General features: G+C 36.7%; 7 protein-coding genes and 1 long non-coding RNA gene across 25 annotated transcripts in view; 4 read left to right on the top strand and 4 right to left on the bottom strand.

Moving 5' to 3' along the window:
• LOC139149016 (egl nine homolog 1-like) overlaps positions 1-23,102 on the bottom strand; it is a 23,556-nt gene extending 454 nt beyond the window's left edge. The window contains exons 1-7 of the mRNA XM_070720507.1: positions 22,440-23,102; positions 20,919-21,038; positions 19,269-19,408; positions 12,943-13,013; positions 7,396-7,571; positions 4,137-4,288; positions 1-3,447 (exon numbers count right to left, since the gene is read on the bottom strand). The exon at positions 1-3,447 is cut by the window's left edge and continues 454 nt beyond it. Of these exons, the coding sequence (XP_070576608.1) occupies positions 4,148-4,288; positions 7,396-7,571; positions 12,943-13,013; positions 19,269-19,408; positions 20,919-21,038; positions 22,440-23,084 (1,293 nt within the window). The 5' untranslated portion in view covers positions 23,085-23,102 and the 3' untranslated portion in view covers positions 1-3,447; positions 4,137-4,147. The remainder of the gene's footprint in view (positions 3,448-4,136; positions 4,289-7,395; positions 7,572-12,942; positions 13,014-19,268; positions 19,409-20,918; positions 21,039-22,439) is intronic.
• Positions 23,103-23,599: 497 nt separating this feature from the next.
• On the bottom strand, positions 23,600-36,110 carry LOC139149015 (uncharacterized). The gene is made up of 11 exons (XM_070720506.1): positions 35,897-36,110; positions 34,615-34,649; positions 31,662-31,799; positions 30,328-30,378; positions 29,645-29,808; positions 28,974-29,088; positions 28,493-28,546; positions 27,226-27,446; positions 26,261-26,335; positions 25,707-25,812; positions 23,600-25,417 (listed from the first exon to the last, which is right to left on the bottom strand). Exons 2-11 carry the CDS (start codon positions 34,637-34,639, stop codon positions 25,365-25,367), a joined length of 1,002 nt encoding a protein of 333 aa, XP_070576607.1. The 5' UTR covers positions 34,640-34,649; positions 35,897-36,110; the 3' UTR covers positions 23,600-25,364.
• Positions 36,111-40,082: 3,972 nt separating this feature from the next.
• On the top strand, positions 40,083-48,837 carry LOC139148995 (organic solute transporter subunit alpha-like). Of its 2 annotated transcripts, none has more exons than XM_070720482.1 (7): positions 40,083-40,425; positions 44,556-44,710; positions 45,191-45,264; positions 46,119-46,277; positions 46,569-46,680; positions 47,335-47,587; positions 48,032-48,837. In XM_070720482.1, exons 1-7 carry the CDS (start codon positions 40,269-40,271, stop codon positions 48,328-48,330), a joined length of 1,209 nt encoding a protein of 402 aa, XP_070576583.1. In that variant the 5' UTR covers positions 40,083-40,268; the 3' UTR covers positions 48,331-48,837. The 2 variants fall into 2 exon arrangements, with proteins under 2 accessions (XP_070576583.1, XP_070576584.1); XM_070720483.1 differs by having other exon boundaries at positions 40,252-40,671.
• A 2,102-nt stretch (positions 48,838-50,939) lies between these two features.
• LOC139148994 (uncharacterized) lies at positions 50,940-54,655 on the top strand. Its single transcript, XR_011556055.1, has 2 exons — positions 50,940-51,432; positions 52,838-54,655. It is a non-coding gene; the product is annotated as an uncharacterized lncRNA (long non-coding RNA).
• A 7,813-nt stretch (positions 54,656-62,468) lies between these two features.
• Positions 62,469-111,773, bottom strand: LOC139148992 (uncharacterized). Of its 10 annotated transcripts, none has more exons than XM_070720473.1 (17): positions 111,184-111,773; positions 105,342-105,475; positions 79,920-80,926; positions 78,710-78,810; positions 78,065-78,134; positions 77,368-77,565; positions 76,376-76,537; positions 75,604-75,639; positions 75,046-75,162; positions 74,059-74,154; positions 73,162-73,285; positions 72,194-72,337; positions 70,344-70,352; positions 69,476-69,510; positions 68,120-68,245; positions 67,261-67,417; positions 62,469-66,748 (listed from the first exon to the last, which is right to left on the bottom strand). In XM_070720473.1, exons 2-17 carry the CDS (start codon positions 105,427-105,429, stop codon positions 63,819-63,821), a joined length of 5,400 nt encoding a protein of 1,799 aa, XP_070576574.1. In that variant the 5' UTR covers positions 105,430-105,475; positions 111,184-111,773; the 3' UTR covers positions 62,469-63,818. The 10 variants fall into 10 exon arrangements, with proteins under 10 accessions (XP_070576574.1, XP_070576575.1, XP_070576579.1 ...); XM_070720474.1 differs by having other exon boundaries at positions 105,354-105,475; positions 111,184-111,758; XM_070720478.1 differs by lacking the exons at positions 105,342-105,475; positions 111,184-111,773 and adding an exon at positions 102,869-102,890.
• A 260-nt stretch (positions 111,774-112,033) lies between these two features.
• Positions 112,034-128,156, top strand: LOC139148991 (protein-L-isoaspartate(D-aspartate) O-methyltransferase-like). 8 transcript variants are annotated; one of them, XR_011556051.1, is made up of 10 exons: positions 112,053-112,195; positions 115,795-115,978; positions 118,619-118,723; positions 118,891-118,922; positions 119,299-119,403; positions 119,893-120,013; positions 120,315-120,400; positions 123,747-123,919; positions 125,580-125,651; positions 127,777-128,156. XR_011556051.1 is itself a non-coding variant. In XM_070720470.1 (9 exons), the coding sequence occupies exons 2-9, from the start codon at positions 115,846-115,848 to the stop codon at positions 127,808-127,810; spliced, it is 789 nt and encodes a 262-aa protein (XP_070576571.1). In that variant the 5' UTR covers positions 112,034-112,195; positions 115,795-115,845; the 3' UTR covers positions 127,811-128,156. The 8 variants fall into 8 exon arrangements, 4 of the variants coding, with proteins under 4 accessions (XP_070576571.1, XP_070576568.1, XP_070576567.1 ...); XM_070720470.1 differs by lacking the exon at positions 125,580-125,651 and having other exon boundaries at positions 112,034-112,195; XR_011556054.1 differs by having other exon boundaries at positions 112,045-112,195; positions 115,788-115,978; positions 123,747-124,708; positions 124,753-128,156.
• Positions 128,157-130,033: 1,877 nt separating this feature from the next.
• Positions 130,034-135,789, bottom strand: LOC139148990 (26S proteasome non-ATPase regulatory subunit 8-like). The gene is made up of 7 exons (XM_070720465.1): positions 135,634-135,789; positions 134,192-134,264; positions 133,732-133,834; positions 133,347-133,440; positions 132,738-132,836; positions 131,395-131,580; positions 130,034-130,615 (listed from the first exon to the last, which is right to left on the bottom strand). Exons 1-7 carry the CDS (start codon positions 135,739-135,741, stop codon positions 130,481-130,483), a joined length of 798 nt encoding a protein of 265 aa, XP_070576566.1. The 5' UTR covers positions 135,742-135,789; the 3' UTR covers positions 130,034-130,480.
• A 3,963-nt stretch (positions 135,790-139,752) lies between these two features.
• The window catches only part of LOC139148989 (protein FAM98A-like), an 11,443-nt gene continuing 7,016 nt past the window's right edge, over positions 139,753-144,179 (top strand). Inside the window, 2 exon segments of the mRNA XM_070720464.1 lie at positions 139,753-139,887; positions 142,410-142,558. Of these exon segments, the coding sequence (XP_070576565.1) occupies positions 139,841-139,887; positions 142,410-142,558 (196 nt within the window). The 5' untranslated portion in view covers positions 139,753-139,840.

Here is a 144,179-nt window from a genome sequence, read left to right as displayed (position 1 = left end):
TGTAACAGAAGCAGAAATTCTGTAATGAATTCTGTAACCAAAACTTTCTATCTTTGAATAAATCTACTAATTATAGCAACAATAACCTTTTCAGTGCGGGCATTTTCAAAAGCAATGTGGCAATACTTTATGTCATAATTGACAAACAAGAAAATATAAATTCAAACCCAGTCTACCCCGTTTGATAGGTGCATGTTATCAGATACAAATGGTATTTTTATTTTGATCTGATAACCATTCTTTCTTCTTTCATCAACATGAACTGGAAAGAATAATTCCAAAATTATTCAAAACAACTGAAAGCAGAAAAGGGGTAAGAATCAAGGGATTTTTAGTAATGTCACTGTTTTCATAAAGAAGCATGTAGCCAATGTATGACTTTTGCTTTGAGATGACTTTATTGGAGACATACCAATTACTTGTTTCAACATGGCTAGTCTCCTTGAGTGAAATCATGTTCATTTCACTTTGTTCATTGAACCACATTGACTTTGTCCTTCAATAAATAGCAACAGTTTGTCTCTCAACCTATACACACCAAATGCCCTGTAAACTGCTGCACACTCGCTACTGAAACAATAGGATTGGATCAAGTCATGGTTGTGAAAGGTTGCCTGGGATAAAACACCATGGCAACTTACATCGCAATTAAAGTGTAAAAGGTCCATAATCTGATGCATGTACTGGTAGAGTGTACATAATGATTTTGTGCTGACAAAACCTACGTGTTCTACAATCAGTGAAAAACATCAAAAGAGGTCTAAAGTGCAGCGTCTCAGAAGGCCATTGGCTGGCTGAAACTGATTCTTCTTATTGAACCATTTCCAAATAGCCAATCAGGTAGAGAATAGAGTTCCAGACTCCCTAAGTTGCTGTAAATAATGACAAACTACCAATCAGATACAACCTCCCTAAGTTGCTGTAAATAATGGCAGACTACCAATCAGATACAACCTTATGAGTCACTGTAAACTGCCAGTCAAAAGACGACAAACCCATGCCTGGCATCTTTGTGAGTTGAAATGAAATGGAAACCTGGATTTATAGCAAAGCAGCCTCAGAGACACTGTTGGCAGTATTCCTTTGATACCAGGGTACATCTAACCTTGATCCAAATCTGTGGTCATATAAATATCAAAACAGAGTAAACTGAAGGAACAAACTTCAGCAGGCTATGGCGTCAGTGCTAGGCTGGCGTGTTGATCGTTGATCATCTTGGCCAGCTAGCAACTGCTGCTCAGAAAAAAAAAAGTGACTGAGGCCAGTCTTGGTACATCCTATAACATTTCTTTCTAAATATATTACGTAAAATTTCCATTTTCCATTTGCCGTCTTTGGGACATGAGATACTGGAAGAAATCGTGCAGTTTTACTCCCATAGGACACCTTTCCATGATTTCAAGACAAAATGACCTTTCATCGTTCAATGTTTGAAATGTGTCACATGAAATGTTTACTTGTTGAAAATAATATAAATATATAAATAAAAAGTCTGGATCATTTTCATAACATGGCTGAACACAGGGTCACTGAACTCCATCAGACTGGTAAGATTTGTCAGATAGGAATGTAATCTAGTGCTCAGACTTTCAAATGAAACATACAATCTTCAGAACATTATTGAGTTGCAAGCTCACAGCAGGATGTAATGAACACACTGATGTCTTAAGTAATGAATGCAGCTATTTCAAATTCTAATGGTAAAGAATAGCTTCCTGTCTGACAAGCAAATTACAACTGATGAAAACACAGCTGCCAAGATTGACATCTTTGAAAATAAAAATAACAAGATTACTATTCATCTATCAGGCATTCATTAAATTAGGTTAAACATTGTTGTTTTTTACAATTCAAGGAACTGTACAATACATTATCCATTTGACATATTAAAAGGGAGGGTGTCGTCGGAACTGTGCATGTGTGACTTTCTTGTTTACAAACAATGTATTTCATGCATAATACCTAGATGCATCATGTCGACATAGCTGCAACATTTAAATTTTGCAATATTCATTGTTAACAAACATGTTTAACTTTCATCAATCTCCAACGCACCCTACAAACAGTGTTTACATCTGTCGTAAGGGTCTCTGGCAACCTTTGAGCAGAGTTCCAACTACTGCCTCCCTTTAAGTTGCACAAACGGACCATTGTTTTACTGTGAGGGGCATGAAAAGTCACCAAAAGTGCAGATTAACCAGAAATCATCACCTTGTGGGGAATCGAACGTCAAATATTTCAAGTCATGATATTGTTACTACTTTCTTCTCAATTGTTCTTTTGACCTGTTTCACTAAATACTGATTAAAGGAAGCCAGTCACTTTACCATATATGGAAATATACAAATTTGCAGAGACTGAGTACCTTTAATGGAGACAATGTAACCTTTTCACTAGCTTCAGCTTGCAATTTGTTCAGTGCAGGGTTGTACTGCCTTTCAAGACAGAAGATCTCAGAGCAGAAAACTAAAATATAATTACTGCATTACATGCCAACAAAAGTACACACAAAATATAGAGTAACAATAATTTTCAAAAATTGAAATAACACTCATGCTTATTAAACATGAATTAAAAATAACCAGAACACAGAATAAAATAAAATACTATGTTTCAGGGAGTGTGTAAAATTACTGACATTGCAACATCAAAGACGCATCTACTCAAAAGATTTAAATCTCAAATGTAACAAAAACAAAAGTGCGATTATTGTACCTCTAACTTTCAAGATTTTGAAACTCTGAGTAAATTTAGGATTTTCATGAAATTTCCTTGAGTTAGCTCTACACTAATTCATGTACAAGGTGAACCTTATCTTGAGTCAAGGGAATACACTCTGATCAAGTGGTGCATCAAAGTGGCTCACAAATCACACCCATCATGATGTAAATTATAGAGGGAGAGTAGCTGCAAAGTTTGATGTCTTCAGAAATTGTCTAACAAACATCATTTTAGCTGTACTTATTGGAGTTGGATGATTTGACCAGTATGTAGACAATAGGTACGGTGGTCTACATGCATACTGGTGTATATGTTATCCATGTGCTGTCTAGACTTGAATCTCCGCATCAAGAACAGCAAGTATGGCCATTCATACATGGTGAAGCAATACATCATTGTACTTAGTACAACAACAACTGCCAATGTTGTACAAAATGAAAACAGTGCTTCGAAAATATCACACTTTATAGCTATCGTCCCTTTCAAGACACCGACAACGATCAGAAACAAAATGAAAGCTACATATTACAATAAACCATTACACTGCAACTACCATACGTCATTCATGTTCGACTGGCATATGGAACAGTAGTAACAATAAAGATATGCATAAAACCTGTCCTTTTGCCTTGTCATAAATGGCATTGATGACTTAAACACTTATGTATAGTTCTTCTGGTTGAGTGTTTGACACAATACTTGCTGTACAACATCTGTACGACTTATCTGCAAGAATAATAAACAAACGCTGATGAAAGAGCCAGAAAATAACAGTGCATGATTTATTAAAACCTATTAAAATGAGTCACGCAATCACATGCAATATTTATGCAACACTATAATTAAAGGCAACACTGCATATTTCTAGACTGAGATGACCTTTGACCCTTCATCCCAACTCTCTGCAATGAGTTTCACTAATTGCAAACAACCAGGCAAAACCATGGTGATGAAAGGGATAATCCTTTCCCTGCCAGACAGTATCACTTCCCCATCTGCCAAGTCAGTAAAAAGCGGTACTGAGCCAAAACCATACGTATCTTCACCAACTTGGCTTGGTGTGTTATAGCAGCTTTAGTCTGTAAAAATTATGTTTACAGTATCTCTGTCCTCAAGGACCTTCAAATCTTCAAGTCTTTGTTAAAATGCACCATATGGGACATGTTTTGCTTCATTAGTTAACCAACTTGACCTGATGGTGAAACATGAACTTTGCAGGAAAAGGATTAAACATCTCTTTCTTGAATTGCTCAGCCAACAAAGTGACAGCAAAATGAAATTAGGATTTTCGCTGATATGGAAAGGAGTCAGTTGGTATGCCAAGACTGTGCATAAACTGAGCTACTGATTTCATTTTCCTTCTAAATACAACAATCTATTAAAGAAACCATTTCAATTTACTGCCCATTGCTTACCAAAATTCTCATTAATACTGGTATTTGAAACTCTTGGATTCTATTCGGTCCTTGAGATGAGAAAGTAAACTTTCTCTCTCAGGTTCAGGAAATCCATACTCTTCAAGAGAAGCCATGGGATCTGAGCTGTCACGTATCAACTGTTCTAACAGCTGAAAATAGATATTAGAGAAATATTTGCTAGGAACAGTAACACAGTAGATGTCAACACGGTACAAGAAAACACACTTTACACCAAGTATTGTCCCCGTAAATTTTAAATAAAAGCAACCTGCCTGTTCAGTTACAGGAATGTTACACTTTGAAAGCTAATTTGCTGGATGGAATGTGTCATTTCCACATGTAAAAAAGAATAATAAAATGGAACACATGAAAGAATGAAATATAGATGCAGATTTTGGCGCAGTTTTGCTCCAATGTGAGCTGTGAGTGAAACACACAATGGGAGCTATTCTGTTAGGATAATCTTACATCTGTTTGGGTTGTGTGTATCGTGTATGTACTGGTTTAATATGTATTTGTATATGCAGGTGTATGTTTTGACACATTTAAATGCATGTACATTTACACATACATGTGTGCATGTATGCATGTTTGTCCATCTGTTTATCAGTAAATAGTGAAAATGTGGGGACATCTGTTCTCATTGCGTTGATGTATAGAAGACTAGAGATATGAATTATTTTATTTTTTCTAATTAGCACCAGAGTGTGAAGTGTCAAAATGTCACAGTGAAGAAACACATTAATGACATTGTTTAATAGAAATGGGAACAAACTATGTAATTCTTTTCTGTAAAATTTATCACAGGAAATAGAAGATTCACGTTCGTTTGTGATGCAGAGATAGAGCATGTCTTTAAAGTACAATTGATAATTACACCAATGCTTTGATGTCATTTTGATGATAAAATGTCAGAATGTTTACAGTGAAATTTGATATGCGTATATTTGACAAAGAACAGCAAAGCTTGTAAAAAGGTTAGCTACACTTGCATAGAATGCAAACAGACAGATGATATATGCTCTGCAAGTTCTGCTCAATTGTGTCCAAATTGAAAAAACATGTCAAATTCTCAGATTGGTATTTGTTCTGTGGAAAAATAAACTTGACAGTGCTATTGAAATAGGGTATGAATAAACAGCAGAGAGACGACAGTGAAACCAGCGCTAAAGAGTTGAAGCGATGTAAAAGGCATGGGGAAAAAGAAAATAAGATTACAACAAATACAGTGAAATGAAAACATTGGAAGTGGAAATGATCAAACCATCATAGTATTATTATGTAAACTGCACAGTGATAATTTCATCAAGAGATATAGGTAAGTTCCATTTTCTTATGAACGATGAATGGACAAGTATTTTATTAAATAATTAAAGACATGCCCTATCTCAAGAAATCTATATTGTTTAATTGTCAAAGCGCTGCAGAATTTCTTTTTTACAACTTGATTTGATTGGGTGAGGATTTGGTTGTTGTAGTTTTGGACGACCGATTCATTGAAAGTATCAAGAAGTTATTCTCTTAAAAATCTCTCCCATGGACAACATGTTTTCTTTAAATTAATCACAGCTACTAAAACTCAAAAACAATGGTCAAGCCAGACAACAGCTGTGTGCAAAGCCAGACTGGTTGCTATGGCAGTAATAGTGTCCTTCAGCCGGTCATTAGGAAAAGTCTGCGCCACAAAATTAAAGTTAATGGGATTTTGTCACTTCTCTAGTGCCAATCAACATCTCTTCAGAAAAAAATCTTTAAATATTTAATGATATCAAGCCAAAATTATTATTTTTGTTATATCAATAAAGCCATCAAAGGGAGTCAACAACAGCTGGACTTATTTCAACATGTTAACAGACTTTTTACCTTAACCTTTGACCTATGACCTTAGTTCTAAGTTCACAAACTTTTTTGTACTATTATTAAATATAATTAACACACCATGTACTTTGACCTAAAGTTGTTTTGGATGAAATAGAGTAATTAATCTTTTTGTAAACGCAGACATGTGAGAATTTATAAATAATGCAATAACTTTATCTCTTACATCAATGTTTCTGCTTTATTTGCATTTGGAAATTGTTAATTATAATCCTAATTTATCAAAGTCTATAGTTAGTTAAATTTCAATCAAACATAGCTCTTTGTCTATTTTACACAGCAGGACACCTAGATGGTGGAAATTCAAGAATGTCAAGATCTATTGTACTTTGTCAATGCAATAAGATTTCCACTGTCATCTAGTGAAGCAACAATATTCACAGATCCAAACTATTCATTAGTATTGTACATCTCATAATAATTAATAATTAATTGCCAATGACTGATATTCATACACTGTTTATTGCATACTCTTTATCCTTTGTTCATGTTTAATTTTTGAGATTGAGTAAAATGTATTCACTGGAAGTTAATTTCAGAAAATCCAAACAGTTGCAAATCAGACCAGTCATGTGTAAACCTCATTTTTGTTGGACATTTGAATCAATGGTGAAGTTCATTTAACATAGTGGCACGGCAGCTTTTTAATGAAGTGTGACTGGATTCAGGATTAAGTTTGGATACAATGTTAGTTATTCTTTATACTCTATACTTTGTTCAAAGGAATATTATATTTCTTTCCATAGAGAGGAAGTTCACCAAGGCTGATTTTTACATATGTGCTAGTTTTGGGGTCACTTATTCCAGAAAAGCTGTTTTCGCCACTTATATAACTTGCGTGATTTTTTACAAAAACGGGTAAAACTAGTGGCGGAAGTTGCATTTTAGGGCTTCATCAACTTACTATTATGCAAATACACACAGCCTGGTGTGAACATGGGTGAGTGGACAATGCCATACCCATTGGAAGATGGTCCCTGCCATTTCACATGATGAAAATTGCCAAGTTTGGTGCTTTTTTCCCATGATTCAAAATACAGTGAGTTGATGAAGCCCTAAAATGCAATTTCATCAACTATTTTTATCAATTTTTGTAAAAAATCACCCAAGTTATAGGTGGCGAAAACGGCTTTTCTGGAATAAGTGACCCAAAAGCTAGCAAATATGTAAAAATCAGCCTTCGTGAACTTCCCCTTTAATAGTCCAAAATGAATTCAAGAATCCCATACAAAGTTTGTATAAGATAAGTAAACTACCTCAAATATATCAAAAGGGCTGCTATGGTCTGTGTTAAGTGATGCCATCAGTGAGTACAAGGACATATGAGTAAGTTGAAAATGAATTCACAGCAAGTGGAAAATAATCAAATACGTCTTACCAGTAATTCCTCCTCTGTATAAGTGTCAATTTTATAATGTGGTTTAGAACTAACAATTTTCTTCAGTCTATCAGTTTGTAACATTTTGTTTTTCCTCTCTTGTTCCTGTAACTTGCGTGCCTCTCTGTCTCTGACCAATTCCATCTCCTTCACGCGTTCTTGTAGCCTGGCAACATCTGGAAAATAGGATGGAAAGAAGTCCTGTGGGTATCATATGGAATATTAGAACAGAAACTGTAGTCCAACAAGGACATGCTATTTGCCTAGGATTTAGATCTTACAAGGTTACATGTAGAGTCTGCAGAAAAGGATCAAATTCAGATTTGACTGACAAACTGAGAACAAAATTACTATCACCAACCTTTTGAAATTCACCAGAATCAGCATCAGAATTATTTTTAAATTCAACAATATAACTTGTGGTCCTGCAACCTTCTGGTGCCAGACCAAATGTTCAAATATAATGAACTTCATATTACACCAAAAACACAGGTAATTATCAAGATCACAACCAAAATGTATGTATGCTGCATAATAGCAGTGTTTGCTATGTCCAGGATGCTAAAATATCAATGACAAAATTAGTCTATTTGAACAAATTACTGAGTAGATGGTCTGATATTGTCTTTGATTTAGCATCATTTTCAGATTCAGAAACACAATATTGTAGGTTTGCCCTCACCTTTGAACCTGATATTACCAAAGTATAAACTAGCAATTTCCCATGGACACAAAAAGGACATGAAGTTTCAAAATATTTGCTTGTAACTTAATGATTCACAGAGTGTATTCTGCCATAACAGGTTGATGTCTTTAATATTTCTCTGATTTAAACATTTCATAGTAAGGCGTCAAATTTCAAAGTCTACCAGACCGGAGATTAGCAATACAGCATATACCAGGGCTGTTCTAGTACATTCCAGAATTCCATGCTAAGTTATTTTGGTTTTTTACATGAAACCTTAATTAAAAATATAAGCTGATAAAATTTTCATATTTTTGGAGTCTTGTGAATAGGTTCCTTTTCTTTTGACTTTTTATCACATCAGTCCACTGGGATATCATCTAAAACTTCTTGGGAAAATAACTGAAGTACATCATTGTATTCATTTGTACGGCCGTAAAGCCATCCATGGGCAACTGAATTTGCTTGTGCAGAAATTTTGATCACCACCAAGAGGTTCGGCATCCTTTGAATACTTACCGGATGAAAGCATTTACACCCAATATTGTGTCAATTCAAATACATTATTCATATGAGTCTTGTATTCTATAGGAGAATTACTCAAAGTGAATATTGTTCACGTGAAAAAAACGACTGAAACAGATATAAGTTGTTTTTTTTTCAGTGACCTTGGCAAGAAAATTAAAAATTCTATTTTTAATGATTTAGTTTTTGCAGCAGTGATGAATCAGAAAACATTGTATTGTCAAATTTGTAATAAAATTCATCTTCGATATCATTAAAAGCACTCCAAATATCAGGCAATGTCCATTATTAAAAGACTGGAGATGTTCCTATTCAACTCATCAAGTTATGTGAAAGCTGTATCTTAAAGAGGAGTTTTAGAATATTGTTTGTGCAAGTAGGTCTTTCACTCAGAGCCTTTTCAGTTGATTTTGCATCTCTACAAAATCACACATCTGGATTGTTAACAAACTTTTGTCTCTGTAATAACTTCTGTAGTCAAAATTATACAAAATTCTGCAGATTTAGTGACAAAGTCTTGTTTTCAGCCATTCACAAGATTGACGCAATAATACCGGAAAATCACAAGTCTGCCTCCAAAAACTGCGTTTGGACAGAAGTTGTTTGTGGGTTATTTTGCCCTCCTAAGTTTCTGTAGGAGAAAGCGTGTAGCACGCATGAACCCCACCATGTTATTAGTCTTGTGTGTACACTTAAAACATGATAATGCTGCACAATTGTAACAATGGTAGTTTGCATGGAGACAGAATTTCATTTCTGGGTGACCAAAGACCATGACATATTGCAATCATTTGGTGTATTGGAGTACATGAATTTTGAAAGAGCTCACTAAAGCTGATGATAGTGTGAGAATGAATGGTTAATGACACCCAAAGGAGCAATACTAACATACCTGATCTGTCTCATAGGTATAATGGATTAAGTACCCTAGCGGATTTATTATTAAAAATACTTGTTAAATGGCAGTAGAATAATGAAGACTGGCTAATTACTCTTACATAATTTATGAAATTATTATTTTTTCAATAAAACTTGGCACTATAAATTGATTGTTTATTTGCATTTTAATGGAGGATAATGACACTTGAGATAAATTTAGCTTTAGTACAGTGTCCGGTGTAACATAACAGAATTGATAAATATTCATACTTGTTGGTTCTCTTCAATGATCTTTAAATTAACAATAATACTCTAGAAAGTTTGTTTAATTGGTATTAGTGTATTTACAATGGCTAGAGGATGTTATTGCTATTTGCATCGTTCCATCCAGATTGACATCAGAGTAATACCTAATATCAGATTGGAAGACAGTTATTCACTATAATTCACCTGAGTATTATATCTCTTTCCCAGGTCATGTAGTAATCTTTAAAAGAGGCATTCTCTTGGAATTTTACAATTTGGATCGTGGATGAAGACACAGTTGAGATGAGAATGTTTCTATGCTCATAATTCTGCAGATTTTTTTCACTGAAGGCCCACATCTTGACAGCCAACCACCAAGGCATGTTACACATCTAGCACATGTAATTATGAAGTAATTCAGTGTTTTTATTGAGAGGATATTAAAGTAAATTTTACCAGGGTTGCCCTGTCATGGTAGTGGGGTTGCCCTGTCATGGTAGTGGGGTTGCCCTGTCATGGTAGTGGGGTTGCTCTGTCATGGTAGTGGGGTTGCCCTGTCATGGTACTGGGGTTGCCCTGTCATGGTACTGGGGTTGCCCTGTCATGGTACTGGGGTTCCTCTGTCATGGTAGTGGGGTTGCCCTGTCATGGTACTGGGGTTGCCCTGTCATGGTACTGGGGTTGCCCTGTCATGGTACTGGGGTTGCCCTGTCATGGTACTGGGGTTGCCCTGTCATGGTACTGGGGTTGCCCTGTCATGGTAGTGGGGTTGCCCTGTCATGGTAGTGGGGTTGCCCTGTCATGGTAGTGGGGTTGCCCTGTCATGGTACTGGGGTTGCTGTCATGGTACTGGGGTTGCCCTGTCATGGTACTGGGGTTGCCCTGTCATGGTAGTGGGGTTGCCCTGTCATGGTAGTGGGGTTGCCCTGTCATGGTAGTGGGGTTGCCCTGTCATGGTACTGGGGTTGCCCTGTCATGGTACTGGGGTTGCCCTGTCATGGTACTGGGGTTCCTCTATCATGGTACAGGGGTTCCTCTGTCATGGTAGTGGGGTTGCCTGTCATGGTACTGGGGTTTCTCTGTCATGGTACTGGGGTTGCCTCTGTCATGGTACTGGGGTTCCTCTGTCATGGTACTGGGGTTCCTCTGTCATGGTACTGGGGTTGCCCTGTCATGGTAGTGGGGTTGCCCTGTCATGGTACTGGGGTTGCCCTGTCATGGTACTGGGGTTGCCCTGTCATGGTACTGGGGTTGCCCTGTCATGGTACTGGGGTTCCTCTGTCATGGTACTGGGGTTGCCCTGTCATGGTACTGGGGTTGCCCTGTCATGGTACTGGGGTTGCCCTGTCATGGTACTGGGGTTGCCCTGTCATGGTACTGGGGTTGCCCTGTCATGGTACTGGGGTTGCCCTGTCATGGTACTGGGGTTGCCCTGTCATGGTACTGGGGTTGCCCTGTCATGGTACTGGGGTGCCCTGTCATGGTACTGGGGTTGCCCTGTCATGGTACTGGGGTTGCCCTGTCATGGTACTGGGGTTGCCCTGTCATGGTACTGGGGTTGCCCTGTCATGGTACTGGGGTTCCCTGTCATGGTACTGGGGTTGCCTGTCATGGTACTGGGGTTCCTCTGTCATGGTACTGGGGTTGCCCTGTCATGGTACTGGGGTTGCCCTGTCATGGTACTGGGGTTCCTCTGTCATGGTACTGGGGTTCCTCTGTCATGGTACTGGGGTTCCTCTGTCATGGTACTGGGGTTCCTCTGTCATGGTACTGGGGTTGCCCTGTCATGGTACTGGGGTTGCCCTGTCATGGTACTGGGGTTGCCCTGTCATGGTACTGGGGTTGCCCTGTCATGGTACTGGGGTTGCCCTGTCATGGTACTGGGGTTGCCGTCATGGTAGTGGGGTTGCCCTGTCATGGTACTGGGGTTGCCCTGTCATGGTACTGGGGTTGCCCTGTCATGGTACTGGGGTTGCCCTGTCATGGTACTGGGGTTGCCCTGTCATGGTACTGGGGTTCCCTGTCATGGTACTGGGGTTGCCCTGTCATGGTACTGGGGTTGCCCTGTCATGGTACTGGGGTTGCCCTGTCATGGTACTGGGGTTCCTCTGTCATGGTACTGGGGTTGCCCTGTCATGGTACTGGGGTTGCCCTGTCATGGTACTGGGGTTGCCCTGTCATGGTACTGGGGTTGCCCTGTCATGGTACTGGGGTTGCCCTGTCATGGTACTGGGGTTGCCCTGTCATGGTACTGGGGTTGCCCTGTCATGGTACTGGGGTTGCTCTGTCATGGTACTGGGGTTGCCCTGTCATGGTACTGGGGTTGCCCTGTCATGGTACTGGGGTTGCCCTGTCATGGTACTGGGGTTGCCCTGTCATGGTACTGGGGTTGCCCTGTCATGGTACTGGGGTTTCTCTGTCATGGTACTGGGGTTCCCCTGTCATGGTACTGGGGTTCCCCTGTCATGGTACTGGGGTTCCCCTGTCATGGTACTGGGGTTGCCCTGTCATGGTACTGGGGTTGCCCTGTCATGGTACTGGGGTTGCCCTGTCATGGTACTGGGGTTGCCCTGTCATGGTACTGGGGTTGCTCTGTCATGGTACTGGGGTTGCCCTGTCATGGTACTGGGGTTCCTCTGTCATGGTACTGGGGTTGCCCTGTCATGGTACTGGGGTTGCCCTGTCATGGTACTGGGGTTGCCCTGTCATGGTACTGGGGTTCCCTGTCATGGTACTGGGGTTCCCCTGGCATGGTACTGGGGTTGCCCTGTCATGGTACTGGGGTTCCTCTGTCATGGTACTGGGGTTCCCCTGTCATGGTACTGGGGTTGCCCTGTCATGGTACTGGGGTTGCCCTGTCATGGTACTGGGGTTTCTCTGTCATGATACTGGGGTTCCCCTGTCATGGTAGTGGGGTTGCCCTGTCGTGGTACTGGGGTTTCTCTATCATGGTACTGGGGTTTCTCTGTCATGGTACTGGGGTTCCCTTTTGAATATCAACATTAGGAGACAACAGAAACGGTACAGAGTGTTCCCAAACCATTTATGTAGTACCCAGACCTCAGAAAAAAATAGTTTGCCCATGACTTCAATTATCTACCATTAAAGCTACAGAACATATCAAAGAGATTACGTTGTGTATGTGATGGGTACGGTGAAACAACGGAGGACAAAACTATACCCTAAACAGAAAATGTATGAGGTGAACCTACCCTCTTTGAGGCTTTCCTTTTTAGCTTGTTGTCTTTCCACGCTATCAAAATACCAAACAGTGATGGCATACCTGTTACAAATACAGGAGAGATATCCATTTGTAAGATTTGTGGTTAGTCTTCATTAAAAATGTAAATGATGATTTCCTGATGATGTCATCGTACTGCTAAACATCGGACAGATGGAAGTGCAACACAATTTACCTGTTGTCATCGGAGAGGAGTCATTTCCTGTGAGTGCATGATGCCGATCTAACGCATCTACACCTGTCTGTTTTGCATGAAAAAAATCAAAGTTTCATGTTTCAGAAATGATCAGAGTGCCTATTCAGTACTCTGTGACATACATCAGACTTACCAGATTTTTGCCATCTAAGTACCCTTGTCATACCTCTGTTTGAATACACTTTTGCCCTCTCTGTATCTTGTGTCATACCTATGACTTACCAGATTTCTCTAACATGCAAGAAAATCAATAACTCTTTTCTCATATTCATTTATGAAGAAAATAAACAAATAGATGAAATACATGGAGAACCACAGAAATGTCATTTTATGTTTTGAGTCACTCACTTTCTGAAGCTGACATCATCAAGTTGCTCCAAAACTTAAAACACAAAATTTCCTGGTAATTAATTCGTCCTTTTTCAGTTATCCCACATTTTATCTTATTTTCTTGACAAGCAATCTATTTTCAAATGAAGAAAATCATCACTTTTCATGAAAATTGATGTCAGATGCTATTCATCTTCATAAGTGCCCCAGTCACACTGCCTTACAAGTCACACAGGGTATTCCAAAACAAAGAAACAGCAGAGACGTTATCTGTATGCAAATCACTATTTCTATTGCGGTAAAGGTATTCCTCTTTATGAGGTGATTAGAATGAAATTTGATACCTAGTACTTGCCTGATGAGCAAAGACTATCTGTATACCACAATTTCCAGCTCAATGGAAAAACACACAAACTGTAGTCTATACAAATATCTCGGTACAACAAGACTGTCCACATTACCACCCAAGGGAGATGGCGCTGTCTTCATCGATCTTACTTCACCCAACCTTGCATTATTCCGTTCATTACAACCCAATCATGAATGCTGTACCTAAACTGAACTACAGTTCACACACCAAGCTGATTTGCATTTCTAGTTTTACCCAAGAAATGAGCCGACTTTTCACGAAGCACACTACAAGATTAGATTCTGTTAGCATTTGTTTGACAGCATCTTTGACAAGTACTTTTTAAACTGCAGCACAACTCAGGTAGAGTTACCATGGCTGGCATGTAGCAGTACCTGTAAAATTCAAGGAAGCGATAGACAGAATATACTACAGTGTACTTTATTTTGACTGACCCTACAGGAAACACTCTCTGTAGGGTCTATGGCTGTACACTAGCATAATGTACAAGAATTTTTTCTCATTTAGTTAACATAGATATAAATAGCAGAGGTTTTGTTTTGACATACTCAATAATTTTTAATTTAAATTGACCAAAACATCATTTGTCTTTGTCAAGGTTTGACAGAGAGTTGGCTGTGTAGTTTGCTGCTCCAGTAGATGTGAAATGAGAGACTTAATTTACATACTTGCAGTGAAGACTATGCAATGCAACCTACGGCAGTCTTGGCTGATAGGAGATAATCAAGACCTGAAACATTAGCTTTCAAAAGTAACAGACTTCTGATAATATAAATCATAGTAGGTAACTGACCGACCACGACAAACTGTGGGCTGGAGAGGTAATACTTTCAACAAGAATTTCAAGTCTACTCAAATGTGACAGGGACATGCCAACACAGCTGTAGCAATACTAATAGTATTCTTTCATCTAATTTTATTTTGCTTTTTTTCCTTACACATCAGGGCAGCAACAGAGGAATGACAAATATGAGTGAAAAATTCATTATGAGATATTTTTAATGTAAAGACACGTTACTTGAGAGCAAATACAATCAGTAAAGTAACAAAGATCAGACAGCTGTGACATTTGTAAATGTACAGTAAGATATGTATGTATACATGTGATTAGAAATAAGTAAACCTAGTTTGTTTTGCCAGTGCAGACATTACAGACATCTGGCTGTTTTGCCAGCGTACATACTACAGGCATTTTGTTGTTTACAGTCAAGGAGACCACAGGTGAAACGTTTGACCTTGTGACCTTTACCGTACTCGTCCGAGTATAAGCCCCCGGTTCGGCAACACTAAACAGCGGTAAAACTAGGGGAGGGGCTTATACTCGAGCAACCCCATGTTATCTGGCATGGACGCTTAATTTATGCTAATTTTATGCACGATTTTTTTTCAACACCACTCGATCTTTCTATCGCTTTCAAAATCGACTTACACATCCAAAGAAATTGATTGTACAGTCTCTGAATACAGAAGTGACATTTTGGTGAAATTTCAGCGTCAAAAAACCCCCCAAACTTGAAACAAAGACGTCTGTGTATGCTGCTGATCAACAGTAATGTGAACAGCTTCACAGGCATGCATTGCCCACACGGAAAGGCAACTCAATATTCCAATATCAAACTGTCTACATCTTGTGAAAACAACAACATAGCAGTGAAAATTGTAATAGTCACCAGGAAAAGTCTTCACAAATGAAAGGATAATTGCTTCAAACAAAAGAAACTGCATGTTTCAAGCATGAAAACATCGTGGCCGTGAATGAAAAATAAACAATGGCGGACGTGAGTGAGACTATTCTATTTAGGCGACAGGGGTGAGTAGGGTCAAAGAATCAAGATAATGCTGGAAAAACGTGTCATTTTCCTTACGATATTGTCAAGGGAACTCCAGTTTCCCATTGTTTTAACATCTTTTAATGGTTTCTTTATTATCTAAAATAAATTTTACCAAGTTAAATGACCAAATATACTCTCCTAACCTTTCTGTATTTGAGTTACACTAGGGTAGGGGCTTATACACGGATGTAATGCATTTTCTAAAATCCTCTAAAATCAGTAGGGGGGCTTATACACGAGCAGGGGCTTATACTCGGACGAGTACGGTATGTAATTTCCTTGCACTGAATGAACCTCAATACACGCTGCACAGTGTGGTGGCGCTGTGAGTCAGGCATCCAGCCACAACTGGCAAGGACGTAGTGATTTACCACATTTTAACCTATATCCTGTGAGGCTTGTCACTGCTAAGCCAGTAAAAAGTGGTATTGAGCAAAATTAATGTGCATTTTCACCTCTCTGTGTTTTGCATGTATTATAGCAGATTTAGTCAGTCAAAATCATGTTTTCAGTTATCTTTGTTTTCAGGGGCCTTTAAATATCTAAGTCTCTACATAAATGCAAAATATTGGACATGTTAATGGATCACTGGTTGTAACCACCTCGACCTGATGGTGACATATGACGTAGGAATGATAAGGGTTAATGTAAAAGATATCTATTGTTGTCCTGAAAATCAAAAAATAATGCAAAAAGAATGTCTTCTTAGTTTAAATTTTGTGGACCTTCATTTTCTGAGATGAAAGAATCTCAGTGTGACATGGCATGGAAATATTAAAATACACCTCTGTACATTTTCACACATTTTGGAACTGATGTCAAACACTCTGAATTCAGTTCCCATGGAAGTTCGGTTCATACAGTAATTGACATGAGAAAACCAAACTTTTGATCAACTAAGCCACAATCTGATTAAATGAGATAAAATTTGCACAATGTGATGCTGTTGCAACACAGCCCCTATGTGAAATAAGTGAATGTTTATACTGAAGTTTATCGACAAACAGTCAAATGTAGTGAGCCATCAATTTTTCATGACCCATGTTGAGCGCCACCATGTGGCAGCTAGCAATTAACTTTCTTTTCATGAATGCATGCACACAGACGAACCAATTAGCAACTGAGTAAAACAGATGAGTAGCTAAAGGGACTCTCTCAGATTGTCACATAAGTTCATGAAATGAAATTCCTTCGTTTTCATCAAAACCCCCTCCCCTAAATGAAAGTTCAAAAGTGCGAAATGTTGATGCCTGCCTGAGAGTACAATGTAGCATTCTGCTATAGCTACTGAAGAATATGTTTCCCCTGACCAAATTACATCGTCAAGTAATCGATAAATTTGAGTACTAACCACCATCAGTATGACACAAACTAGTTGGAAATAGTTACAGCAAAATTTGTTCGTACGAGTGTGCAGTTTTTGTCAAAGCCCAAAATAGCTGCGAATGTGTAATAAACCGATTGCAAAATTTCCTGTTTTCCAAGAGTTTTCTTTGAACAAGTCATCATTGATGACACAGTCCCCACTTGTTAATTGGTACTTTGATAAGTCCTTAGAGAGGATAGAGCAGTGTTCATTAATTGGGTCTGTGGCTTAAAATTAGTAGCATGGTGGTGACAACGTAAAACCAATGTGGGCTGCCACCCTTATTACAAAAGGTCATTAAATGCGTCCATTAGTAATTAATCAACAAGATGTTGCCAAACATTTTTGCATTCTATTATAACACTGACAGATTATCACGTGTACCATATTTCATAAACGATACCGCCAAGTGTCAATGAATTGTATTACAACACTGTGAGATCAACATCTCTACAAAGTTTCATCAAATTTGATGAAGTGTTTCTGGACATATCATTCTAATTAGGAAAGTTTATTACATATGCAAATTAAATATTAATTAACATAACACTGCACAGTGTCTGTATTCACCGTTGAAGCAATGTGAGCTCAACATCTGTATCAAGTATCATGAAATTTGATGGAACATTTCTCGCCATATCAGCCTAATTACGAAAATTCATTAAATATGCAAATCCGCAGTTAATTGACATGATACTTCTACATATCTTTGCATGCCACAACACTACTGGTAGATCAACATCTGTACCACATGAATTTGACACAGCATTTCTAGACATCATACTAATTATGAAAGCTTATTAAATATGCAAAATAGCAATCGATTGACAAGATACTGCTTAATGTCTTCTCACAGTATTACATTACTGAAAGATCAACATCTGTACTGTTTCATCAAATTTGATGCAGCATATCTGGACATAGCCCACTTATTAGGAAAATTCATTGAATATGCAAATTAGCAATTCTCTGTACCATGTTTCATCAAATTTGATGCAGTGGTTCTGGACATAGCCCACTAATTAGGAAAATTCATTAAATATGCAAATTAGCAATTAATTTGCATGACACCACTGAGTGTCTGTGTAAACTTATATGAGACTGTGTGCTAAACATCTGTACCAACTTTCATCAAATTTTCTGCAGTATTTCTATACATATCACCCTAATTACAAAAATTCATCAAATACGCAAATTAGCAATTAATTGCTGCAATACTAACACATGTCATTGTGTGCTATCAGAGCTCTGTGTGATGAACATCTTTACAAAGTTTCATGAAATTGAGTGCAGTCTCTCTAGAAACACAGCTCTTTTTCAAAAAGTAATTGTCAATGACATAGTCCCCACTTTTTCAATAAAATGGCCGTTACATTTATATTTGGTCAGATCGCAAAACAATTTGACAAGCATATGCATGACATAAGGAGTAATCCTTGTACCAAGTTTGAATGAAATCGCTGCAGGCACCTCTGAGATATCTGCGTGAACGGACGGACAGACACACGCACGCACGCACGCACATAAGCAAACCTATAAGTCCCCTCGTACGGTGTCCGTGGGGACTAATAAGACCCATTAGAGACTGAAAAAGTGTATAACACTGTCATAAGTGTCGAAAGTGGTATGTAAATTCCAACGTTTTAACATAATTTTGGATTTCCCGCCATTTTCAAAAACTAGTCATATGACACAGAAAATAAAGATTACAAAAGCAAATGTTGGCCATCATGTGTTGTGCATTCAAGTAAATGGCATCATGCTTGTTTCCTTTATGATCACGATGTGTATGTGCAAGAAATACTGTTTTTTGTACTTTTCCATGAGGGCGCCATTTTAAGGGTGCGGCACCCGTTTATTATTCAGCCTGTCAAAACGTGTAGGCATGGTCCAAATCAGTGAGCAGTGTACTTCTATACACGTCCTTCAGTTAGCACATTTACATGAACCAACTTTTGTTTGAAAATAAAATCATGAAAATAATGCATAAAATTTGCAGCTATTGGGGCTTTAATTTTTACACACAATGTAAAGAGAACTTGTGAAAGCAAAAAATAAAGTGCAAAAGTGAAGTTCACTGATTGAATAGAGGTCAAACCCCCTCCCCCTGTAAATGAATAAATTTCACTTTTTGAACTTATGAGACAATCTGAGATGGTCCCTAATTGATTTAGAAACCATGACTGCAATGTACATGGATTACCTTTTTGCAAAAGCTGGCTGTACTTCGTGTGGGTTTCTCCTATCAGACCAGAACAACAAAAGTCTGTTCATAATCGGTTCGACGTCTATATATCCATCCTTGCCACCGTTTGGAAAAATTCTCAACACTCCACCAGTTTTCTTGAAAAGGAAATAGCAAAGTTATTGACAGTCAGAAATTCAACTGTTCACAATCAAGGAACAAGTACATGACCAAACAAGTACAATGTGAGGAAATGTTAATGTCTTGTCTGAAGTTGCATGTACTGACACCAACCTGACTTTGAGTACTTTTGTAGCTTTCATAAAATATTTCAAAGAACTGAGAAACCTGTAGCAGAGGGCATGATAATACATGGTAATAGTTGGACAGAAGTTAGTGGGTGTACCTACTGTCCCTCTAAAATTTCACTGTTTAATTGATTTGGAAGGAACATTGATTTGCTTGAACTTACAGCATATATGATAAAGTCAGCTGAACTCAAAATACTAAATATACTCTGGTATACTCAGTACACTGTAGTTTTAAATATGACATCAATCATTACTATTTGACTCTTCAATTCTGCACAGATTGCTCAAATCAACAATTATTTTTCTTTTCTCATTTTCACAGGAACCTGCTAGCATAGCTTTACTGAATGGATGCATGTAATATTTGACTCTCTCACAGCCCCTCACTGGCACTGTGGCACCATTTTTACTTGATTCTGGACAAATATCAAGTAGCTAACCTGACTGGTAAAGCCTGTCCAGTTTGTAGTCTTGCTTTGTTCAGTTGTTAGACAAAGAAAAATTAAAAGTTTGTTTCTCATCCTAGACATATTGCAAAAATGATGCGGTGACATGTTTTTTTCCACTCAATTTTTTTTTAATTCTTCAACCAACAAGAATGCGCAAAAAAACATGAAAACAACATAGGAATGCACGAAGAGATAAATGCACAGCAGTGTTGTTTTTTGTATTTTTGTAAGCAACAGTTCTGGGGTTTGACTTTTAGTGCGGCAATGCAGTTTTGACAGGGTAATATAACAGTGACATACATGTACAATTCTGAATGGAATGTTAGTGTCAGTTATTTTGTTTACAGTTATGTTTTATACAGCACTGTGTTATCGTTGTGTATTTTTGCGCTTATTTTCTTCTCATTTTATTTCCTCATGAACAGAAAAAAGGTTGACGCGTTGGGTCTGAATTGATGTGTGTGAGGGTGAGAAACAAACTTTTTTATTTTTCTTGGCCCTACCAATACTGTATAGGGAAGTACCCTATTGATCACTGTTTTACTGTAGCATGAGCTTTCAAAGACAACAGTCTCCTTCATCAGATGCACTTGCAGAATGGACAAAGAAGCACAAAGCCAAATGTAACTTGTTTAGCTTTGTCATCAAATTTGTTTTACTTTGTTAAGGATGCAAATTGCAAAAAAGGTAAATATTAAACTCTCACATTTCGAGAGCAACTGAGGACTGCGGGGAGTCCAATGTAAACAGTAGAAGCGCTTTTACTGTTTATGATCAGACTAAATAGGCTAGAGGGCGCTCTCCATAGTCACCTAAAGGGGGAACATCGTGAGTGTGTCTTCAAGCAACATATGTTTCAGTCTAGAAGTCAATGTGATCTTAACAAATGTGTTTGCTTTGTACAATACCTTGACATCCCAGTCTTTATTCAGATAGTATATGCAAGTCACACATCTGCCATCTTTGTTTGGGTTGTCAACATGACGAATATATCCAGTCCCCTCTCCTGGGTAACATGCAACCATTGCCTGCAAATAATCACATCATATAATAGTCTCTTACTAGAAACAATGGAGCTCATCAGCGGTTTCTCCTCAGAGTCAATATGACTGCAGGTTTTGACCACAGTGACACTTGTCTTGCTTATTGTTTATGAAAATGTTGGGCAATCCAGCTCTTCATACCATTAGGCAGTGTGTGTGTTAAAAGACTGACACTATGTATGTCAGTGTCCACCATTGAATGTCATTCTCTTATCTGATGCTGTTCATTATTTTTATTAATAGATGTTTGTTGTAGTTTGCTGGATGCAACGATGCAATCCATCGTTTGCAATTTTTATTGGTAAAATATAAGCTTTTTGACACCAGCATTTAACACGTACAGAAAATATCTATCTAGGCATTTCATCTGATATCGTTTTTTGCAAAGTGAAATATTGGTGGTCTACACCACAGCATACTAACTGTTTTGCATGAAACGTGCATCTTTCATATACTCAATTGATGATCATCCTTTAACTTGGAGGAAAACTGGTGATGTATGTTCTTTATTGCAAGTTTGAGACAGTCACTCAGCATGAAATTCTACTATTCGGAATTCAGATTTATAGTGATGGGAATAAAGAGAATTGATCACTTTAGCAATAGCATTTTGATAACTTATACAAACAACTTTATGCAAATGAAATCAAAAATATGTTTCCTTATATTGTGTACTGGATTATACACAATGATATTTTTGAAATCCTAAGACTTTCCTATTAATGTACGGGTGATTCCTTCTGAATATCAAAATTATATTAAAGCAATAATGTTGACCTATTTAATGTATTTTTTCAGGTTTTCATTTGGTATTCATGGTCCTAACATTTGACTAGGCATTTGGTTAAAGGCAAGGGTTCACTATTATTTACTGCCAGAAAAAGGCAAAATTGAGGATTTTGTGATTCTTTTTGGCATCATGACACATCTTGACATGACATGCTAGTCATGCAATGACATGTTCAATGGCACTGAATTTTCACAGACAAATTAAATTTAATCACCTTTGAAACAATAATGAGAATGAAACTTCGGCACATAATACTTGCACATGTAAAAAGGATTTGGATGCTTTTGAAAGTGTCGCAAGGTGGGCACTCAAATTGAAAACTGTCAATGATTCTGCTAAACTCACGCACAGATTCCAGAAGAACGTTTTAAACAAATTATATGAACTCTATAACTTAGGCGTGTGACATATGTCAGTAACACATGAACCTACAAATTAAACAGACACAAATCATTTGAATTTGACGATTACTTGGTAAAGCATGACATCTTTGAAATTATTTTCTACTGTCAATTGAAATGTAAACGAATTGAAATTACACTTTAACAAGGTAATCCTGACGTGAACACAAAACTCAAACTCAATTCAGCCAATACCTTGCTGCGTCCATCTATGAGAAAATCGCCCAGTGAAAACTTGTTGAAGTTGTACAAAATTTCGTCTGCCGTTTCCATAAAGTTTTTCAAAGTAGGGTAGCCCTTTTCCGTTCCAACTAGCCAGGTGATGCTGTCACCTCGAAGCGTTGCTTCTGTGACTTTCTTGGTGTTGTCACCACCGGTCTTGCCGCCACTTAGTTGGCCATGCTTGAATACACCAGAGGCTTCCAATTTGACCACCTCCTTGAAAAGTCTGTCCGGAATATCATCCGGAAAGAAATCGTCGATAACACAATAGCCTTTGTCATACAACTCAGTGGTTGCATGTTCAGCGATAGAATATGATGAATTGTTTTTAAGTCTTGGAAACTTTCTAAGTTTCAGCGGGTTCGAATCGAAACTTTCATCCTTAAAAAGTTCAGAGCGATGCAGGTCCAACTGTGCACCTTTCTGCAGGTGCACAGGATAAATGACTTCTTCGACTGTTTTTGAAGCACAAGCTTTCTTGTGATTTTTCCAATCTTGCTTCTGGTGTTCTCTGCAACAGTAGAGCACTTTCAGGCATCGAGCACATCGTTTCAAATTGTCAGTCTCACCACAAACCTCACATGTCAATGTTTCTTCAACAGTTTCAGCGTCAGCCATTTTGAATATGAAGTACGCCCCCGTAGTCGGACTCAGTAAACACAGAAAAAACGAATCGTGTATTTGAACGTTAGAGGCGCTGTATATAATACCTGTATTCCGCTAAGAGCTAATATAATAGTCCTCTCTAGACTGAAAGATCCGTCACTCGAGGACGCTCCCTACGCTCTCCACTCTTTAAGGAGGGGAGCTTAGGGAGCATTCTCAGGCGATGAATCTTTCAGTCTAAGTCCTCACATGATCACAGATAAAATTAAAGGCGTTTTAAACAGTGAAGTTCAGTCTTCACTGTGACAATCTGAATAAGAAATTTAGAGAAATGGCTGGATTTTGTTTTGGAAGGAGGAACTGTGTTTCAACACATTCAACAAACAAGTGATGTTGAATCCTCAGTTTGTCAGGTTTTTTAACATATAACAGCTGTTTAGAAATGTATTAAGGGAAATAAAGAAATAGGGAAATTAAGGCATTCATTCACAATCAGCACTTCAAAATGAACCAAAAATACTCATATATTTGAATTTTGACCATTTTATTTTTAAATTTTGATCCATTGGAAGACAAATAATTTGTTAAACTAACACACTAGAATCATTTTTTTCCAATCCATATCATCTGTGATTGTACAAGTCTAAAATATTATGATCAGAGTCATCTTTTGGTCTTCACTCATTCTACATTTACAAAAACAGATTAAAGGCACTTTGATTGTTGTATTTACAAAAGACTTCTTATAACTTTATTCCATTGGAGAGTTATCATTTGACAAAAATATGGCACGTGTATTTTTTAATTCTTTTGTGTCATCACATCTTATATAAACCAATTGTGGTAACCATATCACATAAAGTTACCGTCAAGATTGGAGGGAAGATTTCATAATAACCTCTTTTGAAATCTTGGAGAGAATACTGTATTGGAAAAAAAATTTATTTCTTGACCTTGTTCTCAGCAATCATCTGAATACAAAGAGGTCTGTCTTGAAGATGCAACATTGAGAATTACATCCCATGGCAGCTGAAATATTTCAATGGCAGATATCAATAAAATCACTTTGCTGAATGTTTACATAGTCTTTGACATAATCTCCTTAGTGATGAAAATATCCTCCATAACTCATTCACCCTAATTTCCTATACAACAGCACCATAAAAATTAACACAGACCAAAACATTACGACAAATGAGTTACGTATCAGATTGAGGAATAGGAATGAGGTTGTATTGCATTTCTCGGCATTTATGAATGCAAAAGCATCCTAAATTTGTTATCTAGAAATAAACTTTATCAAAACATGTTTTCAATTATGAAACATATTACATAGGCATGTAAGTAGCTGTTAAGTTTTGATGTCTTTTCCATTGCTTTTGTTCTCTATGGAAAATACAATTTGTTCTTCTTCCAATGCGATTGTGAAATGCCCTATGATAATCTTGCCATGAGGCTGTATGTATATACCCATATTATATCATACCAGTATATTGAAGGCGTAAATACCGCGATCTGATTGGTCGAGATGCGAAAAGAATTGTGGTATACTGGCGATATACCATGGCTTGCTTAGGCACAAGCTGTCAGCTTGAGCAAAAATTCCATTTTTGACGTTCCATGCCAGAATTTCAATGTACTGTTATGATATAATAGCAATAAATCACACCCAGCGATGGTATACCACTCGATTTTGACAAGTTCACTTCATATATGTACTTGCTATCGCTCGTGCATATATGCTGTGAACTGGTCAAATCTCGTGGTATACCGTCGCTGGGTGTGCTTTGTTGCTTAAAAATCCGATGATATCCTTGACATCTGAATTTCAATCCAGAATAGAATTGTCAACAATTTTGCATATTGTACACAAAACATTGTTGGCAAGGCAACTACTGGTACTTTTGTATCTAACATATTTCAGGAGAAAAAGAAAAACATGTACTTTGTTTTTGTGAGAACAGAAATGATGAAATAATATAAAACATTACAGCTACTGTCTCTTTACAGTAATGCACAATATTTCAAGAGTAATGATATGTTTCTGAGTCTCAGAGTTGACAAAATATAGTAAGTTTTGAAGTAATTGTAAACAATCTTTACAGAAAATTGTGTCCGCTGTATGATTACAAATGTATTTTATCTTGAAAAGTTCTGGGTGTCACACAGTTGCAGAAATACAGCTGTATCTTGATTTTCATCGTTTGTGATTTTTGTTATTTCAGTTATAATTTCAAAAATTACATTGGTGATGGAAAGTCCTGTTTTGGCTGACATCTAAGTGTACAGATCTCAATCATCATGGAGAGCTAATCTGTATGGCTCTGGTACTGATTCAAGTAAACCTATTGAGAACAAAACAAGGAAATAATTTTTTTTTAAATATTTGAGTTACAGTAAAATCCAAAATCTTTTTACGAAGGTTTGTACTTACAATCATGAAAATTATTTCTGTATTCGCTAAATATCTAAAAATTAATTTACACACATACTGAATATCAATCATCATTGGCGTTGAGTTGAATTCTCTCTTTCTACAATTACATACAAACAATGTCAAGCTGCATTTTATTTGAAATCACTGATATCTCTATCTCTAAAATCAGGCATTATAACGCTAAAGATATAACTCACCCTTCTGTTGCAAAAATTTTCTGCTAAATAATTTAGCATAGTATCTCTGGCCAGTATCACACAGGCATGTGACAATTGTGTGACCAGGCCCCATCAACTTTGCCACCTAGTGTAAAAGTAGGATAACACAAATTTATAATTATTGATTCATAACACACACACACACACACACACACACACACACACTCTCTCTCTCTCTCTCTCTCTCTCTCTCTCTCTCTCTCTCTCTCTCTCTCTCTCTCTCTGTTTCTGTCTGTCTCTGTCACTGTTTGTGTATGTCTCCATCCGTCTCTCTCTCTCTCTCTCTCTCTCTCTCTCTCTCTCTCTCACACAGAAACACACAGACACACACACAATAATACCAGTAACACACAAACAAATACATCCTATATATTCGCATTGCAAAGGGAGTTAGTCTTCACATCCATACATGTGATCCCGCAAAACTGACTGTCATGCACATGCAGGTTGGCAATTAATGATTTTAAAGCTGACAATCTGCAGAATGCTATAAGCATACTGTGTAGATATTTTAAATGTCAAATATGTCTTACCCTGAGAGCTGCAGCGACATTCAAACCAGATGATGCACCCACAAAAAATCCTTCTTCATGTAGTAACCGAAAAGTCTAGGAAACATACAACAGCAACAAATAAGCAAAACTAATTACAATTTGTGTGCAATAGCTACAGTACAAGTGGTCTGTTCCTATAGGATTGAAAGCAATGATTATTTTTGGATTAACCTGCCTAAATCTTGCATACATAGGCCTATAAAAGTTTATAAGATGGTATCACTGTAATTACCTGTACTTCACAAAACATTCCTCAAAGCAGACAGTAAAATCAGTAATTTATAATTCAGTGCACAATATGTATCACCAACAAACAAAGACAGCTATAGAATATACTGTTACTGTTTTATTGTATTACAAAATATTCACACAAAAAATCACTCTTCACTGGGTAGCCAGAATTTTGGACAATAGCCACACCTCCCTTTACTAAATTATTCAAACATTTCATGTTTAGCCTTCAAGATCAAAACAATACTCTTAAATTGCCGAATTGTTTTCTTATTCATCATACATTTCAACCATTTTTTCACAGTAGAAAAGCCGTATCATATCCTGGCTCCAAACTGAGTCAAATATACTATCACATATATATCTTTTGGTTGTTGTAGAGTTGTGAGACTGCCCTGAGATGGGATGTGATTGTCAGATTTGATAAAAGCACTTATACTTAACTAAAGATTTTAATCTGGTGAATATACTTCAAAGTTTGTTTTCTATAAAATCTTTAATCCAGTGAATCAATTTCTCATCAGTCTCACGGTATCAGGGAGGTCATCTTTTACTGTTCAGTCAGTTCAGATCTTTGAACTAGTTGCCTAACATATGACATGTACCGGTATTATACCAACAGTGGTACCTTGGGGAAGTGTCTAAAATATTGATGGTACTTTGCTATTACTTGTAGCGTGTGATATGAATGAAGTCAAGAAAACCATCCCTACCCATTCTACAGCTTCTTTGTCTGTTATTGGTAGAGCATCATCTATTGGTGCTCCTTTAAGATTTTCTGTGACCCGACCTTGACCGATACCTTCTGTGATTGACCCATCACCTCTCCGTTCCAACTTGCCGTGTTTTATGTAGTTGTAAAGAACACTGCCCTCAGGGTCTGCCAGGAATGCTTGGATTTTGGGGTTCTTCTCTTTCAGATATGTTGAAACACCTAGGTTTCAAAAAATTACCGTAGATAGCAATGTTATACTGTTGAAAATGAAATATTAATGGCTTTTGGTTTGTTAAAAAGTACAGTACAAAAGGTATGTTCAGTTACACGAAAGCAACAGAATAACTGAAGTAAATCAAAGAAAGGGACCGTTGAATGATAGCTACAAAACAATGGAAATCCAAAAGCTTTGTAAATGGAAGACACTGACACAGGAAGAAAATTGGATTATGGTAAGAAACATGGTTTGACAAATGATCAAGTTCACTGATGCTACTTAACTGCAATAGTTTATACAAAATAACACTGAGAAACTACTATTTAATAACATTGGATTTATCCTGGTTTTGTAGGATTCATAGATAATACTACAAAGAGTTGGCTACAACTGATGAGAATCCTTTGAAACCTAGTGTTAATACAAACAGTAATGGTTCTTTGGGGGTTTATTGGCTGAAAAAAGAAGACCCTAAAAATTATACTTAAAGTGATTATGAGTTGAATATGTTTTTGTCAATACAGTGAAATACGATCATCTCTAGACATTTGCAAACCAAATATGGCTAGCAATGAGATAAACACACTAATAGTTTATAGAAAGATTTTTAAACTAGCAATTAGAAGAACATCACAGGAAAATAAAATTATTTATATAATCACTGTGAGAACAAAGTTGAATAGGACAATCCTGAGACATAATAAAAAGGAAACAAAACTCAATAGGAACTAAATAAGAAGTTTCATATTTACTGGTAACAGCAGACAAACCCATCATGATTGGACTATTAGACACAGCAAAACATTGCTGACATAAAATAATGCCGCTAATTTAGTTCACTTGACCAGAAAAGATATCAACCCAAACAATCAACTGGTGATACAATGATATTGACATTGATCCCAGTGTGGCCACAAAAGGAAGTTTCAACTTCACCCCATCACAACTATACTGTGGTATGTCCCCATTGTTTTCAATAGAGTTGTTGGACCTATATACAGTGAAATAGGGGTGAATAGAGAGAGTTTAGATGTTTGATAAGACTGACCTGCTAAAGTTCCACCAGTGCCAGTGCCAAAAGTCACAGCGTCAACTTTTCCATCTGTAAACATAGACGGCAAAGATATGTAGAAATTGTGAGATGACAGTCAGGTGAAAATAACTAGGAATTTACAATAACATTATTAATTACTACATGTTGTATCTCTTGCTTTTGTCTGTTCTTTGTCTGTTTATTACAGCATACTGTCACTTTATGCCAAAATTCTGTTAAATGTAAAAATGATTTTTCTTTACATCATCTCCACAAAACTGTTGACATCATGCCTTATTAATAATCCTAACAAATAAGATAGACCCACCATGTGTATCCAAACATCATGATTATTTTTCTAAATACAGTATTGGCTTTGTAGATTTCAAAATATGGGTAGAGTTTAATACCAACTAGAATGAAGATTGAGGCCTAATCCACCATAGTCCCTTAATCTGCCGAGTGCACAGCTGCATGATGGGAATGAACAACTTACTTGTTTGTTGCCATATCTCTGGACCCGTTGTTTCAATATGGGCCTGCCTGTTGGCTGTGTTGTCAAACTGATTCATCCACACTGCATTTTCTGTACTTTCAGCAAATCTACTTGCCTAGAAAGTTGACATAATAACTAAGACAATCAAGATATGAAGATGAAATCTTACATTTTGCATTCTGGAAACTTCTGGTACTACTCTATTCACAGATTTCACTGGGATTAGAAGGATAAAGATGGTACATCAAGTACCTTACAATATTTTGAAATGAAAATTCATACAATGATAGCGAATACAGTGTATGGCTCATATTCTCTACTTGTTATAATTTATCAACTCTATTATGTTCATGGGTTCACTTCATTAGAAATAAAATTTTGAATAGACGTCTCTATTGCATGGCATTTAGCGAATCTTGCTCAACCAGGAATCAAACCAAGTATCGTCTATCCAAAGATTGCATTTTTTCTCATGGCCAAAAAGCACAATCCGTTTCAATTAGGTCTATAGTAGATGGAATGCACGCTGTGAAAAGTTTTAGCAAAATTGTCTTTTCATAAACACAATGCATTTATTTGTTTTCAAGCATCAAAACAACTGTCAAGATTACTTGATTCTATGTCAATAGATGATTAAAACCACTGAAGATGATGAGGCATGATTTTTTTACCTGGTGATTGTAATTGTTTGGATCAGTAAAGGGAACAGCTGGTACAGGTCTGACGTCAGCTCCCAGTGTTCGAAGCATGTCAATCTTTTCTTTAGACTGTGTGTTTGGCATGTAAATGACACATTTAAAACCCATAGCATTGCATATGTGTGCCAAGCCTATACCTGGAATTAGATCAATATGTTATTATTAGGCTATTTCCATGACGATGGTTTCAGTCACATTAGCCTAATCAGAGTATGTGTATTACATTTCTATAGTAGTGACTAAAATGACCGTCTAGTATCAATAACTGGTTTACCAAATATTTCACACCAGGTTTACAATTTTACCAAAAGCATTTGTACATTTGTTAGCAGATGAAGCTGAAACACGGAGTAAACTGTCTATATTCATGGAAACCTTAAACAGCTGCACCTACACACGTGTATTATTCTTTAGCAACTTGTTTGTTACATTTCAGATGACAAGGTGACCTCAACCTTGATACCAATCTTGTTGGCTCAGTTTGCTCATTTGAACTATGACCTTTGAACTGATGCATCATCAATGGCTGTCCATTCAATTTGAAGCACGCTATTCACTGTCTAAATAACACCTGCCTCTTAGCTGATATCAAAACTTGGTGTCAGATATCTGACAATGGAGTTCTAATGACTTGAAAACTCAGAAACCATGCATACCTGTGTTGCCAGCTGTGCCTTCCACTACTGTACCTCCGGGTTTCAATTGACCTGTCAATATAGGATAACAGTTTGCTCATTTGACCCTTTGTGTACAGAGACGAGTCAACCTTTGCGCTGTGGTTTTCACAAAAACGTTCATGACCGATACAACAGTGCATTACAAAACAAGGGACCTAGTGGCTGATATAGCTCTCGCTGTATTCTATAGAGAATAACTATTTTTGACACGTGTTGATGAAGAAGGTGGAAATCTTTGATGGGTCATTTTAGTGGCCTGACCAAAAATGGCAAAAATGGCTGCAAAAATACACAATTGAAGATGTTATCATAATTTGAACGTAGCAAATTAAGATTATGTCTAACAACATACCAACCAAAGCTATCAGACAAGTGGTTTTTTGGGAATCATTTTTTTTATTACCAAAAATGGCAAAAATTGCCCCCAAAATACAAAATTACAGATTTCATCATAATTTCAATATGTCAAATTTTGTTTATCCCTATGAACCTGTATACTAAATATCAAAGCTGTGAAACAAGCGGTTTTGGTAAAACAAATTTTTTGGCCAAAAATGACAAAAATTGTCTTAAAAATACAAACTGACATTTTTCTGCACAATTTGAACAAATCTAAAATAGGTCATCCCTAGGGACCTATGTACCAAATATCAAAGCTATGTAACGTGTAGTTTAGAAGAAGATTTTAAGATTTTTGACAAAAAATGACAAAAGTTGCCTTAAAAAATACAAATATGCAAATTTCACCACGATTTAAACAAATCTGACTGAAGTCACCCTAAGTAAACTGCATATTAAATTTCGTAGCAATTGGACTAGAGGTTTCAGAGAAGAAGAATTTTTTTATTAAAAACAGCAAAAAATGCCCCCAAAATACAAATATGCAAATTTGACTGCAATTTATACAAACTCAAGTGAGGTTACCCCAAGTGAACTGCATATCAAATTTCAAAGCAATCAGACTTGCAGTTTCAGAGGAAAATCAGCTGGAAAATCAGACTATTTGATAAGCTCCACCTTGCTGACAGTGTAGCAAATTTCAGTGATTTCCAAACCTGAGGCTGAAAAATAAATTCTTAGCATATCTTTTATGAAATTTTATTTCCACTGTAAAATACTTCATGAAAAAAGTGTATGAAAATCACAAAACTTTTTAAACCTTAAAATAATTTGCTGTCTTTTACTTTGTCGATAAGAACACTGGAGATAAAATTATCTCACTTCCAGTAAAGATTTCAAAACTTTGGGGAACTGATTTCAAAAGTTTTGCTTGCATTCCATCCACCATGATTTATTTCACAAATTGAACTCACCTTTTTTAATGGCGTCTTTGATCAGAAAAAGTGCAGCTCTGTCTTTCACAGAGCCACCGCCATTGGCAAACTCAGCCTTTGCAGCAATCGTACAGCCTGTAATCTTGCTGAGTTGTTCAAGCTTTATTAAGTGGAGTCCTTGATTGTCAAAGAGAATTTAATTATTAAGTAAGCAACAGTATACAAGTAAACATAAATGTATGACTTCCAAGCAGTTAACACTTTATGTAGTATTATACATAGTAGCAAAAATAAGCAACTATGTGTCCGAGGGCAGGTAACCATTTGTCAAGGCTATATATTCCCTGGTTTTAGCTATAATGTTTTTATTGCATGATTTTTACAAAGTTTTTACTCCAAACTTTTTGGTTTATTTGCAAATGATGATCGTATACTTTGTTTCTGTGAAGGATAAAAATGTGTTAAAAAACAGACTGATTATCATCATCAAACAGCACATTGACATATTTAAATCACTGTAATGCAGTTTATTGATTTTTTATGCATAATTTGCTGATTAAATTCTATATAAAACATGTAATTTGATAATTTTTGATCCGGAAGTTAACTAGATGAAAACAGCTCCTGCAGTTTACTTCCGATGAAATGATGACTATGTGGTCTAATACATCATCAACAAATTACCATTAAGTCCTATTGGGACTGCAACATTCAATATATAAGGCATGTAATAATTTAAGGCAGCGGTAAAGGCTATTTTTGCACCAATTCTTTTCTCAGAGTTAATGTCAAGTTTCAAGTGTTAGAATCAAGATATTTAGTTCAGATTTTCAGGATAACTCCCTTAGTTAATACTTTCTCCAAAGAATATAAAAATTGTATATTTGTAGCCATGATTTTGAAATATGACACCAATCAATATTAAAATTTAATTTTTCATATTTTTTTACATATTTGAATTAAATAATAAATTAATATTACCAAATTAGTTGTAAATATGTTGACACTATTAATTGTGAGATTTGTACGGCAGGATTTGTAAATAAAGTTTGTTTTTATGATTTTACATGGGTTTACATATCAAAAAATTATTAAAAATTCTTTCAAATTTCAAAATGTGATTTTTCAAAAAGTACTTCAAATACAGGAAAATTGTGCCGTACAAATCTTATCTGTAACCTTGTTAATAGGCTGTAAAAATTCCATGTCCATATCTCATTTCAAAGGTTGGATTTAATTGGTATAAAATTATGTAGGAAAACTGTTATTCTGTCAAAATTGTTGAAAATAAGCCATATTTGCACCCCTCTTTTGAAGTCAAAGAGCAGTCTTTTTGGTTAATCTCACTTTTGACACCTCCTTGACACTCAAAGAATCTAAAAATGCATTTATAATAGCAGTCACGCATTCTGAATGCAAGCACTGCCTTGTCAAACTTTCCTAAAAAACAGTAAAAATGACTGTCCCTTTTCAAACATTTTTTTAAAAGCTAGGGGACCTCTACCATAGTTAATACACTAAGGACTCCCCAACTTCCTCTTATTTGGTCAGTTTTTCAGAAGTTTCAATGGGCTATAACTCTGCAATGCTTATGACCCCAAATGTCTATTTTTTTATTCCACAGAGAATGTTGACTACTTTCATGTTTTAATAGTTTTATTGAAGTTTATAACTGACGCTCTAACCTTTACCGCTACCTTAAGGTGGTTGGAAAGGCTAGACCGTCAGTTATTAACTTCAACAAAACTATTAAAATATAAAAGTAGTCAACATTTTCTGTGGAATAAAAAAAACTAGACATTTGGGCACAAAGGCATTGCAGAGTTACAGCCTGTTGAAACTTCTGAAAAACTGACCAAATAAGAAGAAGTTGGGGAGTCCTTAGTGTATTAACTATGGTAGAGGTCCCCTAGCTTTTAATAAAATGTTTAAAAAGGGAAAGTCATTATTTGCTGTTTTTCAGGAAAGTTTGACAAGGCGGTGCTTGCATTCAGAGTGAGTGACTGCTATTGTAAATGCATTTTTAGATTCTTTGAGTGTCAAAGAGGTGTCAAAAGTGAGATTAACCAAAAAGACTGCTCTGTGACTTCAAAAGAGGGGTGCAAATATGGCTTGTTTTCCACATTTTTGACAGAATAACAGTTTTCCTACATAATTATATACGAATTTAATCCAACCTTTGAAATGAGATATGGACATGGAATTTTTACAGCCTATTAACAAGGCTACAGATAAGATTTGTACGGCACAATTTTCCTGTATTTGAAGTACTTTTTGAAAAATCATATTTTGAAATTTGAAAGCATTTTTAATAATTTTTTGATATGTAAACCCATGTAAAATCATAAAAACAGATTTTATTCACAAATCCTGCCGTTCAAATCTTACAAATAATAGTGACAACATATTTACTAAGAGAGTTATCCTGAAAATTTGAACTAAATATCTTGATTCTAACACTTGAAACTTGACATTAACTCTGAGAAAAGAATTGGTGCAAAAATAGCCTTTCCAACGACCTTAAATTGCATGAGGAATGAACATTCTTAATTTTTAATTATATTTTGACCATAACGAGGCTAGATAATGTTTCACTGCATGGAAACTCATTTTTAGGAAGTTGTAATAGACATCAAATCAGGTCCAATAATCATTATCATTCAAGGTAACTATGAAATTTACCAGGTCCAAGGAATATATCGAAAATGACAAAGGCAATGGGGTCATCTTGAACCACGAAATAGTGGTGGTACCAGGTTTCCGGAATGGGTAAGCGTACCGTGCCAGCTAGCTGCACCCGTCAAGATTGACCCAAAGCGACAAATCCATTGTTATTTGGTGAATTCACCAAATTACTTTTGTGAGTCAAAATTGTGTGATGCATATTTGAGTTTGGGTCAGTAACTGGTTTTATAACAAATACATAAAATGAGTGAATGACTCATAAAATCCATGTATTCTGATTATTTTATTTGCATACTGGAATACATACTTGCCAACCATTCCGACAAAGCCATTGCGGAGATCCTGAAACACAAAATGTTGAAGACATGTGAGAAAAAGATTCAAGAAAAGGTATACCAAAATATGAAACAAATCATTATAACAAGTTAGGTTAACCTCCACTGACTGCAAAATAAAGAATTTAACTATCATGGAGAGGGATTTGTCAAAAATGGAAAACAAAGTCAGCAGAACAAACTTGGTTGGAAAAAAAACATTTGCCAGCTTCTAAAAAAATAACCTGACTGGAAAGTGGACAAATATTAAATTACAAGTGTTTGCATGCTGACCTAATTGTATTCACAAAATATGTAAATTCTTCACATATGTAAAAACAAAGTCCACATATATGTCCGCATTCTAATCACCCCTCCCTCAAATGAAATGGTCCATCCCTAGATCTTTCAAAGGTTAAAGTTGCTATAGATGTGGATGTCCATTCATGTCTGGACTTCCCTCTAATGGTGCATTCCTACAATTATAATTTATTGGTTTCATTTTGGTGTTCACTGCACAGTGCACCACAGTTTCTCCATCACATGATGGAGGGACTATGGTCACCACAGGTGCCTGGAGTTGCCAGTGTAGTATACATAGATACAGTGTAGTATACATGTATACTACACTGGAAACTCCATGCACCCGTGGGCTACACCCACTATTCATGTAGGTAGCACATCTGTATGCTATCCAGATGCACAATCTTGCACAAAGATAGTTCAACTCAAATGTCGTGACCTGGAACTCGAAAGATGCCGAGTAGCGTCAGAGTTTTTTTTCTGATTACGGATTTCAACGTGTGGGGCGTCGTCTGCAACTGTACCGCAAAACTGTGCTTGTAACTATCACAGTCCCTTGTGGAGGGACTGTGTAACTATTAACCATAACCTGCAGCTATCTTTATGAACTTAAAGAAGTGTACCATGCTCTATGCTGTAGTATGCACGAGGGTCTTGCGTGGCATGTGGTGCATATGAGATAACCTACGGCATTCGCGAGACAGAGGTTGTAGCATGCAGTGCCACTCTAGATGGACATTTCGGATGTAATATGGGCGTGCGGCATGAAGAGTATACTTCAACACTTGCATTTTGGAAGTTACGGCACTGCCAACACGAATATAATAAAGTCTCGTCGCTGGAAAAAGATGTATGGGAGACCCGTCGTCCCTGAGCTGAGATTTTTCATTTGTTTTTTTCTAGAATCGCTGAATCATTGCCTGAAGTTATTGGTTATTGGAAGATTCAATGTACAGTACATAGCCAACTCACCGTACTCAATTGTCGAGAAATTGTTTCGAGAACCTGAACTCCTCGACATCGTCGAAATATGGAGGCGGAGGGACGAGCCATCTTGCGAATCGGACAATCCTAACCGTATGTCTCTAGTCAGGTCAGCTGATCAGGCTATCTGCATTGCATGTCCCGTGCCGAAAGGACGCTTTTCAAAAGTTCGGTTCGCGTTCGGTGACCTGGCTGTGTACATGCTGTGACGTCACACCTGCCACTGATAGGCAAAGGACATGTCATGTCACAGTGACTATGCAATAACAACGAAGCAAATGTCATTCCATCATGGGTCACTGATGGATATAAAAGCATGATCAGAGTCATAATTCTGATCATCGGAAATGATTAATATAAAGAAATTGTGATGATATATATTTGGGTGCATGTACCTGAAGAATGCAAGGCGTGATCTTGGCCAATTCGGTTGTCATGAGAGTTATGTTTGAGGTCTGTTATAGAATTGCATAATCAGTATGAAAATTCTAATCACCGATATGAATTATTGTAGACATTAAAGTCCTGTTAACATTTAGCATTACCCAATCTGATTAAAATCAGATGTAGAGTACGGCGACGTCTATACTTACGTGGTATTCTCTTGCTGTCGCCTCTCAGTAGGCTACTGCACAATTTATTAAAAATCCGAGGAATAATATTTTGTCAGACTCGATCAAGATTTTTTCTTTACTACACTACACTTATTGGCCTAAAAATAGAACATTATTTTTTGTTTAATTGTTTCAAACTCGGGTAGGTAGGTTGGTATCAAATTCCTTACTTCTTTTAATTTTTTATTTTGTGTTTTGATAATTCGTAATTGCCATCAAGCTTTCTCAAACTTTTCAGAATCTTGTAAAGTCCACATTAGGCCTACTTGAGCTTACTTTTCTAAAATACACTGTCACACAAATCAATGATTGTCACTGTATTGAGGCAAGGTTTACAGGGATTCAACACGCTATGTATATGACTTCTCAATATTCATCACATCAAGTACATCTGAAGTGTGGCACAAATACAGGTTTAATATTAATGCAATTTAACCTAAATGTGGCCCTTTATGGTGCACTGTTGTTGTTGTCTGTGGTGAAAAACATGGGCAGTATTGTATGTGTGAAGATTTGGGGAAAAATAAATTTGTGTTAAATTTATATGGATCGATTCTTGGCCGGTCAGGCCCCCCGGTCGGGCCCGTTGAACAGATTTGTCTTCTCTCCCCCCCCCCCCTCTCTCTCTCTCTCTCTCTCTCTCTCTCTCTCTCTCTCTCTCTCTCTCTCTCTCTCTCTCTCTCTGGCCTGGAAATTTTGCACATGCTTTGCACATGAGATCTTGGGAGACCGGCCAAGAGTGCCCTCGGTCGAAATATCTCTTAAACTAGCCTCTCGCATGCGAAACAGAATAAAAAAAGACCATGGACCATGTTCCATCGAACGTTAGTGACTGTGTTTTGAGAAAGTGACGTCGACGTATATATATAATATTCTACAGTATATTGATATTTGATTAAAAATTAAACAAGGTTGTACATGCACGCATTGTTGTCGTACGTTTCTTTGAAGGCTATGAAAATCCTACATAAAATTGATCCACTACTTGAAACAGCTTACTTGCACAATGTGCCAAAGATGGTGAATTTCAAGTTTATTGTTTATTGTACATTAATTTGAAGTTGATTTACCAAAGTACACCATAATACATGTATTCGGAGCCCTGCAGATTCTGCAATCATTTTAGGTTAGCGTAGCGGTTTTATTTACTGGTACTTGCAAAGATTTACTCGATTTGGTACACCATTTTATCCATCTACGTATGTGAAATGGATTCGATTCTGTAACGTTTATGTCGGCAGGTCCGTACTTGTGGTTGACACGATCCGGAGGGAAAGTATTTTTTTAACAATGAGTTTGTGCGAACTTTATGCCGTATATAATTTTACTTTTGTTCATGGATGGAGAGATTTGTCGCTGTTATCGGATTAAAGTTCGATATTGATTTCATATGAGATCTTTTTTATTCTGTTAGTGGACGTCTAGCTGTACAGACGTGCTGCAACACGAGGCTCCATCCATCGCCAAAAACAAAATTTAAAAAAGTATGCTTAAAAATATTCAGCGTCCCATTGAAATAAGGCCGCGTTCAAAAAATGGTGAGGGGGTGGAGGAATTCAGGGGGGGTTCGAAAATTTTTGGGGTAGTCGAGGGGGGACTTGAAAGTTTTACTCTGCCTATAGGAGGGACCTGAAAATATTTTGAATCCCAACATTTTGATGTCGACAAATGGTTCTAATGTTAGTAATAATTAAACAAAATCTAGAACCGTTTTTTCACATCTTATGTCTTTAATCTCGAAAAAATCTAAAAGTGTATGAATGAAATTAAATTTTCGTAAAACAAGTTGGCCTTGTAATGGGGCAGGAGCTGCAACTGTTGATAATCTTTCAATATTGCTATGCAATGTATCAAACAGTTTCTTGGTGTCTCTCTACAGCATGCTGAAAAACACAATATACAGTTTGTCTACAAAGCCTGTTTGTCTAAATTGGTGATAGGGCCTAATTGAATGATACAAATGCACGGTACACGTAGGCTGTGTTGGCAAGCTGAATATTGGACAGCTCAACATGCTGTAGGGAGTAGAACAAGAACGTAATTGTATAAACTGAACAAAAATATTGTAAAAATAAAAAGTTAATACAATTACTGCCCTGCTACTTCATACTGGCAGTGACAGTGATACATGTAGCTCTGACTCTGATGTTCGGTCATAGGACACATAATTGACAGTGAAACATACATCTACTTGTACACAAGATCCAGCCAGAGAGCAACACATAGAAGACTAGGGGACTAACAGTTACCATGGATTTTTGAATTCTGATATATGAGAACAATCAAATATTAGAGATAAAAGATGGGGTCACCATACTTGATCTTATACAAATGTACGATGAAAAGTCAGTTTTTCTAAAATCACTTAAAAAATCAATATATAAAACCATTCATTTTAAGTTCATGCAGTGAATGAAATTTTCATATCTCATTGTACCAATAAGACAAAAGTAAAACTTTGAACAGTAAAGACTCTAATTTAAATGGAAAAATGTGTGACTAAATGGAATAATTTATTTTTTATCAAATTTGCCATTATTACACCCAAAATTTCTGAGATTAAAACATTTATTTCATGGAATATTTTAATCTTCCAGTATTGTCAATTTTGTAAAACATTTATAAGTGGCATCTAAGCTATATATGTCTTGCACTTTTGAAAAAAAAATTTGGTAGGTCACTGTGCTCATTTTTTAACAATTTGGTTAAACGTAGCTAGGAATACACAATTTTCATACTCTCTCATGATTGTCATTTTGTGTGCTTTTCAGCTGGTGCCATTGAACTGGCCAGAGTTGGATAAACTCAAGTCGGCTTAGACTGAGAAATCCAAAAAGTCCACTGATGCATTTAAAAATGAATCAATTTAAGAACTTGCCCTAGGTATATTGCTCTACAACCTGCTGAAAAGAGGTAGTGTTGAACATTTGCGTGCAGAAGGACACATTAGGCCTACATGTTTGTTTTTACTCTGCGTGCATTCCTAATAAATATGCGGCTATATGGTAATTTGGGGGGACTTGAAAATTTTTGAGGGTATTGAGGGGGGATCTGAAAAAAAATTAGATTTCAATCGCGATTCCTCCAGGCCCCCCCGGCCCCCTCACCATTTTTTTTGAACGCGGCCCAAAACACCATCTTTATCGATGATTTACGGAAGACTAGTCCCAACCAACCCCCACTTGTGCAGCTCTTAAGTCGCCCTTTAAAAGATTATTGTAGGACAGTTACTCTTGTTTGACAGTCGTAAATGTTGAGCTTGTTAGACTGACTGAGACAGTGTACATTTCATACATGATAGAAATATCTTTTGTTTTCAAATTGATCATAATACACTTAAGTAGTTTAAACATGTTTTCTCGAAATAGCAATTATGGAAGCACGCAAAATTTTTAGTCTTGCCGTCATGAAATTGCACGCAATTTAGAAATCGAATAGGTTTGAGTTACAAGCAGACGGCATACATGCATTGTACGAACGACGCCAAGATACGGCTGGTTGGCGAGGCAGAATTTGGCTTTCCACAATAAGGTTATATTCAAGCTCATAAATTTGTTACAGTCATTTGGTCACTCGAAGTTGTGATCAACAGGTACTAGGTATCAACCGACATGCTCTGTTTCGGTAAACTCTCCGGAATGATTATGTTTTCCTGACCTCGGTATACATTAACAGCCAAGATTCGGTTCTCCAAGTCAGGTTTTACAAGACGACTTGAAAGCAACAACGTAATTACCGAAAACACAATGTCGCCAACTTCGACCGCAAACCTTGACTATGAGGATCGCTCGAGTACAGTGAACGCAAACGTCACCGGTGACATGACCAACGTCTTCGGCAATTTGAAGCCAAAGTTACTCGATTGTGCGGACGATGACCCGTACTCACATGATTTTTTCCGAGGTAAAGATTTCTTTGATTTCATTGTCCAGAACGTTGAACATTGCGGTGTTTGTTGTGTGTACCACCGCTTGTATTGTAACGTCACCTACCTACTAGACGGTCTTGTTTCGCCTGAAGCGACAGGGTGTTGAATATCGCACCACCTGGACAAATTTCATCTGATTCAATACTGAGGCATTGGCATGATGTATTGATATGTTTGTTGCAAAAGTAGGTTAGGACCTGAATTTTCATGCCATGTATTAGGTAAGTCATATGATGTATGTCACGTTCATTGGTTGTAGTGTCTGTAAAAAGTAAAATAACGTATTAATAATGGACGTGAAACAAAGAATAACCTTTCATATGAAAATCATAAACAATATTACGTGATTAATATTTATCTGAACTTTCCAATTAGTGCGTCAAAAAGTGAACATTCAGAAGGAATCCTCCTAAGGTGACTTAACCGTTTAATTGGTTGAGTCCACCACTTCAAAGGAAACTTTTTCGTGCAAAGCACATGATTATTGCAGATTGACGTCTAAAATTAATAGACGTTGGGTGGTCAATATAACATCACAATAGGCCCAGCAATACGGTGGCCCCTACACGCCACGGAACTCTATTACTTTTGAATATAAACTCTAATTTTTCTTGACAATATCTTTAATATTTGTAAGAGATTTTATTTCTCCACCGCAAACTTTTAATTTTGTACGGGCAACATTATCTTAACATTATCTTAACTTTAACTTCTCGAAAGTATTGTTAGTTTTAACCATAAACAAAATATGTTTCACAAAAGTATTTTTTATTTTGTAAAACAAAAGTAAAATTTTTCAAGATAACAAACTCCCTACACGTCATGGAAATGTATTACTTTTGAACATAAACTCATATTTCTTAACAATATATTTAATATTTGTAAGAAACTTTTATATCTGAACGGGGAAACTTTATTTTTGGGGTAAACTGTTTTTAAAAACTTTTAACAAAAACACTTTAACTTTTAGAAAATAACTTTAACTTTGAACAAAATATCTGTTTCTCAAAAGCGTTTTTTATTCGAAAAGAAGTAAAAATTGTTCACAGCAAGAGTTGAAGATTTTTGCTAAGTGCGAACTGAGTTACTTAAATGACATAACCTTATGCCTTTAGAGCAGAAAACTTAAATTCTTAAAGAAAAGTTTTATTTTTCCAAGAGTAAAATTAATTTCTTTATGGAAAAAAGATTTTCTCAGAGCAGCAAATTGAAATACAGAGAATAAAACTTTTTTCTCAATGGCGAGAAACTATTTTCTGAAGACAACCAAACTAATTCTTTCAAGATATATTTTCTACATATGAGTGTGGTTTAAGAATTTGGTAAACTGAACTGAGAAAAAACGAAAAAGGAAGGATGAAAAAGTCAAACTTACTTTTTTTCAGAGCGAAATTTATTTCTGAGAGGAGAAATATTTCATGTGAGGGCGCAATTACCTGTAATGCATCAAACTCTTTCTAGCGAGAGTAGGCTAAACATATTTTGGGGAAGAGTAAAACATTTTTCCGACGAGCAAAACTTTATTCTAACGGCGGCGGAAGTTAAAGTATCCCACCATACAACACCCAAGTTCGATGACCCAGAGTCTCCGAGACAACCATGACTGACTTCATCGGCGATACAGGCACGCTAGCCCGGCCCTAGCTGCAGTACAGTACCTCTAGGTTTTACCTGGGTATTTGGGTCGGACGGTTTGCCGTACTGTACTGCAGCTAGCCCGGCCTACCCTGCCTGCGTACGATGCTGTGTGTTGGGGCCCTATAACGCCGGGAACATACAGCATCGTACGCAGTGCTATGGGCACGGGCACGCAAACGAGTCAGTTCAACAGTTGCCACTTGTCCGAGTCCCCGAAGAACGGTTTTGTGTTTGAGTGATTCGTCCTGACTGCAGACGTTGTGCGACGGGATGGACCGCATTGGGTTCCTTCATTAGCTCTGCATGGGCTGTGTGTTACCGGCGTTATACGGCCTCCCACCACATAACGCCGGTAACACACAGCCCTGCCATGCAGAGCTATTCCTTCATCAGTTGCTGTGTTGTTAATGTTATGTTGTGTGATAGTCATCTTTTCTATAAGCCAGATTCGTAATTGATAGAGTCTTCGACTGAAACTGAACCTGGCCGCCAGATTTGACCACAGTCGAGCGTGGTTCAATACAGTAGTTGTGGGTCCACAGCTGTGGTGTTTTCGGACGGGATATGCCTTTTACGGGCTGGTTGACTTTCACGTTTTTGACCCCGCAAACCACACGTGAAAGTCAAAACCAGTCCGCGACTGTGGTCAAATCTGGCGGGCTCGGTTCAGTTTCAGTTTCTATAAATTACGAATCTGGCTTCTCCTCTTAGAAAAGATGAATATCACACACATTGGCTGTGTGTTACCGGTGTTATGTGGTGGGAGACTGTATAACGCCGGTAACACACAGCCCTGCCATGCATACCCTGCATACAGGTCTGTGTGTTCCCGGCGTTTACGCCGGGAACACACAGACCTGTACGCAGGGCTATGCCATGCAGAGCTAATGAAGAACCCCAATGCGGTCCCGTCGCACACCGTCTGCCGTCAGGACGAATCACTCAAACATAAAACCGTTCTTCGGGGACTCAGACAAGTGGCAACTGACCCGCGTGCCCGTAGCCCTGTGTACGATGTTGTGAGTTCCCGGCGTTATACGGCCCCAACACACAGCATCGTACGCAGGCAGGGTAGGGCCGGGCTGGTGTGCCCGTATCGCTGTGAAGTCAGTCATGGTTGTCTTGGAGAGCAGATCATCCATGTAGCCGGCACGAACACGAACTGATACCGGCTACCAACTCGGAGACTCTGGGTCATCAAACTTGGGTGTTGTATGGTGGGATACTTTAACTTCCGCCGCCGTTAAAATAGTTTTGCTCGTCGGAAAAATGTTTTACTCTTCCCAAAAATATGTTTACTCTCGCTAGAAAGAGTTTGCCATGCATTATAGGTAATTGCGCCCTCACATGAAATATTTCTCCTCTCAGGAATAAATTTCGCTCTGAAGAAAAGTAAGTTTGACTTTTTCATCCCTTTTTCGTTCTTTCTCAGTTCAGTTTTACCAAATTCTTAAACCACACTCATATGTAGAAAATATCTTGAAGGAATTAGTTTTGTTGTCTTCAGAAAATAATTTCTCTCCGTTGAGAAAAAAGTTTTATGCACTATATTTCAATTTGGTGCTCTGAGAAAATCTTTTTTCCATAAAGAAATTAATTTTACTCTTGAAAAATAAAACTTTTCTTTAAGAATTTAAGTTTTCTGCTCTAAAGACATAAGGTTATGTCATTTAAGAAACTTAGTTCGCGCTCAGCAAAAATCTTCAACTCTTGCTGTGAACAATTTTTACTTCTTTTCGAAATAAAAATCGTTTTTGAGAAACCAATATTTTGTTCAAAGTTAAAGTTATTTTTTAAAAGTTAAAATGTTTTTGTTAAAAGTTTTTAAAAACAGTTTACCCCAAAAATAAAGTTTCCCCGTTCAGAAATAAAAGTTTGCTGTGGAGAAATAAAATTTCTTACAAATATTAAATATATTGTCAAGAAATATGAGTTTATGTTCAAAAGTTATACATTTCCATGACGTGTAGGGGAGTCTGTTATCTTGAAAAAATTTTACGTTTGTTTTACAAAATAAAAAACACTTTTGAGAAACATATTTTCTTTATTGTTAAAACTAAAATTACTTTCGAGAAGTTAAAGTTAAGATAATGTTCAGATAATGTTGCCCGTACAAAATTTAAAGTTTGCGGTGAAGAAATAAAAATCTCTTACAAATATTAAAGATATTGTCAAGAAAAATTAGAGTTTATATTCAAAAGTAATAGAGTTCCGTGGCGTGTAGGGGCCACCGTACAGCAATCAATATCATTCAAGGGTTTAAGTAAATTACCAGATCCAAGAAACAAATGGAAAACTCACAATTGCAATTAAACCACTGGTTAGTGGTGGTACCGAGAAATGCACATCATCAACAACATTCGTGCGTACATATATGATTTTGGAGCATCTCTATATGTTAGCACACTTTAGATGCAATTTGTTTTGGGGTAGTTCGACTTAATTCTTCTAACATTTTCCGTCACAGACTTTTCAACTTGGAAGATCGTAATATTAGCGGCATCAACAGCTCTGACTGTGGTCACTATTGGCATATTCCTGTGGTCTGCTGCGTTTGTACAGAAGAAGCTGCCTACAAAACGTCGTCGGGCTCATGTTACGTGGATCCTTGGCATGTATCCGGTGAGTTTGACCTGTGTAAATTAGTAGGAACCAGAGAAATGTTTGTCTTTAGAAAACTGCTGAAACATTACAGGAATGCGGAAAGGCATTGCATAGAACTTAATATCAGTTAAGAGTAAAAAAAACAGTCCATATGGTTTTCAATGGAACAAAGAGAGCATCAAAAGAATGGCTAGGGTTAAAGTTTAATGTTTAACAAAGCTGAATTTCAAAGGAACTCCCCGTTCTCGGATGGTACATACCAACTTATCACCGTCAGTTCAAAAGGTTACCTAGAGATCACGTGAACCTTTGTAAGCTTCTCTTCGGTTTTGATCACAAACAGGCAACCTTTGATTTTTTAAACATGAATAAGTTGAGACAACTGACACTGGAAAGGGCAACCAATCGGACCACCATCACCATGTCAACAACAGCATAATTACAATACTTCTGGCTAATATCATAGTGCACGCTCTTACTTTGGTCATTTCTTTTCAGGTTCTTTCGTGTACGTCTTTGTTGGCATTGTATGTCCCAAGAGCTCATTTCATCGCATCAATCCATGCCACGTTGTAAGTGTACTTACCATTCCTACGCGAACAGACATATACAGGGCAAAATGGGTGTTACCTAGATCTGTATAATCGTTTTTCAGAACATATCGGTAAAGGTCTAAACGAAAAGCAAATTTTTCGGTAGTAGGCAGTTAATGTTGACACAAGGAAGGAAATTTGTCTACCACAGTTTATCTCATATTCGGAGCATTTCAAATGCATTTTTGAATTGATCAGTACATAACGAAGACATGGAAGTGTTCTGCTATATCGATTGGATTCTAGATTTGTTCTGCAGTTGTGATCTAAATGACCACAGTAAGTTCTCTGCTTTGTATTTATATCTCATTGAAAGGGCGGCAATCAGAGCATGACTTACATTCTTCGCGTGACTAACGAATTGACAGGCCGATCGAAACGCCTTTCCTTGACCGAAAAACACAAATAAAACATTTGCCAGTGTTTGTAGGTAGCACCAGGAATCGATAAGGAATACAATCGAGAAATAAGGATAATTGATTTCCCATCCTGAGGTAACTCCCATCCTGGAGTAAATATCCTTATAGACATTAGTTAGACCACCGACAATAGGGCTTAACTATCCAAACCTCAACTGCCACTAGCTGTGCAGTTTGGAGGTTCGGTTTGAAGCAAACAATCACATCATGCGGTGTCGTGGTTCATAATGCTTTCAATGTTGTAACATTCATATGCATTTCATATATTAATAAAGTGTTTTTTAAAAAAAACTAAAGAAAGGGTTGTTATGATCACCGAAAAAATGCAAAGTTGACCAAAAGAAAGATGCAACTAATCAAATGATATATTAATTCCTTATCAATCATATAATATTTCCTCCTTATACATTTCAGGTATTTCTCTGTCACCTTGTACAGATTCGTACTCCTGATTTTCGATTACTTCGGGGGCCTAGAAGCAGCTGTCGTATTGCTAGAAAACGAAGAGGTTTCCATAGCTAGCTGTCCGCTTTTGTGTTGTTTTCAGTGCCTAAGGAAGGTCAAGGTTACAAGGTGAGCATTATGCATTGGTAACGGTTGACGGGGTTAGGGAACTGATCATGTATTTGATCGAGTGGAGTCGAAGAACTTCGTTCTGTGCAGTTCACTTCAAAATATGGGTGGATGACGGAACCAGTGTTGTATACTGTGAGATACAGAACATGAACGCTGTCATAGGTCTAGATTGGACAACGAAGTATCTTGTATCGCATAATATTTCAAAGTGATGGTAGCTACACATTACACTAGAGGTAAGAGTATAGGTAGACACTAATATTGGCGACTCCAAATCCTTATACACAGGAAGTTCTTGTTTACCATGAAGAGACTTGCGATGCAAGTAGCCTTCGTCAGACCGACGGCGCTGTTCGTCGCCGCAGTGCTGTGGACTGATGATAAGTACACACCAGGACAGGTAATTTCAACCATTGTCCCATCCTCCCCCCCCCTCCTCTCTCTCATCCCCCTCTCATCCTCTCGTGATCGGCGAAAAGATCAAATGTGATTGCGATTGGTTTATTGAAAAGCAAGCATATTGGGATAACAATAATGAGCTTTCTGCTTCAGTAGCCTTAGATTTGAGGTGTCTTGCAAGTTTTAGGTGATGACGGTTTAATACATCCTACAGACCACTTTTTGCTCTAGAATAGTAGTAAATTGCAACATCGACGAGACAGTCTAAAATTAATTATTTCCTTTTGAATAATAATGATAAACTTTCTTCAAGTCATTACTTGTTTGGCCGATAGGATCGATCTTACACAAAGTCGACGATAAAAACAAACAGAACGCCATCCGGGAGACGCTCCTGTAAAAAACGTATCCATGGTCTTGTCAAAGTAGAGGTCATTTATAGGCTCAAAAATATTTATCAAAGTATCAAAGGATTACTTTTCGTACTTAATAAACTGTATGCCACATTCTATACAAAGTCTGAGACCCTACAACCCGACAGTGGCTATGAAACCCACTGCTACACAATACGGTGATTATCTTAGAGCATAGATCATATCGTATAGTGTTATGGTTGAAGATCTCCACTAGTAAATATTTGACTTTTTTCTTTCAGATTGCACATAATGAGGCATATGTTTACCTGAATACGATCTCCATCGTGTCAACTTTGCTCGCCATGTACGCACTCAATGTAATCTACAGGGCGTCTAGAGAACCACTCCGTGGCTTTCAAATCACTAAGAAGTTCATGACGGTGCAGATAGCATTGTTACTGGTCAATATTCAACATGCATTCCTGGCTGTTTTGGTCTCAGTCAACGTGATCAAATGTACTGACCCAGTCAGTAGCAAAGCAAGGGCAAACAGTAAGCATTTTAGTATAAGAGTCAGGTGCTGGTATGAAATTTATAGCGCATCAGTAGGAAAACAGTCAATTTTTGTTGACGAAACGAGCACAAGGGTTAGGGAGAGCCGCATAGTCATGACACCAATACTAAAGATTTATACTTCGAAGTCACCATATTTTTCAGAAATCATCACAGCAAAGAGCTTAAATTGTCGAAATATCTTTACTTATAATCTGTACTTCTCAAAGCATAGGTAGTATCGTTAAGATAAAAATAAAAGTAAAATTGAATAGGTCCTTATAACTTTAAAATTAAGAACAGATTTGTTATATGATCTTCCATATCCATTAAAGTCTTGTACTGGAGTTTTCCGATGGTTTGGACGGAGGAAGGGCATCAGCATATGATGAAACTTCCTGTTTCCCTCTGAAGTAAGACCGTTTGTTTTATTTTACTCAACAGTTATATACAACATACTGATTGTGACCGAGATGTTTGTTCTTGGTATTGCTTCCTCATTCCTATTCCGGACAAGAACTGGCAATATGAGGCATCTGATTTCACGGCCGTCGCTGTGGCTGAAAGAACGAGGAACAGAGGAACAAGAGATGGTGGAGAAAAACGATCAAAGGAAAAACAACAATGTCGATGGCAATGCAGAGCGGTTAGACGGAGAGCAGACAACAACTGTCAACGTCTACCAACGAAGGGCGTCGCTATTTGAGTATGCCCTGACGTACACCGAAGCTACAGCCGTGTAATAGTTGAGATTTGACAAAAAGTAGACATCCAAAGTTAAAATACTATTCGCATTTCCGTTCATTATATTTCCTCCTAAAGCTCAATAAGCTGTCACTTTTTTCGCATTTTCTAAAACTTTAGTTGTAGTCGTATAGTTTCTTATTTTACTCAAAAAATCATGTCAAAATATTTAACCAATCCTCTGTATGAGCACTGTCAATTGTTATTTTTACAAAACAGATTTAGTTACGACTGACTACAAATGGTCTGCCAACGATTTCATTGCATGCTCAGTTTACACAACGCGTCGTGTTTGCATGGCTATAATAGGGAGCAGATCTAGAAGACTGGGGAAATGTGCTTCTTTTACATAAGAAATTAATGAGTTATCAAAAGTTACATGACAGCTGCTGTCCCTTTTAACATTATTAACGAACAGATACCTAAGTGTGATATTTGTTATGTATGTATAGGCATATAAGAAGCAATTTGTGATTTTGTCATAAATAAAAAAACTGTAGCCGCTACTAGCGTTTGTCATTTTTGTTGGTTTTGTCGGTTTTTAGGATTTGCAGGTAACAGATAATATTTGAGTAAACTTTGACCGACGGCACGCTATACCACAATGACTTGCTATCATGTTTAAAGCCAATTGAACAACTGTTTAACCGTCAGTCGGGACGAAAATGGAATCCCTACAAAGTTTTCCTATCCTCATCATTGCCTTTGTTGTTGCCGCGGTTCAGAATTCCCGATAAAATCCGGTATTCTGAGGATCGATTAAATTTGTCGCTTGTAATATAAACAGAAGCGTGTTGCAAACAAAGAATCTATTGTTTGCTCCTATATAAATGCCAACGGCTCTAGACCTCTTTCTCTCGAGGCACCGTTAGCAATACTTTGTATTTTTTCAGTAAGATGGTTTAGGCCTAGTTTGAAATCAAATGCAACTGTGCAAAAATTAATGCTCACCGAAATGTGACCACAGAACGCTGTTCAACATTGGTGACAAGCGCATAACTTAGACTTTCTACAACTAAATAATTTTAGAATTGCAACCCAAATATGTCCGTGTGAGTGCGTGGATTTAATCGACTAAATCTAGCACCAAAGATTGGAATACTGATGCCTTCAAGACAATATGGATTAAAAACATGAATCCTATGAAGCATCTTTCTCAAGATAAATGTAAAAAGACACAGCTAATTGGACTAAGATTTGAAAAATTCGTTTGGTTCAAAACGGTTCACAAGTCAAGTGTGACAGCTTGCACTTGTTACGCTTACACAAATGAGAAGAGTAAGCAAATTATAGACCTAGTATAATATTTTTGTTTGTGGTTAAGACAAATATTGCGATTCGCGATGGAGACAATTGCAAATCGCATCACATTTTATCAATATACGATTCCGCTGTCATTCAATACAAAATCGAAAGCACTGTTCCCACTTGCTTAAAACCTATCCTTGCATAACGTCATTTTTGGATGACAATGTTCTTGTTCCAAGCTGCAAGATACAATTGTGTAATTGCTTCCTATTTGAACACAAAGAAAACTTGAAAATACCCCTACCTACTACTCGAGAATATATTCACCTTTCATTATTACCTTCACCACCCCTTGTCTCCTGCTTCGAATTCCAATAACGTAGCAATAAAAATGTGTCACTCCTTGAAAAAAATAAAATGAATGTAATTTCAATGCTGCTGAAACTCCTTCAGCGTGACAATATGTGAAAATGTAAGTAGTTACATAATATGGGTGGAAACATTATTCAGTGATATTGTTTGCTTCGATTTTTGCTCAAAAATGTTTGTGTTTTGTCAAACCGGACAAAAAATTAACTTTGAATAAATCCTTGGAAATAAAACCTGTCTATCATCATTTATTTGGAATTACTTACAACGTAATATGTCAATTTATGTTATTCTTATCAAATTTTTTCCACCAAAATTATTATAATTTATCGGCAACACACAAACAAAACTATCTTTGAGTACATGATAAAAATACTGTGACAATGCGTTGATAAATTTGATTAATTTCCGGGTTATTTTCTTCATTTTTATGACTGAGCTTTCGGAACAGTCACTTTTTTGTACTATTAATGAAGGCAGTGTTATTATAAATGTTAGGGAAATGTGTTCTGCAATCTCCCCACATTCTTAAAACTATCTCTATAACTTTCTGTGTGCCTTTGCTTAAACCCTGTTGTTTGTCACAAAGTTTGATACACAACTAACATGGGGACTCTCTTCTCTCATTGGCCTATGTGATTCAAATTATTGGAAACGATCATCAGATAATGATGGAGTTGTTGATGATTTTTATTAATCTATTAATTGCAAAAAAGCAAAGCATTCGGATAATGAGTCCCTGACACAGCATTTCCAGCGTTCATGAATTCATAGAGTAAAATGGATGTTTCACAGACTGGCGTGTCCCATGATTGATTATATGTTTTCTTAATTCATTTAATAAACTACTTCTAATAATAGCAACGGTAAAGCATGATATCATAATAGAAAATGCAAGTCATTACAGCAGCAAGGGAATGAAATTACCAGAAAAATAAATTCGTCAATCTGTGGTTGAAAAATTTCCACACTGAAAGAGTGCAGACGAAGCTATTTACAGTCAATCACAGCTATGTTTTTCAATGTAAGCCCTGCAGTTGAGTGTAGGCCTACATCAGAAACTTGTAAACTCCAGTATTCGTTCTGAAACTCTGTATCGAGCGACCGCGATTCTATCGCGAGTGATCCAGTGGACTGGCAAGTTCGCGACAAAGGATGTTATTTCAGTTGTCGTATCAAACTTACGGGAACATATAGACTGTGAAAAAGTCTGATAATTATTTGACAATCCTTCCGTTTGCGTTTGGAGGACAGGCGAAAGTGCTGCTGTGAACTGTAAAAGCATAAACTGTCTCGTTGAAATCTCGACTTTTGCGATAATGGCGCGAGTCAAACACGTGGTGTGTGACGTCATATTGTTATTGTCAGAAGGAAGCTGCTGACCTCTCTGTAGTTGCTTCGCATTGTTGCGTGAGACAAGGTACTAGGCTTTAATTTGCGCGTCCTATCGACATTTTAGTCCTAATATCCCCTTTAGAACACAGGTAAGTGTCCACTAAGTAAGTAGATTGTAAAATTTTGTAATATAACTGCGAATTTTTTCAGCAAAGCGTGCCCTTTCGAAGGATTTCCCGAATGAAACGACCAGTTTTATATCCTGTGGATAGGCGAACTGACCTGGTAAGTCCCAGGTTCAGACTATTTCCTTTGTTTCATACTAAACTGATTCATAACATTTTATGAGCAATGCAGTCACAGAGATACAGTCTCCAAGACTTACCTCCCTCAAGTTCATTTCCCGCGCTAGTGTTTTACCCAACACTGAACGACCGTGGCATCGACCTTCGTTCGAGTTCGATCTCAAATCATTTGTTTGTTGTTTGTTTACATTCATTTCTTTCCGTGGCCATTTCAGTGTCATTCGCATTTCCCAAGAAACTGGGTACTTGTCGTGGGGTCTTATCCACTTTCTCAATAAATCTATCGTTCAGTAAATGTAGCTCGTTATTAACCTTGAAAACTTGTATTCGTAGGTATGTTCAAGGTTTTAGCTGCATGGTTCGATCGAACAGATGATAAATTAGCATATCCAATATGGTGATTAGAAGTTCTGTCTTTGTGGGTCAGGCTACATCTCTTGTTCTCGTGATTCACTCGTTTGGGTGTGTCATCGCCACATGTTTTGTCCGTTGTTTCAAACTTATGCGTATTTATATGTCCTATGGATATATAGCCAAGTTTGCTTTAATGTTTTGTTTAATTTATTATGTCAACAACTGTAAAAATACTCTACCATTATCCATGCATTTTATTCTGATTAAGCTTTGAAAATGGTAACCATTCATACGGTTTTACCTGAATGTAAGGACCTTCAATTCAAGTAAATTTTAACTTACTCACAGAGTTACTTTCATCCACAAAAGAGGAAGCTATTCATTCATTCAATGAGAAGTTGTAACAATTAATCACGAATGTGCAAACAAGTTTTGGATACTACACCTAAGACCTTGATGCAATGATGTAGGTTAACGTATTGACACCTCATCTAATAAAATGATAATACAGTATACCGACATGTTGCTGGTTATGGCAATACTGTTATATATGTATAAGGACATATTCCTTGATGTGATATACTTATATAAATACCGTACTCTATATATGTCCCTATCTAAAGTCACGGGTCAGGCTTTCAGGCCAAATTTGCCATTGAATTTTCAATGTATGGAAACATTTCAGCATGAATATTGTTAATCTCAACAACAGAAAAATTGGTCAAAGTATGAATAATACTTACATGATTTGGAAACTGACTTTTCCCACAATTGTGAATTCTGGTGTCTTCTGTGTGCATGTATATTCAAAGTTGTCATTCACAGCTGTCATGTGGTAACTTTTGGTAAATTTAAAGTTTCATTGTATTACTTTGCCCCTATTTTTTTACTTCAGGTTTCTGTGAATTTCAATCATCAAAAATGGGACGGATATTTCTGGATCACATCGGAGGCTCAAGGCTGTTCTCCTGTGCAAGTTGTGACACCATACTGACAAACAGGGCTGAGCTGATATCCACTAGATTTACAGGCGCCACAGGACGGGCTTTCCTCTTCAACAAAGTGGTCAACTTGAACTACAGCGAGGTACAAGACCGGGTCATGCTCACTGGTAGACACATGGTTCGTGACGTCTCCTGTAAAAACTGTGACGCCAAACTAGGATGGATTTATGAGTTCGCCACTGAAGATAATCAACGATACAAGGAAGGAAGAGTGATTCTAGAGAGAGCACTGGTTACGGAAAGTGAGGGAATAGAAGAGCACATGGGAGATTGAAATCGAGTCATTTCTATAATATATAGTATTTCATATAGTTTTTATATGGTATGATAAGACACTATAGGAAAATCAGTCCATCTACAGTTTGTTGTCCGCCATGCAATATCTGTAGAAACTTCATAAATGAATATTTATTTACATACTGAGACTTTGCAGAGTGGCACTGACATTGAATCATCACCAATATCTCAGTGTGTGCCCTGTCAGTGTGTTGATGGTGTTTGACCAGACTGTGGTAGGATTGGGTTTCCACTTTTCTCATATGGCGAAGAAGGACAGAAATTTCAGCTGAAGCCAATGAGCAGATGTTCTTCTGTGGACAATGGAATTTTGAAAGCTCACAACTGAGCCTTCCAGATGCAAAGATCGGCAGAATCCTACTAAACTCATCCATTCAACATTCCCTCATAGTAATCAAATCAACTTGTCGGTAGCCAGATGATTTTAGACTTAGTGCCAGAAGATGCTCACTACTCAGAGCATATAGTGACCATCTCTACAAGCCAGGCTAACATTTTTATACGCCGACACTCAAAGATCATGCTGACAGAGTCTTTGCCATTGTTGATTATGAGTAAAATCACAAATCAAGACCTACTAAGTTGCAGTACTTGGAAAAGAAATAAACCAGAGAAAATTGTGATGTAATTTTATTTATGTTATGCTGTTTTTTCTGAAGTTATGAATTTTTTTCCCTCTTTCACTATCCTTCATGGTAAATATTGATGTTTAACATTATTTATGTGCTGCTCATTATCAGGATGTCAAGATGAATAGATTTGCATACCATTAATTTCATTGTTATTAATAATATTAGTAATTATCTTTATCATGTATGTACCGGTATGTTGCATAACGTATATATCTTAGTTTTCATTTTAAGATATGCCAATTTACTACCGTAGATGTCCCTGTGTCAGCCTATGTATACATGATATCTTTTTAATTAGGATGGTTCCTTGTTCAACACCATTACTTGATTCATCCTTAGTTATGTATAGTGGATTCATGTAGCTGCACAGTTAATGTCAAAATCACAGCAAATTAATCAGATAGACAGTGGTATTTGTCAGCCATAAATGGCATCTGGTATGTCCATGCTGTCATGGAGTGTGGCCGTTCAGTCGCTGGGCAGATTACTAATGAGTACGCATGATTTCCGGTGATTTTTTCAAATAATTTTTGTGTGTGCTTTGGAATGTAGGTTGTTTCATGTTTTGTACGTCACAGCCAAGACGAGTCTGTACCATATCTGTGCAGCATTGAAATTGTATACTGCTCTGCAGTGACTTTAGCTTCACAGTCTGACCTCAACTCCAGCCTTGTGTTAATCTTGCTTGGTGTCAGGACATTCAAGGTGTTATTTTGTAATTGATGTAATTAAAATGTAAGAAATTGGTGGCTTTGATTAAAGAAAACATACTCAGAGAAAGTAGAAGTCTTTGTGTGTTTTATTTGCTTGGACCCCAGCAGAGTGACTGTATTGCTAAACTGATGTAGGTTAGAGATGAGCAAATTCATTCTGCAGTCTGTGGCCGTCATCACGTGTACTGTTTCAAAATAATTCCATGGCTAGGTCAGTTGATCTACATTGATTCCTTTGAAATTCAGCTTTACTTCCATTTACCGTTCCACTGAACCAGCAAAACCCATGGTCTACAAAGTGAAAACTGTTTTGCTGGATTTGTTCACCTCTTGGTGCAGAGTGCAAATCTATCACGATGAGAATGACAAGTTGGGTTATATGTCATCTTGTTTAGCTAAATTTACACACTATTTTGTGTAAAAAAATTACATCTTTGTTACAGGTCATTTCACTTCTGTCCTGTCTTGGCAAATACACTGTGGAAAAGTGGCTTGAGATACGCCTTCACTGTTTATGTAAGAACTGTGCATTGTGTGCTAGAACCCTGTTTCAGATGTTGCAAGAGAAACCACAGGGTACCCAGACATCCTGAAGAGAGTGTACATTGGCAGGGAGGTGAAATAATGATAGTGTCCTGGTAGCGTTTCTTATGACATCTACATTACCTTTGAACCAACAGCAACACAACGGTTATGTTTGTTATCACAACTGGAAGTTGTGATATAGAGGTGGTTTCAACCGGTGTTTGATGTCGTCCATTTCCGTAAACGACAAAAAGTCAAAAACTGCTGAACAGACTGCGTTGATATTTGATACCGATACATAGACTGGTTCCAAGGTTCCAATTCGGAAAAATGGAGCCAAACGGAGTGCGGGTTAGATAGTTTTGGGAAATTTCTAACCCCCCTTTTTATCTAATTGATTTTAGGGGTCTTTCATATATGTAGTTTTGGAATGTACACCAATCCTGCATTGTGGACTGTTTTATGAGTTGTTGAACAGAAATGAGGTTTTGATGAATGTTAGAAATATGCAGGATGGCTGATTCGAAGTATAAGAGATTTCTATGGTCTTTTGGGCATCAAAAGCATTAAAAAAAACATATTTCATAGTTTAGATTCTCACTTTTGAGATGACCCTAGGCATTTGTTAAGTAAATATCCTTGAGTCAATATACAGACTTTGACATTCCAGAGATTAAGTATCCACAACCTCACATGTTACAGTCTTTCACTACAATGGTATGGCCCAAACCCATTGTTATCAATGGAGAGTGTGGACCTGTCTACAGGAAATTGGGGTGAACAGGTTAGACAATGACGTTACAAGTTGTAGGTTAGTTATCAAGGTAGCACCAGCATAGAGTCCTGAGCATCTGTCCATGTGTTCTCACAGCAAATTACAGGGAAAAAAATTATTTGAGAAGTTTCTCTCCTTTAAGGTAATATGCACCTCGAAAGTGAAAGACTTAAACTTTTGCTCTAACTTTCCTCAAGGAATCTTTCAGTCATTCTCTTTCAAAATCAAGAATAAAAATAGGGGGTCACCGTGCAAATTTTTGTTCTAGAGAAACAAATTACCCAAGATTTACCGATATTAGAAATTCAAAATGGCCGCCATCCCTGTGTTAACTCTATGGAGAAAAATTAAAAAAATTGAATTTCGAGAAACTAAGCCGGTTAAAAGTTTTCTTTCACCAAGAGCTTTAAAATGAACCCCCACATGTGGTATATCAGAAGAGAATTGTAAAAGTTTGAGAGTCCCAATTTCTGTCCCCGAGGTGCGTTCTACCTTAAATAGAAGTATATTACAATTTAAACCTGTCATGGATAGATTGCTCTCAAATGATCTGAAACACAGTTATTGCCCATTAGCAACAAATCTGTAGCAAGATTTATGTAAAGTTCATGAACTTACACAAGGTATTAGACAAAAGATGACCATGACTTTGCTACTTTTCAACATTTATTTCAATCAGATTTCCCAGCTTAGTGTATAATTTTGTAATCTTAATTACTGTCAACTTAGCTTTACTAACTTATTCATACCTCATTATTCTTACACTACTGTTATACCTTATAACCACAAAATTTCAAGAGATGCATATATGATTGTCACTTAACAAACAATTTACAAATATGTCTTCTGCTTTTTCTCCATATACATATACATGTCTCTTTTCTCATAAAAATGAGCTTAAAATCGCAATGTGAAAAATAGTCTTTCAGCTATATGTTGCTTATTGACTTTGTGGTCTGTCTAATTCACAGTGAGTGTGGTTGTTGATAAATGCCGATAATACTAGGCGGTCATAATGTCCAAGCGCTATTGGCGGTATTTTTAACATAAGGACCATAGGTCACTATCACATCTGGAAGTTGTGATATAGGGTTAGCTTCAACCGGTGGTGGACAGTGTCCATTTTCCGTAAACGACAAAAAGTCAAAAACCGCTGAACAGACTGCATTGATATTTGGTAGAGATATTCAGACTAATTCCAAGGTTCCGATTCCGAAAATGGAGCCAAACGGAGCAGCAGTTAGATAGAAATTTCTAACCCCCCCTTTAACTAATTGATTTTAGGGGTCTTTCATATATGTAGTTTTGGAATGTACACCAATCCTGCATTGTGGACTATTTAATGAGTTGTGGAACAGAAATGAGGTTTTGATGAATGTTACAAATATGCAGGATGGCTGATTCAAAGTATCAGAGATTTTCATGCGCTTTTGGTAATAAAATTGATAAAAAACAACAAATTTAATGTTTTAGATCTCTCACATTTGTTATGACCCTTAACATTACAGACTTGATGACATAACCCGCTGCTGGACCTGTTTACCGGCGCATTGATTGAAAGACAAAGATCGTTTTATTTTGTAATAAGGACGTGTGATTTCGTAAAACATAGTCTATTAGCCTGGAAATGTGATTTTTGCGAATATTGCTTACCCCACTGACAAACAGTGTGGTTTGAAAATGGCTGGAATTTGCTACTTCGGGACTTTGTTTTCTGTGTGCATTTACTGACAAACTCGAAACCCGCAGCACCTACCCATTCAGTATTTCATGTACAGGTGTACCCAGAGATAGAGTAGTTTCACAATGTGCCAGTTGTGATCAAGTGCCATTGGCGCTATTTTTGAATTTAATTGGTCGACAACAACAACACGACTAATAAACATAAACAACATTGGCAAAGAGTTGAATTGGTTCAAATAATGACAGTGTCCTCAGCGTTCCTTATGACATCTACATTATGTTTGAACTGACAACAACACAAACAGTCATGTTCGTTGAATTTTATTGGTCAACAAAAACATGGCTAATAAGCATAAACAACAATACAAACAACAACCAGATGTCTGGGCACCCTGTGGAGAAAGTAGACAAAGGAAAATCCAATAGTATTGTAAAGTTCATAGGTAGTACCGGGTACTATGGGAAAGGTGGACAGGCTATGTGGAAAGTCTCCATCTGTTTACATGGATGTCTATAAACTCGTTCACATCCCCCAGTGTGTTTTACTACTTCTAATCTCAGACCTACCCTGATGAGCCCTAAACTGTGCCTAGGGTCAAGATAAATGCATAGCAACATCAGGCTACGCTATCTGGCTGAGCTTAGCTACACAAAGCACACAGGGGAGGGCTAAGGCAACACTGGGCAGCCTGCAAGGGACTGTCGGAGACTTCAGCATGTAATTCTCTTTCTCCGCTTTGTGCAACAATCAGTCCATCAACTGTGAAAATTGACTACAGCTGCATTTATTGCCTGAGTATTTGTGTGAAGATGTATGGTGGGTTGTGGGTGGGATTTGTTAGAATGAATATTCTAATCTATGTAAAATAACTAGAAGTTCAAATGAAATGTGCACATCTAAATTTTTGAATAAATCAACTCTCAAACCACTCATTCGATATAAAGGCCAAACAAATAAATAGCACTGTTTTGATAACATGGTTTTCAAAAAATAGGGTAGGTAGGTAGGCAGGGATTTTTCTTTTCCAAAATATTTTTATTCTTTAAATACGCATTTTTCAGGGGTTCAGGGCTATCAAACACTGGCCACAACATTTCCAGAAAAACCTATCATAGCATATAAAGGAATAAAAACATAAAAGACATCCTTGTTCAAGCAAAAATCAAACAAAAGGTAATGAATGCATGATTTTGTGGGTTTATTCTTTCATTTTCAATACTTCCATGTTTACATAGCTCTAAAAAGTCTACGGTCAGCAAGTCAAAAATGGTAGGTCAGGTTATAGGAACGGCACAATTTTTGGGGGCCTAACTAGGAAATTGTGTTTGTGACACGTAGGTATATAACTTGCATTTGTAAAATTTTGAGGCAAATAATCTCACTTTTGATCAAAACAACTCTTGAACTGCATATCCAATAGCTTTGGTTTGTATGTTCCTTAGGATGAGTTCACACAACTTTGTTCAAATGGTCATGAAATTTGGAATATTGACGTTTTAAATGCGAACTTATAAATTTTGCAGAAATCAACGGCAAGTATACTTGATGAACATCACTAGCTAAATCTTACCTGTATGTGTATGTTCCCGTTGATTCTATTGAAGTGAGAGCATTGTACCATATATTTAACCCTTGTCTTTCAAATTATGCTACCGATAAATTGTAAGTGGGAGTATATTTATAGACAGAAAAATACTCAAACCTTATGTGTAAAACTATGTATTTAACTGATGAAATTTATCCTGACCAATAGGTACTTCAGCTCACTTGCCATTGGTTTGTCTTTATAGAGTTTCAATTTACCATATGGAAATATGACAAGTATTAATGACACATATTGGCCTTCAGCAAGAGGATATTGGAAATGTGGATAACAGAAGTTTCTGAAATGTATCAAAGTTTCTTCCAAGCAAAGAAGTGGGTGTACCTGTACAATTTTACGCAATTTGTGGTTACATTTAAAGCTATCTTTTTTTTTTCTCTGTCTCTCATGCTTTAAATTGTCATCAATATGTACATCTTGTCACAGTGGAAAAAGACAATGGCAGTTACTTCTGAAATTCATTTCGTTTGAATATACTTTTCTGAGGAAAGTGTAGAATGACGAGGATGAATGTAGAGTGCGCCCTCTATAGGCTTTGGAAATTGATGATGATGAATGGAATCTGTCGGTGAATTAAGTATCTATCAAACGTTGATTATAACTAGCAGTGCCTTGCAAGGAAGTATCTTTCAAAAGCCATGTACAGGATATAGATGGGTAAATAAATTTAAAAGTAGACTGTCAACAGTCCCTTTTCTGTCTATTATTGGTGTAGTCTCTCACACGTACGACAGTGGGGGATTCACAAACGTAGTGCCGAAGGCGCAAGCTTGGCATTCCAAAAGCACATTTTGACACAGCACTCATGGATTGTGCCTTCGGCGCTTCGCTTAGGATTTCCCCACCGTCATATGTTCTAGAGACTACACCAATAAGAGACAGAAAAGGCACAAGGGACTGTCGACAGTCTAATTTAAAAGTCTAGGTCCCTTGTAGTTCCGTTCAAATGTCTGCAAGGAGACATTACAATAAACCTGGTTAAAGTATTTTCAAGGACATTGTCCATCTTGGCATTATGTGAACTGAGATTCAGTTTTCCAGTCATTGAGGAATTACTTTATTAAACAATGTCTTTACCAATCCTAAGGTGTCAGTGAAGTACCATTAATTGCTATATACAATAGTGCATGTCTTCCAATATCTGTAAGATTTATAGAAACTTCCAGTCAAAGTGAAATCTTGAATCTCATTGGTGCTGCCGTTCTTATTCATGTTGGTTAGTATTTTTGAATTGAAAGCATAGTTTTAGCTTGGTATTCACTTCCATATATGGTAGAGAAGTTTGGAGTACATGGATGTTATTTTAGTACAAAAAGTGTTTGAAAAAGAGCAAAATGTACTGACCTTTGACACTGATCTTTTTGACAATACAAGGAACTGACAAGTGTTACATGTTTGCAAAGCATCTAAACCAAGGTAGTTCCTTATTATATTGTAACAAAAACACAACATTAATCAATGTGACATTCTTCCCTATTTGTTGACAAGCAAGCAGGGTAATTTTTATGACATCTGAATAATTCTGGAATGATATATGATAGGAGATTTTCCAGCAAACTCTCTGCCCTTAACTCCTATTTTAGGTGGTTAACAGATCAGATAATTTGTGAGGATGGTTCTGAAATCTGCATGCAGGTAGGTGTAAAGTCTAACTCAGACCGTGAAGTCTGTTTCGACACCCAAACACTTTACCACTTGTTCTCCACTAATATTGACAATGCATTACGCAGTTCACCAGCACCAAAGCAATGCACAGTACCAATTCAATCCCTGTGCAAGTACTTGTCTGGTATCTCCACATTAACTTCAATTTTGACCAGGCTTTAAAGATATCCTGAATCATATGCAAAACAAGTCATCGTTGATGACACAGTCCCCACTTGTTAATGGGTACTTTGATTACATGTCCTCAGAGAGGATAGAGTCCTCTTCATTAATTAGGTCTGTGATAAAATACTTTGATACAGATTGCATTCAATGGCCAAGAATGAGTTCTATGGTGATTAAAACATAAAACCAAAGTAGGCCACCATCCTAAAGTTCATAAAATGAGTCTACTAGGAATTAATCAACAGGATGTTGCAAAACATTTTTGCATATAATCCTAACACTTAACAGATTATCACTTGTACCATATTTCATAAAGTTTGATGTAGTATTTACAACATATATACATATGTATAAATAAGTCAATGTCCTTGTACCAACTTTGAATAAATTTGCTTGATACATGTCTGAGTTATGGTTCTGGACATGAAAAAATCGGAAAAAATGGCCACACGGCGGCCATATTGGATTGTATCACAAAACAAATCAATGTGCATATGTATGACATAGGTCGATGTCCCTGTACTAAGTTTAAATAAAATCAATGAATAAAATCAGTTGAGACGTGTCCAAGTTTTGGCTAAGGACACAAAAAAATTGTAACCAATATGGCTGCCATGCAGCCATATTGGATCATATCATAAAACAAATTGACGTACATATGTATGACATTGTTCAATGTCCTTGTACCAACTTTGAATAAAATCGGTTGAGATATGCCTGACTTATGGCTCTGTACATGAAAAAATCGTTACAAAATGGCCGCCTGGCGGCCATATTGGATCGTATCACAAAACAAATTGACGTGCATATCTATGACATTGGTCAATGTCCTTGTACCAACTTTGAATAAAATCGGTTGAAATATGTCTGAGTTATGGCTCTGTACATGAAAAAATCGTTAGAAAATGGCCGCTTGGCGGCCATATTGGATCGTATCACAAAACAAATTGACGTACATATCTATGACATTGGTCAATGTCCTTGTACTAACTTTGAATAAAATCGGTTGAAACGTGTCTGAGTTATGGCTCTGTACATGAAAAAATTGTTACAAAATGGCCACCTGGCGGCCATATTGGATCGTATCACAAAACAAATTGACGTGCACATCTATGACATTGGTCAATGTCCTTGTACCAACTTTGAATAAAATCGGTTGAAATGTGTCTGAGTTATGGCTCTGTACATGAAAAAATTGTAATAACATGGCTGCCTGGCGGCCATATTGGATCGTATCACAAAACAAATTGACGTGCATCTGTATGACATATGAAGTAATTCTTGTACCAAGTTTGAATGAAATCGCTCCTTGCATCTCTGAGATATCTGCGTGAACGGACGGACGCACGCACGGACGCACACACGCACGCACGCACGCACGCACACACGCACGGACACGACCAAACCTATAAGTCCCCCCGGATGGTGTCCGTGGGGACTAAAAATAAGGACAGTACACAGTGTTGTCTTTAAGCTGTTTTATTGTTAAAAGCCATAATTGGCAATATTTAAATTATCTCACACTAAGAACTGCCATGAAGGTAAACTGAATCTAACCTCTCTGAAGATTATTTTCAATGGATTTTCTTGTGCAATGTGATACTGACAATTCCCAATCACTCTAATAATCATGTCCCCCTTTACTGCAACGCCCTAACTCCAAGTTACTGTACCCACACTGCCATAACCCCTAGCTAACACAACCATCACCTCCTGGCTCCTTTTCTTTCTCCAGTAATAGCCTGCGGCACAACAATAAAGTATTTACAGTACAAATTTGCAAATGTTCTATCATTTATTAAGTGAACTGCTTCAAAAGCAATTACCTATGGCTATAAATATTAATTTAAAAAAGATGTGATGAAGGAAAAAAAAAGAGACATTTCCTCTTTCGGCAACCTAAGTGTTGCCCGTAGTCAAATTATAGAAAGTGTTCCACATATCCCAAATTTTCAGTTTTTTTAAAACCACGATTGACTGGAATCCAGAAACATAAAAACAAACAGGATCATATCTGGTTTCAAATACCTGAACTTACCACAAATTAAAATGCTCAAATTCTGAAACTTGAATCTGTCTCAGTGTTCACCTATCATGAAACAGATTTTGCCATATATATTACATTCAAAGGGAGAGTTGCTTTAGTCATTCTTCAGAACTCTTCATTAGCAGTTCAGCAGAAATATGTAAATTTTCAAGGAGTTTTTCCTGATTCAAGTTTAAAAAGTAGTGAAAAAGCAAAGAGATTAAAAAACAGACAAGAAAACCATCACTAACTTTAAAGAGCAATGCTGGATATTGCTGACATGATTTTATAAAACAGGCAGAAGCAATTTTACCATTTCGCTTACAGCTTTGTCACCTTTGAAAACCAGTATTATTTCTTGTGTACATTAAAAAAATCCATGTCTTGTGTATTCAAAATATACATGTTTATAATACAATCTATTCAACTGTTTTCAAGTGAGTGAGTGGTGTTGTGAAGATTAAACCTATGGTATAAAAGTCCTCAACGAAAGGCAGTTCTGTAGGATGCATTTACTTGACAACTCAAAAAACTGCAAAAGAGTAATTTTACATTATGTACATGTCTATTCTTGGTCCTGCCATGATACAATGCAACCATTTTCATCCATTGATCATTTGATCTTTTCCCCATTTGTTCACTGAATCCGAGGATTACCAATGAAAAAAGGTTAGATCTGCGATGCTGTTTGTAAAATAACACCTGCTGCTTATGATAGGACTACTTGTTCTTCTTTACAGAACAAATCATTTGGAATATCAAAAATGGCAGATACACAGAATGGCATTCAAGCTTGACTTTCAGTTTGTTCATTGTTCATGCCAATATCAAGTGTCCTTTCACTTTGTGTGGGTGTTACTGTGGGCTCTAAATCAAGGCTTTTCTTGCTGAAAGTTTCCTCAAAATTCTCGGCTTCCAATGTGGCTTCATCTTCAATGCTGTCATCATCGGTCACATCAGCTGGCAAGTCTTCAAGGGTATCCATGGTGTTCAAGACATCAGGAATATTGTCCAGGGATCCGATAGGTGTCTCATACTCAGACTCTGAGGTGTGTCCAGATTCACTCTCACTTTCTCCTCCTAATTGATCTCTCTCATCATCATCATGCATGACAAGTGATGCTGCTGAATTCTGTTTTCCAGAACCTTCCTTTGCTGTATCAGTCTGTCCAGTTGACAGGACAGACCCTGATGTCAAGGTGGACTGTCCAGAATCTACTTGTGTCTCCTGACTATCATCATCAGAACACGCCCCTTCAGCGACCTGACGCTGCATTTTGATTTCTTCCTTTGCATCCCGTTTTGGAACTGGCTTTGATATGGACTGTTGTAGTTCACGGAAACGCTCTTTTATTGATTTCATGATAATAGGCATGAGTTCTCCCTCTTCTGAGCTACTGGTCCTTCTGGATATGCCTTCCACTGATTCCTCACTGGCTTTATTCAATGTTGAGCAACTCCCTGCTGTATGCAGGGGTGATGTTGGAGCACTGCTGTACCTACTGGTCCATTCACTTTCAGCACTGCTCACCGATGAGCCATCACTCATATCAAGGAACTCAGACAATATTCTTTGCCTGGGAACTGGCTTGCTCACTCTTTCTTCCAACTCTCTCCTTCTTTCTTTGACTGACTTGAACTGTGGCTCTGGGTCATCTTCCTCTACCTGGAGCCCTTGGATTCTGCTGTGGCTGGAGTAGTTAGGCACAGTGGGTAAAGACATGGCTTTCATGATTTCTTCAAAGTTCATTATGCTTTCCCTGACCGATCGACGTCTTGTTGCAAAGTCACTATCATCATCATCCTCAGTCCTCTTAGGTTTCTGTCTGAGCATGACTGTGTGAGTGCTAGCAGCCCTGGTAAATATTGGCGATTCTTTTTCAATGCTTTCAATCTCATCATCCTCAAAGATGATTGGTTTTGTCTCTGAGAATGAGAACTTCAAGTTTCTGTTGAGCGTATCACCCTGTTTGGCATACCTTGCTCCAATATTTGCACCACCCTGGGCATTCTCGCCTCCCAGTAAATTTGCCAAGCGATGCTCATAGGATTCTTCAGCATTCACATTGCTTTCAGAGGCACTCCTCCTCTTAATGTTAAATGATCTAGTTGCTTTGCTCTTCAGTCGCTGACTATAAGCCCTTGCTAATTGGTAAACTCTGTGTGATTTTTGCTCCTTATCTGGACTGTCTGGTGGTGTTTGCTTTGTCGGCTGTGTTGACTTTGCTTCATCTGATGACGATGAATGCTCTACAGACTGACTTGATCTGGGACTTGGACCAGGGCTTGGTGTTTTATGAGATGTCAATCGTGACCCAAGGCTGTGCAGCATGCTCTTGATGTTGTCTGTAACGCTTTCATTTGAAGATGCGGCTTCTGTCTTGGCATCAGTGTGACCACTGTTATCAGCTGGAAACGCTGGGACACTTTTCTTTGAGGGTTTAGAATTTGCAACCACATACTTCTCTGATTCATCAAGAATTTCTTCCGCTTCTGGTGGTAAAGATGGCTTTTCTTCTATTTCAGGCTGAGGCTGGCTGACATCTGAGATGGAAGACGAGTCAGCTAATTTTTGTCCACTATGAAGGGTCTCTCCATGGTCACTCTGTGACCTATCAGAACTAGTACTCAAAGACCTGGTCTTGTCTGTCCTATCACATGTAGTTGTTGTCCCATCAACGTCATCACTGCTTTTGTGGAGAATGCTCTTTTCTCCAGGGGCTAACCTAGAACCGCTCTCTTCCTCTGCTCCTATCAGAGTCTCTTTGCCCTCAGGTGGAGAGGGCAATGGCAGATCTGCATCAATAAGGGTTTCATTGCTTGGAGACAACTGTGATGTGTATGATAACGGTGAGACTGGACCAGACTTTGGAGATGTCGGAGATGGGCTGTCTGGAAAGGACTTGGGAGAAGTCAGATGAGCCATACTGAGTTTAGGCAGACTTTTTTCAACATAAGTCTGTGAGTAATGTGTGTACACAGTTGATAGTGACTGACTCTGCACAAGAGACGCCTGACTTGCAGTTGTGGTGGCGGTATCAGTTCGTTTTACCCATATGTCCTCGTTTTCCTGAGCATATGTTCTGTTCTGAGAAGCATACTGCTTGATTTTGTCAGTCCCTTTTATTTTGAAGACTGCATTCCTCAAAGTTGCTTGTTCAAGAACTGAAGTACTACTGCGGTAATTAATGTTAATATGTGTCCCGGAGGGCTTTCTCCTCGGCACTGTGTAAGCATCCACATGTTTCCCTGATTCCTCTTCAGCAATGTTGTTGAGAACTTCACTGATAGGTTTTTCTCCCTTGTTGATGCCATTCTCAAACTCTTCTTCCATTGCTAAGGGAGCAGATTCTTCAAGAATTAGATCATTTCTAGGCAGTGACTTTCTCCTTTGAGATAACTTTGCTTTTCTCTCATCATCACTACCGGAGTTCATTCTCTCAACACTGCCATGCATATCACTGTCAGTTTTTGCTTCTGTACCTTGTCCAGACAACGTTCTTTCCACACTATTGTTTGCAGATGTGGTTTTCTCAATGTCAGGTTTTTGCTGAACTTTGTCTGTTACATCTGATACATTTTCACCTTTCTTCATCTTATCAAAGACTGCTTCAACAGCTTGAACAATTTCATTGCTCACTTCAATGCTCTTTCTTGGGTTTCTGTCATCCAATTCCTGGCTCAGCCTGCGAGCTCTTGGACTACTATCATCTCCACCTGTAATCAACAGAACAAACCTGTTCAGAATGCTACTTCACAAGTGTGTAATCTGTAATAATTGGATCACTGTACAGGGGTGAGTACAGGGGTGACTGTGTCTATTCCATAATTGGTGGTCCGAGGACCACTATCACTGCACATTTGGTGGCTCTCCAGTCTTATTTGGTTGTCATGTACATAGTAAAAGCCTCAGAAAGTTCCAAAAAATCATAATTAACGCTCATACGCAGACATATATTTCACACAAGAACTTAGTCTTAATAACACTAGTTCAATTCAACAAGGCAGAAAAAATTTGGAAAAATACGTTTACTACTTAAAAATATTACCAGTAGCTGGAAGTTGGCAGCTATGTAGGAGGTTCACTTTACACCCAAACAGTCCTGGTATTCAACACTTGATAACTGTGAGTGTTTTGAAATGGACTGGAATTTTCACATTTGCTACAAAGTAACCATTTGATTCACAAAAAAAGTTTAATAGTTGGCATTAGGTGTTAAACAACTTACCAAGTTGTTTGACAGAATTTTTAGGATCAGCTTGGTTTGTTGAGAGGCTATCAAGACTTTTACTTTTGACACAGTCACTACGAGTCAGACTCCCCGATTTCTGCACAGCTTCTTCCTTTGACCTTTTTCTCTCCTTGCTTGGTTTTTGTGAAGCTTTCTATTGGTTTAGCAAATAATGACCAGAATTAATAATTACAAACTACATGTACACGCACAATATTAGACAGAGCACCAGCAATCATCCTTGATGAAATTTTAGATGCTTTTAGAATTACCAAAAACTGCATCATGAGATAAAATTTTGTGGCAAAACAAAGATGAACCAGTGTAAATTTGTCTTTTAACAGATAATTTGACGTCTTTGGTGACTTGTAAAGGATAAACATTCTTTCATTATTGAAACAAGGTGAAATTCTCTCTTCTATTCAGATAGGTACATCTGAACAGCAATAAATTTATATATGGATCTCAGATGATTAGTGACAGGCATACTGTTATCAAATTTTAGTAAACATTTACAATGTACATTGTTTGACAAACAAAGAGGTCTGTTGGAGAAGACATGTCCCTAGCAGATAACTGACATTATCAAACTGGAAATTGGTTTACAATTTATAGTAACTTTGATGAGCATTTTTGTGGGTGGATCGATTCAAATTTTCCTTTGATCGATACCATTTCTAACTATGGAAACTGGACACCTGTCAAGAACAGCATGAACTGATCCATTTTATCTTGTTATCTTTCCACTACACAACATCCTAAAGGCTCTGCACAGATGCAGCATCATGGAAAATTGGACGACACAGAAAAAAGGACACAACTGACCAACCAACATTTCAAGGTAAATAACACATACCTGAGTTTGAGGCTGAGGTGAAGCTGAAGATTTCTTCTTATGAGGCGATTCACTTTCACTCTGAGTGTCCTGAGTGTCCATCTCTGTACTGCTATGACCTGATGTATGCCGTGATTTCTTCATACTCTGTCAATACAATGTTGTATGCTGATGGTTAAACATGGGAAACGAACCTGACAGATGCAGGAAATCTCATCACTTATATATTTCTGATGTCCTTATTCTTTTCAAGATATATTCTCCAAAATACAAATTTTATGATGATTGTTCAGAAAGCTCATCAAATGTATTTTATAAGTGATCTATCAAGATGTGCTGAGTATTATGGTCTTTTCCCAAGTTACCAGACAGCTTTCATCTTCATTGCAACTTAACACCATTAACAGACATTTCCTTGATAGTTTTATGACTGTCAGTATTGTATTTAAGCATTATATTACCATACCCTGTCTGTCGCATTTTGATTGGTCGAGCTGAACCACGTGACTGACCACAAATACACAGTAATGGTCTGTTTATATGCCCGTGAATATGAATAATAAGATTAACAACTCAAAGTATCGTAACTTTACAGCTCAAACATAAATCATAATCAATCACAAAATAAAATGGAGCACCTGTGGGCCTAGTTGAGATACCTTTTTCTGAAAATATTTCCAGATTTGCCAACATTTTACAGCGCGCGTAACAGTGCGTCGCGTATTGCTCAGTTCTGGGGCCCAGTTGTCGTTCGCGCCTGAAATTTTCGGAAATTTTTACGGTTTTCTTGGGTTAGCTGATAATATAATGGAAATAACAGACTCCGCTCTGACCATTAACGTTTATTTGTGGTCGCGGGCTCGAGGAAAGCCAAATTAACGGGCTCGGCAAGCCTCGCCCGTTAATTTTTGGATTTCCTCTCGCCCTTGCCCACAAATAAACGTTAATGGTCAGCGCGTCGCCCGTTATTTCTATAATAAAGCACACCCAGCGATGGTATACCACGAGATTTTGACCAGTTCACGACATATATGCACGAGCCATAGCGAGTGTAAAGTGAGAGGTATACCGTCGCTGGGTGTGATTTATTGCTATTATATCATAACAGTATATTGAAATTCTGGCATGGAACGTCATAAAAGGACTTTTCCTCAAGCCAAGAGCTAGTGCGCACGCCAGCGGTGGTATATCGCCAATATACCACGGTTCTTTTCGCGTCTCAACCAATCAGATTGATGTATTTGCGCCATCAATATACTGGAATGATATAATATGAATTATAGTTCATTTGACTGCAATGAATGCACTATTTCAGATATATTGACATTTTCTCATATTAAGAAATGAGACATCTATGAATTCAATAAGAGTACTTACACCTTTTGGATTGATTATTTCAGGTTTTTTCATACCTACAAATCAAAACAAAAAGTCAGCTTGAAAGTCTGTCAATAGTACACCCATGAAGCAAACCTAACAAGTTTTGAAGATAGTGTTCCACTTTCATTTCTATATCTGTCACTGAAATATATAGGACCACCTTTGGTCATGTAAATTAAACAAAATGTTCGAATAAAATATAAAGTGTGTTGTAAATGGATTGTGTAGGGAATTAAGGGTGCAGGAGGTTGGGAATGGCGTGGTTGGGTTTGCGATGTGAAAAATACACAAAAATATTCACTTCCCTGAGTCGTACAGCATGATAGCAATTTCAAGTTATCAAGACTGGCAATTGAATGAAAGAGTCAGCTGATGTATGGTAAAATAATGTGTAATGTGGCCAATTTAAGTGTACACCAAGGTGTCACTCATCAGCTGTTTTGCTGTGTGTCACTGCTTTGTAACATATATTGATTTTAATGTCGAGTGTTAGAAATGAGGTGAATCATGAGTCTGCAATGTGAGTGATCAAGATAAAATAAACTTGTATACTACATAAGATGGTTACAATGAATATTATAAATGATCATGAAGTGAAATATTGCTGTTTGTAATCATTTAGGCATGTTACTATATTGTTTCTGAAACTTGTGACGAATGAGTAAAATGACCTTCAGCATGCAGTACTTGTGAATTCAACATGTAGTGCACCACCTGGGTATGACATACGCACGTGCAAATTATTGGTGACCTCTACCCTTTCACCCTGATGCCCTAACCTTTAAATACCATAGGGTTGAAAGGTAACTATTGAATTCTGAAGTACTGTTGATTGATTACTTTCTACTTTTAAGCAGCTACTCACCACTGATAGCTATTTCCATGGCATCAATGATGAAAAGTATCAAGAAAGGCGGCACATGAAAAGAAATTGGTTAAAATTAGTGTAAAGCCTTAATTAGTTAAATGGCCAGTGGCTGTAACTTTAAAAAAAATTTCACCATTTTTTATTTCAATGTCAACTTCCATTTCTTATTCTCTTCCCCAAAGCATGTATGTTCAGAACACAAGTATTAAACGTGTCAACTCAGCCTGTACATGTGTACACAGCATTGCTATTGTTGACAATGAATTCTGGTCCAGATTAGAATTTAAATGTAAACAATAACTATGTATTTGACATGTATGGACGCTGCCTTGGCAGGCTAAATATTGTTGGTAGATGTTTTAACATAGTTTGGGGAGTAGAAAAAAGAACCTGCAATTGGCATGCAGAACAAAATATAGTGAAAAATTTAACAAAATTTACAGCTACTGGCTGGCCCTTGAATCTATGTGCAACGTTGTTATACTGGGATGCTACTGACAAACCAAAACTACAACTATGTTTGTTAATGATACAAATAACAATCCTATTACAAATGCAGGGGTTCAGCAATTAGTGTTAGTGTACATGCATCAAACATACAAGGTGAGAAATCCCAAACAATAAAACATTCAGTGCATTTGCAAGGTAGATGGTTTTGACACAAGATAATCAGCTATTCTTTGAGATTGTTGTTGTATGTCAAGGAGAGCTTACTGAAATGTCTTGGGAACCCCATTAATAATATCAACTAACCCAGTGTACTAACTGCACCTCTGTCTTTACAAAATTCAGTCGATGTGTGTTTTTTTGGCCAGATATTGTGATTGACAGACTGCTTGTTGTACGAATAGAAGATTTTCATGCATTTTAATGTAAAACTTTGAAAACCTTCCGTAGCAGATATGCATTCAAACATTTACAAATGTATTAGTTCAAGACTCATTTTAAGAAGACACTCAACTGGCACACAACAAGACTGATCAACACCAAGCCATGTGGGTATGTATTTTGTTATGTACCGGTATGTACATATATGTGTATTCACAAGAGGTAATACTCATACACCACTCAGATATTCACACAACCAGATGTTTAGCCGTAAGTACAAGTTAGTGAAGTTAAGAGATTAAAAATGAGAATATAATTGCAGTGAGATTGGTGAGCACTCACCATGCAGAATGGTTTTGCTCCCTGTTATAAGGAGTGAAATAGAGACAGAAATGAAAGGCAAGATATAAGAGGAAGATGAGGTACTGAAGATGAGAAAACTTTGGTACTGGTATGTAGTTTGGAAGATTTAGAATCTTTGTTCAGTCATGATCAGTTATGATAAGCTAAGATGAAGCTATTTGGCAGTATTGAGGAAATTAGGCATAGGAAGGGCTGACAGAGGAGATTTTTTGAAAACAGAAATACTTGACAGATGAAGATGAGAGGTGGTCATCTGGGAATCTACTTAGATGAGTTAAGAATTTGACAAATCAGCCAAGATGTCATACAGTCATAATTATTTTATCTGACATGTTTCACTACTCATGAAGATGGACATACCCTGTAATATGACACTAAATCTTACAGCACTATTGTAACTCTAGTGGATTTCTGATGTGTTATTAATATGATCTAATATATGTAAATTTAATGATGAAAACAGAGAGTCCATTGCATGGACATTAAATACATTGTACCAGGTATCAAACCCACCATCCTTTGATAGTGAGTCTGGCACCTTAATTAACCAGCTACCCCATGATGCTGCTCCCAATTAAAAAGAACAGAATGTTTTCTTTCACTTTTCAGCTACATACACACACTCTCTGTCTCTTGTCTTAAAATCAATAACTTACCTTTAAGTTGTACAGACCCTCGTCTCAGTTTTCTCAAACTCGGATCTGATTTGCGCCTTGCATGTCTTTTATTTCTTCTCTCTTCCTTGTTTCTCCCATTATCCTTCTTCTCCAACAGCTCAGCGCTATCATCTGATGCATAATCTACAAAAGAACACATCAAGATTGAAATGTCTTGATCCCATCAATACTAGAATTCTGTAGTCAACCGCAGTTCATAACCACATGTGAAAATACAAACACTAGCAACAACAACAACAAAAAGACACAAAAACTGAAGATATGAACATTTCAAATTTGAAATGGATGGAAACCAATGGCTCTAACAAGTTGACTTACTAAGGCGTCACTACATTTGGCAACACAACACCTTTTTTTTTACTTAAAAACATCTCCTAGGACAAAAGCTTTTACTTATGGTCATATTGTCAAAATTTTATTTCATCAAACAAAACGCTTTTTCTTATCCTTCTCCCGTAAGTGTGTTGATCTATACTGTGACAGTCCTACCAGCACAATGCATTATGTGCAATGTGTGATATTACTGTGGAACAATGAATTCTACTCCAGATCAAAATTCAGTAATCAACAACAACACTGTACAGTACCCACATACAGGATGTATCAATGAGATGAACTCAAGGCTTTTTGGCATGATTTTGAGAATAGAACAAGAAACTGTATTTTAAACAAAAATACTGGAAAATACAAAGAAAGTTTCTGCTTATGCAGAAGAGCAATACAGTGATTAAAGTTCTCCTCATGTATTCCACTGTAAAAATAATTATTGGCCAATCCCCCATTTCCATCAAAACCTGTGTGGTCAATCCTCGATGCCAATGTGTTCACTGTGGTGGAAACCAAAACAGACACTCATCCTTGGTATAGTTTTATCGCACCAGTCCACCACCTCATGTTTCATATCAGCTGTGATGAGACGTGATTAGATGCAAAATATGTTTACTCACATTTATCTTTGTCTTGGTCAAGTATTACTTGTTTAGCATGTATGGGTACAGCCAATGGATGGTTCTCTATGATAAGTCTCTTCAAATGATGAGTCCAATACTTCTTGTGTTCCATTGACTTGGCCTGAGGTGCAAAGAAAAGAGTAATAATGGTACCATTTTGAAAGTTTCTCCCAGAACTCACTCTCAAAATGAAACAGCAAGTGTCATACATGTCTGGCAAGGGTTTTTCTGACACACAGATAAACTGAGCACTAAAGATTTATTGGCACACTACCAACTTGTAAACAATTACTACCTTGACACAGTTCCCAATCGTTTTGTTGACCACAAGAATGTGAGTAATGTTAAAATTTTGTATATATGCAACATACTGGTCAAGTTTGTTTGTTAACCACCAAAACTCTGAATTAATGATCATCTGGTTGTCTGAACAGGCTGCCTACAGTCTACCTCTTTTATTTGAATATTAACATTCTACCTGATAATTGCAACTTGCATTAATCATTCATAGTGACCACGACCTTTGGTCTTTGGCCGCTTTTGTTACAATTTTATCTTGGCAGACTGGGAACCTCGATTGCAGAAATGTCTGTATGTTTGTTGAAACTTATAAAACAATAGTAAAAGGAAGTTGATAAGTCAGATTGTGTTTCAGTGGAAAGTAAACTCGAATGCAATCACGTTCCTAGATAATATCACATTCATTGTACTTTCCTTCTAGCAGTAGATTTCCATGGATTGATTGGAGTTCCCATCGCTTAGTATAATAAACATAGACATTCCCTTTCCGCATCCTATAACAAACGGGATAAAGTCCCCACATACTGCGATTTGGATAAATTCACTTCAGACTGAAGAGGGTGTTGTACATGTATGTCGAGATCTCTCACTCACCTGTATAACATACTGGGTTTTGTTATTGTCGAATGGAATGATCACAAACCAAAGTGTGTCTCTCTGTACAACCTCTTGAAGTATCATGTTATCACACTGCAAAATGAACATTTAATCAGTAAGCCCCAAAGTCTAAGACAGATTTCACTGAAGAGGTCATTGAAAAGAAATAGCATGTAAGACACTAGAGCGATTACAGTGGCTAGAGGTAGCTGAGGAAGTGGCTCCAGGGTATGAATGAGTTGTAAACCAAATCAGGATCTCCTTCAATCAATTTTTGCAGAAAGCTTGCAGACAGATAGACATGCCCTGAATACAAAATTGTTGTGACCTTCAAGGGCTCAGGGTACATTCTGCAATTCAAGGCATGGCCTGCATAGGAAGGGCTGTTTAAAAGTATGAGACAACAAAACACACTGTCTTTGAGACACACTGTCTTTTTGACATTACACCAATGACAGCTGATATCACTTGTTTTCTTGTCTAACACAATGCCCTAGGGTACAGTGACTGTCCATCCTTCTTTTTCAACTCAATCAAACGTTAAAACCTGAAACTTCTACAGCTTAGAATCAACACACTGTTAATTTGTGATGTAACTTTTAAATATATGAGACAAGAGCATGTCATTCTGATGTGGCTTTGGGCTGTTTACTTTGCCCACGCATAATGTAATTTGAACAATTTTAAAAATGTGTAGTTACTAAGGTCAGATTAATGCAAGATCAGTATACTATAATGGCTTAGGGTCAGCATCTTTTCTAAGTAGCTTTAGAACTGTCAAAGTATGCTTGTGAAGCACTCATTGAATGAACTGTTATTTTATTTGTAATTTTCATACTTATCCTTCCATTTTGTTATATCCAGCTAACACTTACGACTATGTCACATGATATACTGCATTGTATCTGTGTTTACACTGTAGTGAATCTGTAGCATGCATGCATGTATTTGTTTTGATGTTCTCGGTTTATCTGTTATATTTACCATGATGACAGCTTTGATGCTGATTAATCCATCTTCTCTCTTCTTACCAATTAACAGTGCTTTCTCAAACAGGAACAGAAATCTATCAGCTCTAGCGCCAACCATGCGGAAGACATCCTGCCATAAGATGATTGAACACAGTTTTAATCCAAGTATGTGCTAAGTCTCAGTTGCACTTTCTAACTTTTGTTTTTCACATAGAAATGTGAATCCATGATTGAAACTTAAGTAAAGAGACTGTTGGAATCTACATTCCCAATTCTCTCAAGAGAGAGGAGTAGATTTTGGTTGACTGGGTATTGAACTGTAAGCCTACCCACTGACAAATTAACACTGATACTCCAGAAGTTTTCATGTATTTCTCTTATGAATCTGCAGGGGGTATTTTCTCTTCAAAAAGGAATTTGAATATTTGTGTTCACAGCAGTGTGGAAGCTCTAATGCTCCATCCATCAATGCTATGGATACTACCACCACTATGGCATATTGGTGATTGAGTCTATCCTTTGAGAGTTCATGCAATAATTAGGATGACAGCTGACTCAAAGCAGACCTTACCTCCAGTACTAAGTCCCCATATGACACCAAGGAGCCCTGAAAACAAGCCAAATAATCAATTACATACAGACTGAACACAGCTTTTGTTCTTGACATTGAGATTCTTCACTCTCACAGCAGGGGATGTGTAATTACTGAGACCTTGCACAGGGTCAAACCTCATCTGACCTTTCAGAACTGAACTGGATCCCATTTGGCTTCCAGCAAAATTGGAGTGAAATCACTTCCATATTACACAAACGATTACATTCATTAATACTGACTGAGGTCAAGACACCGTTCTTTGAGTAGGATCTTGAACTCTGTGAAAGAGTGAAATGTATCATGTTTTCATTTACTAAGGAAATTCAACATGGGCAATGTTGAAAACTATCTTCCAAGTTAATGTTAACACCATTTTCAATTAAATTAAATTAGGGTGTGATAAAAGGGATTTTTTATTCTTGAGCAGTCATTTCTATCTTAATTTTTTCAATGATTGCAATCACTTCATTTATTTTCATGAAATACAAGAATATTTCTTCTTTGCTGAAAAATTGAAAATAATGAGACAAATAGTACACACCAAGATATCTTTCAATACCAAAAGTGCATTTCAGTGAAAACAGGAGGTAACACATGCAATAATTCTTTAAATATGTTTGTATCTTAACAATATCTACAAAATCTCAGCATGTTGTATCCAACTTAAAAGCTACTCAGGACTTAGGATATTAGAAGAACACACACATTTTCCATACCCCGTTGATTGAATATTTAGTTGTGTACTCACATCCCAGCCATGTAGTTGACTCTGTATCTCCTGAACGTGGACGGCAGCTTCATGTTTCCTCTTCATTTCATTGATGTACCTGGCTATCCTCGTCATGGTCGCTAGGGCTTCCTCTATCACATCAAACCCATCAGCTTTCTTGTCAAAGTGACGATGGATCTCCTGTATGTATTGGAACAGGTTTCAGTGTGAAGACAATTCTGTGACAGGTATAGTTTGCTCAAATTCTTGAGTCAGTGTGGATTTCTAGTCTTGGAATTGTGTGTTTCCTAGTTTATTTGTGCAAAATGCTCATACAAGACACAAAATACAGTGATTTTCTCTGAATGTAATTTCTTGTACATGATAATGTCATAAATCCAAGAATTGTTACACTCTATGTTATTTTTATCAAATCACATCTCTTTCTATACATCAACATGGAACAAAAGGAAGCCCCTGAGAAGACAAAGATCTGGTTATGAACAATGATTAAAGAAATGCAACTCTTAATGATTTTTTCACTGTTTTTGTTTTGCATGTGTATGTTCTTGTTCTACTCCCTTGAGCATGTTGTAACACCAACATTGCAACAACTTAGCTTGTCAACACAGTGTATGTGTGTGTAAAATACATTGTTATTGTATACATTTGAAATCTAGTCCAGAACAGAATACACTCATCAACAATGACAATGCAGTCTATACACATGTACAGGCTGAGTTGACAAGTGGAATAAATGTGTCTCAACCTGCTTTGGGTAGTAAAACAAGAAACTGTGGTTGACATTAAAAACAAACATGGCAGAAATATCATCAACAGTTATAGCTTCTAGCCTTTTAAATGAGAAGGGTTGCAAAAAAAGCCCAAGAAATGGAATGAAAAGTTCACAAAGAATACAGAATAACATTAATTTTTTTTGAATTCACTCTTTCAGTTCAATTGCTGATGTAATATTTGAATCATCCCTAATAGGCAATAGGGCCTGAAAAGGCTAAGGTGACTGACTTTACCTGAAAAAGGAGTCTGTATTTCAGTATTCTCTGAACAGGTTTAAGTAAATATGAACCAAGTGGCAGTGGATGTTTGAGGGCTGACTGCCTGCTTTTGAAGAACTTCATGACTGCACCAATTTCAGACAGCTCTGTTAGCACAGCTACTGAATTTGGATAGTTAGTACAGTATTGTGTGTACCGCTTGAAGCCATCGTCCTGTAAGATTAGAATCATTTGAAAAGTGTCATTATAATAATTCTTTATTATTTCACCAGAAAAAAACAAAACTTACATTTACTGATCATTAATTGTTAACAAAAACAAGTAAATAAACAATGATAACACAGCATTTTTGAAGTGCTTCTGGTTAGGACCATTATTTCTGCTCTTTGTTTGAATTATTTTGTCTGCTAACATACATCTTTCTCTTGGCTGTGCATTCAGCAATTGTTGAAAAACACTTACAATGGCATATGGACTTTGTCCGTTCATGAAATCTCAATCATGCAGTATCTCCTCGAGAGGCCTAGCACTTTTGATGAATTGCATGACAGTCTGTCATTTGTACTTTTTATGCTAGCAGCTCAAAATATATTATCACTGTAAATTAGCTCCATGCTTGTAATGATTTAGCTCCCTTGGAAATAAATGAATCCTGATCTGAGGGTACCCTGTAAAAGGTAATTGTATCTATAGTTCAGGGTTCAGATCTTACCTTATCCACAAAACATTCAGCAATTTGGATTGGATCAAGATCACAACTTTCAAGTTCATCAAGTAAACCTCTGTGAATTGAAAACAACAGAAAAAAAATATTTTAACAGTATTTACTATACGATTTTAGTACATAATTTTAGTATGGTTACTTAGTCAAAATGGATTGACCTTCCAGCACAAGGGTGTCAATGCGTGTACATAAATCACTGACTATGTGAGGTTTCAAATTTAAAAGGTTACACAAACATTCCATGGCTCTTATTTTTATTTTTGCAGTTTCATCAAAAAGAAATTATTATAATGATTACAATATCTGAGCAAGATTTCTTAAAATGACATTTGTAGTATTTCATGGAAATCATTCTAACTATTTCTGGCGTGATCACCATGTGTAAATTCACTTGAAAACACTCAATCTGGTGTTGCATCATAAAAGCTTCAGCTGGTTCTCAGAAAACCAGCTGTCTGGTACTCAGATCTATAAATTATATCAAGACTTCAACCATCTGTTACTGTCATAAGGTTAACCATGCCATAAAACAATAGGGTCCAATGTTATTGCTCATAATCAGGACACTGACCCCCACTAAGTTAATATTTCACCAACAACAAAGGAGTGTCTAACCAGTGTATGACACCTTACTTGTTAAAGTCGTAGATCTCTTCAATGTTACCAAATAAGGTGCTGTACTCTTCCGGTGATATGGGCAGTTCTGGTTTATCCAGGATGACATGCAGGTAACCCTAAAACAAACGCATGTACATACATAAAGGAAATCATCACCAAAGTCAAACATCTGCGGTCACCTACCCTATATTTTGGCACCATGACTAAGCCCACTGGGTGATTTATAAAGTCCTGCCTATGTTTATAGTGACGTACAGTGCTAGTGAGTGACATTGCTGTCATTTGAAAAGGTGTTTCGGATGTATGCTATGTCCTGTTTATTGACGTCAACAGAGTTACATAAACAGTAATATTCAAGAAGGTGTTAATTTGTATGATGTCAAGGACATTGCAGTCTGTTGTGAATGTTGACACCTACACCAGACTGTCGACAGTATTGCAGTTAGACATTTGATACAGGGCAGTTTTGAAGTTTGACGTCACATGCTGCTGCTGTGGTTTAAGTCTTCCTGCCTCACTGACTGCACCAATGAAATTTCGCAGTAATCTCTGAGCAATTTCAGCTGAAGTCAATTCAACTTTGGAATTTAATCTGTTCACATCATGGCATAAAAATCAGAATGCCAAATTGCTGTTCAGTATATCTAATACAACCACTTCAGCATCCCCTTCAAGAGCCACTAGAAGGCACACGTTCAGATAATTGACACTATGCAGCCAATCTTTTTAGAGTGCCCTGAAAACACATCATCATAAACTGCTGGTCTCCTTGCAGCAACAGCTGGAGACTTGATTTTTTGCCTTGCATCATTGTAGAAATAAAACACTGGATAGTGAGAATGTAAAACACATGGAAGCCTTTCTGTTCTTGTTTTATCTTGCATACCTCAAAAAATGTGAGCTTCTGTAAATGTCATTCAAGCCTCGGTAGCATTACCTGCTTACTTACAATGTTACTGCCAGAGATACATTCTAGATGACAACAAAAGTTTGCAGTAATAATTGTTTGGTAATTCCTGCCTGATATGACACTGAAAAAACTATGGACATGCTAATGACAGTATCTTTAATTATTCATCAATACCGTTCCTACGAGATGTTTGGCATGCAAGATATACACTGAAAGACATTCATTTGCCTCAGTTTGTTTATTTGTAATGAGATGATGTTATATCTAATAAAGTAATGAAGAGATACCAGTGTACCATAATGACACTGCACTTACCTCAATTATGTCATCCATGGCTTTCACATAACTTCTTTCAGTCTCAACAATTTCTTTGACAACCCGGCCGATGTAGGTGACATTGTCCTGTTTACTTGTTTTGTGTGGATGTTTTGCCTTTTGAGGTGGTGACACTGGAGGAGAGGCTGCACCATTGATCCTGGCTGTTGGATCCACCACACTCATAGGAGGATTGATCCGAGATGATTTCCTTAGTTTTGAAGTGTCTGTACTCTTTGTTTGTGTAGATTGCACACTCTCATCCTCTCCTTGGCTGCTATGTTTGACATAGTCTCCATGGCTTACTGTCATGTCATTGGCTTGTTCTGCACTGGTTGTATCGTCGTCATTATTATCGGCTACTTTGTCCGTGGATTCACTAGTAGCACTGTTGAATGACTCCTCTGACTGCGTTATCATTTGTTCCTCAATAATTTCAAGTTTGGTGTCCAAAACATCAGGCATTTCAGATTGTTCAATGTTGTCATAATCGCTGACATTGTCTGTGGGTGTCATTTCAGGGACCATTTCCTCAAGGACTGGCTGTGATTGTTCAATGTTATCTATCGCAAGGTCAGAGTTTTCTTGTTCATTTTGCTCTTTACTGGCAGTTGACACAGAGTCACTGCTGTTGCCCTTCTCAACACTCAACTCTTCTGTCTTCCTGTTGTCTTCCTCTGTTGAGGACACATCTCTGTTGTAGGACTTCGATGATTGGCTATCCATAGAGGACATTGAAGAGGTCGAGATGCCACTGATAGGCCGACATTCCCTCTCCATATTCTGATTGGTCGATAGCCGCTCATCTGAAATCTGATTGCTCGATTCATGTTTGTCCTTATTGATAGGTTGCAAATCTATTTGAACATTCTCACTGGCAGAGTGGTTGTTCCTATTACCTAGACTACTATCCTGTCCATTGTCATTGATGTTGGTGGAATGATTACCGCTGTTGGCCAGTGTATCGTACAAATCCATCAATGTGGGGCTGATTTCCATTGAAGATTCTGCAACAAGACCAAATAAACATGACACCTATTGCTAATGGCTGCACCTGTTTACACAGAGTGCAACAGCTCTGTACAGCTCTCTTTATCCTTTACATTTCCAAAAGCAACAAATGAAAATACCACTGCTTCAATTTCAACAAATTAAAACTGGGGTCAAATACAGGACATCAAACATTAGAGCCTAGAGGGTGCTCTACAGCATATCTCGATATGTTGAAACATTTTACTAAACATAGTTGGATGTTCAAGTTTGGATGTTAAAGCTTTACAATTGGTTTAATGAAATTTCTGTTGTACTTCACACTTTGCAGTAATGTTGTAAGGCTTCACAAAACTTGCTGATGACCAAGTTAACTTTTGTGTTTCAGAACACCTTAAAAGTAAGCAAACCTGAACAAACAGAATTTACAGAGTGTAGTTCCTGAGATGGATACACATCTGTGATGACTTGTCAACTATTATGGCTGTGCCAATTCACCCAGCCAGTGTTTATACAGAGGAACCAAGGTCAGGTCATTCCTATAAATTTCCATGCATAAGCTGTCATGCTGACTTCCTAACAATTTAAGGAACAATAGCTGCATTCAGACTATACTTCAGGCAGTGATGACAGGAAATAACAATACCAAGACACACCACATTTACATTATCAGTGAAGGGTGACAACACTTTTGAAATCGTTCCATTCCTTGCAGGAGCAGACTGCAAACTACATAAACTTTCTCTGATCCCTTCATAGTTCCCCATTGTTATACTTTGTCCTTCACTTTTACTTCTTAAATCCTGCTATGCATACTCAAACATACTTACTATTACATATACCGGTAATTTGCAAATATGAATGCATTTCTTTATAAATGGAGCACAGATGACGAACATAAAGTCGTCTGTAATTTCAATTACAAAACTACACAACTCATGATATTGCCTGTGGACAAAGTGGTTAAATGTATATTCATGGCTCAACAGGTTGTGGTCAAGAGGATATCAACAATAAAGTTTTGAGGTGAAATTTGAATTGATGTAATGCAAACTATACCTGTGAAGGTTAAGTTTGCCTACGATTGTTTTTCAGACACCTTCATGTTACAAGTTAAATGAAGATCCTTACAAAAACTATTCTTTGAGTACTGCCTTATAAGAGTACTCTAGCTACAGCAGTTCATTTGACTGTTCAATTGTCTTATGGATTAGACCATAGACCCCAGACTTCTATACTCTGATAATATGCTGGTATGAAGACACACTGTCAGATGAATTGCCAAAAATCACAGAAGCACAGCAAACTCCTCACTATGATCAGACAACCTGTAATATAAATCTATTTCAGCAATCACTGACCAGACAGATACATGATGACAAGCCACACAACAGACATTATTAGTGAAAACTCACTAAAATAAGAGACAGTAATGGAGTAATTCAGGACCAAGAAACCCTGACTTAAATAATGGAAAACAAGAAAGAGTCTTTTATCACCTGATGATACCAGCAACTTTCCCAACAGAAACTTATAGTTGTCTGTTTTCCAACTCATGGTTGATACATTCTCTATGTATAATCCCCAACGACGATTGATGTCCATGTGCAGGCTGCTAGCAGAGGTTGCCTATCAACTGTATGGTTCAGTTCTAACAAAAATGTGTATCAAGCTCGGCTGCTCTCACAATAGTCCAGTGGTTATTGATATGATGCAAGAGAAATTTTAAAAAAAATCACAGCTGTCGGATATGGAGTCTCTTGCAATACAATACCTATACCACAACATGAAGAATAGCTGCTTTCAAGTCTAGAGTTTCCACCAATATTTTGCCGGTACCATTCAGACTGACGGTACCATTCAGACTGACGTATGAACAATATCTGTATGTACAAGTGGGTTGGGTCATCAGGATAACCGCAAAACTTTTTTAAAGTTTAACAAGCACACACAGACTCTGATTGCTCAATATTTAAACTTAAAACCAAGCACTTCCTTTCAACATAAACAAAATTAAAACCATTACAACAACTGGGAGTGGTTAAAGTAAACATAACTGATAAGGAAAACCAACCCAAGGGTACCTTTATCTCAACTAATTGTTTTACTCTGTTTTCTTTCTATTTTATGGACAGCTTGCAGTAAAATATTCAGTATAACTTGCAAGTTACAGAAAGCAAGTCTGGGGTTTCACATGGACAATTAACTTTCAATTACTGTGGTAATAAGCAGGGTATTCTGTTTACATATGTAAAGGCTATTGAAAAGCTGTTGTCAATCTGTGAAGGCCTATTAAATGTAGGGCATGGCATGATTTGGTGAGATTTTCACCAAAATTACACACACAGGGCAGCATGGCTGATTATAAAACTTTAAATCTTTTAAAGTGTCAGTGCAGTTGACATACATGTATCGTGGGCATATGGGTTACAACCAACTGTTGCCTCCTGATATTAAACCAAAACTACAGTGTACCAGAGAGTACAATGTCATTTGCCCCAGTGTCGGTACAAGGGCTGTAATGAGATATTTCTCAGACATATAAAATGTCTACTTGGGTGTTAAAGTGTAGGTATTATCACTGGGGACTGAGCATCTAACCCAGGAAAGGACCTCACCATGCATGCCCTGATACATGTGACATTAATTAACCTATAAGCAGTGTAGCAATACATATAATGCTGTACAGATGGGCAATAACCTAGTTATCATGCCAATTGATGCTCTACAGCTGTTCATTCCATTATCTAGTGGAACAATTATGTTTGAAGTAATGAACAAAGCATAATGTACTTGACACAAACAACAGATAAACAAACAAACCAATCAATCAATCAATCAATCAATCAATCAATCAATCAAGCAAGCAAATTGTAATTTTCAAAATTATTAGTTTCTAGTATTTGTAGTTTTCCCTTCTTGGAGGCAAGAAAATTAATATTGAATGCTGCAGTGCTTCAAAGAAGTTGATACTGTAATCTGTACAATATATGTTCTTAATAGATATAAATTTGTGTAAAATGCTACAAGAAATTTGGTTTGTATGTTTACAAAGGTTTCTTTGACAGCGTCTGCCACCATGGCATCTTCATTGACATGACTTTCAAAGTATTTCCAGTTTACCTTGTTTAAGATCAACATCCATAGCTACATCAATATTTTGGCAAAACTAAAACCACTGAAAGTATTAGTTTACAAATTTTGTAAAGTAGCTGCTTTCTACGGTGTCAGCATAACTATATCAAAGATCAAAGTTCAAGAATGTCATCGCTTTTCATCTCTGCTCATATCAGTTGTCAGGTCTGGCATCTGAGAGCTATTTTTATTCCAAAACCTTTCTAAAAGTGTATGGTGAATTGATCAAAATCTGTAATTAGAGAAAATCACCAATGTAATGAATTTACAACAAAAGAAGAGAAATATACAAACTTTATGATAAGCAGTTTACATGGTAGAGATACAAAATGCAGTATGGCACTTGATTATGACTATTACAACTCACGCGAAGATTATTTACCCAGGTTTCTTCATTGAAAGTACTTTTTTTTGCCTTGTGTTTACAGCCTACAGGTTCATTTGTGACTGACAGTATGTCACAACTATGTTGGAAAGTACAAAGCACATAGCACAGGAGTGTGGTATCTTAATATTGTTGTATTCAGCTATGTTTACATGTGATACCGCTTATCTGGGTTCAGATAAAATTCTTACTTTCTCATACAAAATTTACTATATCTTGATTTCCAGCTCTGATACATAATATTTTTAAAGTGTTATATCTTACAATTCTAAAAGGAAATATAGCATATTTAAAAACATGCTGTTATGTAAGTAATTGCCCAACACAAACAGCATCCAAGCTAAGAAATTATCACTTCACATCTGCACTGAAAAAATAGCAAGTGACTTGAATCTAAGGAGACCATTTTCTAAAATTAAATGACAAGGAAAGCAAGTCTATAATTGAGTAAATTAAAATTATAATTAATGTGGTGAAATATGTCATGTATTTTACTTATAGAAAAGATGCTGTATGTTCATTAAAATTGAATACCCGTATGTAATACACTTTAAAAGTCAGCAAGAAGAATAGAATAAAATAAGTAGAAATTATAAATTGTATATATAATTGTAATACATATCAAAACATGATAAAAGTTGATTGAACATTGCTCTGTTTTTATGTCATAAGACAGAGAAGACAGTTGTAAAGTTTTTCAACTGGTGAGATGTTGCACTTGCTGGCAGTGGTGGTAGGAAAATGATGTCATACTATCAATTAGCTACCCGTAATACCTACTCCAATGTTATTGTGGATGTTGATTGTTATTGTGAACAAACAAGACAATTACAGTAATCAATATCCAACACAATTAGAATTCTGCACTCAATGATAGGCACATGCCTAACAGATAGGGATAACCCAGGAGTTCCCCATCACAGACTCCAATATCACTGAGATATCATTTCACTGCTGATTATACAAGTATGCCTATTAAATCTGATCTGACGTCATTTCAGCTGGAGGATGTTGCATCATCTTTTACATCAAGACGTACATCAACTTAAATCACTCACCCATAACAGAATCAAGTCACAGCAAATACTGAACACTGACATTATAAAGCACAACAAAAAAACAAGATTTAGATTTACCTTTTTTTTATTTCAATGTGAATATACGACTCAGCAACTACGGAATCACATGCATTTAACAACTTTAAAAAGGATAATAGTACCTGGATGTACGGCAGATTTCTTCTTCCACTTTCGCCTTGCTTTCCTATGCAGAGTCTGCATTTTAGCGAATGGCAGAAATAATGTCAACATCTGTAACTGCAACATCGACTGTTCTAACTCAAGTAGGGGTAAAAATACCATGCTCTAGTTGCCTACGCTGTTGTAGATAAGCTGTATAGTACTGCTGATATTCAGCCGGCACTCTCACTTTCAGTGAACCAGCAACACTGAATTGACGGGCTATTTATAACTGGAATTCTACAATGATGTCATCTTTCTAAGTTCCACGTTGGCAGTTGAACCCTCTAGGGAACCAGGATAATTTATTAAAACAGTTGTGGATAAAATTTTCAATTATCCTACGACAGCATATCTTACTGGCTTGAGGTGACATCATTTCCATGCTGACAGTATTCATGACAGTTGATACATTGTAAGGTGGACTCTGATTGGCTTATGATGACATCATCCAGGGGTAGGATGAGGTCATAACTCCAGGGTTTCTTCCTGTCTATTTTTAATGAACTCACTGTCCTACTTACATCAGAAAATCAATATTCAAATCAGGAACAGCAACATAAGACTGAACGACATTTCAATCAAAGAACCAACTGTTACATCTGAAGAACTGCTGACATTGCAAGAATCTAAGCTTTGCATACATGAGAAAGCTAGAACATAGTATTTGTTGGTTACTTGTACAACATATCTTACATGTAAAGAGGAAATGACCACTGCTTCTTGCCTTGAGGTAGCCCCATATGCCAGTCAGTGTGATCATACAGGAAGTTGTTGCCTGTCATTAGAGCTGGCCTTGTTGAGACAAGATAACATTCACAATGTGACATTTCAAGACAGTTCAGTGCTGCATCTCACTGTAAGTGCATTAGAGAGCAGTGACCATACATGTACCTGGTCTGTATTATGTTGATGCCATGCCAGGCACTAATTACTTCACTGTATTGTCATGCAGTATCATATGGACATATTAAAACTCATCATCAACTATCACCAATTATCACTCAAGCCGAGATATCTCTTTTCATCTGCACAGATACAGACTATAATATGTCTGAATAATGCCAAAAACTACTTTTTCATGATTAAAGAAAAAAGTGAGTTTTCACTTTTTGAACTGATTTGGATTCTCTAAGACCTCCAGGTGGCTATAAACATTGCAATAAAATTACAATACTAAGAAACACTGCTCTGCTAGAGATAACAAAAGTTTTTAGTGTTCATTGCCAAACTATTACCCTGTTTTTAATATTTCATGTTCAAAATGACCATTCACAGACATTCCAAATAAAGTATTTGTGTATCAGTATTTTTATATAACCTTTTCTCACAATTTTTCATCTCAATTTCCAATATATGTAGACCTTCAGTCTCATTACACACTTAACCACTACCATGATATGAGAACTCCAACATTCTTAGATACTGCTCCTAGATCTTGTCATGTTAATTATGAATATGATATGCAAAGTACACAAATCTTTTGATAATGATATGCTAAAGTGCTGTCAATTCTTAAAAATTGTATTGAACTATCAGTTTACAGTCACTTGTTTTAGTACTGATGTGGAAGACAGGGGCTTTAAAATCTATCTTTAATATTGTTAGTCCTTTGGTGATTGGATATTATAATATATATTTTCAAAATGTACCCAAAATTCAGTTTTCATAATTGTGCAGGGGCCAGCCAGGGCACTTCATAACACAGCATCAAAAGTGTTATTACAATGAGACACCGGTTAAGTGTATTTCTATACTGCTGAATATTGCATTTAATGTTACTGTTTGAAATTACATTTATCTTGCTGTTCCAATGCTGTTTTAGTTTCAAAATGTATCAACAAAAGCTTTAAGTGTGTTTACAGTAAAAAGTTGATGTTACTCTATTGTTAAACTTAGTGCCAGTATAAAAGCTGGCTATCACACAAACAAAGACCAACTATTCATACATGCATAAGTCACAAAAAGTTACATATTCTTAACACAAGGCAACTTTCCTATAAGATACATCGTCTTTACTCTTAATACATCACCCATAACACCATCTTTGTCGACAAGCTTACTGTAGTTGTATAAACCACAAATGCTGTCCAAACTGCACAGTCGCTCTTTTTACCAAGATATTGGAGCCTAAGTCATTATTTTAAAACAAATGTAAAGAAAATCTCTCATTGCAATAGTTAACAACAGGTGTACTTTCTGAAACACCTGTGTTTGAAGAAGAATCTCAGGCACCCTTGTTTACTTTCTGAAGTCAACAAAAGGACACTGAAAGTGAAAAGGTTTATGAAAATCAGGAAATACCACATTACTGCAGCCTCAGGCACAGATTAGTTAACAGAATTTTTCAGTACTGCTATTTATGCAACTTGCAGTTTCCATCTCAGTCTCGGTAGGTTATTTCTGAGGTGTTTATTCACAAATTTCTCCTGTTAGCACTTTTAAGTGAACATATTTTATCTACTGAATATAAAAAATTCTGAGTAGCTTTTGACTACCTGAGGGTCTTGCATATGGGTTTCACTAGGTGTGACATGACTGCAGAGATTTCACAACAATAAGATGCCAAACCACTGACTTTTTAGTTAATGGTGAGTATGACTGCAGAATGTAATTGAAGAGATATGGCACTGAAGAGACAGGGCATGCATATGGATAAAACAGACAATTCTGCATTCTATATTTGGCATCTTCTTAAAAACAGTAGTTACACTGTTCAAATGTCTGCCTTATTTTTTTTTCAGTTGTTTGTCAGGTGACCTTGACTAGTAAATATTAACTTTCACCAACCTAAATATTTCAATTGTCTGTGGTATTTTCAATATGTATTGTAATTCTGCAGGCCTACAGACTGATTCATAAAAATGAAATTGATCAATATGGAGACAAACCTAACCTCAAAGAAATGTCAATTATTTTTTTCAACATATTAGATTTACAATGAGAAATTTACCGTTCTGACTGTTCAGACAGATCTAACTCTATTTTCAAGGACAATTGAAAGCCAAATATTTCCACGTTGGAAGGAGATTTATAAATAGTCCCTGAATGACTCATGCTACATGTATATTAGCATGATATATGAGGGGCCAATGGAGGACAAGCAGTTCTAACTGACACAGATTGATCATGTGCACACTAGTGAGATACCCAACAACTTAAAATCTACACAGTACGTGTTCTTTTGAAATTTTGAATTAGCCCTGCTACTTCTTCGTATCATTTGATGGATTTGCATGTATAAAACTATAAGAATATTGCATATGGGACAAGTTACCAAATATAATAATGTCAAAATGTTGGAACTGTAGTCGGCTTTAGGTCATTTCCTGTCCTATATCGATCAGATCTCTTGATGTCGTGCAGTGGACTTTATCATTGGAAACAGAAAATTTCCATTATTGTTTTCCGTTTTACATAGAATTCAGTGAACTTTGAAACTATTCATGATGAAACTTACTGTACTTCCATTGCAGATAATGAGTATAAAGTTCAAAATACCTCTTCTAATATTAAAGGGGATGGTAATTAATATTATAGAGTTATAAGGCCAAAAAAACTGTGCTGTTCTGATAACCTGACCTACCCTAGTTTTTACCTGCCGACCCTAGACTTTTTGGAGCTATGTAATAAATGTGGAAGTAAAAAAGGAAAGAAAAAACCTGCAAAATCACGCTTTCATTACCTCGCTTTTGATTTTTGGTTGAACAATTGTCTTTTATGTTTTTATTTTTTTATATGCTATGATAGGTTTTTATGGAAATGTTGTGGCCAGTGTTTGATCGCTCTGAACCCCTGAGAGATGTGTATTTAAAATACAAAAAAATTTTAGGAGAAAAAATCCCTGCCTACCTACCTACCCTATTTTTGAAAACCATGTTATCAGAACAGCACTATTTATTTTGTTTGGCTTAACTACAGCCGCTTTTAATGTCTTTAGTGATGGATACATTGTCTTCAGAACAATACCTGTGACCTCCACAAACATTTACAGTCAACCTTAAAACAATATTGAATAATTATAAAACATCTTTCACTCTGGATGAGAATCCGAAATTTGATTTTGGAAGATTAATTATCATGTATTTCACAAAACATTGACTTCTGCATACTGGTACATCATTGTGAATAGCGGCTGATATAAGCATGAGGCATGTGCAATGTACATGTATCTATTAAATTCTGATGAACTATGAATAGAACTGTAACTCATAATGCAGATCATAGAAGTGACAATGACATGTACAAACAAAACCTGATTCATGTCTCTATTATGGACATGTATCTATGTATCTATTTTGAGTATTGTTGTGCAGTTGATTGCTACATGTTTGATCCAATCAGTACTTTCCTGCAATGTCATTGGTCTATATTCAGTGACAACTGATGGACATATTACCTCCAGACAGAGTTGACACTTTGACAGGGCATGTTGTAATCAGCTAGACAAATGTACACTTCAATCTCTGTGGTAAATTAAACTCAAACAGATGCTTTGATAAAACACTTCTAATTTCTTTTACATGCTAATAACCTGCCAAAAAAGGATCCCCACTTCAAGGACATCAGATGTGATAGCAACAGACACCAACCCTCTTGAAATTTAAAAAGCAGCAAATGTATTTGCATTTCTCTATCTTGGCAAAAGATTAAGTTGGTATTTTGGTATCATGTTGTGTCTACCACCACAAATTGTAGGATAGCATTCTGAGCACATCCATCTAACAGAATGTTGTTTTTTCTTGACAACCTAGTATGCAGTATCAGGCAAAATCAAATTAAAGTTAGCTTAGTACTGAAACAACTTCCAGTATACTATTGTACAATATTTCTTTTGAAAATAAATAATATTTCTTTAAAATAGATATTTTCTCTCCAAAGCAAGATATGGTTTCCCTTTTTCATCTTCAACATTTTTCGCTCACTTGATATTTTGCCATATTGTCCGTACAAATGACTTCCAAAACTTTCGGTTCAGTGTTGACATTGACTCAATTTGAGGTGGTTTGATAGAATAATATTTTTTTCTGCAGTGTGATTTCAAATAACCATGTACTTTTAATTATCTTTTAGGCAGAAGATGTGCCTGAAGGTATTTGCTTCCTTCTTTGTGTGATAATAAGCATTCTGGGTACAAAGGTCAATGCATGATTTTGTTTGTTGGTCTGAAAATAAATACTCCATTCACAAATTTCGTATATGTCTGCATTTTCTGCACAGCATACAAGAAATCCATCACATCCTTGACAATCAAAACATCACTAGAAAATCTTTCCAATGCAACTTTAAGTGTAAAAACTGTGTGATAGGGTAGATTTGTTGGATGTGACATGACAGAAGCATGTTATTTTTGCCTTGAGGACTCGGGCATTGTGGGATCAGACTTGATTATACAATGGGGTAAGGGAAACTTGGACCCTGGCAGAATCTTGCAGTCCCCTTTTGTATTTGAGCAATTATTGTTCACGTTCAGTGCCTGATAGTGGAGTTGAGTTCTCAACAACCAAGTCATTCAAACATGCAGCAAAACAAACTTCTATTCAATTTCACAATTTTCACATTGCATTTTGTCATCTACTGTACAAACAGAACAATTTATCTTTCAGAAACTTCTTCCATTCAATTTGAAATGATTAGAGTATAATGTGAGTACTGCGAAGACTTCCGTGTACTTATTCATGAAGTGACAACTTTATGTAAATCTTGCTAAAGATTACATAACTGAAAGTGTAATCAGGAATTTAATTCCCACACAAGGGATTAAACTCATCATTTCTTGGATAATTTTTGGGATCAAAGAGATTGTGAAATGCTATAGGTAAATACCATGGATTAGGGCATGTCTGCTGTACAGGTCAGCTGAAATTAAAATTTGATAAGAATAGTTGGACATTTCATGATGCAAATTACAAATTGATAATAGACAGCACTGACATTTTCCACACCTACAGCTTGTTTCCATGAAACACCTTCACACCATCCACAAAGTAATACACACACACCTGGTGGCACACTGGCTGACAAGCATTACAACCCACGCTAGGTGTAGCCAGTGTATAGGGGCAGAGAGATTATGTACTACCAATACCAGGTGCCGCCAACTAAGCTGTTCGTGCAAAAAGGTGTTCATGCTACTTTTTCAGCGGGCGGGCAAATTTCCGAACCAATCAGCGGGCGGGGAGAAAAAATCTATATTTACTGTGGGCGGGGAAGAATTTTCACTATTTTCAGTGGGCGGGGAGAAAATTTTTGACAGTGGGCACCGGAAGATATGTAGAGGGAGGGGAAAGCGGCGTGGTTGACAGAACTTGAGGGGAGATTTCGCACCTAACTTAGAGGGGAGCAATGTTCCAAGCTATACTGCCAGCTGCTCCCACGGTTTGCGTTGATCTGGGTTGCCTAGTAGACATCTAGTTGGCAATGGGAAATTTCAGTAGTGGGGAGAGGGCAGAGGGGAGCCTAAAATGTTGTGGGGAGTGGGCAGCGGGCAGACTATAGATACTGGAGGGCAGCGGGCATCAAAATTCAGTGGGAGGGCATATTTTCCGTGTATGCCAGTGGGAGGGCAGTTACGAACAGCTCTACTTTCCCCTCCAATTTTGGGTCAAGGCCAAAAATAGGAAAAATCGGTATATCAGCCTTCAAAACATGTTTTGTGATGATTTTGCGAAATTCATGAAATTTACCAGTTGGTGGCACCTTCAATACCATCATTTGGGATAGGTTATTGTCCTGAGGGAAGCACATAGTAAACACTGTCCAAATGACAGTAAATCTCTGTCATTCTAAACATTCCAAGGAAATCCCTGATGACATGGCACCATGCCAAACCAGCTTGCACATAGGCAGATACAATGAATATGCAAATTACAACATCAGGTCACTTTGAAGTCATGACACCTGTGCAATAACAAGATGTGTACTCTTTCTGTTTGGCAGAGAGTTACATTTCAAATATCTGTCCCGTTTTGACATTGACAACAAAATATTTTCAATGAAAAGGTTTCTAAATATTTAGTCTCAAACATGACTGACAGTTTTGTGAACAGCAAAGTGCTGAATTCATTTAGTCACACAATATTGTCAGAAGATATAAATAAACATTAACAACAATACAAGCAGAAAACATTGAATGTGTAAATTACAGTCTCATTAACATGACAGAACATTCTGTCAATTGACTTTTTTTGTATTAAATGCAAGTGAAAACTGAGAAGATATATTTCTCATCAATTTAACTAAACTTCACTACCCTGGACAAGTTTCTGAATTGGTGACGGGAGTAGAATGATTAGAAAACTCAATGTGAGATCGTAAACAGTGGTAGAATATTGACTGTCAACTATCATGAGTGGACTGTCAACAGGCTATTCCAAAAATAGAAATGCATTTGTTATAAACCATGGTAGTAATAGTAAAGTCAAGAAGTTCATGACACTAATCTCAGCACAGAAATGTGCCTGTGAGTATGGTGAGTATGGCTTATGTCAATATAAAACGATATGTCTGGTAAGGCTGTAAGGATACTGGCTTAATCTTGTTCAGCAGAAATCAATTTTGACTGATTATACAGTCCAACTGCGGAACAAGTCAGAGATGAAGGTACTTTAACTGCATCTGGACTATGATAGTATGAAGATGTGTGCTCCTGCAATGACCACTGAATGAAAGCAATATTCTCTTTCAACATTTACAAGGAACACTTCAGTGCAACCCTATGGTTTCCTATGAAATTTTCATTTGCTCAGTAAGATACACACATGACAATTTCACCAGGATCAATATATTGCACTAGTCTGATACATCACCTCTCATATCCCTAATATACCCTAGGGGATACACCATGGTAAATTGAGCTGATAAGACACCTGTTATCAACTAGTGCATAAAGGTGCGGGATTGCTGGATAGCCAAAATAGCCAGCTTTGACATATTTAGCAGCTATTCAGCTAAGAGGGTTTACAGCAATGACTCAATTAAGGGATAATTAGCGGCTATTCAGCTATTATGTTTGGGACCTAATGACGGAAACTTAATAGCTGCTTCGGGGTTGTTGAGCAGCTATTCAGCTATTCTGCTATGATACCAAAATCCTTAGCTATTCAGCTATTCAAGCTAATAGCCGTTTTTATTAGCCAGCTATTAGCCAATGTTAGCTGGCTATTAGCTTGCTATCAGCTATTTTCTCATCAATCATATTCATGCAAAATCACTGTCATGTTTTCCCGTATTAATTATTGCCTTGCCTGGAAACTGATACTCTCATCATTAACACGCCGAATGAGGTGACATACAATTCGTACGTGTATTTTCTGACTTTTTTATTACTTTTCAACATTTGCTTTAAACTCGAGAAGTCTCCAAATGTCTTACGGTGCGATTACTCTTGCAATGCAGCACCTGTTTGTCGATATCTCTCTTATTTACACCTATTATTCCCACTGCCGATCTTAGTGATCTCGCAACTGCGCTTCCGCTTTCCACATGAACTTACTGGTCGCAGTTCTTTGTCTGATTTAGAACCTGTGTAATCAGTCATTCATGTTTGTCGCCGGGATTAGTATCTGTTAAAACCTGTAAAGTGGGCATAAACATTACCAATTCTCATGTACAGCGTGATCTTTTTGGCATGATTCTACCCTTCGCTTATACCATTTCCTCCGTAGAGCCCCGCTCGACAAGAAATGCACAATGCAATTAGGTATTTCTGAAGTAACCGAACATTTGATATTACTTTCTTGGTTCTACCCATATTCTTGCACATCTTTCATTTAATACAGAGGCAAGCCAAAACAACAGCTTATCGTCCCAAACGCTTGTGTACTTGTCAGTTGTGGGAAGTCTTCTACAAACAATTTTTGTGTTCAGCTGCAAACTGACATGCATATTTAATAAGTTTTTGAACAAAAGACAATGCAAAACCAGTCACTGGTATTTGATTAGCGTCTGCGTGAATGTCGGTACAATTAATCACATGAAACTTTTTTAGACACAAGCAATCACATGAAACCTTTTCAAACAGAGACTAACTGACCATAACTACTCTATGCCGCTCAACCAGCCATGTGACTTAATACATTTCTTGGTCCTACAAATCGCAAGATTCCCCGATCATTTCGTTTCATGCCAGTGAATGAAATCCTCAATACGTACAATTTGTGATTTCTTCAGCTCTCAATGCAGAAAAAATGCCATGTGCGATGGTTAGTAGAAACTTACATTTGCATGAAAAAAATTTCTTCCATAAAGAACTCAATACTACGTTCTTGGTTCTACAATATTTATTCAGTATATTTATGAGATGTCTAATTCTTTGTACACCTAAGTGAAAGTCACGCTCGTAACTTCCTTGGTAATAAGTAGTTGTCAGGCTTTTTCAGACAAGTCCACTGCTTAGCTTGTAGCCAGCTAATAGCTAGCTAAGAGTGGCTATTAGCGGCTAAAAACGGCTAATAGCTTGAATAGCTCAATAGCCTGCCCATTTAGGCCGCGAGAGTTGTTAGCTGGTAGCCAGCTAATAGCTAGCTAAGAGTGGCTATTAGCGGCTAAAAACGGCTAATAGCTTGAATAGCTCAATAGCCAGCCCATTCCGACCTCAGGAGCCAGCCCATTCCGATCACTCGGGAGTTGTTAGCTGGTAGCCAGCTAATAGCTAGCTAAGAGTGGCTATTAGCGGCTAAAAACGGCTAATAGCTTGAATAGCTCAATAGCCAGCCCATTCCGACCTCAGGAGCCAGCCCATTCCGACCTCGGGAGTTGTTAGCTGGTAGCCAGCTAATAGCTAGCTAAGAGTGGCTATTAGCGGCTAAAAACGGCTAATAGCTTGAATAGCTCAATAGCCAGCCCATTCCGACCTCAGGAGCCAGCCCATTCCGACCTCGGGAGTTGTTAGCTGGTAGCCAGCTAATAGCTAGCTAAGAGTGGCTATTAGCGGCTAAAAACAGCTAATAGCTTGAATAGCTCAATAGCCAGCCCATTCCCACTGCAGGAGTTTTTAGCTGGTAGCCAGCTAATAGCTGGCTAATAACAGCTAATAGCGGCTACAAACGGCTAATAGCTTGAATAGCTCAATAGCCGGCCCATTTCGGCATCAGGAGTTTGTAGCTGGTAGCCAGCTAATAGTGAGCTAAGAGTGGCTATTGGCGGCTAAAAACGGCTAATAGCTTGAATAGCTCTATAACCAGCCCTAAAATAATCATTTGTTTTAGCTGAATAGCTACCTACTACGTTTATTAGCAGCTAAAAGTGTCCTGTGGAAATTAATAATAGCTTCAATAGCCACAAACAGCTAACTATAAGCTATTCTTATGGCTAACGTAGCTATTAGCTACCTAGCTATTTAGGGGGCTATTCAGCTATCCAGCAATCCCGCACCCCACTCAACTAGTGGGAACTTCTGACAAATATTATTTAATGTATTGAACAGCGCTGGTTGAGTATACATGTATGACCCTGATGCATGGACTCATAGCAGGATATTAATCTTTTAACTGACTGACACACCCAATGTCAAGTTGAAATCCAGAACTTCCATGATTATCACCACTTCCACGATTATCACATTTCACAACTATTCATGCACTGTAAAGTTGATTGTTGTTTCACACTGGCACTCCATGGGGTACTTATAGGAAACCATAGTCATCTCAAATGGCAATAAAGTTTGACCTCAAGTGTAGGACACAGCTGCTACTTAAAACAGGATGTTGACAGTTAGTTTCTCAGTCTTTCACTTCAAGGATTTTCTGATAAAATGTTCAGAGATGACAATGGGCATGTGACCACCTGATCAAACACAAATAATCAGATATTCCAGCAGTGTAAAGTCATCTTAACCCCTAAAATGCTGTCTATTCTATACCATTTTCAAAATAACTTAAACAGTACATCTTACTTGTTTGCACCATATTTAAAGCTTCAATGCTAAAACTGGACTAATACTTGAAAACACAGGGAAAAGGTGACCATTTTACATTGCTTGAAACATTGATGGTCCTTGGTATTTGCACATTATTTACAACATCAGAAAATACCAAATGCATTCAAGACTTGTTGGTCTAGCAAACCACCACATCAATGCAACCATGCTTTCTTTGTGTGCTCTTTCTCAAAGTTTACCGACACATTACCAATAGAATTATATTGTAAGATACTGTAATAGGTACTTGAATGTACCACATTAAGAACAGTGAGGATTACCAATAGTGCTTTTGGCTATTAACATAGTGTGACCACAGCAATAGTTTAACAACAAGAATCTTTCCTGCAATTATACACACATTTGTGTAAAACACCTGAAGGGTTGGAAGACAAAGTTGTCGATAATCAACAAACCATGTTTCTTACCTCAGTACCTAGCTTCAGTATAAATCCAGACACACATTCCTCCTTTCACAAATACCGGTACAGTCAGGAAGCATATTCACCAGACTACCTTCGTTTTGGTGTCAACATTTACTTAGCTGCCTCAAGCATTGGTCACCAAAGTTGGACCAAAAGTGCAATGACTCACCGTATTGGAAGCACGCAGATCTACCAATGTCATTGTGAGCAGTGAATTAGCAGGGCAATCAGTGAGAAAGTTCTCCTCTAACTTTCAGGCTTATCTTGTACTTCAAGTATTGTCCTGGTAAGACTGTCTAAACTAGGCTCACAATCATAACAACTTATGGCTTCACCAAGCGTCTCCCACTGGATCAGTTCTCTACCTGATACAATACAAGGACTGCTTGGGTAATGGTTTGGTCACAATGCACCAACCTAAGGCCAAGGACATACTATTGGCTAGGGAACAAAGCATGTTTCCCCTGAACACTCTCCACAACTCTATTACACTTTTGTGTGTGTGAATTAGCTGGGCTTTCTGTCACCCTGGCAGCTAGAACTCCCTGCAGAATATCATTTACTGATCTCAGACACAATGTGTCATCTGACCCTACATCAGGGGGTACCCAGATGAAAGAAAAGAGGTGGCAACATATCAAAGACTGGGCACTGCCCATTCTTCTGTGCATGAAAGATGCCCTGGTCAATTGAATTCCTCCGCTGAAACAATTGCAAACAACAATACTATAGCTTGCCTTTGACAAACACAGCATATTATCACTAATAGGTGTCCCACATCTGTGGATATGTTTCTCAAATGGTCTTATTCTGACTGAAACATAACTGAGTGAATGTATTCATGTTGTTCTAATGGTTTCAATTTGGACAAAAATGACAGTTCCTTCCTTTTCACCTTATGTTAAAATTTATAAAGGAAAAGTGACAATAATGAAAGTAGTTTTCCATAAAGATTGCTCCATATATATGGCATGTAAAGAATAGATGAAATTGCTTTGATGACCATAGCTTCCCTTTATGGGTAAGTCATACAGGCTATATAAATGTACAAATTAACCGTACCCTAATGGCAATTTCATTGTGATAATACACTGCTAAAAAATCTGGTCAATTTGGCTGACCTAATTTTTTTAACGTTATGAAGCACTGACCTTATCAAAATATACTATGTTACTTTCATATTCAGGAATGGCAGCTGGTTCAGGTGTATTTATCCTGGCATCTCTGTGTATCTCTGACAGAACAAACTCTAAATGCTATTATTATCATACTTATATGGTAATAATTTGCACAGGATCAATCAAAAGAGTACAGCGGATATCAGCATGGGCATTACTACATGTAAACAACAACTTTCTGTTTCATACCATGATTTAATATTTCCCCTGATACCAAAATATAAATAATTTTTTAATGCAAGGTCTTACCTACTTTAAAAACACGGTTTCTTCCCTTTTTATGAATGTTAACATCCGGTGAGAGTAAAACATTTCATTGTGTAATATTTATCTCAATATTTGACCTGGGAGGGCTCCCTCTTGTTTGCTTTGAAAAAGCCTTGATATTTACAGCATAAAGAAAACAGGCATTGATTGAAAGACTGATACCCCTGCATAATGGTATGTGAATGTATGGTATGCAGTGAATTTCTAATAGCTGGATCACACAATAGAAACCCTGTGACACAAATCACAAAATTCTCCACAATTGACTAAATTATTCAGAAGTACAATCATCAAGAAATTATCATTCAGATCATAATGATATGGTATTTAATACTTATGGAATTCACTGTTTTCGTTATGTTATAAAAAAAATTTCGAGTCGACATGGTCTTGTATTTACTTACTTGCACCAAGGTTTATCAAATCCTAGCATGGCTCTCCTATTGACAAGATACCGGTATCTACATTTAACTTTTTGGCTTGTACTGAAACTCTATCTTGCAGTATTTATAAATGTAAAATTGCTTTTTTCATTTGATTTTTTATTATCAAATGCTTTTCTGAAATAATTCATTTTAACTTACATGTAAATTAACCAAATGATCAGAGGTGGCTGGACACTGGTTTGCATGGTTTGCCCACTAAACATACATATATACATGTATTCATATAGATGGAATAATAAAGTAAACTAGTACCATATCAAATTAACAAGTCCATCTTGTCCACAATGACACTACAGCACAATTATGACAACATAGCCATTAATACTCAAAGGTTCTCCCTTGGCTAAATTGTTCACATATAACTACAGCTTGGAGTAGACAAGTTGACATAGAACATGATATTTTTATCTGACCTCTGAGGTCAAGGCAACAAAAAGATATTTATGTCTGCAGAACACAATTAAAACACAAATTATGGTAAAGGCAATTTATCTATTTTTTTGACTGTCAAATTTGCTCCATCCTATTACGCATTAAAAAATTCAAAAGCAATACAAACACTCATATGACTTTTGAGTCATACTGAAAGGCAAATGTAAACATTTGAATTATCATAATGGATCATTATGACTTAACGCCCTTGTAGGGTATTATCTGCAGCAAACTATTAGACTATGACCTACTTATCAGAAATGAAGCGTATAAAAATATACGGCATACACATTAAATATGTGTATTTTTAAACTTCCAGCAACGAGTTATGGCAATCTCTTCCTACAACATTTTGCAAATACAAATTCATCTTAAGACTTTAGAAATGCACACTTTATACGCTTGCCCTGTTGTCTTTAATTTATCTAATTCCATTAAAATAACCAATATTGATTGAACTATGGTTATAATATTATGTAATGACACAACACAATATTCACACACTCACAATGTGATAATTCACTTGGATATGACATTTTAAGAATGTGGTAGTGCACATGTACATCCAAAAAGATTGATTTCAAAATTAACACTAATAATTTCATAAACAGAATCATTTTTTAAACTAATTATATAAATGTTAAAGAGTCTATCACAACTCAGTTATTGATCATGACAAAAACCTAATCACATCTACTCATGAAATATGCAATATGCCTGTGTCTTAATTCTCGTCTTCTCCAAAATTTAGGGAAATATGCCATAGTGAAAAAATGTATAGCAACACTGGGGAGAATTACACAGACCAAAAAATATAACATATAATATATTATAATATCTATTATGTGTATGGTATGAAGGCCGTCTTTGGGGAAGTAAAACCAGTAGATAATGATTAATTCTCAATCTAATTCACTGATTAATACATGTACATTAATTACATCTTAAAATATTAGACTGTTCGGCAACTATCATCAGGTTTAGCATAGGATGATAATCAAAGCATATTTAGAGCACAATAAAATGGGGAAATCTGTACTGTACTTAAATCATTGCAAACAGCTGGCAAGCCAAAGCAAGTGAAAGCCTAAGATTTTCAGAAATTTTTGAATTGTTATTACACAATATTTTGGAAAATGTACATTTCACATTAATTCAATTATGTATGGGGATTAAAAATCTTTATCGATATCTTTTCAGTATCTGGATTTGGAAAAAATCATAAATTCCAGATCTGATTATTGAAATAGTTGTAGCAGGGAAGTGTCTACACAGGAAGGCTGGTTTCACTATTAACTGTAATAAGGATCTTGCCATCTTAGTTGAAAGGTCTGATTCCAGAGACACCCAAGGCATGATCTCACAAAAATGTGCCAATTATAGTTGATATAATGGATAGCAAAACACAGTAAGTCGGGTATAGAGGGGCAAAGGCTGTGTACATGTATATTACCTTCAACCTTTGACTCAGTTTCCTCTACACCAACTTATTGGTCTTCACAGTTGGTCTGAATAGTGGTCTGAAAGGTTTCCTACCTCTTATCACCACCATGGCTGTATCTGAGTTTCACACGTATTTTATCATTTCATTGATTCAAGGGAGTCATAACTGGCTTCTTTGGTTTGCTGCAGAGCTATCACTACAACATTGTAAACCTGTTGGTAACAGGAGTGTCAAATGATGGTAACAAATATAGTTTCCTGCAAGAAACGGTAGTATTTATCAATCCTGTATCACATAACCAGACTGAAATTATTCCTTCCTGGTCACTAGCTTTACTGATATATACCTTGAATAAAATGAGTGATTCAGTCAACTGTTCAGTTGGTGGTCCCATCCTAGTCACACCCACTAGGCTATTCAGATCTGTCTGCTTCATTGATAGACATACCTACTCGTCTTGTTTCCACATACCATCGGATCAAGATATTACAGTCGGAAACTGAATTTCACCCCAGAGTTAATTTAACTTCGGTTTATTATGGCCAACTTTACTGCCTGAATAACTGGTCTATGTTTGAAGTCAAAATAAATATTACATGTGACTCCATTTGCTGTACCACAACCCTTTCCCTGCACTGCCATACTCTGACAGAACCGTATAGCTTTCAATGATGTACATGGTGAAATAGGGGCCTGGGTCAAAGTCTTAGTGACTCATTTTTCAGGCATTTTTTAAAGGTTTCATTTTCAAAGTAAATCCATTCATAAGACTTTCTAGTCGTATATGTACCTAACATTACAATGACACTCATATAATATTAATACACAGCATATTAGCCCACCTTTTGGACATTGAAAAATATATATATGGATCCATGAACAATGTCAGCTGTTGAGCATAAACTACATGTTTTTTTAAAAACTGACATAACTTATTATTAATACTGCAGTAACATTCTCTAGTTGCAACACTCTTTACTATACTTCTAATTATACTCCTAACACAGTATATTTACTTTTTAAATATGGAAAGTGTGCCACCGAAGTGTTCACTTGCCTTTTACTGAGTTTAGCAATTGAATGAGTTAACTATATTATAATATGGTGAAAAGTCCTAAATGATTAATATGATAGTGGTTAAAAATGCATTAGGAATTGAAGATACTCATGAAAAAAGATGAAACCTTTTCAATCCCATGGTTTTGCCAAATTGTTATTGTTTTAAAAAGTGAGGCTTGAACAGTGTAAAGGATGATGGGGCAAAAGGTTTTGTGGATAGTTTCTTGTGTTCTGACACATGTTCGATGTTTTTTTTTAAGAAGTGTAATATGAATCATACATTTAGACAATAGAACTTATGGGGCCAATGGTTGTAACTTTTGATGATTTTTTTGCTATTTTTGTTTTTGATGTCAACCACAGTTCCTTGTTCTACTTCACAAAGTATGTTGAGATAATACAGTATTGGTGAGCTTGTCAACTTGATTACATGTTTAGACTGCATTGTTAATGTTGACAAGTGAATTCTGATCCAGACTAGCATTCAAATGTTAACAATAACGGTGCATTTTACACCTATCAACAGTGTTGACAAGCTAAATAGTAGGTGTTTCATCAAGAACTTGCAATTGTCATTCTATACAAATTGCGAAAAATTCATCAAAAAGTACGACTAATTAATTGTTACAGTGACAAGATAATTGTAAATATCAGAATTTAAACTACACTGTAAAAATTCAGAACCACATATGGCTAAATTGTACTGTATATTATTATTATTATAATGTATATTGTATTTTGTGAAGACTACAAATATAAGTGGAATTTTTTGCGACTTGAATTGTATCATTTCTATCTGGGAATCTTTGCAATATTGTGATTCCATGATGTTACATGTATATGCATGAATATTATCAGTGAGATCCTTTGGACAGAAACAACCATGCCGTTACTGTAATCTTAAGGTGTTTTATGAGAGTCTACTTACTGACATTTCACCTGTAGCTGATCCCTTGTCATGGCAAAGAAACTCCACCCATACTAAAATAGAAAGCACATTTAACCTTTGTGTTCTAGCCAGTTTGTACTTACACTGTTGATGTCCACACCATCACTAGACAGATACTGACACAGACAAATTTATCTTCAAAATACAGTACCTCTACCAGACACCAGCTGACTCACTCACACTGAACAGCCAATGGGTTCCTTCCTTTGCTTTCAACTCCCACTGCAGCTAACACTTTCTCCACTCAGTGGATGACTACATGTACTTATGATACTTCCGGAGTACTTTAAACAATACATGGGTGTTCCCGGTAAATGCAGTCCTTGCAGGGGACTCTTGAAACAAACAAATACCACTGCAACCACTTGACATATTGTTAATAAGTACACCAGAACATATTACCTTTTTGTGATTGTTATCATGTCTTGATAAATACCAAAACAACCACTTGAACATCGGTCTGAAAAACTTGTCTCCGGTCACTTAGAATCTTCTCACACCTACATATTTTTGACTTCCCCTTGACACATACCAAACTTTAATTATCCACTGACCAAAACTTGTAGTTCATGGCCCCAGCAAATTAGACTCCAATTTTCAGTGTAACAAGTTACAACCTCAGAGGCATGGCATTCAGGGACATATGTCAATCACACTGGGAAATCAATAATTTAATTAAATGTCAACAGTATGCTATGAAAGACTACTAACCAAGGTGAAGTCTGAGCACAAAGATCAACATTTGCCAGACTACAAGTAAGAAGTCTTTGTAAAGAATGTAACTCTTTCATATCAAACCTTGAAATAACTACGGCATGAAGTAAGAAGGGCACAAATCTATGCCTTCAAGCAAAATTAGGAAAAGCTCCGGAACAGTTCAACTTACAGATGAGGTCAAAAGTTTTGAAGGTCTTGGAAAGAAAACAGAAATTTTTGTTTAATCTTTCATTGGTATACCATAAGCCATATGGACTGTTTTAAACTTTCCTAGGAATCGCTTGAACCACAAGGGACACCTTGTACTTCATGAAGGATGGAAAATGAAAATGGAGAGATACCAGAAGACCTTTTGCACTTGTCAGTGTCTAAACTGATTATGTCCACTGGTCTAAAGTGTGTCAAGAAGTAGGAAGGAAACAAGTAACTAGAATTAAATTAAAGCCAGGAAGGAACCCAGTCACAGGTGGGATTACAGGATGAACTAGTTCTGAATATTAGCACATCAATTAGGAGCAAACCTTGTACCATAAATTTATAAAATATAAGTACCTATATGTAGTGGAGATACATGAAGTGAAACGTAAATCACAGTATATATTCATCTGTGTGTGGCTTTCACATTTTGGGACAAATGTAATTTTTAAGATTTATCATTATTATGTCATTAGCATAAATTAATCAGTTGAAATTTTTTCATGGGAATCAACATGCACCTATGAACCTTGTTTTGTTCTTAGTACCTTCTATGATAACACAGGTCATTGCACTCCTCTATTAAACATTCAAATTGGCTGGTGCAGCACTTACATGTACATGTATGGACAACAATGGAACTGAGACAGCTTTACTTTGCAGATATTACACAATCACAGGCATGTACATTGTACTGGTAGCATAAAACAACCTTTACGAAACATGTATTTTATTTCTGCTACTTGTTAAAAATTATTTAAAAAACTACAAGGTGTCCAGGATAAGTGAGATATTGTCATCCAAGCTTGATGCGAACAATACTATGATCCTGCAGATTGCAAACTTGCTATATTGGCAGTCTAAAAGTGACAAGAACATATCTTTGAATGATGAGCTGGTTGACTGCAACTTGTGTTGTGAATGGTGAAGCCTGTTTTTCAGTGTACAGTAACAAGGGTACAACTCTGTAATAACATAAAGGGTATGTCCAAAACTTCATGTGTGACAATGTGAGTGATATTTTGAGTAAAACAAATGGAAACAATAATATCAATATAACACCCATGAAGCCTAGCATGTTGGCTAAATTTAAGCTCTTTGAATTTAAAACCCTCTATTGATTATACACAACAAAGGACACTTTAAATAGCACAAAAGATTTTTGGACTAATTGTACGCATGTGGGTCACTCATGTTTAACTTTTCATTTACCATATGCTGTGAGATTCAGTAGACTTTTGACCTCGGATCTACATTATGTCATTAACCGTTCTATGTACTTTTTATATGTACATTAAAACTCTTTTTACACAATTGTATATTTTCTGTGTATGCAAGGTCTGATTCATGAGGTCAGCAAGGATAAAGCTAGAAGAATATTAGTAAAATACACCCTACCTGGCCATAAATACATGTAAACAGGCCTACAATTGTTGTTTTATCATGTAAAAGTAGAAAAATGGAATTGACTTCATAACCTCTTGTTACATATGTTGACAATAGAGGATAGAATAAAGAAACAGAATGGACCTTTCAACTTGTTAGATATTGTAACAACAAACAAAAGGACATAAAGAAACTTTTGTATATAGATCAGACAAAAGTTTAAAAACACAATATTGTCCAGACTACAAACTGACATACCTAATGGTTTACCTTCTACTTTACTGGTGTCTTCTGGTATCCCCTTAGCATCTCCATTTTCTTCTGTATTTCCATTTTCTGAATCCATGTCTTGCAGCCGGTAGGTTTATCAGACATCGGATGTTGGAATTTACCTGTGAGGAAAGAGAGGAACATGTTTGAATAAATATGTCTGTGAATATTTGAAAATGGAATTGGTTTGGGATCTGAAATGACTCATACAGTACCGGTAGGAAGTTTGTGATGTGTGAAAGCACAGCCAACAAATGGAAATGCAAATGCTGAAAAAGTCAATAAAATTCAAACAAAGTTTCCGTGACCGACACCTCTGAATTGGAGATATATCCCTACCCAAAATGAAATCCTATGGTTGTGTTTATGAATTCTTAATATCAAGTTTGAATATTTATGTGTCTGTAATATGTAATATTATGATAATTACACCGAAATTTAGACACAGCCATAGTTTAAATATGTAAACTATTAAACTGTTTTGCCTACTGGTAATAAAGCAAGTTAGATGGACAGATGGTAGCACTTGCAGGATTATTCTTTGCCATTGGATACATTGTGACCATTGTTTCTGATGTCAATCAAAGTGCATGACCTCCTCGTATTCAAATCAAAAGAGTCATACGGATAGGTTACCATGGCCAGATAAGATTTCTTCTACCAATAGCATGCTTTATAATACATGCCTGGGTCAGAATTAGATGAACTGATATTACTGAATTTTGGCAATGTAACGACTATTAACATGTGAAGACATGCTGCTTGTAATGACGTCTAATATTTCATGCTTCTGCAAAACCAGACCGGGGTCAAAAGTATGTAGCTGAATGCACAGGACCTACTGCATACTGAGAAACGTCATTGGACTCTATTCCTCTGTCTGTACAGTATGTAAATTGATTGATCCATCCATACAGGCTGAATGGCCCGGTGACTCTTTTGGGTAAAACACTGGTAAACATCTATTCATGTGCCATGCCCTTGGAATTAAAACATGCAGTGCTAACATCACAAACAGTTGTTTTGTTGCAGCTGAAACCTATACTTCCTGGTTTGGTACATATCCAGGCAAACTTATATTTCTCACTGTATGAAAGTTAATTACAAAACCAGGAGTTTCAAAAAGTAAATTCTGTTTTCAAAACAATTAAACCATAACTTTAGACAAAAGGTATGTCTCTGAGTTTCCATCTACAACTGTAGTAATTCAGTGGAACAATGAGTCTTTTTGACTGAACAATGTTTTCCTTCACTTAGGTTGGCACCTTTCATCTGATGGCAATAACAGTAGACAGGTAGCTTTGTTTGTTTATTTATTTATTGTTTCAATGCCCCTTCAACAATTAAATAAACAATAAGAAGATCAGAAATTATCACAAAAGAAATACCAGTACACCATGATTTCTGTACTGTCAATTCTTGTGACCAGGGCAATCTAGACACAATTGAAAACTTAAATACAATCTTTAAAATCATATTCTGACGGACCATAAAAACCATACACTCCAATTCTAAGCTTTTGCATTAACCGATTGCATTCATGGTGTATAATTGTTATGACAATTATCTTAGAAGTGCAGACCAGCAAAAGAGAAAATCGATTGCCTCTGTTGTATTCTGTACTAAAGGCCAAAACATGAAAACAAACTAAATTCCTAAATGTGGTCCTAAATTTTGTACAAGTTGTCTCAATCAACATGAGGTTGACATACATATAGTTGACGGAAACTCATCTAACCAAAGTTTTGTGATTGTTACTGTGTTAGAGCTATTAGTCTGTGATCGCCTGGTTACACACAGATTTTCTACAAAATGAAGCTGCACAAATAACATTGAAACATGGGAGAACGTGTCATGAATTATGAGTAACCTGGCCTGATATATAATATGGTTCCACAACGATGGTGTTGAAAATGTACTGCCTGATTGTTTACATTGTGCCTATTCTTAGTGATGTCAGAGATAGATTGTGTGTATTTTCAAAATCTACACGTTTTTGGACTCTTTCAGTGAAAATCATTGTAGAAGGACATAGACTGACAACATGTTTTCAAGACAATCACAGAGCTGAAACGTAACACAGAGTGATTTATATGAAGCAGTTGTTGCCTACACAAAAATTTATTATGCCTGACCAACGGCAAAGGTTATGGCCTCACCTGGAGCAGGATTACAACACACCTGGTGTTCATTCAGGCATTTCTGACAAGGCTCTCTACAATTTATATCACTCTTCTTGGCCTTTGAATATGACAGTAATCACCGATAATCACTGCACGTTTTGTAATAGGAACCTGTTGAATCAAAACGCGATTTGCAAATGCAACTAGATGTCTTGCTGACACCTGTCTTTTACTCTGACCTTTTGTAGATGATATACTCAACAGGTTGTCATCCATGTTGCACATGTATGCACTATAGAATTTTAGATTGTGTTCAGATAATCTCTGTCACAACAGTCTTTTGAATTTCCATGTTAGAAATTTTATTGAAAGGATTTTGTCTCTTAAAAAATAAACTGGCCAATGATTTAAATGAATAATGGGAAAGTTGACCAATACTAGTTTTAACGCACATCATCATGAATTCAAAATTGATATCTTTCACGTTTTTAGAGTTGGTATGCTGTAACTGGTGCCTGGAGGAATGGAATTTGATTACTTCAAAATAGGACTGATCTCATTCCAAGGATATATGTCAGAAATAGTGTTAAACCAATCAACCCCCTTATGAGAACCCATAGAAACATGTGATCACATATCCTTCAATAAAGTATATCCCTCTTCTTCTTCCTATTGTTAAACACATTCTTTAAGTTTTTCTTTGCAGTTTTCTAAGGCATCAGATTGGTGAAGCTTAAATATTTAAAATTGACCATATGAAGTAAACTTGCAAGGACCAAATATGTATATTAGTTGCAGACGAACTGTAAAGGGAATTATAATTCTTATTGTGTTGAAAAATAGATGATTCACATTTCATACAATTTATGTTATTTAATAGGTAAAAGGACTTGCTGTTGTTAAAACAATTTGAAGTTACACCAATTCACTTGTGTCTTTACATGTGATAATAGTAGGTACGCCGTACGGTATTCACAGAAGTACACATATGTTGAAATTACAACACCTATCATAAAGGAAAGGTGTTTTCAAAATTGGCAGGTTCTATTCTGTGGTGTAGTATTACATCTGAGAATTGACGCCTTCCCTTGGGTCTTGGTGCTTGTACTTGAGTCTTGGTGCTTGTACTTGGAAGGGCTTGAAGATATATGTGATCATTCAAAACAAAAAAGTTCCAAGTTCAATGACCCTGACAAAAAAAGTGTACATAAGTTAAGTCTTGAGATCTAATTTCCCTTTGCAACAAATCAGTAAGTCAACATTGACTTGACAAAACCTTGCATTTTGTTCCTGGGTTTTTCTCTGATAAAAGAACAAGGATTCTCTAATCACTTACTTTAAGTTTGTCTCACTTTGACTGGATTACCTTCATGCTCTTTGACCAGAATATCATTAGACTTGACTCCTGTCCCTCATTTAGACTGGATTAACATTTTGCTGTTTGAAAAGACTAATAATGCGTGACTTTATGTGAAGGACAGTCAGGATAACAGTTGCAAACATTAAGAATTATGCTTTATCAATCTCCTGAGACTAGTTACAGTGTGAAAACCAAACTAAATAAGAGACACACTCAGAGTGACATAAATGCAGAGGGATTTAATTAATCTTCCTTAGAAAAGTATTTTTGGAGATCTGTTTGGCCTGGTAAACTTGTAAATGGTAACATGACCTTCATTTGCAAAAATATACCACAGCCGTCAGTACTACAAATTAGCTCAAGATATACATGGGTGTTGACTTTCCCTCTGTTGAGGGCATCAACCCTGAGGAAGAAACTCATGAGGAGAACTCAAAACACATATTGAATACTCTATTCCATCTTTAGAATTTAGGGCTTCTGAGTGTGCCAATCTCGACAGGTTTCACCATAATATACATGCAAATTACACAAAAGTTCTCCTTCAGTTAACAAACTGCGTACGAGAATGTTTACAACTAATGTAAAAGAGCGGCTGCTCTCAGAGTCTCAATTGAAAAGCCACAGACAACAATGAGCCAAAGAACACCATTCCAAAGTATGCTTCTTTTGTATTAGGTTCTTTGATGTTTTCAGGGTGCTGTCCTCCATCCTCTAAAGGTTTATGCATTGCAAGCTCAGCTTGTCACAATGTCAATGGCCCCATTTAAATTGTGAGAACTCAAAATCGATCCTAAACCATAGTGCAAAACATCCCTACACACTCCAATACCCTGTGAATTACAGCAACCATCCTACTCTTTGGAGTCCTTTTTAAATAAATCTTTGGCAAGATGCTGTAGGGGGTGCAACAGTTTACAGTGATAGTGAACTACCAGCACTTACGATTCCCACTTGGAATTTGAAACATACAACAATCCCGCCCATAAATATCCAACCCTCTATGCCCTTCACATGTAAGCAGTCAAGCTGACCTGGGCTGGATTGAAGTTTGTCTGAACTCCACATACCACTTGGACAGTAACCTGACATTTGCAATCTCTATTCTTGCCCGGCGTATCATTCTTAATATGATAAAATGACCATTACTTCACCAATCATTTTTTTTCTCAAACCAAACTAATTCCTAACCTTTATGTGCTGATATATCCATGGATGTAAAAATATCCAAGCTCAATATATATGAAGCATGGGTGGCAAGTAAATCATAAACAAATATCAGGCTGAGGTTGTACACATGATGTTGGTTTCATGGGTGATAATAAACAGGGGTGAAATGCTGCCATGCAAAACATGCTGAATTCTTATGACACTTTTTGTTCATTGTCTAAATGTCATGAATTTTGATAGGATGACCTTTTGTGATTTTTTTGTTTACCTTACAGAAGAAAGACCAGTTGTGGAATATAAGTGACAAGAATGAGACTGCATCATCAAACAATAGCAGTTCTCAATCATTAAAATGTAATAGACAATTTGAGAATGAAGGTAGAAACTTGCTTCAGTATACCTTTAAGATTTGAGCAGTACAAAAAAAAAGATCACAAACCAACATTACTATTGACTGGATGACTTGTTTTTAGGAGCCGGTTGTGAATTAAGTTAATTATACCATGGATGTGATTATACCAGAGAATACTGATACTGATACTGAGGTCATATGACTTGTGAAGTTGTGGTTGGTAATATTTAAAGTACCACTAGTGGTACTACTACCGGTATATTACAGTAGTTGTGTTAACCATGCAACTGAATACAATCAGTATGGTTTTACAAGTATCTAAGTTCAAGAAAATCAAACTAGGTCAAAATTACGATGCTAACACGGTTTCATTATCACTGTCTACATTCCAATATTGCGTGTCATCACAGGAAATGTCATCCTCCACTGAAATCAATGGTGATACGATTGTTAGCGTTTCCTTACTTGGAACAGAGACAGTAGAGCAGACCTTCCCCTCTACTGTCTGTGCTTGGAAGCGATTCCAATTCATACTACACTGCAAAGTGCAATACAAAGCGGGTTTTGGAAAATTCAGAGTACAATATATTGTGCTAACTGAATATAGATAAATCTCACTGTGGCCATGGGTTCCCTTCCATAGGCCTCATTTCTGTTGTCTACCATATTCATATTCTATGGTACTAGTGACAATGGACTGACAAAAAAGTTACAGTTACACAGTTACACTGCCTATAAACCAACAAAGATAATAAACATTGGTACAATTACGTAAAGTTTTGTTTCCCCGAAGGATTTCTCTATGGAAAAGATTACGCTACTCACCTTTAGGCTTTTTCAAAAACTGGTAAAGGGTCCATGCGGGCAACGAAATGCGAACTCGATCGTGAACGTATACAGAACTTTGCTGACTTCCCCACAATCAAAAGGCGGGGTGCGTTAATATTTCTCAGCACAGCAGTACAAAAAGTGTACAATGTTACGTCCAACACTCAAACTGTACAGAGACGAAGGGTACTTTGGACGCTTAACAAAGGTAAAACATTTTGTCAGTAGCCTTCTTGCAGGATAAATACATCACGGTTGATTAACAATACACAAAATCTTATTTTAACCATGGCAATGCTAACTTTTCACAGTGCGCCGTAACTGCAGGGCCAGGTCTAGCAAGCGGTCTCTTCAATTCATCATCATCATCAGTTGGTCGTCTGCTTCTTTCATCGAAAATAAGTCCTGCCGTCAAAACTCACACAGTACCAACGGTTGGTACCAAAGGCCGACTGGAGACACAGTCTAAATTACGTCCAAGGGCTGTGGGAATGCATTAATGCACGAAAATAAAAACAGTATCCAAAAGACTGTTACCTAAACACACTACCGACAGTCGCCATTGTGAATGCAACAAGCAGTAAAATGTTTGCAATGACATCAGAATATTAATAATATGCAAATTGTATTATTGATTCACTTTCTTGGAGGGGTGTCCTTTAAAGGCTCTCAATGGATCCTAAATGCAAGAATGTCAAAGGTAAGAATATAAGATGTGTACATTGAGTTAAATTTAGGTAATCTCCCTTGGGTATACAAAAAGCCTAATGGTTGTTATTTGAGAAATTTCGTTTCGGCAATGTCCGAGAATACCCCATTCTGAAGAAATGGTTTTAACCTGAAGGTCAAAGGTTATATGAAAGCCCCATGTCTGTCCACTTGATTTGCACCAAAGAAAACAAAGCTGGTAGCACCGAACAGCTGGTACTAGCTTAGATTATGAGGTCGCCCTCTTCCACTACGGTGAAGACCGTTCGGAAATTGCAGTTTTTCTTTTCCTAATTTCGAGGTTTGTATCCATTTTTGTGTGTTCGATTTCAATGACGATGTTTCGTTTCACGAAATTTGAAGTTGTTAAGTGGAAAGTGCAAGTGGCCTGGATTGAAGCACTCTTCGATGAGTGGGGAAGCTTCATGTGGCGCGCAGTGGAGTTTACAAATTACAGACTACAACGCAACGTCACTGCGTAATTGGTATATATTCTAGTTTTGACATTGGTTTTATGTTCATTTGATCAGAGAAATTCAGTGATTGTAGGTTTGAGAGTGTTGTATCTCAGAAACTGCGGCAATATTAACGAGATACTATTCCAGGGGGGGTCATATTTGTTTATGTGGTGATGATGGCATGGCTTAAGGTAGTATGCGCCTCGAAATTGACAGACTTCATGTAAACTTTTGATCAAATTTTCCTCAAGGAATTTTTCAACTATTCTCATTCAAAATTAAGAATAAAAATCGAGGGTCACCATGCAAATTTGGGTAGTATAAAAAACAAATTACCCGGGATTTACAGATATTTGAAATTCAAAAATGGCTGCCCTTCCAGCAGCAAATAATAGAGAAAAATAAATAGTTTGATTTCAAAACACTAAGACAGCAAAAGTTTTCCTTACTCCAAGTGCTTCAAAATGAGCCCCCACAAGTGGTAGATCAGAAAAAATTTGGAAATGTTTGAAAGTCAAAATATCTGTCCCCGAGGTGCATTCTAACTTAATATACTATGGTCCATAGACAGTAGAAGGTAGACCACAGGGCCGTTGATCACCAATGATGATGATGATGATGATGATGATGATGATGATGATTAAATATTTAAAAAATGAAGAAAAATAAAAATATATTTGGACTCAGTAAATTTGTTGTTGTTGTTATAATTATTGTTGTTGTTTATAGTATTTGTAGGAAAGAAAGTATGCGCTGCAAAATCCAAAACAGCCTAATTATACATGTATATAATTAGGCTGTATTGAATTTTGCAGCTCATACTATCAACAACAATAATAACAACAACAACAAATTTACTGAGTTTAAATATATTTTTATGTTTCATTTTTTAAATATTAATCATCAACATCACCATCATAGGAGATTGAGGGCCCTGTGGCTAGACACTATCGTATGTCTGTGCAGTTAACTTTAACTACATAGATTATCTTTGAACTGGCGAGCTACATCACAGATCTTTATTAGACCTTAGAAAGTTAAGAAAACTATTAACTTGTAACAATTTGTTGGCTGGGTACCCAATATACCTCCATCTAACAAATCATACAAAAATTACGTCATACTAATTTCAGACTATGAATCATCAAAATTATCAAGCATCAGCAATCTTGTGAAACTAATGTTGGAAATTGTGCGGGGAGAGTCATATATTTATTAACTTGCATCAGAACATAGATACTAGAACTAGGTTCTATGACCAGAACTTACATTGGAAACAAGGCTGGGAAACATTTAATAAATTTTGCAAGTTTCACATATCCCAGCAATCATCAGGCAGTCTGATCGATGATTATTTTGGTGAATGAAATTTGAGTTATGGATATCTTAATTAGTGTTGCCCTGCATTAAAAAAATGGTTCAAGGAATTTTCGGCTTTTTTAACAAACCAGGAAATTTCCCTGATAAAGTTATGATATCAAATACCTAGTCACTATGACTGCATCATAGAATTTATTGTTTGTTAAGATATACCGGTAGTACACCATTGTCTAAAATTTTAAATGTTGAAACATTCACCTGACTTTTTCAAAAAAATTCAAAGCATAATGTAAAGACTCCAGTTCTTTAATTTGTGCTTTTCTCGTGAGACATTTGAAATTATACTCCATAACCTGACAAGCAGCAGTTTCATTTGATTCTACTACAATCAATAGTAAGTGATTGATGAATGATTCATAAGTAAAATGTGAAGGTTTAAATGTTATCAGAGTTTTACAAATACAAAGATTTTTGAATTTCCTTTAAGGGTCTTCCCTCATACTCCATGTATTGCTGAAGATGAGATTGCTTAGTTTTGGGTCCATGAGAATTAAGGACTCATTGAACAGTCTTGATTTCATGAAATTCACTATGACATCACATATACCAATGCTCAATTTTCATTGCTCCCAGTTTGGCTTGTGACAGACTACCAAAATCTAGCCCCAGTGGTGAAGTATATTAAAGTCACATACTTTTACCCCCTCTACCCTGCACTTAATCATGTTCGTTCCTTTAGAAGAGCTGCCCAGAAACTTGACTCACAATTTCTCTTTGCAAATTTGAAAATGGAAGTAAAAGAATTTGGAGGGAAGAAATCATGTTACTGTAGTATCTTTCTTTCATGACATCCGGTTTTTTTTATCAACATATATTCAGCAGTAACAGATAAAACAAGTGAGCTAAGTGTTTCACGTTTGTTTGTCAGTGTCATATCATCATAGTAAAAAACTTACATGAATTTCACTGTAACATTAAATCATGTGAACGGTGTCAGTGTGAAGATTTTGATAACTATGGGTATAAATGCATTATAATGAGAGGGACTATCAGCATAAGCTGTATAAAAGAACAATAAGAACATGCTGACATATATGTTGAGTTTGACATAAAAGGGGTTCAACAATTGCCAGATCGACTAATTTGAAGATTTAAAGAAATATATTTAGGATTTTTCTGGCTCCCCACTATGATCAGACACCAACACTTTAGTTACTTAGAGGGACGTAAGCTGTAACTTGTGGCAAGTTTTTCAGTATTCTGTTTCTGTATATCAACTAACATGCCTGACCCTAATCCGTTTGTCATGCTGAAATTTTGAGTCAACACAGCTTGTATGTGTGTAGTGATTATTGTTTATTGTTTACAAAAGAATTCTAGTCCAGACCTGAAAACAATTTTCAACAATAACAATGGAGATTATATACTCATATAGGTTGTGTTGATATGCTAAATACTTGGCATTAAATTACAGTTTAGGGATTCCATGCAAAAAATGTAGGGAAACCTGCACAAAACAAAAGTTCTGAAAAAGATAGCCAAATTAAGATACAACTTTATGGAACTTTAAAGCCAGCATTGAATTTCTGATGATATCACTGGTTTCCTTAGATGATGTTTACAAGTCTTTAAAGGTAGAGGAATTGCATTGTGACAGCTCTCTGAGAGTGTTTAATAATCTCTCTGTATCACCAGCCTGTGATAAATCCCTTTGAAAAAATCTACCCATTCAGGGAATGAAATCAGGTGTGTAACATTTGTAAAAAAACCCGTGCATATTAGTTGATATAGAATGTCACACAGTGCACAGATAACACATATTATTTTATTAATCATTCAATAAAATTTGAAATGCGTGTAAGTGCATTCCGTGTGACAAAGTATTTGTTTCACTGTCAACAACTGCATGCGCCATCTGAAGTAAATTTACTTCCGTGATCCACGACCTCTGAACCTGATTCCTGGGCTGGATCTTCAGGACTGAAACATTCAGAAGTGTGGGGGTGAGCGATGGTGACACATTGTAAAATTAGACTTCATAAATATCTACTTGTAATTTCTTTAAAATATACAAAGTAGTTGCTTAATATTTTGTCTTCTGTGTTATTCCTTGAGCGAATAGTGGAGACGTAATCGAACCTCAACCAGCTGAATTATACACGCTCAAGAATCGATGAATCCCGTAGGACGACGTTTGTGCGCAGTCTCCGTGGCTTTGTTGACAGTGTCTATGGGGGCGCCATTTTCAGCAATGGCGTGGAGGTCTTCTGGTACGAATCATGATGAGTTAATCAACAGACTGAGACGTAAGTTGTACAAGTTTGTTGATTCATGTCCGTAGAGATAGCATCGACAGGAACGGGACACCATCCTGATACCGCAGGATTATATTATTCGGTCATCTCATTTGCCAATATGCAAACGGTGACATAATTCTGATTTCTTATATCGCTGTTTTCGGAGTGTAACTTCGTAAGTTAGCCTTTCGTTTAGCATCGACGTATATATGATGCACTCTCGTCAGACTTCTGTCACCAATTTGTAGGGTTATTTCTGTGAGAACGAAATGGGTGCGACAGGATTGCGCTAATTTTGCGTGATATATTTACCACTGCGCTATTCTTCAGTGAAAGCACGCAAACTCTGCATAGTAACTTGCATCATCGTACTTTGGATCCGTGGCCCATATTTTGAAGTTATAAATTCCACATTTCCCCCTGTTGCCATCAAGTATTTCGTCAGTTGCTGAGAAATTTTCATTGCATGGATTTTTTCTGCGAAATAAGTGGAATGGTCACATATCGTTCCTTAGGTTCCCAAAGTAGTAGATATTCATGATCACTACTTCCTATATTGTGTAGAACTGCTCGACTGCATAGTGAAAAGGGGTCAACTGTACAAAAAGTGGGCGGGGCATCAAATAAGTGATTTATTTACTCAGTGCACGTATTTCGTCAAGTACTACTTCAAGGTTTTCTCAAGGTATACAGAAAAAGAACCAGCTGTTCGGTTCAATATGCGGTCTATTTCTGCTTGTATAATGTAATGTTATGATTCACAAGTAGATTTTGTTTTGAGAAGAGAGAGTTAGAACTTATCCTTATCCTACCAATTTCATATGTCACCGTCAGGTCAAGTTGGTTAAAACTAGTGAGGTATAACATGTCCCATATGTTGCATTTTGCCAGCAATGAAGATTTTAACATTCAAAAGCCCCTAAAAGCATATGTACGTAAACATGAATTTTACTGACAAAACTGCCTACGACATTACCATACCAAGTATGTGTAAAAATGCACTGTTATTGTTTATATTTGACTTCACCTGTCAACAATAACAATACAGTTTACACATGTATGGGCTGAGTTAACGTGCTAAGTACTGTGTATGCATATATGCTTTGGGGAGTAGAACAAGAAAGTATGGTTGATATTAAAAACAAAAAAAGTGAAAAATATCATCAAAAGTTAGCCTTACTGGCCTTTTAACTTTTAATATGAGCAAGTAACTTTTTAATATAAGCATATTATCAATAGACAAGCCTTGGTGAGATAGCAGTATGTCTACCTGCATTGTTTACTTATGAAAAATTATAGTTTTCATAAAGAATGCTTTGTAAAATCCAATGGAATTCAGTTGTGCCTACATCACCATCTTGGCAGTATAGCGAAGAATTGAGCACAGACAACAGAGAGGAGAAAGAGTGACTGGCTATGATGCTACTTCAACACAAAGACCCTCGAGAATTTTCTCGAGGGTCTTGTTAAAATTTTCTCGAGGGTCTATGTTCAAACAAACACAAAGGGCATAAGAGACTTTTGATAGACACGTTTTTCAGTATTCCTGTACTTCTGTTCAGTGATTTCTGGAAAATGGCTTGTCACCAAGTCTTTCTGACAATGAACAGGATACAAAACACTCCCTTCCTATATTTGTATGCCCTCTAAGGCTATTTGATGTGAGTATTGAGCCAGAATGTTTATTGTGGCTCAAGAAAATTTACTTATTGCAATATTTGGATGTAGGACTAATAGAAGGTATTCATGAAATTCCTAAATTCACTAACAGTGCTGAAAGAGTAAGAGTTAGATGGCACAGTTTTCATTTTTTCCATGTCTGCTATAAAAATGGAAGTAGTAAGGGCATCAAAAGTGAAAGATTTAAGTTTTGCTAAACTTTCCTCCATGAAACTTTAAACCATTCTCTTACCAAATCAAGAACAAAAATCAAGGGTTACTGTGCAAAATTTGGTATTAGAAAAACACATTACCAAACATTTACCGATATTTTAAATTCAATATGGCTGCCATCCTATGTTGACTCTATAGAATAAAAATAAAATTTTCGATTTTTGAAAAAACTAAGATGGTAAAAATTTTTCTTACACCAAGAGCTTTAAAATGAACCACCACAAGTGGTATACCAGAAAGGTACTGAAAAGAAGTGAAAGTCCAAAAATCTGTCTCCCAGGCACATTCTACCCTAAGGCCTTCCTTCCTACATGTTTACCAATAAAACCTATCATTGAAAATTCTGTATCAATAGTACATTATTAAGTGCATTGTTCAAGTTTGTGTTAGGATAGAGAAATTACCAGCATTGTGACTGAGGTTCAGTGTCTTCAGCATAGGTACAAATGTTGTAGTAAGAGGAACCATAATTCAACACCTTCCCAAGATCTGATACAGAGGCCGATAAGAGAGGATACAGAGGCTGATAAGTGAGATTCATTTAGTTGTTCCAACATACAGTTACTATTAAGTGAACATCTTGAATAATCTTAAAAAACTGTCATGTTCATTGTGAGAGTTCTTGGAGTAGGTAGTCACAGAAGTAGTTAGAACTTACATATTGAGCATATTGGCAAATTACATCTGGCTACAACCCTTGTAGGAAAAACTTTGCCCATCATCTAAACATTCCCTTAATTTTTATTTTCCTTATAGAAAATGGTATCATTAAAAGTTCTCGGGTGTATGACGCCATGATGTCTGTTGACAGGGGAAGTTATTCTAAACATAATCCATATATGGATTCCCCACAAAGTATTGGTGAGTAGTTTCAATGTTCTGAATAAACAGCTGGTAATGTTGTTGATGCTATGAAATTTAATTTTTGAACAACCTGCAAGTGCCACAGTGATAACAGAAATGTATTGTGCATATGCAATTTTGAATACATTGTTAATTTAAGTTTTTTTTGGCTCTCTTACGTGCAGGATATGCTGTTACAATTAGCGCACCTCATATGGTAAGTGACATGATGGATCATCGGCATTTTTCTTCAAGCTCTAAACCTATGAATTCTGAAAACTTTGTTGCAGATAGAGTTTTAGATAGACCAACTGATTAACGATGTAGTTAACTGCAAACACACGACTTTAATATGTCACTAAAGGATATAACAGGTACCATGTATTGCATGTGGAAGGCAGCGTATTTAATACAGTAAACTGTCAGGTGGAAAATGTTGGTAAGCAGAAGGCTAGTGCTTGTGATGATGCTAGTGAAACAAAAAACATGTGCATCATACTGATTGTCAGTATTTATCAGTGAGTGACAGCTGCTGTCATCAATAATGGAGATAATTCCGACCAGTGTTTCTCATTGAATATCTTTCTTTGCAGCATGCCCATGCCTTAGAGTTGCTGTCAGAACATCTCAAGGAAGGAAACAGAGCATTAGATGTTGGGTCCGGTAGTGGCTACTTGACAGTCTGTATGGCACTTATGGTGAGATATATACTCTACTTTTGGCAAAATATTCAGACATTTCAATGAAAGAACTCTCCTCATTTGTTTGTTTTAAGAATGGACACTAACATTGTGGCTAAGAACAGGGGAGGAATCAAATATGGTGTTGATATGATGTCATAAACAAGATATTCGATTTGGGGGACAGAGATGAAGAGGATCATGAAATTGAAAGCTCTGGAAAAGTATTGTTTTCCTTCCTGCCCCATAGTAGACCCTAAAATGTTAAGACATTTTCCTGTATAAACTTCTGTCATCTCAAAGCAACTTCACCCTCTTCAATAATTCATTACATTTTCAAGATGCTTGATGGATAAATCAGTTACATCAAATGGGAACACAGAATTTTACATAATTTTTCACCATTGTTGTTTTCATTTTATTTTTCATGATGATTTGCTTCACTATCCTCATAAATATTCTCTTCCAAAAAAACAACAAACTGGTACATCATGTTTCTGTAAACAGGTTGGAGCGGAAGGCAGAGTTGTTGGAATAGATCACATAAAGGAATTGGTGGATGGATCCATTCAGAATGTCAGGAACACTAACAAAGAACTTCTAGATTCAGGAAGATTGACTCTTGTCAGTAAGTGACAAACATCTTCAGTTGTCATATTACTGTTTTAGTTGTCTTTTTGTTCAGTATTTCTTTTGTACTGTTATTATTATGAAAATGATTATTTCTACTACTTACTACTGTAACCTTATTTATGTCCTGGACTGTTGAGCAAATTTTAGATTCAGTCTGGTAATTTTGTAGTCCTGCAGGCAAAGTCAGTTTGACTTTATGATTTTGTTCTGTCTGTGCATCCCTCTGGCATCATTATTAATATGATGAGGACTCTATGTTGATTCTCTAAGTTTTTACATGTTTTGAATTTTTATAGCTGGTGATGGCAGACAAGGTTATGCACCGGGTGGGCCTTATGATGCTATTCATGTTGGCGCTGCAGCAGATACAGTTCCACAGGCAGTAAGTACATTTCTTTTGGTCTCATGGATCTGGGCTAAGTTTGTTAAGTTCCACAGGCAGTAAGTACATTTCTTTTGCTCTCATGGATCTGGGCTAAGTTTGTTATATCTGTTTCCTTTTCAAGACATAATAGACAACTGAAAATTTGACAAGATCAATCCAATTCTGGTGACCTCACGGAACAACCCTCATGTGCTGTTCATGAACCACAGGAAAAGTATTCTCATGTTGAAATCCGCTGTAATTACTATCACAAGAAACAGTACTTCATTGTAATTGTATCGGATGAAAATGTATGTATGCCATATAAGGCCAAAAAAAAAAATATGTGCTGTTCCGATAACCCGACCTACCCCAATTTTAACCCCCCGACCCTAGACTTTTTAGAGCCTCGTAAACCCGGAAGTAAAATAACGATATGAAAAAACGTGAAACGCATGAAATCACACGAGAACTATGACAAATCGCGTGAATCACGCGAGAACTAATACGTCATTCTTATAGTAGGGATGCCAGACGCTCATATGAAAACTTGCGACATGACACTGACAGTTGTTGCACACTGAACGGTTTCCGGTTTTCAAACTGCTGTATCTCAAAAAGTATTAGGTCTAATTCAATAAAATTTTCGATAAAAAAATTCCAATTCAACTGCTCGTTCTACCATGGGATATTTTTTGAAAATAAAGAAAAAAAATTGTGTCATTTTAGCGCTCAAAATCAAACATTATTTTTCGCCATACAGCGTGCGGTACTGCGGCACGCACATTTCTCAGGCCACTACTTCCTATGTTAGAATGGAATGGCTCGTTACAGTATGTTGTTCAGTGCCTAAACGGCGTTTTGTAGGTAGGTTGTCGCTAAAATGCAGGGACAATTTTCAGTGATCGGAGTTAGTATACCAAACAGCAACTGTTATATTAAATTTGTGGAAAGTTTGAAGCATTTTCATGGCCGTTTTCTGATGTAATCTTTCATTTACATTCTTGTTGTCATTTCCGAACCGCGCCATGCACAGCGCGGCCACATTATGCAGGCCAAGTGAAAACCCGGAAGTGTTTTGTGATAGTGAATCGAGCAAAATTTTGGTCAATTTTACTTTTTATAGTCATTCTATCATTAAAATATAAACCCGTACACCAAAAACTGTGTGGTTAAGGTCAGTTCTGAGTAGTTTCAAAGTCTGTGCGTTCGGAATTTACCGTGAATTTGCCGTACGTACGTACTTCGTTGAACAGCCCCTAACTGCCAACGCTACAATCAGCTGTTTTCAAACGTTAACCCTGGTAGTTTTGCGAACATTAAACTGTGTTCATTTTTCATCTGTTGATGTTACACAAAATTTACAAAATGATATTTGACAACAGAAATGAATACTCTTTCAATGATGTATGGGAATAAAGTCAGCATGCGATGTAAACAACCTTTATTTTTAAACAGCATTAACGTAAACTGGGGAAAATGACAGACAGGGGTAGTGCAGGAATCGGGAATTGATAAACAAGACAAGTTGAAAGACGGGCAAATGAAGAGAGAATGAAAAATCTAAGGAAAGGAAAGGAAAAATCATAACCCTGACTCTAGATTTCAATGCTAAAGGAAAATTGAGTACAACAAGATGACAGCTTTTTAGGGGGGAGTAATATTCTTGTGTAAAAAGGACAGCTCCAGGGGGATTATTCTGTACTGTGAGTTGATCAGTTGAACAATGACTTATTTTATTCATATTCCTATGATTTTTGTTTTTTTGAATATCAGAATTTCTCAAATGTAACATTTAAGAAATTTTACAGATCTAAAATATATTTATTCTTTTTTATTATTACTCAAGTTTAACTGTCCAGAATTTGGTACAGCTAGCGTAAAAACTCTGAGAGTTACAGCTGTTTGAAAATGGGGAAAAGTGGCTATTTTTACTGACATTTCGTCCAACATTTTTTGGCTCTCCTTGATTGTCAGTGTATCTCAAATACAAACTTAAAGTAATTTTACAAATCTAAAATGCATGTATTCTTTTGCATTATCTCTCAATATTAAAGTGTTCAAAATTTGACAGAGCTAGCTTAAAAACTCTTAAAGTTAAAGTAGTTTGAAAATGGCGAAAAATAGCTTTTTGACTGGTAGTATACACAGTGCCGTCCAATTTTCAACTCTGTCTCACAAAATTTTTGGCATTTTCATATCTCTGTGTAAAGAAAACAAACGCTCCTTATACCGTACTCTTACAATATATTGCACAAAAAGTATTTTAAAGCAGATTAGTTAGGGAATCAATATTATTATACAACTATATTTTTCATAGGGATACCCACAAAATGACTCTTAGCCATATGTTGAAATTTTTTGACCATTTGTCAAAAAAATTGAGCATATTTTAATTTTTTAAAAATCATAACCCTGGAAGTAGACAAGATAGAACATCATTCAAACAGTTTTTTAAATCCTGAGACAAGATCTTCAAGAAAACATACAATTCAAGTAAGTTTCACCAAGAACAAAAAAGGGCCTGGTATCCCTACTTATAGCAGGCCTCGTCTCAAACAAAATGGTGACTCGTGATGGACTTAACGTGTACTCAGTTTTGTTTCGCAAATGCGATCATGGCGAAGAAAGGTCGATTTTGTCTTCTGTTAAACAGAACCAAACATTCGAAGAAATTTTGGAGGAACACCATCCAGGTTTTTCTGAATGTAAAATGTACTCTATTCGAGTTGAATGTGCCAGTGATGCTGCTGGGCCGTGGTTGGAAGTATAGCAGACAAATATACAGGTTGACGAGGCTACAAACAACTTCAACGTAAAGTATGTGTGTTTTTCTTGCGAGTGACTGCAAAAAGCTGAGGATTTACCTGTGGATAAACAGTTCACTTTCCTGTCAAAGAATCGTAATTCAGCCATATCAATTTCCGTGACAGTCTAATAAACCACACACTTCAATTCTACTGATGAATATTTTTTTTAATATATTGGTATTTAATTTGAGTGTTTCATGAGGAAATTGTTCACTGGTAGTGTGTTTGAACGCGTACAAAATGCACATTGAGAAATTAAAAAAAAATGAAAAAAAAAAAAATTTCCCTACCTACCTACCCTATTTTTGAAAACCATGTAATCGGAACAGCACATATTTTTTTTTTTGGCCTAAGCATAAGTTATTTCTAAAAAGGACCTATGATCATAGACAGTAGAGGGGGGAAGATCTTCCCCCTCTACTGTCTATGCTATGATTGACATATGCAGATGTTTGCAAATTTTCACCATGTTTTAGATTCCATGTGTACTACTGAACCTTTGTCTTTGTCACTGACACTCGATGATTCTCTCTCCTTCACTTTTTCCATCACAGTTGTTGGATCAGTTGAAACCTGGAGGCAGACTGGTTCTTCCTGTAGGCCCAGCGGGAGGTAGTCAAATGTTGGAACAGCATGACAAGCAGCTTGATGGCACCATCAAGAAGAAGAATCTCATGGGTGTTATCTACGTACCTCTGACCAGCAAGGACAAGCAGTGGGCTGGAAGGTTCAAATAGTCACTTTTTTCTTCTTCAGTCATTGTCGGACTTTAAATACTAATGAATTAAGGAAACCAGTCACTTGCTATAAGCTTCACATAGCGTACAAAAAGATTGAAATCATCATAGGATGTCAATGGCATAGTTAAATCAATAAACCTTCAAAGAACCGACAGATTTCAAACTGCTTTTTTTGTCCTGAAATCACAGTGCTCTTTCTTACAGGAGGCTAAAAGTCTGACCTCATTAATTACTGTCCCATATCTTGTACATAAGGTTTATTATGCTTCCGTTTTCACCAAAAATGTTGATTTACTGAGATAACTTGCTTTGCAAAGTGTTTACTTTACAGTATTTAATAAAATAATTTTTGTATATCTGATATACTTCATATAACAGATTTTAAATTCTTGGTGTTCAGTGTTCTCAAATTTGATTGGCAGAATCAGTGGAAAACAAAGTGAATTGTTTTCTGTGATGGGCTGTATTTGTAGTGTAGGGTAGGGTAGTGGTAGTTTTTAGTGTTCCCCAACTTCCTTGGACCACAGTATTATTAGTTTATCAAAAAGTCAAATTTTTGGGTTTTAGCAAAAAAATTAGCAGTGATTTAGTCATTCTTTTGGTTTTGGTCGTTCCAATTTCTATTGAAAAAAAAAGTGCTTGAAATGCATGTGAAAATTAACACTGTGATACATATCTGCCAGTCTGATTTTGTGCTGTCTTTTGCCTGCTTACTCTTGTATCTGTGCATATTGGTAATGTGTATGTGAATGTGTGTGACTGCAAGCAGCACATTTGTTTTTAGCTCATATTTGGTTTTGTATATGAATGCCAAAAAGAGCTTTTTATGTGACGTGTACATATTTGACTATGTTGATGTGCTTTGTAGATCAAAGGATTGTTTTGTTTTTTCAAAATTGTACAAATTATTTGAATGCGGTAGGATTTTCTTTGTCTCTGTAAATAAATGTGGTAGGTAAGTATGCCGTTAAAAGATAAATATTAGTATACATTCATCCCCCTCTGTATTATGGATGAAGTGATCTTGCCGTGTGAAATACCCTGTCCTATAATTCAGCTGTCCACAACCACTTCCTGATGGTACAAGTGGAAAATGGACATTTTTCCTACCTTTGGAAAATCCCACCAATGTCAGAAAATTACCTGAATTTATATTGATACAGAGTAGTCAAAATTCTTCCGAGAATTCATTATAGACAGCTGTTTGTGTTCCTGTTATCGTCTGCATCTCAGCTTAATGTAAAACAGTGATCACAACTCTTTTCTTGAAACTGTGTTTGACATAGATACAATGTACTGATTTTAGGCAGCATGGCATGTTGGGAAGGTAATGGAAGATTGTTATGAGGCAGGACTACTTTTCTTGGCGTTTGTCCTTCAACAAGAATGAGCACTGTGTACATACAGGAAACTAATCACTCTCAAATGTGCAAATCCTAACTTTTCACACTTAGCAGCATGTCATAAGTCTGAAATGCTCAAATTAAATCTCTGTATGAATGTTAGTCTCTATATAGCTTAAGGAATTGGTTTCAAACTGTTGTTATTTTTAGGAAAATAAAAATTAAATTTTGAGTTTAAAGTTTTGAAAAAATTCCTTGAGTTATAAGCATGTTTACAATTGTATATCGTATTTACTATTATTAGATGCCAAGTTTTGTGAGATGTGAAGTGGGAAGCCCCAGTTGCCAAGCAACAAGAATGGATTGTTTGAAACTGGTCAGTGCTTGTTCCTTGTATCGGACTCGTTATGTCACCACTTCACATCTCATACTGTGTTCAGGAAAAACCCAGCATCAAGTGTCAGTAATACATAGTATCATTACTGTCGGTTACATATTGTGTAGTGTATTCAGTGTAGTATCACTGCTATGGATTATGTTACAACACCATTTCCTCTTGTTACATTCTAACAACTAAGGCCATGGTATCTGTTTAATTATATACCTACTTTATGTGTGCCGTCAATCTGCACAAACGAGTTTGTTTTCTTCTGTACGTTTCCTGTGCAGTCATTCCTATCATGCTTTTTAAGCTATTTTGTCATATCAGCATGATGTCATCCCATATCATTAGGAACTTCACTTTCAACTTGAGATATGCCAGGTAATTGTCAGCCTGTTCAACACATTATGTTAATAGCTTCAGGAACAAAAGTAGTTGAGTATGACAGATACATGTTAAGTATTCGCTGGTCTGTTTGTCATCATAGTCTTTGCGTGTAATTCTGCTCTTCCAGCTTTGCCATTTCATAGCAAATTCTTTCATCTGAAAACAAGTTCATCATGATCTTAATATTTTACGCCATGCTGCATCCTGTTTCATACCTGTGACTTTTCTGTATCTCATCTCCATGCTGCATCCTGTTTCATACCTGTGACTTTTCTGTATCTCATCTCCATGCTGCATCCTGTTTCATACCTGTGGGTTTTCTGTATCTCATCTGAAATATGCCATCAAGTCGTGCAATAATTTTGTTTTCATGAGTCAGTCTGTCGTAGTTCTTTCCTCAGCCAATTGCTCTCCTATTGTCAGTATTGATACTTTACTGTAGCCTGTCTGTCTACAGCTACTCATGAATGTCCAAAAATCAAAGTCATTCATGAAGTTATATACCTTACGCTATGTAATTAATAAAGTCATCTTTCTTATCATTAGAATATAGTTGTAGATGACATATCAGAGTGGTAGTGCATGGTAGGCATTTGTAAATATTGAAATGTTGGCATTTTTTGCTTGCAATTTACAACGAGTCATGAGTTTTGCACTTAATAGATATCAGATTGTAGGCTTCCTAGAGATTCTAAAGTGTGACTAACACACTTTATACATGACGATCATTTCGTGACTCAATAGTTTGCATGATGGTGTTTCGTAGAGTAAGAAAGTAAAAGTCGGCTAGTGGCTAACCTGTTTGCTGTATTGCTGATTAAAAGATGAATTGTTAAGGTACAGAGACAGTTGTGCTTCAGGAATGAGCATTCACTGCTTGTGAGTGTTTTTTAGAGTACAAACACTAATTACACTTCTGTTATAATTGGATATAGTTTGCTGATCTCTACTGTAAATTTTTGGAAGCGCAATTTCTGTGGCTTCCAGACTTACACCTTGATGCCATCACCGTAAGGGGGGTAAATTGTCGCCGCACAAATTAATACCAAATGGCAAAGCTTTCATAATGTTATTGTTTAATTGTTGAAATGTGTAACAAAATCTTTCCTTATATTTCTCTGTTTTATTGACAGCTTATTTGTGTAACATGCTCTCATGTAATTTCCATCCATCGTATAAAGGTGTTGTCTAAGAATACAGCTATTCATTATCTGTGATATCCTTGTTACCATACCAACAAACTGATAGCTATGCTCTGTGACAGAGGTTACAGTGTGCATAGGCCCTCTGTGTTCATCACTTATCATAGATACTGGCTTTGATGTGATAACTGAGAAAGGGGTTGACATAATGCATGTCAAAGTAAAATCTCGTATGAGTAACAAAAGTCGCTATTGGATGTGGAACAGGTATGGGGATATGGAATTTCCAAGTGGTGATTGGAGATCCCTGTTATTTAGACATAGATAACATTGGCATGTTGGTAGAGCCGCGTAACCTTTGCACTATAAATATTATCATCATCATCAAAGTGTATATTGGTAAAACTTGCATGAACGCTTGATGTTGGGTTATTTTCTGAATAGACGTGCAGTCTTTTAAAGGACTGACTTTTGTATAATAAGTAGATTAGCTTTCACAGCAAAAAAAATTGTAAATTTATCGAGTCTTTTGAAAATACTTCAATTTATCAGAGGTTTCTTAATTTTGTACCTTTTTTTTGTGCCAACAGTACAAATGATGATTCTGTTCATGAGGAGTTTTAGAGTGCCGTGTGCAACAATGTAGCCACTGCTAGGATTCTAATTACACCTAGGACCCTTCCTATGATTATTTGGAATTTTGTAGCTTTCCCTTGAATGGAAATGTGTCAATTGACACAAACATGAATCCAGTTCTTACGCCATTGCAGTATGAGTGCCGTACAGCTGGATTTTATTTTGAATATGTTTGATTACTGAAGATGTATTTTACACATCTGTGGCAGTATTACTTTTCTGATTTGGGCTGTTTTCTTGCAGAATTAGATCCTCCTAACAATGGAATTCACTTGATCTTTTAGAGGGTTTAGAAAGAATCTTAATAAACGCTCACATTGTGCAAGGTATCATACATCTTACTGTCCTGATTGGTTGTTATGGGTAATTGTGTGTAGAGTGCATCAGAACTTTGGTGTGATACCCTCCACTCCTCCCCAACACAACTTTGGTTCATTATTAGTACGGGCTGATATGTTTGTGTAAAAATTAATGGAGTATGTTTTTTGTTGCATCCGTGATTGAAGATGAGAAAAGTTCAACTGGAAGAATACGTTATACCAAAACTAAGGTGATTTGCAAATTATGATATCAAAGTTTTAGTCAAACATCTTGAAATTTGTATAACTGAATTTTTTGGCATGTAGAATCATGGGGTAGCTGCAGTAAAATTTGTGATTTATTATTTTTGCATTGGAATTTTATTTCTGACCATTTTTTTAGCTACTATAGACTATAGTCTCTAGAAGCTATTGGGATGGGTATCCGTCCGGCGTCAGTCTGTATGTATGTACGTCCGTTTGTGAGGTGTCCGTCCACGTAAATATCTTGAGAACCGCAGTACTTACTGATTTGATATTTGTTGTGTAGATGAAAAATATGATTTTGAGCTGTTTTTTTTTAATTTTTTGATTTTGTTGAAAATATGCAAATTAGTGCCAAAAAGGTGTTTCTGGTAAAAAACCATCTTCTTCATAACTGCTGGTCAGACTGTGTTGTTATTTGGTATACAGGTCCCTAGGGATACCGAATTTAGATTTGTTCAAATTGTGATGAAATATGCACATCTGAATATTTAAGGAATTTTTCTGTCACTTTTGGTCAAAACTTTATTTCATCAAACCGCTTGTCTGACAGCTTTGATATTGTGTTCCTACAGATGAACTAATATGATATATTGAATATATGATGAAATCTGCAATTTTGTATTTTTGGTCAATTTTTGCCATTTTGGGTCAAAAAATGTGTTTCTAAACACTGCTTGTCTGATGCCTTTGATATTTGGAATATAGGTTTCTAGGGGTTGTCTTAGTGTGATATATTGAAATTTGTTGAAATCTTCAATTTTTGTATTTTTGGGTACATTTTTGCCGTTTTTCGTCAAAATATTTGTTTCTCAAAAGTTACTCATCTGATAGCTTTGATATTTGATATACAGGTTCCTAGGCTTTATCTTAATGTAATATATTGAAATTATTTTGTATTTTTGCAGCTAATTTTGCCATTTTGGTCAGGCCATCCTGAAATGAGCTATCAAAGATATCCATCTTCTTCATCAATACATGTGTCACAAAAAGTTATTCTCTACATAACACAGCACGAGCTCTGTCGACTGTTGGGTCGCTTGTTTTATCAAACTGCTGGTCAGACAGCTTTCATATTTGGTTTACAGGTCCCAAGGATGACAGTAGTGAGATAATTTAATACAGTCAGGAAATACTTAATTTTGTATCCACGTCTGTAGTAGCTTCAGGGACTTTGGCCCCGTTTCCATTTTTGATCAAAATATCTACTTCTCAGAAATAGCTGTACAATGACTTCAGATTTATTTTGTAATATCCATGGATGACAGCAGTCAGTGTCTACAGATGACACTAGCATAAGTAAATTTTTAGGACTAATCATCTCAATTCTGTTGAAAACACCATGAAACTACTGATATTTGATTTATACGTCCATGTGGATGACCTCTAGATCTGTTCAAATGATAACATTTGTAAATATTCGTTGGCCTTATTTTCTAAATTTTGTAGAAAAATGGGAGGTACATGTAGCGTATGTTTACCAATATAAGTTGCTCATATACTTGTATGTCAATTCTAATCAACTTGGAACAATTTCATGGATACTGTTTTCAGGGTTATTTTCCTTACACACTGAGACGCAAGGAAATGTTGATGTGCAAATATAGACCTCTGAGGTACAAAATTTCAAACCATACACCAAACAGCATCAAGTTAAACGTTTTTACTTCACAAAAAACTTGTATTCCATCTGCCAAAAAAGGAAGGAATATTACAATACATAAGAATGAAAAGAAAACGGAAAAGCTCCTACTTAGCGTAGACGGTAATGTTCTATGACTCTGGAAGTACACATGCCATGATTTTGCATGTATTGCTCTTCCTCTGCTATAGTACATGTCAATAATATTGTGAGTCTAAGTATTGAACCATGTAGCCTTATAAGAATACATTGGATGTATGAATAACATATGGACACCATTTTCCTGGTAATTCCACCTCAACCAAAATCCTTTTACTTTGATTTTTTCAGGTGCGGTCCCAACTTGCATACCATTTACTTAGCAGTATATTTTCTATCATTGATACAAGTACTACAGATACTGAAATTATCGGATGATTTCACATAAAAAAAACCGTACAGATCTGATCTATTCTACACAATCATTTCCAACTCTCTGGCATATTCTATCGCTTGCTGTGCAATCAAGTTTGATGGTATCGTCTCTTCTGTCTCTTTCTCTTCATTCTGAAAGTGGAAGTAGTTGTCCTTTCCTAAAACCCACTCCCTCTGCAAAAGAAAAAATGACACATTTAAATAATGTTATTTTTCATAGCTCCGTCGTCTTAATTTCTCAGTGATAGATTTAGTTTGCTACAGGGAAATTGAAGATTAAAAGTTGTACTGAGAGACAACACTGAAGGAGTAAAATCTTACAAGAAATAATGTACGCACACTTGACAGCATAGCAATGGACACTACATCTAAAGCAATATATACTGATACCAGTGATAAACAAAATCATATAGGCTGACTGCTACAACCTTATCTTTGTTAGTCAGCAGCAAATATTACCGTCTTGATCATGAAAGATATTACTCAAAACAAATTAATAAATGAACTGGAATTAACATTCATCTTTAACCAAAAGTGAACTGGGAACATTTAGCCCAGATTCTTCCCACTTTTAGTGAAGTAACATCAGCAAATCTAACTCTTCCTAGAATTCTATTGGTATTAGGTTCAGATGTGTGGATGCATCCACACTAGAGTAATATCACTTTGTCTCCAGAGGGCGCTATGCATGTCACAATGTCATTGGGTGAACCTTCAATGGTATCTCAGTGCAAAGTTTTATGATATCAGTACACTGAAAAGGTTAATAGATTTCTACCCTTACATCAAAGCGAGACACTGCAATTTAGTCTGTGTATACAGTTCAATACCTCACTTAAAAAAAATTATTTTGAATTCCAAGATGGAGGCTTTACTTTCTGAAAATATGATCTGATTGAAACTATGGAAAATAATGTCTTGTCACTAGGCAAGCAAATCACTGATGAACTTACCTTTGCAGCGTACTCTTTCATATCTTTCTGTTTTTGATAGAAGAGCATTCTGGCAGCTTCACCAAATGCTATCTTTTCATATGCTTTCTCAGCACAGGCAGCTATTTCATCTCTTATTGTACCCAGCAAAATATCAATAAAATAGTTGTAACTATCAGCTGGCACATTTCCTTTAGCTAGGAAGACCTAATGGGTGAAAAAAATTCCAAGTCTAATCATAACACTGACTCACTAGAATGGTAAAGAATAAACGGAGTCCTTTATCAGTACTTGAGAAACTGCTTTAAAAAATTCATTCTTTCTCAAGCATTTACATATGAAAATAAGCTTAGTACTGGGTAGTTGAGGAAAATTACTAGCAGTGAGTGAACTTTGACAAGGGTGATTTTTTTTTTAATTGTGTTTTATCTTTGAATGTAATTTTACATTTTACATACATAAATATATATCATAGCCCAAACATGGGAATATGTGCCCAAGGGCAGGTGACCATTTGCCCAACGTAACAAGGGCAAATGATCTCCTGCTGTGAGGGTACATAGTCTTATGTTTGGGCTATGTTTTATTACATGTCTCTCTCACACATTTTTCACTCCAAATATTTAGGTTTATTGGCAAGTGATAGTCAAATGCTTTATTTCCACCTCAGACGAAAATGTGTTAAAAATGGAACGATTTTCATCATCAAATAGCGCATTGATATATTGAAACAACTGTTATGCGGTGTATCAATTTTTTGGTGCAAAATTTTCTAAAATCTGATTTCCTATGCAAAACATGTAATTTCAACATTTTTACATCCAAAAGTTGTTGAGTTGAAAATAGTTCCAGTTCACTTTCAGTCAAATGATGACTATGCGGCCCATGACATCATTGGCGCGTTGAATCCTATGGAGCATGCGATGTTCGATAAACGAGGCATGTATAACATGCTATATTGTCTGTTATCAGATAACTATTCTAAATTTCTCATTTATTAAATGCTGTGCAGCATGTAATCAAGAAGAACAAAGTAATGAAATTCAAAATTTTTCTTGATGAGCTCTCCAAGCTGTCTTCTCTCTTCCCTAAAATCTAAAACACCTATGTTGAAGGTGATTACCAGTACAAAGCAAATAGTTGAATGTACCATAAATTACCGAAATCAAAAGAACAGCGTAAAATTTGTTGCAAGATAAATTAATATATGTCTCTATGATAAAGGGTGCAGGAACTGCCCTTCTATCAGTAGAAATCATGGCATATATGTACAAATTTCAAATTATTGAGAGAAAAACCTATGATTCATCAATAAGACTGTATCATAGCACTAGTACTGAGAGAGAACAATCAGATCTGCTCACCTTATTATAACTACCTTCCATAAGGTATTGTTCCATTGAGACCGGATGTTTGATGTAAATATTGCTATGAATTTCCTTTGATGGTAAAAGTTCTAATTCCTGTATCAAAAATAAATACATAAGTAAATAGAGAAATAAACAAACAAACAAATAAAATGAGGATTTTTTTGTAAGTTTCGCTTTGATAATTTTGAAAATCTTAGCATCAGGTAATGCAAAAAATGTTCTAAAACTAAGAACTACAATTTTTTCAGGTTTCAGGTTGCATTAGATGAGAGCATTATTGCTAAATTATTTTATTGATGTTATAATTATCAAGTTCCTTCATCATATGCTGTTATAGACTATAATATGCTCTCAGTTTATCACACATTTTCGTTAAAGAAAAGAAAAATCCATGAAAGTAGACAGAAACTAGTAAGCACAGTATATTGTGAATCATTTTGAACTTTGTGCTGCTCTGATTCTGATTCTGATTGGCATACATTAATTAGCTTTCCTGCATGCATTGGTGTTACACTATTAACCAACACACCCAAGTGATCAATAACATTGATGATGATCATGCATGCATTGCACTAATCTTTCACTGACAGATAAATTACTTACAGTGTGAAACTCTGCTAGCCTATTCTGTGCCAGTAAACATAAGAGATTTAGGCCAAGTAACTGATATCTGTATGCTGACTCAGGTAGATCATTCCTGAACACATGGGAAAAAAATTACAGGAATAATATCAAACTTTACATTAACGATGAGTACCAGTCCATATGAAACTGTTGACAACATGCACAATACAAATGCCGAAAAATATCTTTAGCAAAAATCAAAAATTCTACCGAAGACTTAGAGATTGTTTGTTAATATACTAATGTCAAAATGACTGACTAAAGAAAAGTAACAAAACTAAGATTTATAAATTCTTGTACACATCAATAGTTTATTTTTTGTTTCATTATTGTCCCTTGAATGTATCAATCAAAGCCAACTTACTGGTAATCTAAGTAATAGGTTTTGAGCTGTGCCATGTAGCGTTCAAAGGATGGGATTTCTTTTTTGGCAATGCTCCATTGTGCTCCTATTTCAAGAATGTCACCTGCAGAAGAAACAGTATGCACACTTATCTTCATGTTATGAGAAGAGTCTATGTTATGGTACCAAGTTCAGCAACAATACCCTGACTTGGTTCTTTAGCCTTGAATTATCACTCATATGATAATACTAACCCCTTCACTCCCATGGTTTGATCCCAACCCATCAATGTTACCAATTGGGAAAGTGGAACTGTTAACAGGAATTGTTCAGAACAACTAAGAAAAATTGAGACTCCAGTCGTGACAGAGTGGAGGAACGTCCAACTTCGAACTCATCCAGAGACTGTTGACAAAATAAACAAACATTTAGAGATGCTGCTATTTTATTGAATCAAACATCGCACTGAAAAATGACTTACGGGCAATGATCAGTTCTTGTTTTGTTGGACCACTTTCATCTGTTGGTAAAAACTGTAGATTCAGGAGCATTATCTGTGAATGGAGTCAAACAGAACAAACATTTAATTTTGTACAATTTGAAGTGATTACAGCAATGGAAAAATCATCCTGGCGCCAACACTTCTGCTGCTGCAATGTGTCTGAAATGTTATTAAATTCAATAATTGACGCAAATTTTCAACCAAATATCAGAATTCCATGTAAACTGTGTCAAGAAGACGATAAAGACAAATGACAATGACTAATGAAAAAGCTTATTATGGAACACCAAGTCAGTATTAAAGAATCAAACGACAGTACACCTTTTGAAAGTATGCAAACATTGCATTCAACTTAACTGTACACCTAACCTCTCTTTCAAAGGCAATCATATCAAATGCTTGATTGTTTCCAACCACCAACATGAAAATGACTACCCCTTTGTATGATGTTATGTGTTCTCTGGCAGCAGGTAAATGCAGAGACTGGGACACAGGAATCTTACATGTAAGAAGGGTTTCACAATGGTCTGACTATAGCATAACGACATTTGTGATCTACACATCATACTGTACACACAGCTGAAATTGACATATGTAGAGAAGAAATAGTACTACTACCTCCATGATGTACAAAACAAAAATATTCATCATTAGATTTGTTTCAGCTGACTATGTAATTTGTTTACTGGCATATTTCAAAAAGGTAAAAACACACATCAAGACTGGAGATACCAGTATAATTCAAATTTGTTTTCATGAATTATCTGTAGTACCCATTATCATTTATAACACTGCTCTAACGCATTCTGCAGCTCACAAAAACCTTATACAACGATTCATTTGTATGTGGTTATCACTCCTTTCTATTGTGTATGTTCTTACGTGGTGTGTAAGATGTGGTAAAGCGAATACTAATTACAACCAAATGAAGTATTTGTTTGTCTAATGTCCCGTGTCACTTGTCAAACTGATGTACTTGACCTAAGCAACTCAGCCCTAACAGATTTTTGGGTATATCATAAACCAATACTTAGCAACAAAACCTTAGTCAAGAAAGAGCAATCAAATCAATGAATGATAATAACAACGTGGGTTCAGACTGAGGCAATTACCAAGTTCAACACGACCTCAAACAGGGCATGCCGCTCAGACTCTCAGACTTATATCACACTCCTTATAGGTGAAAAAAATGTTCGATTTACTTATGAGCGACAGGGGAAAAATCAGTCACAGTTTACCTTCTCGCTTTACCATTGATATGAATATTGGAAATATCAATGAGAAGTGTCGAAGTCAGTCGCCTCTCGTTTCTGATGAATCATGCGACCCGGCGAGCTTGTTATACGATGCACTCAAACATACTTTGTCTAGAGACTGTCTAATGAAATGATCGTTGGGAAACCAAGAAACCTATACTGCACCTTTAACTTTCCAAGGAGTTCTCCACATTTATCTAAATTCGGTGGCTTCTTTGCCCACTCTTTTGTCAGTTGTTGGTACATGGACACGGCTTCCTTCAGCGTCGCCATCTTGGTGAACCTTTGAGAATGATGGGTAATTTAAAATCAGAACGTGCACTTCAAAATATATGCCTAAATCTCTAATCTACACTTAAAATCCGAGTGGCTTCATCAATTTTTGATAAAATTAATTCACTGGGATGCAGTAAATAGGTAAAGACTATTCTTTGGTGAAATATCCTAGACGGTCAATATACGTGGAGAAAAGTAATCGGGTTGATCGAACAAGCGGACAGGTCAACAATTTTCATTTAAGTTCGCTTCAGATTCAGAATGTTTTCGGGTGCTCCTCATATACTTTTAATTTTTCCTGAAAGTTGTAAAGGAACCCTCATCATCATCTTAACCATTACCATCGCCGACATCACATCGCAACGTTTTCTTCATCTACCGTCTTCTCTTACTCTCATTATCATTGCAATCGCCATCATCATTATTGTCATCATCATCATTATCATCATCATCATCATCTCATCATCATCATCATCATCATCATCATCATCATCATCATCGGGCCAGATAAAAAAATTCCGGTAACCCGACCTACCTTAGAAAAAACCCAGCAGACTTTAGCTATTTTTTTTTTCAAATTAAAAAAATCTGGTAAAAGTTTTTACCATATTTCATTATTATTATCATTATGTTTATTTCAGTACTTTGGCCTCCGGCCTATCGTAGGCTACATGATTATAAAGATGCCTGGACACATATGAGGACTTTAATTATGACAAAAGCAATTTGACAAAAGTAACTACAAAAAGACTACACCTCTAAAGCACGTTTACGTCTCTCTCTGCGTTTGAAAGAAAAAAAAAATACTCTGTTGTTCGAGACTCTAACTGCATTAACAAAATGAATTTCCGATAATAACAATCTCTATAAAATACCTCGGTAAGTAGGGCCTACCTTTCTCTTAGGTCATCATAAAGCGGACATACCAAACAAAAGTGATATTCGTCTTCTACTGCACCACATTTGCAAAACGTACACTTTCTATTCTCCCTTGAAATACCTCTTGAATGATCAGATTCAATCCTCAGTTGGTGAGTTGACGATCTCAAACGACACAAAGCTGATTGTCCTCAATAGTTGTAAGGTATGATTCACAGTTGAAAGTAATTTTAAAAGAACGGTAAATATCCAATTTTGAATATTTTAACAAATCTGAGTTCCATGACTGAATAAAATTATCACGAACCCTCTGTTTTAATACTTCGTCATCAACATCTTGATTCAGCCTTGCAAAGCCAAAAACATATGACAACAACAGTTGTTTTATATTAAAAACCCAGCAATTATGATTATTTTCAGCTTCCTTATATTGGTATTTATAACATTCATACACAAAGCGATTGTGGCTCATGTATAAAATTTTGAATCAATACTCAATAATTTGCTCGTATCTCAAACCTGGGACGAATATACACACATATATTCGTCCTAGCTCAAACAATGCAAAGGTATTCTACCGAGCTCATAATAAACTACAGGATTTGACACGTTTTGTATAAACCCGACACACATTTACAAATTTTTGGGCTCTTTCAACATTCTCTGCCATGTGGAAGCCCCATATTTTGCTTCCATACATTAAAATAGACAAAATCTTACACTCAAAAATTTTCATTGAAATACTTAGATACAGTGGAATCATACCTTGATAAAGACTTTTTCAAGGCAAACATTGATTTGCATGCTTGCTCGGCTATCACTTTCTGTGCCATGTACCAAAACCACTAAAGGAAAACGTAATACCAAAGTAAGATACAACTGATATTTTTTCACCATTGTAAAACCATTTCTCGTATTTTCTCAGGCCACCCGAATTTCTAAATACCGCCTTAGTTTTGATACTGTAATATTGACTTTCAACCTCCATTTGGCTGAATATGTCGACAAATTATTCAACAATCTTTGCAGGCCGATGGCATTATAACTACATAAAATAAGAAATTGACTGAAAGTACATGTATCTCAACATACGTTCAGTGCCTTTCAGAAAGCAAACTTTTGTGTTTGCTGTACTGTATAGGAAATGCAGTATTCACATTTTGCCAGCAAGAATTGCCCCGAAAATTCTCAATTCCCTATCAAAATAGCACTTTTCGCAAATGACGTAATTTTTCTTTCACGTATATATGTGAAAATAAATCCGAATTTTCCGCAAGAATCATAAAAACAAAACCTGCTAGTGGTTAATACATTGATGCTAAAATTAAGCCATACCACAGTAATTTATGGCTCAGACTATAAAACTTGTCCGAATCTCAAGTGTTTAATGTTGCGCGCGTACACAGCTGTATTTGGTAGTTCATGAAACCGCAAACAGCGATATTGAACATTTCACACCGTATAAAGCGTGATCAGCAAAATCTTGCTGCTGGGTAGACTCAACAGTGTTTGAAATATACTTGACAGGGTCAGCCTGTTATCGAAACTTAAATGTGTAAGAACAGAGTTAAGCCTGGACCAGTTCCTCTCATTTCTGCATGTTGTGGCCATAGTTACCATCAAGACAACAATAAGTAGGAAATACGGCAGTATTTTCTAATGTCCAATCTACATAACACTACTTCTTAAATTCATTTGAAACTACCTTCATGATGAAAGGGAGTTACTTGATGAGTTCGGGAAGGGCTTAGGAAATTGGCCGCGGAGTCGGTTTCAAACACCACATTTGACATAATTTGATTTATCACTTATATGTAAATATGTATTTACCTACTTATTCACTTGTTTGTTTTCTTTGTATCGCCTGCACGTTTGTACGTACCTTGCGTATAGAACTGGGTAAACAATCCATTCAAGCGAATGTGAGATCGTTTACCTCGCCAAATCACCTTTTTAATTTCGGAGTGACGGAAAATCAAACAGCAACAGTGTAGATGTACACCCAGGAATCTAGTTCGGCAGTGCTCTTGTTGCACTCATCAACTATGTCACTGAAGTCAGCATTAAAATGCCGCAGATTATTCTGAGGAAATGAAATGATCGTATTTTACGATTTACTGTTCACGAAGTATACTCGGAGGAAATGATGTGATCGTCGCTATTCTTTTATTGGGATATCTTGTTAGGTTCAGGTAAACAAAATAAATTACTTTTGATGTTATTTCATTTGATCCGGGAATCTGCACCTGTCAAATGATCATTATTATGATTTACACTGAGTCGATCAATAGTATTGTAGAGAAAAGCAACAATAACACAGAGCGTTATCACGTGAACCAAGTTTAGGGAGCGTTCAGTTGTTATGGCCGGGGTGGGCTACAAAATCAATGAGGGTCATCTTAAATTAGAAAACTGGAAAGAGGGCGCTTGTTGTTTTCTTCACGTGATTTTACACTTTTTCATACAGCATGGAGTAGGACACTTGATTTTCAAAAATATTCTACTTCTACGAACAAAAATATTTGGGGAAGTAAAGGTGTCATTCTCCGTAATTTATTGTGCTTACCTGAACTCCAAGAAGTTACGAATACATGTAGATTGTGCTGATATAGTCTGAATACAAATACATATATTTTCTGTCCTGTTAACTTCATGATCATGTCTTGGCAAGCCTATACAGGTTGTCTTAAATAATTAAAAATAGCTATTACCAGAGTGAGCTCATAGCGCAGGTCCTGGTAAGCTTATGATTTGGTTGAAGTAGGCAAACAATACGAACAAGCTGTAAAAGACATGGTGGCTTTGCTATATCTCCTATATTTGGAACAATTTACAGGTGCTGCCAACCGGTAAATTTCCTCAATTTTACGAAATCATCACAAAACATGTTTCAGAGGCTGATATACTGATTTTACCTTGAACTAAAGATTTTGAGGGGAAAATACAGCTGTTCGTAACTGCCCTTCCACTGGCATATGTTGAAAATATGCCCTCCCACTGAATATGATTCCCGCTGCCCTCCAGTATCTCTGGGCCTGCCCGATCGAATATTATAACTAACTCGCCAAGAAAAGATCAGAAAGTTAATAAGTTACGAATCTGAAATGAATCTGAATGTGAATTAGAGGACCGGTCCCAAAGTGCTATTCAGCCAGAGACGTGTAATGTGATTGACGAGATCACCGACTTGCAAAATTAATTGTACAGATTATTTAGAATGGCTGCATTCGAAAATGACATCCTAGACAGTTTAGAAGATCTTGGGTAAGCCTCTTTCAATACATAAGGCAAGGTTTTTCGATGATTCGCAATGTCACGATCACTGGACTAGAGTTGGCAGATTCGACGCATGCATTCAAGCCTGACGATGCGTCGCACATGTGCAGTCGACGCATATGTCGTTCCGACACCGAAATATTGCAGTATCAGCAAAATGCTCGTTCACATAAATTTATACTTTTTATCTTAAAGAAAGAATAATTACACGAACAAGTATTAGAAAACAATGCATTTTTCTGAATGCAATCTTATGTACCTTTTGAAGGTGTTAATAAACCCATCACTGCTCCTTCTTTCGGGTGTCAAACAAGTAACATGATTTTTAGGACCTTCTTTTCAGCTTGAACCATGGCGACATGCGGCATGTGCATTCACGTATTCGGACAGGCCCCGGAGGTGTTTTTCATGGTTTTCTAAATCTTTAGAACCGTGTATATGAAAGTAATTTCCCCTTCACCTCTTTCCCCCCCCCCCCACTTTGCCTTCTTACTTTGAAGTGAGCCCTTCCAACTGTTATAAATTAATAACAGTTTAATCATACATCAGTGATTACATGACCAGAGCATATTGCATCCATACGGACACTGGAGAATACTTAAGTTTTCACAACGAATAAAATCGTGATGCTTCTAGTTCAAGCAAAAACGCAAGAAAATAAGTTGCAGTATGCTTCCATAGTGAAGAATGAAGATTGTGATATGGCCAGTCAGTACAATGACATTCTGTATATAGGGCCCCCAAAAAATAAATTGTACTGTTCCGATAACATGGTTTTCAAAAATAGGGTAGGTAGGTCGGCAGGAATTTTTTTTTCCCAAAATATTTTTATTTTTAAATATGCATTTTTCAGGGGTTCAGGGCGGTCAAACACTGGCCACAACATTTCCAGAAAAATGTATCATACATATAAAAGGAAAAAACATAAAAGACATCCTCGTTCAAGCAAAAATCAAATGCTAAGTAACGAACGCGTGATTTGACGGTTTTTGTTCAGCCTAGTGCATGATAACTTACCCTGTTGGGCAGCGCCAATATAGTGTTACATTGACAATATGAAGGTATTAAAGGATACACTAATGGTTATCGTGCGGGGAGAGTCTCTGTGGACTTTTAAAGGTCAATACTATTGCAGCAAGTCAAGAGCACATCTGGATAGTTTGGCAGTCAAAGTAGAAGTCGCTATTTTCAATTTTTATGGATGGAACGTCATCATTTATGGTGTTTGGGGATCTTCAGAAACTTCTGATCTGTAGGCAACTCGTTCCACAATAACATTATGCTATATATAGTGCATGGCCCAAGGTACATGCATACGCTTCAGTGATAAAGTGTTATTGTTATGAGATATCTGATATGCACAGTTTACATTTATACAATACGCTTCACAAATAAATTAGTATATGCTGCTGTTTTACCCCTCAAGGATTGGTGTCAAGTAAAGTTACAAATGTGACCTCAACCCGTGAACTGTCTATTAAAATTCTTATTGGAACAGGAAATTCATTGCTTTAAATGTCAAAAGTACATCATGTACACATATCACTCCAGTGTCAATACTAATGCAAATATTGAGCTTGGTGCATGTTCATTATCATTTAGACATCCAGTTTGTAGACAAGCTGACCGGTTCTGTGACAGTGTAAATGTCCATAGGCATATTGGTTATAGCCAGTCACTTTGGCTGAATCCAACTGAGTCTAAAATCTGGATAAACCATCAACCTCAACCTCAAGAACACAACTCATTTCAAGTACCAGCTTGGCCTACATCTAACTCAATCAAAATCTTGTTCAAAATTCAACTGCATGTGGTTGTGAAGTTGGTTAATATCCAGTGTAATTGATTGCCATCAGGGATTAATTTTAGGCCAAGGGGAAAGTCAGTCAGTTATGCTAGTAGTAGAGGAGGATCAGTGACCGGCCGCTTTGTTATTGTTTTGTTTGGATCTAATATTAATCAATATTTATTATGTCTGATGCACTCTTCAAACTAAAAGGCAATGAACCTTTTACTTTTGAAGTTGTCAGAGCTTTTCAAAGTTTCTCATGGGTACTTGAAAGTAATTCACCCTGATATAAAATGATGCCTGTGATGACCTGAAAAGTAAATAAAACATAAGCTTACCCAATGCATTGTTTTAACAAAGCCAACTTGTACAGTGTATCAAAATAAGTGATCATGCACAATGATATGTACTAAAAACTCACCAATGTTCATTTTACAATTCAAATTGCAGGCACAGTTGCCCAATGTTAGAGGAACTCTGACCAATGTTCATTTTACCATTTAAATTGTAGGTACAGTGGCCAAATGTTGGAGGAGCTGCTGCTATCAGCAATGTTCAGTTTACCATTCAAATTGCAGATACAGTGGCCCAATGTTGGAGGAACTATTACCAATGTTCATTTTACCATTCAAATAGCAGGTACAGTGGCCCGATGTTGGAGGAGCTATCACCAATGTTGGAGGAACTCTCACTAATGTTCATTTTACTATTCAAATTGCAGGTACAGTGGCCCAATGTTGGGGGAGGGAGGCCTCGGCAAAGCTGTTGAAGGTGGTCCATCTTCACCGGAGTTCACAAAATTAGTTGCTTGGGTAGCAACTGAATTACAGCTTTACTGTGGACTTGAAGAAGCTGTAAATGCAACCACAAGTGAGTATCTATCATTTGGATAACTTCACTCAAGTAATATTCATTCAGTGGTTCATAATGTGATGACGTGTCATTCACAAAACTCAATCACAATGCCCCAAACTACCATGCAACCCAGCGAAGTATCATATTTATGACATTCCTCATATCAGACTATTAGCATAGACTCATTACTGTATGAAATGTCCTGATCCCATTTATTTCAGAAATGCACATCAGTAGGATACTACTACAACTAAAATTTTCTCAATTCATTTTAATTATTTGAATTAGATCTGTTGTGCCATTAACTGGTATTTTTTACCTTGTGTGTTCCTTACAACATCAATTAAATACCTAGTTCTTTTTAGTCCCCACGGACACGTGTCCGGGGGACTTATAGGTTTGGTCATGTCCGTGTGTGCGTCCGTGCGTGCGTCCGTGCGTGCGTCCGTGCGTCCGTCCGTTCACGCAGATATCTCAGAGATGCAAGGAGCGATTTCATTCAAACTTGGTACAAGGATTACTTCATATTCATACAGATGCACGTCGATTTGTTTTGTGATATGATCCAATATGGCCGCCAGGCGGCCATTTTATTACGATATTTTCATGTACAGAGCCATAACTCAGACATGTTTCAACCGATTTTATTCAAAGTTGGTACAAGGACATTGACCAGTGTCATAGATATGCATGTCAATTTGTTTTGTGATACGATCCAATATGGCCGCCAGGCGGCCATTTTATTACAATTTTTTCATGTACAGAGCCATAACTCAGACATGTTTCAACCAATTTTATTCAAAGTTTGTACAAGGACATTGAATAATGTCATAGATATGCAAGTCTATTTGTTTTGTGATACGATCCAATATGGCCGCCTGGCGGCCATGTTATTAGGATTTTTCATGTACAGAGCCATAACTCAGACATGTTTCAACCGATTTTATTCAAAGTTGGTACAAGGACATTGACCAATGTCATAGATATGCAAGTCTATTTGTTTTGTGATACGATCCAATATGGCCGCCTGGCGGCCATTTTATTAGATTTTTTCATGTACAGAGCCATAACTCAGACATGTTTCAACCGATTTTATTCAAAGTTGGTACAAGGACATTGACCAATGTCATAGATATGCATGTCAATTTTTTTTTGTGATACGATCCAATATGGCCACCAGGCGGCCATTTTATTACGATTTTTTCATGTACAGAGCCATAACTCAGACATGTTTCAACCAATTTTATTCAAAGTTGGTACAAGGACATTGACCAATGTCATAGATATGCATGTCAATTTGTTTTGTGATACGATCCAATATGGCCGCCAGGCGGCCATTTTATTACAATTTTTTCATGTATAGAGCCAAAACTCAGGCATATCTCAACCGATTTTATTCCAAGTTGGTACAAGGACATTGACCTATGTCATACATATGTACGTCTATTTGGTTTGTGATACGATCCAATATGGCCACTAGGCAGCCATTTTATTACGATGTTTTCATGTACAGAGCCATAATACTCAGACATGTATCAAGCGAATTTATTCAAAGTTGGTACAAGGAGATTGACTACTGTCATACATATGCATGTCAATTTGTTATGTGATACGATCCAATATGGCTGCCGTGCGG

Source organism: Ptychodera flava, chromosome 14, assembly GCF_041260155.1.
Source record: "Ptychodera flava strain L36383 chromosome 14, AS_Pfla_20210202, whole genome shotgun sequence".
In the NCBI taxonomy this organism is placed as follows: domain Eukaryota; kingdom Metazoa; phylum Hemichordata; class Enteropneusta; family Ptychoderidae; genus Ptychodera; species Ptychodera flava.
The sequence above is the reverse complement of the archived record's forward strand: the minus strand, read 5'-3'. Positions and strand labels throughout refer to the sequence as shown.

Excerpts from the sequence above, each read along its gene's own strand:
- LOC139149015 (XM_070720506.1), bottom strand. The coding sequence starts at position 34,639 with ATGGCTTTGTCGGAATGGTTGGCAA. Across the intron at positions 28,547-28,973 it reads AGAGATATGGCAACAAACAA|ATGGAAAAGTTGACGCTGTG; the intron begins GTAAGTTGTTCA and ends CTATGTTTACAG. Across the intron at positions 25,418-25,706 it reads AAAATTTTTGCAACAGAAGG|GTTTACTTGAATCAGTACCA; the intron begins GTGAGTTATATC and ends TGTTCTCAATAG.
- LOC139148995 (XM_070720482.1), top strand. The coding sequence starts at position 40,269 with ATGTCGCCAACTTCGACCGCAAACCTTGACTATGAGGATCGCTCGAGT. Across the intron at positions 46,278-46,568 it reads AGGAAGGTCAAGGTTACAAG|GAAGTTCTTGTTTACCATGA; the intron begins GTGAGCATTATG and ends CCTTATACACAG. Across the intron at positions 46,681-47,334 it reads ATAAGTACACACCAGGACAG|ATTGCACATAATGAGGCATA; the intron begins GTAATTTCAACC and ends TTTTTCTTTCAG.
- LOC139148992 (XM_070720475.1), bottom strand. The coding sequence starts at position 85,790 with ATGGTATTTTTACCCCTACTTGAGTTAGAACAGTCGATGTTGCAGTTA. Across the intron at positions 75,640-76,375 it reads GTCAACTACATGGCTGGGAT|GGCTCCTTGGTGTCATATGG; the intron begins GTGAGTACACAA and ends GCTTGTTTTCAG. Across the intron at positions 72,338-73,161 it reads TGACCAAGACAAAGATAAAT|ATTATGCATCAGATGATAGC; the intron begins GTGAGTAAACAT and ends GTTCTTTTGTAG.
- LOC139148991 (XM_070720470.1), top strand. The coding sequence starts at position 115,846 with ATGAATCCCGTAGGACGACGTTTGTGCGCAGTCTCCGTGGCTTTGTTG. Across the intron at positions 118,923-119,298 it reads CAATTAGCGCACCTCATATG|CATGCCCATGCCTTAGAGTT; the intron begins GTAAGTGACATG and ends CTTTCTTTGCAG. Across the intron at positions 120,401-123,746 it reads CAGATACAGTTCCACAGGCA|TTGTTGGATCAGTTGAAACC; the intron begins GTAAGTACATTT and ends TTTCCATCACAG.
- LOC139148990 (XM_070720465.1), bottom strand. The coding sequence starts at position 135,741 with ATGGCGACGCTGAAGGAAGCCGTGTCCATGTACCAACAACTGACAAAA. Across the intron at positions 133,441-133,731 it reads ACCTATTACTTAGATTACCA|GAATGATCTACCTGAGTCAG; the intron begins GTAAGTTGGCTT and ends CCATGTGTTCAG. Across the intron at positions 132,837-133,346 it reads GGCTAGCAGAGTTTCACACT|GAATTAGAACTTTTACCATC; the intron begins GTAAGTAATTTA and ends TTTTTGATACAG.